Source organism: Sorex araneus, chromosome X (genome assembly GCF_027595985.1).
Source record: "Sorex araneus isolate mSorAra2 chromosome X, mSorAra2.pri, whole genome shotgun sequence".
Lineage (NCBI taxonomy): Eukaryota > Metazoa > Chordata > Mammalia > Eulipotyphla > Soricidae > Sorex > Sorex araneus.
In genome coordinates, this window is record NC_073313.1 from 83446721 (window position 1) to 83590899 (window position 144179).

Consider the following 144179-nt stretch of genomic DNA (forward strand, 5'->3'; position numbering starts at 1 on the left):
ATAGAGGCAGCAATAACCAGTTCCCTTGTATTTCTAATCATTGGCACACCTTACTTAGTTTTGACAATTCAGGAGAGTTCTGTCATCTTTCCCTTAGAATCCGAGTTGTGCTTTCTCCTAGTTGGCTTTGTGGAAAGCCTAATCCTGCCTCTTGTTCTTTGACTTGAGTTCAAGTAAACTCTTTTACAAGTGTTTAAATTATTCTTAAGGTATAGAAGGATCTTAACAGTTTGTATTCTTTAGCAAGCAGCTAGCCCGGAGTTAATGTGATAGTTTAGTATTGTCCATCCGTATGGTCATGTATTTGACCTGAGCAGCCTATCTAGCACTCACTTCCTGGACAACACCATGATCCTATATAACCAAAACGGCAATGGCTAGCAGAGCAGCATCAGCCCTGATTGGCATGTGCCCATATTATGTGACATAGCATTTTGGATCTCGTTCCTGGTACATAGCCATTTGTGAGATCTACCTCCTGCCCCACGGAAGCTTTTGTAACCTTCACAGTTCTGTTTTCATGAGCTCTTTCTCCCTGGTGAGTAGCATTCTGAAAGAGTTGGGTTCTATGAAGAGATAGAATACTATGCTTAGGAGATAGTACAATGGGTAAACTATTTGCCTTGCGTTCAGCTGACTGAGACTCTAACCTGAGCAATGGGGGGCCCAAAAACAAACAAAAGAGGATGCTACTACCAGACCTCAGCATGTAAAAGACATTTTGGGGATCCAGGACTACAGCTTATTGTGCTGTATGGGGTTGTTACAGTAGAACAGGGTCCCTGGCCCCAGGGTTTTGTTTCTAGAAATTTTACATTTATACCTTTATTCTCTAACAGCATGAAGTGTTAATAAGACCTTGATGAGACTTGTGGTATCTGCAAAAGACTAGTAATATTGACAGAATTGTATTTGTCATAGAAATTGAGGTATCGGTCAAATTCTCTGTGGAACTGAGCCAACATTCTAAAGAGGTAGCTGCTTTCAATGAAAGCATTGCAAAGCATATAGAATTGGTGGAGAGAAAAATATTATAGATCTTACTACTCTTCTGTTCACTTTTTTTGGTGAAATAAGGAGAAATACATCTTACTAGTAAAGGTTTGGAGAGGCTGTTGGAGAAGGGACTAAACTGAACTAGTTCACCATTGAGATTTTCTAAGCATACATTTTAATTATCTTATACTCGTGGCATTTGTTTCTACAGGAAAATTGTCACCAAATATTTCTGCATTATTTCGAAGAAGACTTTTAGAATTTAAAAGAATAAAGATGCACAATACTAAAATGCCTTTGTTGGGGCGTGGTCTTCTTGGAAGTGTTTGGCGTGGCTGCTGTGAACACTCAGTGCCAGGCATCCATGACTCACATTAAGTTGTGAAGGTCCAGCGCTTGGGCCTGGCCCAGGGTGCTGGAAGACACGCGGGCCACAGCTGGCAGTACTTCGTGCAGGGCCTTGTGATACTAGAGCTCGAATTTAGGGTCTTGTGCATACAACTCACGCAGTTCCACCTCTTTTAGCTATCTCCCTGACTTCTATAAGTTGAGGTTCACATGAGTGGGAAGTTTGCTCAAGCAATAACGTTTGTATTTGCTTGTTATGGGAATATATTCCAAAGTCATGTTCGAAATGGAAAAAATAGTGTATAAACAAAAACTGTATTGATGATAAAGTGCATTTGTTTTGTTGTGGCTTATATTTATCTTTTTTTTATTTTCACATAAATATTTGCCACACCTTGTAATCCGCACTTGCTTTCTTTAAATCTACATATATATATGTATATATACACACACATATATTTTAATTTGCCAGTTAATTTGGACTAGAGTGATAGCACAGCAGGTAGGCCAACCCGGGTTCGATTCCCAGCATCCCATATGGTCCCCTGAGCACTGCCAGGAGCAATTCCTGAGTGCAGAGCCAGGAGTAACCCCTGTGCATCACTGTGTGTGACCCAAAAAGAAAAAAAAATAAAAAAGACCATTCCTTTCTCTTTCTTGAGAAAGCAGGACACTTCCATAAAATCATAGAGGGAAATATATATATATATGTATGTATTTATAAATATATATATGCCTCTCCGAGAGCCCAGCAAGCTACTGAGTGTATCCTGCCCGCAAGAAAGAGCCTTGGAAGCTACCTGTAGCGTATTTGATATGCCAAAAACAGTAACAAGTCTCACAATGGATACGTTACTGATGCCTGCTCGAGCAAATCAATGAACAACGGAATGACAGTGACAGTAACAGTGGCCTGTTTCTTCTTTTTTTTTGTTTCCGGTCCACACCCAGCGTGTTTAGGATGAGTCCTGGCAGAGTTGCGTTGATAATATGGAATGAAAGGGATTGAAACCATGTCAGCCAAATGCAAGGCAATGGCCCTACCTCCTGTACTATCTCTCTGGCCCCAAGATACCTGTTTCTTCTTAAAGTATGATTACAGATTTAACCATATGCAGGAGAGCCACTGTGTTTGCAGTTGTTGGTTGTCATTAGATGGTACATTGTAAATTCTATGTGGGCTTCCCCTGTGTGGATAATAGTGAGACTGGAGTTGTAGTATACACAAAGACTAGGTTTCTTTCTGTAATAACATTTTCAAATTAAATTGGTCAATACAAAGATTTTATTAGTTACCAAAGCATAGACATGAAGGCCCAAATTTTAATTACATTAAGATAAATAAAAGTACATAATTATAAATAAATTTCTTCCACCAACTTTATTCAAAACTTTGTTTCTTTGACATTTCTTTTAAGAAGAAAGTTGCTCTTCCTTTTTATGCTAAATAATTTATGGTGAGGTTTTGTTGTTATTTTGTGCCACACCCAGAGGTGCTCAAGGCACGATGGGATCATCCTGGAGAGACTCAGGGGACCATATAGGATTGAAACTGGGTCTGCCACGTGCAAAGCAAGCACCCTACCCGCTATATCTCCAGCCCCAGTGCTTTGTGTTTTAAGAAACTCTGGGGCATATTCCTATACAAAGTTTCATGTAGACTTTCTTTTTTTTTCTTTTTGGGTCACTCCTAGCGATGCACAGATGTTACTCCTGGCTCTGCACTTAGGAATCATCCCTGGCGGTGCTCAGGGGACCATATGGGATGCTGGGAATTGAGCCTGGTCGGCCGTACGCAAGGCAAACGTCCTACCCTCTGTGCTATTGCTCCAGCCCCTTCATGTAGACTTCCTGCTTAATCTTTCTGTTCTGCTGTTCATATTAATTCTTCTGCTGCTGGTTGTAATTACCATAAATAGTCTGATTTCTTGAGGTTTCTGGTGAAATAACATTGATTCCTTAGAAGTATTTACAACTTCTGAATACATAGAAACAACTTCTATGTATTCAGTACAGTGTTGAAACTTTATTTTGACCAGTACATAGAGGATTGTACCCCATTCCCCACAACACACCCACAGCCATACCACACACACAGCTCACACACTTGTGTGTAGACCACTCCCCTCTGAGTGTACTGCTTTATCACAAGTATATATGGAAATGATATATACCTTACTTTCTGGATTCTGAAAAATCTTGAACTGGTCTCTTTTCCCATCAGCTATTTCTGAGTCTTAGTTCTGGTCTGCTTGAATTCATGACTGAACCAACAAGATGTCAATGAAAAGCAACTATTAGAGCATTATGAAAATGTGTAGAGTGGTTCTTTTTTTTTCTTTGTTCTATTTCCTGGACTTGCTGATATCATAGAGTAGTTTGTATTTGGGATACATTGAAAATGTAAAACATTCATATTCACATTAGAGGAAAACAAGGAACCCTATTGTGGTTATTTCGTCTAGTCTCATTAGTTATTGTGATTTATTGGAAATATGTCATTGTAAAAGAGAATGTTCCCGAAGGGTACAGCGTATCATTTTATAGATATGGTAGTCGGAGTTTATAAAGCAAATGAGATGCAGAACTTAATTATAATTATATGTTATCTAATAATTTGAGGGTGAGAAATTACCTTCCTAAAGAAATTATAAAGCTTCTTGGTGGAAGATGATTTATCCGCATTAATTTTGTTTTTGTTTTGTTTCGGGGACACACCCAGAAGTGCTTAGTGCTTGTTTCTGACTCTGTGCTTGGGGATCACTCCTGGTGGTGCTCAGGAGACCATGTAGTGCCAGGAACTGAGCTCCTTCTTGCTTGTAAGCTGCTTGCTAGGCAAGTGCCCTATCCATTGTTCTATCTCTCCAGCCCTTGTCTGCAATTTGTGTCAGCCAAAGATCAAATGAAGTACAGTTCCAGAGCACACAAGTTACGATCAGAGCGGTAGTACAGTGGATAGGGTGTTTGCCTTGCATGTGGGTGACCGAGTTCGATCCTGACACCACATATGGTCCTCCAACCACTGCCAGGAGAGCTCCCTGAGCACAAATCTGGGAGTAAGCCCTGAGACAGCTATGTGGGGCCCCAAAACAAAAAGCACGTAAGTTAGCAACATGCTTCCACTCATACTGTAGTATTAACTTAACCACTCCTGACAGTTTGACATTGCATAGTGACTTATTATTTCTAACCAAACGTCACATGCAACATGGGAAAAACTCAATAAAAAGGGAAATACACCACTCAGTGAAGCAATTACACCAGTATTTTGATCAAGATCAAGCTGTAGGACAGCTCTTCATTCTGTTGAACTAACATTTGCCTCTTCTGTTGCAATTGAAAACTAGTTTTCACTTATGAATCCTTCTGGAGAGACAGAATAATCTACTTCTTTCACTTTTCCTGTTCATTGCTAGAAGGTTTCTTGGTTTTGTCTGTTTATTTGGGGGCCTCACCCACTGATGCTCAGGGCTTGCACCTGGGTCTGCATTCAGGAATTACTCTTGGTGGTGCTCGGGGGACCATATAGGATGCTGGGGGTTGAACCCAGGTAAACTGCATTCAAGGCAAGCGCCATACCTCATATATTTCTCCAGTGCCTTCACTATTAGAATTCTTAATACTGCATATCAGGAACTAAATGCCCTTGGAATAAATGACAGAAAGATAGCAAGAGTATTTTAATTTTATCATTGTATTGTCCATATTGGACAAGGTGGGTTAAAGTGATTTTTTTCCCAGAAGCATTTATTTGGAGCATTATTATTTTATAAGCTATTTGTTTTAAACACTATTCTAAATAATTTACGAACACTGTGTTTTTCAATATATAAAACTGATACCACTTTATGAATGATGAAACACCACTTGAGTATCCTGTTCAAATTCATTCAACTAGTAGGTAAGAGGTCGACTCATAAACTGTAGTGCTTCAAAATCCTCATCTCTCTCTTTTATTAAATTTTGGTTGGGGTACCTTTGTTCACAGTACTGCCAATGATAATTTTGTTTATACATCTTTCCAACACCAAATCCACCACCAGAATGCCTGCTTCACTCCACCAAGGTCCCAACGACATATCCTATCAACAACCCCCACCCCCAGGCAAACTCAGTTCTGTATGCCAATCTAAGTTTTTTTTGCCTTTGGCCATTTGCTGTTGTAGGTTTTGTTGGGGGGGCCACAACCGGTGGTGCTCTTTAAATTTCAAGATAAAGAAGTAAAACGGTGGGCCCGAACAGGCTGGACATGCAGGACTCCACGTTGGGTATTTGAGAACTGCCTCCCCCGAACCGGACGACGGGTGGCAGATGGGCAGCAGAGGGGCTGAGAAGCAGGAACCGGCCTGGACTGGTCGGCAGTCGGTTTATTTTTCTCCCCCGCCTCCCAGCATGGGCCAGAACTCTCCCTTTAGGGCGCAGTCGTGGTCGTCATTTTGGCCGTTGTCCTGGTCAGATTTCTATCTTCCTAGTCTACTTGCAGAACTCAAAGTCCTCTGCTTCCAGTCATCGTTGTCATCTGGTTCTGCTTCTAGTCCCAAAGTCTCCAACGTCTCAGTTCCTCGTCTTAAATGTCTCGTCGTCGACCTTGTCATCCTCAACATCTAGTCCTCAGCACCTAGACTTGATCTCTTCGCAGAGTCCAGTCCTGGAATCTTGATCCAGAGTAGTTTTGTTTTCCTTCCCCAACGTCTACTCTCATTCTTCTGTCCTGTTCTGTGTGTCTAGTCTCATTCTTCTGTTCTGTCCTGTCCTGTCCTGACCTGTCCTGGTCTGTCCTGTCCTGTCCTGTTCTCAACATCTTCAACAAATATCCCTCCCAGAGTCTAGTCTACCTCCTCCAAGTCTCTGCCATCCCACAAGCCTTCTGCCAGCCTGGTTCTTTTTCTTACCCCTCATAGCACAGTCGTATAGGAATTATGTGGGGTGGGGTTACAAAGGTGGGGTTGAACATTGTCATACCAACAAAGATAGGTAAAGGCCACTCTTTCAGGGGATTAACTCAAGGACAAAATATCATATAAGTAAATTATTCCATATTGCTAGGAGATCTGCCAAAGAGCAGGATTCCATCCAGGGTGTATTGCTTTCTCCTTTCCTCAGCTAGTAATCCATTTAAACATTATAGTAAATTTATTCTTACAATATTTCTAGCAATGTCTTTTTTTTGCTTTTTGGGTCACACCTGGTGATGCACAGGGATTATTCCTGGCTCTGCACTCAGGAATTACTCCTGGCAGTGCCCAGGGGACCATATGGGATGCTGGGAATTGAACCCAGGTCAGCCGCATGCAAGGCAAATGCCCTACCTGCTGTGCTATCACTCCAGCCCCGCAATGTTATTTTTTTAATGAGCATAGTAAGAGATATATTAAGCTTAAAGTTTGGCTCTTCCTGGAAACAGCTCACTATATATTCCAGACCACAGTCCTCAGGCCAGGTTAATCTTTCCTAACCCCAGCAGGATCCTTCTTCAGTTACCTCTTTTTGGGTCATGACAGAGTGTGTCCATGACCATGCTCATAACTTATAGTTAAGTATTATGGTGCTTGGCCTGGCCCATTTCGATGTCAGGGTAGCTGACAGCTTGCCCTGGGTCCATCAGTCCCTCATTGGGACCCTGCTCTTGGCGTGCTAGGAACTAAGGGCAACTGAGGCTTAAGTCAAGTAAATGTGGATGCCTAGGATTAAATATTATTTTGGAGTCAATTACCTCCCCTGTTACATAGCATAGCATCAACTGTCTTCCTTTGTCTATAAAAAAGGAAAGAAATAATAGATAAACCATATAAATGATACAAAGGAAAGATAAAAGCAGTTTAGGATTATTGGTGCCTGATTGAATTGGGTGTGCGTCAGTTGCACTGTTGTGGGTATTGCTCAACAAACCTTAAGCTCCTTGTAGGAACAGCAAGGACAGCCCTGTGTTATCTTATAGTGCTCAGGGCTTATTCTTGGTTCTGAACTCGGGGATTACTCCTGGTGGGCTCAGGGGACCAGACTGCATGCCAGGGATTGAACTCTGGTAGATTGCATCAAGACAAACACCCTACCCACTGTACTATTGTTTCGGCTCCACCTTGGGTCATTTATTATTCCCTATGTTTCATTATATCCCACATATAAGAGATCTTTCTATATCTGTCCCTCTCCTTCTGATTGATTTCACTCAGCATGGTACATTCTAGTTCTATTCACATAGTCACAAACTGCATGATTTCATCTTTTCTTACAACTGAGTAGTATTGCAATCATTTATTCTTAAGTGCTTTGGTTGCTACTAGGTCCTGGTTAGTGTGGATAGTGCTGCAATGAATGTAGGAACACAAATGTTTTCTCAAAATAACATTTTGGGATACTTGGGATAGATGACAAGAGGTAGAATTGCTGAGGGGTATGAAAGTTCCACACTTAGTTTCGGGAGGTGTTCATATTTTCCAAAGAGCTTGAACAAGTGCACAATTCCACAAACAATGAATGAGGGATCCTTTTCCCTCCACATCCATGGCTAGCGTTGGTTGTTTCTGCTCTTTGTCAAGTTTGCCATTTGCACTGGTGGGAAGTAATATCTTGTTTTGACTTGCATTTCCCTGGTGACAAGTGGAGCACATTTTTCATATCCTTACTGGTCATCTTTATGTCTTTAAGGAATTGGCTCTTTATCCCTTCTCCCCATTAATTTTTTTCTGTTGCTAAGTTTTACAAATGCTTTATAAATGTTTTATATTAACCCTTTGTCAGATCAGTGGTGAGCAATTATTTCCTCCTGGTGTCTTCATTCTGGTCGTACCTTCTTTAGAAGAGCAGAGCTTCTTAACTTTCTATTTCCCACATTTGATTTGTTTTGCTTCTGTTTGCCTGGCAAATGGTATTGAATCACTAAAGATGCCTCTTGATTTATGTCATAAAGGTTTCTACCTATGTTTTCTTCAACACACTATATGAATTCAGGACTGGTATTGAGGACTTTAACCCATATTAATTGACTGTTGTGTAAGTTGTGAAATAGGGGGTCTGAGTTAATTTTTTTTCCCATGTGGCTGACCAGTGCTTTCAGCAGCATTTGTTGAAGAGGGTTTTCTTGACTCACTTCATACTGCTAGCTCCTTTGTCAAAGATTAGTCTCAGAATATTGCATTAGTCTGAGTCTGTCTGTATTCCGGTATCACACTGTATTCATTACTGTAGTTTTATAGTGTAATTTTAAGTTGGGGAAAGAAAAGCTTTTCATTATTTTCCCACAGGATTGTTTTGGGTATTTGGGAATGTTTGTTGCTACATATATATTCCAACAGTATTTGATTCACATCTAAAAGAAGTCAGGGATATTTTTATTTGGACTGCATTGATTCTGTGTATTGCTTTGAGAAGGATGGTCATTTTGACAATATTAATCCTGTCGATCTATAAACAAGGGATGTGCTTGCATTTATTTGTGTCTTCTATTTCTTTTAGCAGTGACTTTCCTTTAAGTATTTGACCTCTTTACTAAGCTGATTCCTAGATAAGTCGATTTCTGGGGCCATAATAGTCAATGCAATTAAAACATTTTTTCTTTCTATTCTACTTCATTCTTTGCATACCGAAATGCCATGAATTTCTCTATGTTGAAATCCTTTCTAAATTTTGTTTGGGGGCCACATCTAGCAGTACTTTGGGCTTACTCTTGGCTGTGTGCACAAAGGCCACTCCTGGTTGGACTTGGGGGACACTATGTGGTGCCAGGAATTGAACCATGATCAGCTGCATGCAAGGCAAGCTCCCTACCCACTGTGCTATCACCCCGTCCCTAAAAATATTAATTTTAATAACTGTGCTGTGGCAATATAACTTCTATGGGATTAACCCCCCAAAGGGAACATTGGGTTGTCCCCCTGTCCTAATAGGTACCAGTTGTTTAACATTTCTAATTTTTCATAAAACTTTGTTATTTTCAACTTATTTTTAAAGCATTCTGGAAAAAGTATTGACTAACAATATGGAGAGGTGTTGCTTTCATTCTTTCCTGTTTGTTTTTGCAGACATAAAGCATTCAAACTTTATTTTGAATATATAAGACATTTCAGTGTTCAATTAATTGATGTTGCTAATATCTGGGTAGGTTTTACTCTAGTCTCTAAGGGTACTGTTACATCAGCTCTAGTTTCTGCCCCTTGAGATACTCTTTACATTTTCTAGATCCTTTGCACTCTCCCGCACTCAGTTTATTTAAATGTTCATTTTGGCTAAGGTGAAGATTATAACATCAAACAAATACTGTAATTTTATCACTTACATTGTAAAATTTTCTTTAGATTCCTAACAACTGACCTACCGTTGCATTTTGTTTAATACCAATTCAGTACCACCAGCTTGAGTTTTTGAGTGTTTACTTTGCATCAGTGATTTTAACCTGTCCTATGACTTTATCATGCTAAGAAACTGTTATGCCAAGTTTAATATCTAGACCAAGTTCAGACCTAGTTGTTTGTCGTTCTAAGTATTTTCTTTGGGACTGTAAAGATAGTACAGAGGTTAAGGCCTTGCATGCAGCTGATTTAGGTTCCATCCCTGCCACAACGTATGGTCCCCTAAGCATTACCAGGAATCATCCCTGAGTGATAGCACAGCGGGTAGGGCATTTGCCTTGCATGCAACCGACCTGGGTGCGATTCCTCCATCCATCTTGGAGAGCCCGGCAAGCTACCGAGAGTATCCCGCCCACACAGCAGAGCCTGGCAAGCTACGCGTGGCGTATTCAATATGCCAAAAACAGTAATAACAAGTCTCACAATGGAGACGTTACTGGTCCCCAGCTCGAGCAATTGATGAACAACGGGACACCAGTGCTACAGTGCATCCCGGAACTCAGAGACAGGAGTTGCCCCTGAGCATGGCCAGGTGTTACCCCCAAACCAAAATAAAAGAAATTACTTAAAAGTAAAATAAATAAATAAATATCATTCAATACATTTCATAAACTAGCACTTCTTTACTTTTGTGGTTTTAGTTTTCTCATTATAAACTGAAAACTAATGAACTTTGAGCATCACACTCCAGGTTAGTTTCTACCCTGAAGTGCTTCACAGAGATAACTGTAATGTAATGGAATCATATTAGAAAGCTGTAGTTGAACATTACACTGAGAATCTGGTGATGGCTTCTCTTGCTGGAATTGAGAATTGCAATCTGGAAGAGTAAATGGTATTTCTTTCTTTTCAGGGAGGTACTGTAGCATTGTCGCACTGACATCGAATTATTCATCGACTTACTTGAGCGGGCACCAGTAACGTCTCCATTGTGAGACTTGTTACTGTTTTTGGCATATCGAATATGCCACAGGTAGCTTGCCAGGCTCTGCCGTGCGGGCGGGATACTCTCAGTAGCTTGCCGGGCTCTCCGAGAGGGATGGAGGAATTGAACCTGGGTCAGCCGCGTGCAAGGCAAATGCCCTAACCGCTGTGCTATTCCTCCAGTACTTCAGGGAGACACAATTCCTAATTATATATGGCATTAAAAATTATACATATTCAAAACAACTTCATGTAGTGCTTTTCTTTTCTGTTAAGAGGTTTATTAAACATGGCACTCGATTATATTTTGCTAGACAGTTAACATCCATGAGAACAGGAACTATGGCTTGTATATTGTATTTATTTAGAGAATGATGGAAGAAATCAGGTTTTGTAAATAAGTTACACACAGCTGACAATTTGAGTATTTTATTCAATGACTACCCACTATTAGAATACATCTACCTTTATTATTTATATAATTTTAGATTAAATTGGTATTCATTGGGAACATACTTGGGCTGTGGGAGGTGATAGTAAATGTCACTACACTCCTAGCAATGTTTCGTTCAAATTCAGTGTTGCTTTCACTGTAACACTGTATCACTGTCATCCCATTGCTCATCGATTTTGCTCTAGTGGGCACCAGTAATGTCTCCATTGTGGGACTTGTTACTGTTTTTGGCATGCGAGTATGCCATGGGGAGCTTGCCAGGGTCTCTGAAAGGGATGGATGAATCGAACTCGGGTCGACCTTGTGCAAGGCAAACGCTTACCCGTTGTGCTATCGCTCCAGCCCCAGTGTTGCCTTAAATGCAATTATTCTGTGTAGGGCATTTTTAATAGAATGGTAGAGATAGAAGACTTACTGTAGTCTATGCAGGTGTATTTGTGAGTGAGAAAGAGGTAACAGGTGGGAAAATAATCCAGCAATGATGAATCAGGAATCAAAAATGTCAAGGGAATGTCTCGTGGAAGTACAGAATTACGGTTCAATATATCATGGAAAGATGCCTAAGAAGTATGAACAAGGAATACATGAATTCTCTTATGATATTATGGCTGTACTTATTCATCATTAACCTTGTGAGCCTAATAGATAACATATAGATCCCTAAAACCATGTTATCTATCCACTAATCTTTTAGAAATTTATTTAATATTTTGAAAATAATGCACACACATGAGAATCTATGACTAAATTGTATTTGTATCTTCAATATCCAGCGGTGTGGCCCCCAAGTTAGTTCTCTATAAATATTTTTTCAGGGGCCAGGGATGTCTCAAGTGGCAAAAACACATGGTTTGCATGGAAAAAGGACTGAGTTCAGTCCTGGCACTGAGTGCCCTGCCCTTTTCTGCACTGCAATCTGGCACTGAGTACCACTTAAAGTGACCACTATTTATTTTTTTAAATAGTTTTAAAAAATAAAGTTAATGGTGGGATTGAAAAGAAGGAGCCTTTGGGACTTTGGTGGAGGGAATTGAACATTCTGGCAGTGGGTATGGTGTTGGAATGACATGTGTATAAAATGTTCATTAATGTTATAATTGTAGTATCTCTAGATACTTTAATTATAAAAAGAGAAATTACATATTACTATCAATTCACACTATGCAATTGGATATAGGCCACCAAATAAAGTTTAGACTCATGTATTTGCTTGAAGATAATCTTTCAGGACTACTTTGTTATTGTAATTGTCAAAATCCTTAACCTTTTTTGAATTTCCTTTGTCTTTTGGCAAACCTCATAATCCAACTTGTGTTTTATCAGTGTCTACTAATATGAATATCATGTTGCTATTTGAGACCTGAATTTTTTTAGTATTAAAAAATTAGGGACTACAATTTAGTTGTACATGTCATTGGTATTACCATTCATATTCAGACCATGAGAATGTAAATTCAGTTTTATGTCAGTGTGAATTGAAAATATTTCTGTAATGCTAGAAGCTGGAGTAGTAGCACAGCGGGTAGGGCGTTTGCCTTGCACACGGCCGATCCAGGTTCAATTTCCAGCATCCCATATGGTCCCCTGAGCACCGCCAGGAGTGATTCCTGAGTGCATGAGCCAGGAGTAACCCCTGTGCAATGCCAGGTGTAACCTAAAAACAAAAAAGAACATATTTCTGTAATGCTGAGGACCCTTGTAATCTCTTGTGGGATTATACAATTGTTTGAAATAGAATCAAGTCATTTTGGTCCTCTGCAGTGATGAATTTAATCAATCATTAAATTAATTCAATAATTACCCAAATGTAATCATTTGGGTAGCAACCAAAATAGCGAATCATTAGTCTAGGATAAAGATAATATAATGCTAATCTTTACTTTATCATGCCTATAAGGTGAACACGCATGGTATATAATTGATAGATGTAACTTGATAATAATAGTATAGCATTTGATAAACAATGAGCATTTCATTCATCTCAGCATAAATGTAGTAATTTTTTTGAGTACTTAAGGCATTCCCACTCCCCATCTTCCTTTTTTTGCCTAACCATCTAAGTTGAGTTTATCTTTGAATGAGTCTTAACCATAGGTATCTTTAAGTTTCTCTATATCTTGGTGTTTACCTTTGTGTACATATATCCTTGCTGCTTTGACTTAAGTCTTATTTTCTTTAAGTCTTGTTTTCAGTTTCTTGCTTTACTGTCACGATCTTAATCAAATCTTGCCCTGACATTCTCACATGGAGAAAATCATTGTTTGTTTTGCCTTCTCTTATTTGCGTACAACAGACTTTAATATTATAAGCTAACAAGTTAGCAGTAGAGGGAGGAATTTTTAAATTAACAGCTACCTTCACAGTTCTTACGTAATTTTAAAATATTGGTTCAAAGTTTTTATTTTGATGACTTTTTTGGTAGAGAAATTTTATTATTGAGGGGAGGGGTTTACTATGCCCAAGGGCTTTTATGCTTCCCTTGCCAGCTGGATACCAGATTTCTGGACCACATGTTCTTTTGAGTGGGTGATTTAAAACCCAGCATGTCAAGCATTCTCTAACTTATTTGCCAGACTTGCATGAGAAGATATATTAAAAAAATTATAAGCAATACACGATCCTCTGGCTTCCATCGACAGGCTGTAATGAGCTATCATACTGTAATTACTGAAAGATGGAAAGAAAATTGAGAAACTGAAGATTTTTTAAAATTTTATTGAATCACTGTGAGATAGTTACAAGCTTTCATGTTTGGGTTACAATCACACAATGATCAAACACCCATCCCTCCACCAGTGCACATTCCCCACCACCAATATCCTTGGTAAACCCCCCCCCCCGCTTTCCCACCCTCCCCCTGCCTCCATGGCAGACAATATTCCCCATACTCTCTTCTTTTGGGCATTATGACTTGCAACAAAGACACTGAGAGGTCATCATGTTTGATCCATTATCTACTTTTGGCATGCATCTCCCATCCCAACTGGTTCCTCCAGCCATCATTTTCTTAGTGATCCCTTCTCTATTCCATCTGCCTTCTCCCAACCGCTCATGAAGCAGGCTTCCAGCTATATGGCAATCATCCTGGCCCTTGTATCTATTGTCCTTGGGTGTCAGCCTTCTGTGATGTTATTTTATACTCCACAAATGAGTGCAGTCCTATGTCCCTCTCTTTCTGACTCATTACACTTAGCATGATGCTCTCCATGTCTATCCGTTTATAAGCAAATTTCATGACTTCATCTCTCCTAATAGATGCATAGTATTCCATTATGTAAATGTACCAAAGTTTCTTTAATCAGTCATCTATTCTAGGGCACTTGGGTTGTTTCCAGCTTTTGGCTATTGTGAACAGTGCTGCAATGAACATATAGGTACAGATGTCATTTCTACTGTGCTTTTTTGCATCCTCGATATATATTCCCAGAAGTGGTATTGCGGGGTCATAATGAAGCTCAATTTTTAGTTTTTGAAGGACTGTCCATATTGTTTTCCAGAAAGGCTGGACCAGTCGGCATTCCCACCAACAGTGAAAAAAGTCCCTTTTAGAAGAAGAATTATTTTATTAGTACCTATGACTCTATTATTGTGACATCTGAGAAATTTAAATATTGAAAAACTCAAAGCCATTATTTGGTGACAAGCCTTACAATTGAGATTTGTGGCAGATTTTGTTTTCAACTTAAATGTTAACATTGCTTATTAATATTATCTACTTATAGATATTAGAATGCCTTGAGATAATGAAGATAAAAACATCTAACATAGTAGCTTCCGCAGAGTAAGAGTTCTATAACTGTTAATTATTATTAATATTCGGGAATACACATTGTTTGATGACCGAGATAATAGCTTTAAAATATATCATAAAATGTGCCCAGCAAAGACACTTATACTCCTCTTGGGTTTTCAGTGGTATTTTTAGGAACTCTAAACTTATTTTTGGTAAAATTTTATTTAGTGAAATTCCAGCCACTAGCTCCTTCATAACATATTTCATTGAATTTTAATTGTTTATTATATTTTTCGGACTGGAGCAATAGCACAGCGGGTAAGGCCTTTGCCTTGCACGCGGCCGACCTGGGTACGATTCCTCCATCCGTCTCGGAGAGCCCAGTAAGCTTAAGCTACTGAGAGTATCCCACCACTAAGGCAGAGCCTGGCAAGCTACCCGTAGTGTATTCGATATGCCAAAAATAATAACAAGTCTCACAGTGGACACGTTACTGGTGCCCACTGGAGCAAATCTATGAACAATGGGGACAGCATTGCTACAGTGAAATTCCAAGTATTCCAATGGTTAAAATTGATTCAGGGAATATTTGATGAATATTTTATATGTGTGTACTCAGAGCACAGCAAGAAAAATGTGCTATCACAGGTAAAAACAGGAAAACAGAAGCTCAAACTAAACATTCACTTAACAGGATAAATATGCCAGATCATTTAAGCTCTGAGAAGTATCAGACTGCCTAGTTTATAAGTAGGTAAGCTGTTTCTAACTCTAAAAGTGTTTCAAAAATGAAAATGATCTTACAAGATAAGGCAGGGTGGAAGAGGAGATTTCTGGACAAACCTACAGTACAGGAGATTTCTGGACAAACCTACAGTACAGGAGATTTCTGGACAAACCTGCAGTAGAGGATATTTCTGGACAAACCTACAGTAGAAAGGTAGCTGAATACACAAAACCATGTATTCAAGGGAGGGAGTGATCTGTGAAACGGAAGGAGAGTGTCAAGGCAGTTGTGGTGAAATTAATGGAGGACACAAACCCACAAGAGTTCATAAATCCTCATGATCTCTGAGATAATGTGCCATCCTTAGAGATTTAAACCTACAGAGTACTCTGCTGGTTTTCAGCACTTTGAAATGCCTCCATGTAAGGAATTAAGTTCTAACCAAAAAGTTCTTTGTCCGTGAAAGAAACTAAATGAATCATGACACTTGGGATAAACTTCTGGTAGTCTGCCTGTTTACCCATTTCTGACTACAGATTGTTAAGATCTGATAAAATCAAATCTTTAGCTTTATGTGCACTAACATTTAAGGCCTCTTAATCCTGGCGCTGAACCTTCCTGGATTTCTTCAGGGGTGAAGTCATCAATAGGTTACTTTGTTTCTTACTGGCTCTCATAACTCTATTGTGAGCTCACTTAGAGTTATTTGATGTATTTTCATATTTGATGAGAACTCGATTTTCTTTACCTTCCCTATTCAACTATGGACTTAAATTGTACATTATATAGAAATCGGCACGTAATAATTTCTTCGTTTACTGAGGTGAAGCTGAGTTAAAATGAATGTACTTCACAGAGTTGTTCTTCTTAAGGTATATTTCATTTTAGGCTTAAAATGTTGCTTTTCATTCTCATAGCATAATTTAGCCTATCTTTTTTCCAGCTCCCTTCTACTTGGGGTTTTTGTAAGTTTTCTTTTGAGACTCGTTGAGATTGACTGCGAGAGGAAAGAGAACTGTTCCAGGAGGATGACATTATAATGACTCTATTACAGTTGTATACTTTTCTTTCATGTTGGCAAGAGTATCGACTACTTGTTCAAAATTCAATTGAGTTTTTTAAAAAAACTAGTCTCTTTTACATTCTCTCTAAATTTTCTATAAATACCCACAATATCCAAGCCAGGGTAAATCATCCTGAGATTAAAACTGACTTCTTAAATATGTTTAAGAAACGATACTCTTAGGTTAATGCTCCCAACTCTTCATTCTTAACTCAAAAGCAGCCACTTTTCATAATAATTCTAAGCAGTTGGTTCATAAATAGGGATATAATCACAAAAATGATTGTGGAAATAATTCCACTAGCAAAATTAACTTCAGGTACTACGGGTAGCACTTGTCCGGAAAACTCACTTTCCCAGGAAATTCTCTTTAAGTATAACAGAGGTTTTGACATTGATGAATTAAGCTATTCGGTAGTAGTAATCAGGGTACATTTGGATCTCCAACACTGGTTTCGGTTTCAAAGCTTCCCCACCACCTGCCAGCCACTACCCTTCCCTCATTTGATACGTGTTCTTAATAATTACTGGGAGACTTTTTACTGAGATTTGGATTCCAAATGTACTGGTTATATTATCACTGTAGCACTGCCCTCCCGTTATTCATCAATTTGCTTGAGAAGGCACCAGTAACGTCTCCATTGTGAGACTTATTGTTACTGTTTTTGGCATATCGAATATGCCACATGTAGCTTGCTAGGCTCTATTGTGTGGGTGGTATACTCTCGGTAGGTTGCCAGGATCTCCGAGAGGGGCAGAGGAATAGAACCCGGGTTGGCCGGGTGCAAGGCAAACGCCCTGGCTATAGTACCAGGGGTGAATTCAGGGATACCCTGGGATGCCTATTAGATACAATGATGAATACATTTCCGACGTTGAAACACTTAGATGCTGCCTTAGTTTACCTCTGTGGTAATGTTACCTTTATGTGAACCACAAGTTTGACTACAGTTACTTAGGCTTTTACTTTTAAGTGTTTAAACAGTTTTTAGCAAAATATTTTCAATGAATATATTGGCCCCCTAAATCCAATAGACTTCAGTATGCATTTTGAGAGGGGCATTAACACTTTCAGACTACTGAGGTACTGGTTAAAGTTCTGCAGCAGGAATTGATAGGATTTCATTGCAGCAAAAACATTTTTCTTTAATTTAAATCCTGTGAAAATTCATATGTCCAAAGGGAGGGTGGTATACCCAAGTTATATTTAAAAACTCATTACTCAGCAATAACAGTAAACACTATTTAAAAGGGAAGATAACCTAAACAGATACTTTTCCAAAGAAGACATGGACCGGAACAATAGTATGCCAGTAGGTCACTTGCCTTGCATGTGGGTTTGATCTTCAAGCACTGCCAGGAATTAACTCGGAGCTCAGAGCCAGGAATAAGCCCTAAGCATAGCTGGGTGTGGCCCCAAACCCCAAACGAACAGAGAAAGCAGATAGATGAGGAACAGACACATTTGGGAGAAAAAGGGCACAATATCACTTACCAGGAAAACATGCAAATCAAAACCAATGAAATAGAAATTAATATCCATAAGAATGGACTATATAAAAAGTCAGAAACAACAGGTGTTAGAATGCTGACCAAAAAGGAAGCCCAGTATGTTTTTAGTGGGAATGTAAATTGCCAAAAACTAAATTTAAAAAGAGAAAAATGTGAAAATGAAAATTTCATATAATCCAGTAGTGCCACTCCCAAGGCTTTCATTTGAAGGATATAAAAATATTGATTCAGGGGCCAGGGAGATAGTACAGCAGGTAGGTCACTCCCATTGCACACAGCTGACCTGGGTTCGATACTTGGCATTGCATATGGTTCCCTAGCCCCCTCCAGGAGTGAACTCTCTAAGTACAGAGCCAGGATCAAACCCTGAGCACTGCCAGGTATGACCACCAAACAAAATTATATACACCCAAACACACACATATATATTCAGAATAATATATGCTATATGCTCCCATATGTTCATAGCAGCATATTAATAATAGCCAAAACATGCAATCAACCTAAATACCCATTGATGGATGATGGAATAAAGAATATATGTTATAGATCCTCTGTGGAATACTACTATGCTATCAAAAAGGATAAGGCCTTGAGGCCAGAAAGATAGAACAGCAGGTAGGGCGCTTGCCTTACATGAGGCCAACCTGGGTTAGATCCCTGGCATCCCATATATGGTCCCCTGAGCGCCACCAGGATTAATTCCTGAATGCAGATCTGGGACAAAACCCTGAGAGTTTTGGTGAACACTGCCACCAAAAAAAGGATAAGGTCTTTCTTAACAATATTAATGGAATTTGGGGCTAGAGTGATAGCACAGTGAGTAGGGCGTTTGCCTTGCACGCGGCCGACCTGGGTTCAAATCCCAGCATCCCATATGGTCCCCTGAGCACCGCCAGGAGTAATTCCTGAGTAACCAGGAGTAACCCCTGTGCATCACCGGGTGTGACCCAAAAAGCAAAAAAAAAACCCCACAATATTAATGGAATTTGAGCAAAATGAAATAAATTAGAAAAAAATTACTGGATGGTTTCATTCATATGGATGATATAAAAACCCCGAAGTAAACAAACTGCCAACCATTTAAAAAATAACTATTAGACTTAGTGAAAACCATAATTTTGATAGAACAAAAGAATGGGAAAGGATTTTCTTTTTGTTGTGGGATAGAATAAAGGAATGGGGAAAGGTCTTCGTTTTGGTGTGGGATGGTGTGGGAATAAGGTGGTGGGTAGACTGTACCATACATATACAGAGATGTGAGCGTGTACTCCCAGAATTTGATAGTATTATGAATTAATGATGAATTAATAAACTTATATTAAACATACTTTAGTGGAGTAAGGAAGTGAATATAATATTATGAAAAGAAAAACTAATTTTACTGGCATGAACTTACTAACAAAATATAACTGAAAAAAATCTTGACATTTCAAATGCATTTCAAAGGAATTTTCATTTTATAAATTAAGATTGAAAAAAGATCTGAGTCATTTCAGAAGGAAGCAGTAATAATGCCTGACATCATTTCTAAGTGGATAAATTAACAGAATGGGGAGCTGCCTTTTAAATTGCTTTTTTGTCCACTTTTTCTGCTGGCCTGACTTGAATCACTGCCATTGCCTGTCCTTGCCTCACAGAAAGATCTGAAGAGGAACATTCTGATCCTCGTCTATTTGCCCTGCGTCTTTTATTCTTGCAGAGTCTGTTGGAGGCAGAAACATGGGTTTGAATGCTGCTGTGGGATCCTTAAAGGAAACTATTTTCCATGAGTAGATCAATGTTAACAGATTGCATTAAGCTCACTACAATTCTCTGCTTAAAATCTTTGAGAGAGATTCACATGTCCATAACAAACCCACATAATTTAAGGTCTCTTAGAACTGCCCACATTCTATTTGTCTTCTCTAGGATGGACATCATTCTTTAAGACCCACCTCCACTTTAATTTGAAAACTCTCTTTAACTAGTCCAGGCCGGGATAACACTCTTTTCTCAGAACTTCCATTTCCTTTTTGGTTCGTATTATGAAATTTTTCTCTTAATTGACAACAGTGCTATTATTTATAGTATGTTCTTGCTTCACCAAGTCAGTAGAGGTTTATTGAGCACAAAAGCAGTTTTTGAAAGTGATTCTGATTTACTAAGACTATGATACAAGTCTCTGTATACAGCTAGTGAACAAGGAATGCTTATTTACTGATCTTTTAAAATCAGTGTATCACAGTATCACTGTCATCCCGTTGCTCATCGATTTTCTCTGCGGGCACCAGTAACGTCTCCATTCTGAGAGTTGTTGTTACTGTTTTTGGCATATCAGATATGCCATGGGTAGCTTGCCAGGCTCTGCTGTGCGGACGAGAAACTCTCGGTAGCTTGCCGGGCTCTCCGAGAAGGGCAGAGGAATCAAACCTGGGTTGGCTGTGTGCAAAGTGAACGCCCTACCCGCTCCGCTATCGCTCCAATATTTTAAATTTCAGGATGCTTAAATTTTCTTAAACTTTAGTATGCCAATAAACGTTTGTTAAGTAGATTGTTTTTATTATCCCTATCCCATCCCCATCCATGGCCAACCAGTTGAATATATGATTTTCTGCAAATGGATTTTGTCTTTGAGTCCTCAGCTTCTAGATTAGTGCCTAGGTCATATTCAATACTCTATAAAAATTTTTACATGAATATTCAGCAAAATCATTCAGCAGTTATTGAACACAATTAGACTTGTACTCATTTTGTATTTAATGTATCCCACATGCTTGACCATTATAGGATTGGAATTGCTAAATAAGCTGTTTCTGCTGTATAGAGTTTTAAATTCAGTTTTATAAGAATAAATATCTTTTAGTGGTACCAAGATATTTGCCCCATGCATATAAGCAACAAATTAAATATACTTATAAGCAAAAAAATAAATTTATAAGCAATAAATAAAATAAACAGTGTTAATTAATAGAAACTGTTTAGAATCTTGTGTATAAATAATTATATATTAAATTGAATAATTGAAAATGTTATACATGACACAAGGACAGTTATGGATAGTTGTGGGCTATTTGGTGGTGATGCGGTACAGTAACTACATCAGCACCATACACTTTTAACTTGTTTAATCATGTTAACTAAGCTATAATTAAAACACATTTTTGGTTTAGGGGCCACACCTAACAGTACTCAGAGGGCTAACTCTTAGCTCTTCATTCAGGAAACACTCCTAGTAGTGCTCAGGGGACCATATGGGGTGCTGGGGATCAAATCTGGGTCAGCTGTGTGCAAGACAAGTGCCTTACCCTATATAGTATCTCTCCAGTCCTTAAAAAGTTTTTTAAAAATATGATTTACTGTATGATCTGAAGTTATATTAAATATTATTACAACAGTGCTTTAAAATATGAATTTATTTTTGGGTAAAATAAAATATTTTTTTATTAGCAATTTCTCATCAGGTATCATAGTCACTTAAAAAAGGGACAATCTAGGGACTCCGTCCACCCTTGGAGAAGCACGTGTCCTCCCTTGAGCATCTCTGTCTCTCTCTCTCTCCCACTTTTCCTCCTCTCCACAACTTCAGAAACCTCCAAATAAAATCTGTTCTACTTTCAAAAAAAGGGGACAGTCTGTAGGAGGATGAACTCCTTTGGAAAATAAAACCAGTCAGTTGTTTTGCTAAAGTTATGTTTGAAGGAGACACTATGATACCTGATTTTTTTTTAATTAACAATTTTATTGTGGTTTAAGTAACATGTTTACATTAATGTTAGCCTTAGAGTTTTGATGTAAAAAGTTACTGCACCTCCATTCACAAAAATGTCCAAGACTCTCCATAGCTGGCTATTTAATTGTTTTGGCACCACACCCAGCTGTGCTCAAGGCTTACTCCTGGCTCTGTATTCAGGGATCATTCCTGGTGAGCTTAGGGGACTATACTGGGTGCCAGAGATTAAACCCCGGTCAGGCACTTCTCCACTCTCTGGTCCCACGTATGACTTTTTGAAAAAATAGTTTTTATTTTATTGGTATTTGGGTAGTATTTTTTGTCTTTTGATATTTATGTGTATTATCTATGGTTGGTCTTTTAATTGCTTTATAAAATGGAGCAATTTACCTGCCTTTTGAAAGAGATATATTTGATTTATTATCCAGGGAGTATTCAAGGATGGGGAGGCGGATGCAATGACGCTTTAAAACAAAACCGATGAAAAAGCTCTGCACATAAGCAATGTATTTTTACATTTTACATTTTACATTTTACAACTCTTTCTTGGAGAGTGAAGTTTGTTTTCCAGAAGATGCTTAAGAAATCATGGTTTCCATCTGCAGTACTGCACGATTCTCATGTGCTTTAGTCAACACCTATTGGTGGGCCACTAACCCAGGCGCGCTAGGGAAATAGAACTTGAAGCGAATTTGAAAACTTGAAAGCTTTTAAAACCTTGTCAGCTTGCCAATTCAAGCAGCATGCGGCAGGTGTGTCATACATTTGTGGAGCCAAGATAAATGGCCGCAAGAAATTCCGAGGTAATACAGATGTAAGGGAAGCTTAAAATGCAAAGAAAGAAAACAGTGTTTTCATTGTTTACTCAGGAGGTTGATAAATGCATTTAAAGAAATGACTCTTCAGATACTGCCTTAGGTGCCAAACAGTATCTTTCTGATCTTCTGAACCAAGCACTGGCAATGTTTCTACACTGTGTGCTGGCTTGTGCAGGGAAGGCAAATAAGCCGACAAGAAAAGTGGGGCAAAAGTAGTTGCTGCCAGTGGCTCGCAAGAGAAGAAGGTACCATTTCCATAGATAAATAGGAATTATTTCTTCTATTTCACTGCAAAGAGAGCTTTCAGGAGAAAGGTATGAACCACTTAAAAAGGATCCCTTTGGGGCCAGAGAGGCAGTATAGAGTGTAAAGCATTTGCCTTGCATACGGCCTACTCGGGGTTCTGTCCCTGGCATCCCATATAGTCCCTTGATCACCGCCAGGAGGGATTTCTGAGTTCAGAGCCAGTAATAATATCCCTTGAGCATCACCGGATGTGGCCTCCCAAACCCAAAATAAACAAAGAAGGATGCATTTAATCTAGTATATATGTAATTTTAATGTAAACGATTTCATTTTTCTATATGTTTTGTCTTTTGTGGGGTAGTGTTGGGGCCACACCTGGGGGCACTCAGGGCTTTCTTCTGTCTCTGTGCTTCAGAATCACTACTGAGTTGCTCAGTACGGTTCTGGGAATCGAACAACGTATTAAATGTATCGACAGTTCTTATATATCATCGACTAATAGTCAAAACGAGTGGTGGAAAGATCGGGCAGAGGTTGTAGCACTTGCCTGCCTGTGGCTATCCCTGACTAGGTTTCTGGTACTGCATACGGTGCCCTGAGCACCGCTGGGTGTGGCCCTCAAACAAAACCAGTGTAAATAAAAGTCAAGACTGACTTTATTTTCCAGACAGTGTACTTAAGGAATGTTTCTTCACATGGTTTAAAGTGAAACATCCTTTGCCCTCACTCCCCACTCAGTTTCATCACACCAGTTGTTGGGCAAAAGCATTCCAAAGATTAACCTGCAATCCAAAAATATTACCATAAATGATTTGTGAAGTCTATATTCATACTCTGCAAGCCAAGATAAGATCTTGTTGCCATTATGTGAGCAGGAATAGACCATTCTTTTTCGGAAACAGAACGCTCTGCATGTCAAGAGTCTCAGGTCTTAACATTCCAGTTGGAAAATAATCACCTTTACAGGTCCACTAAATTTGAAACTGACAAATTCCCAAAGCTCCGCCAGCCTAGAAGACTGACAAAACCTTCCTTGTGGTCATTATACCACATAAAGGTTAATTTAAGATACTTAAACTAACTTTTGCTGACTGGCTTCCCCTGTTTTTAGTTTTGACATTTTAAATTTGAGATCCTGGTGAAAAGCATGATCTGAAGCCTCAAGGAATTTACAGTCTAATAAGCAGGGTTTGCACTGAGGAAGAATGTGACCCCTATAGGAGTATTATGACAGGATAAGAGAATGGGTTCTGTTCTATCTGGACTTGAATCGGGGCTGAATCACTTTACTAGCTACACGAGCCTGTGCAAATTATACTACTTAACTTTTCCATGCTTCCCCCATCTATAAGAGGGAATAGTAGTATCCTCCGCAAGAAGAATAGCCAAAGCAGTGAGACTTGTAATTTAGAGGTATTCTTTTTGGAAACTCATTCTCATGCGGTACCATGTGAGTTGTGTTTTAGTGTTTATAGATCATAGTATACCGCGGGTGGCAAGTTAGAGGCCTGCACTGAGATCAGCGTATCTGCTCTCTACTCTCATTGCTTTATAACTCTTCTGAGAATTTCTTGCCACTGTGCCTTTTAGGTGCTCATTCAACAGAAGGGATCGTACAAGTGTTCAGCATCTAGAACAGTACCCAGCATAAAGTGCATACTTGGTAAATATTCAGTACCGCTCAAGAATATTATGGAAATGGTGAGGCAACAGTCTTGAATGTAATTTTGAGAAGGACTCCTAAGTTTCCTACAAAATTGACTGGCTTTCCTTATTTAAGATTCTCAAGAGAGACAAATTTAAAAAAATGAGATTTGGGGTCAGGGGATCTTGTCTTATATTATGGTTCTTCCACTTTGAAACTTCAAATAAGTGGGATTAGAGAGGTAAAATAGGGGGTAAGGTGCTTGCCTGTTATGAGTCAGAATTGGGTTTGAATGATAGCGCAGCAGGTGGGGTGTTTGCCTTGCACGCAGTTGACCCGGGTTCGATTCCTCTGTCCCTCTTGGAGAGCTCGGTAAGCTTCCGAGAGTATCACGCCCGCACAGCAGAGCCTGGCAAGCTACCCGTGGCGTATTCGATATGCCAAAAATAGTAACAACCAAGTCTCATGATGGAGACGTTACTGGTGCCCGCTCGAGCAAAATCAATGAACAACAGGACGACAGTGCTACAGAGCTACTACCTCATAGGGTCCCCTGAGCCCCACCAGGAGTGATCCTGGAGCGGAGAGCCAAGAGTAACTTCTCAGCACTTCAGGTTGTGAACACAAAGCAAACACAAACATCAGATAAGCAATTTAATTTCTATGAGCCTTATTTCATTGATATTTGGGGAGTATTCCCCATGCTTTCGAGAATTTTTAGAGCTCCAATGATCAATGAAATAAATGCACGTGAAAACCAAAATAGAGTTCAGAGTCCAAATGTACTAGGAGGAAGTAATAACTTTTAGGGCAGGGGAGGTATACACACCCAAACCTGATTTGATCCCTGGCACTACATGGTGTTCCCTATAGTCCCTGGTGCACTGCCAAGTATAATCCTGACAGCCCACAAGCACCGTCTTCCTGGCCCTGATGGTTGCCACAGTACATGGCCTGAGCAGCATCGCATCCTCTGATCCACTCCCTGATTGGCTGAATATCATCAGGAGTGGCCTCTGGGCACTCGGGAAGCCCTTCCAGAGTAGAAATAGTAGCGTGCATGTCCCATTTTAGAGGATTACAAACCATAAAGAGCACAACTGTATTCCCTAATCCACATCTAAGGTAGAGACTATAAGGCTGTACTGTTTCCCCTAACAAAATTGAGCTTAAAATGATAGGGGTGGGCTGGAGAGAAACAAAGGGCTGATTCACATACTTTGCATTCCAGATACTTGGGTTCAACCGGGGGTACCACATGTCCCCCAAGCTCCACCAAAAGTGACTGCTGAGCCCAGAGGCAGTAGCCCCTAAGAGCCATCAGGTGTGGCAAAGCTAAAGGTGGAGTTGCTGAAGGGGGCGTTGCTGGAAGAGGGGTGGAGCTGAATGCAGGGGCGGGGCGGGAGGAGGGGCAGAGCTGGTTGGGGGGCCCGGTTAGCAGAGGGGCCTTAGGTGCTGTCTCAGACAATGCTAGCGGAGTTGTGGAGAAGTGGTCGGGCAAAGGGGACAGTTTGGCGGGAGCATATGTGAGGTTTAAAGTACATGAAGGAACCCCCTCAAGTTGCAGCATGGGATGAGAGCTGAGATGGAGAACTCTCCATCTTTGTGTCAGCTCTCCTTTGAAGATGTATTTAGCTGATCGGAGCCAGCCTCCACAACAGTTCCAATCTAATGATTTGTTGGCTAGAACTGTTTTGAGGAATTGGCCAGAATCCCATCAGAGGTTACAGGCCAATTTTAAAACGGAAGAAGATTTCTTTTCCCTTCTTGATTTTACATAAACGGTTCTGGCCAGACTCCAATTCCTGTTTGTGCTTTTCATTTGTAAAGTTCAAAACTCAAATTTATTATTTACTACTTGTTTCTGTGCTGGATGAAGCTCTGCAGAAAATTTTCTAGTCCCTCGCCATTTATATTATGAAAAAACATGCATATGAGACTTACTTGGATATGTAATATATATAGTAACCCAGTATATATCCCTTTTTAGTTAATTTCTCATTCTAATTTGTTCTGGCAGCCTATGCGGATTAGTTGTAGAATGCAATTTTAACATACCTTTATAAACCACCCAAAATGGCAGAATGTGCTCTCTGAGGGTACTTTCCATAAAACATTAAAATCACTCATGGTTAGTGTAGTAATGAATAGTACGGCACAGAATGTATGAAAAATGAATTTTCTTTTGAAAGTTACTAGTGTTACTACTTAAGAAGTTTTTTTTGAGTCATTATGTAGATTACTAGGGATCCTTTTCTTTTTTTAAAATTTTTTATTAGTGAATCTCCGTGAGGTACAGTTATAAACTTATGGACTTTCATGTTTGCATTTCAGTCATACAGTGATTGTTTACATCCCTCCACCACTGCCCATTCTCCTCCACCAATGTTTCCAGTATCCCTCTCACCAACTCCATCCCAACCCCCACCACCCCGCCCTGCCTCTGCAGCAGGGCATTCCCTTTTGTTCTCGCTCCTTTGGGGTATTGTAGTTTGTAATAGAGGTATTGAGTGGCCAGCATGTTCGGTCTATAGTCTACTTTCGACACGCATCTTTTAACCTGAGTGGTTAACTTCCTAACATCCTCTACTAGGTGTTCCCTTCTCTATCTCAGCTGCCTTTTCCCCCAGCATGTGAAGCCAGTTTCCAAGCTGTGGGGCAGACTTCCTGGTTATTATCTCTATTACTCTTGGGTGTTAGTCTCCCATTCTGTTACTTTATATTCCACAGATGAGTTTGATCTTTCTATGTCTGTGTCTCTCTTTCTGACTCATTTCACTCAACATGATACTTTCCATGTTGATCCACTTATATGCAAATTTCATGACTTCATCTTTTTTAACAGCTGTATAGTATTCCATTGTATATATGTATCAAAGTTTCTTTAATCAGACATCTGTTTTTGGGTACTCTGTTTTTTTTTTCCAGATTTTGGCTATTGTAAACAGTGCTGCAGTGAACATGCTTATGCAGGTGTCATTTCTACTATACCTTTTTGCCTCTCTGGGATATATTCCCAGGAGTGGTAATGCTGGGTCAAATGGGAGCTCAATTTCTAATTTTTTGAGAATCGTCCATATTATTTTCCAAAAGGGCTGAACCAGTAGCCATTCCCACCAGCTGAAGGACAATCCCTTTCTCCCCACATCCACACCAAAACTGGTTGCTTTTGTTCTTTTGGATGTGGGCCAGTATCTGTGGTGTGAGATGATATCTCATTGTTGTTTTGATCTGCATCTCCCAAATGATTAGTAATGTAGAGCATTTTCTCATGTGCCTTTAAGAAATTTTTGTGTCTAACGAGGACCTAGGAGAAACGTTGGGTTAACCAAACTCATTAATGTTCAGGCCTTTTGAGGAGGGTTACATATCTGTAGATTTAAAAATTGCAACAACTTTATTGACAAAAATGAATGTACTGTTCAATTCACCCATTGTAGTATATACTTAGTGAGTGGGTTTCAATATATTTTTAAGGACTGTGTAACTATCATCACTGTCTAATTCCAGAATATATTTCTCATTCCCCCAAAGGAAATTTATGCCTATGAAATATTCCACTTTCTCCTCTGCCCAGGCCTTAGATATCATGAATTTGCTTTCTAACTCTATTAATTAGTCTTTTCTGGGAACCTGACATTAATAGAACCAGCCAGTGGGTGGACTTTTGTGATTGGCTTCTTCCACTTAGCATGTTATTTATGCTCGAGTTTACATAAGTGCAGTATGTGTTAGGATTTCATACGTCTTAGTTGTGGAATACATTCTACTTTATGATACATTTTATCCATCTTTTGATGAACACTTGGGTCCATTCATCCGCTCAAGGAACCTTGGTTGTTTCTGTCCCTTGGGTATCATGAATAGTGCTGCTATGGACTTGGATATGCAAGTATCCCTTCGAGACCCTGCTTTCAGTTCTCTGGGGTTGAAGGCTAGGCTTGGTTGTTCTAGGTAAAGTTATTAATAACATTATAAGGCACTGTCAAACTGACAGCTACAGCACCATTTCATATTCCCATCAAAATTTCTGATGGTGCCAATGTCTCCAGTTTATTTTTTATATTATTATAACCATCCAAATGGGTGTGGAATGGTATTGCATTGTAATTTTTTATTTGCACTTTATTATCATCTTATTTTAAAAAATAAGTCTATGTATACATCATCATCATCATCATCCCATTGATCACTGAATTTCTTGAGCAGTCTCAGTAATGTCTCCATTTGTCCTAGCCCTGAGATTTTAGAAGCCTCTCTTTACTCGTCCTTCCCAATGATGCCGCATTGGAGGCTCTTTTAGGGTCAGAGGAATGAGACCCAGCGTTGTTACTGGTTTTGGCATACGAATACACCATGGGGAGTTTGTGAGGCTCTCCCATGTGGACAGGAAACTCTCGGTAGCTTGCCAGGTTCTCCCAGAGGAAGAAGTAGGCTATAAGATGTTGCTTCCGGGAGCTTGGTTTTAAGTCTCTGGATGTTGGCCTTTGGTGTGATTACATGGCGCCAGGGGCAGCCCATGGGTATAACCGCCTAGCTGCCGGAAAGTGGGAAATCTTGGCAGAAGAGGCCCAGTCCCAATCCGAGCAGGCTTGGAGGTCTCAGCCCCGGGTCCCACACACCTGGGTTCCTCTGCCTGTACCTCCATGCATGAGAAATTTCCCTGACAAATTTAGGTATGTAGAATAGGATTCCATATGGAGCATATTGCAGAAGTACCCCCAAAACAGTAAGAGGAGTCATAGGTCATAGAATATCTGCATGAAAAGTCTGTGGTTTGCTACTTCGGCCTTTAGGAATTCTTACTCAGCATTCTTTTTTTTTGGGGGGGTCACACCCGGCGATGCACAGGGGTTACTCCTGGCTCTGCACTCAGGAATTACTCCTGGCGGTGCTCAGGGGACCATATGGGATGCTGGGGATCGAACCCGGGTCGGCCGTGTGCAAGGCAAACGTCCTACCCTCTGTGCTATCTCTCCAGCCCATTACTCAGCATTCTTAACTGCCTATTTGCTTTCCCATATTGGCGACTAGAGAATCCACTGTTATTGAGGATGAACAGATACTGTAATGTTGTGGCAGGAAGAGAAGTGACAGCATACATGACAATTAATAATCAGCAACTGAAGGAAGAAAATTTCCAGGATATTGCTGATCTCAAGTTTAACCAGTGGCCAAATTCTATATGCCTTTTAAAGTAAAGAATACAAAGATACACGTAATACATTTTTAAACGATTTTTAGGAAGAATAACTCAAAGGAAGCATGCTTTTTTCTTAAATGGGTGAGCTTACATGACTTTTCTAGTACTTTAATTTCCCACTAGTATCTAAAAAATTAGGTGACATTGAATTTCCTCTAGGATGTGCAATGAACAAACAAATTTCAGATTCTGTCGCTTTTTAAAGATCCGGTTATAGAAAGTAAATGAAATGTTTTCAAGAACTTCAATTCTGCTGTTTTGGGGGATGAAACTAACAATTGGTTGGTATCTGAAATCTCTTACTTTTTCTTTAGAAAACTGCCCTTTTTTTCTATATGTGTTCAGGGCAAAATTTCAGTAAATTTACTTTTCATCTATCTTCTCAGCTGAGTTGTTAGAAATTGTAGCTGGTTGACACTCATTTTAACTGCACACCTTAAAGCTGCACTATATTTAATGTACAAATGAACTGCCTGTTCTGTCTCACTTATTTGCTATATTTGTTGTAACTTCCTGAGTTGTTTCAATATTCCTTCATAGAAACTGATAGCAGAACTTACAAAGAACTAAATTCAGCCTCTTTTCAAATTATTTCTTTCCCTATTTAAAGCACATTTTTACATTTCCATCCTCTGTCCGAGTTCATTTGTAGTGACTACACATTTTGATGCGACCACTATTTTATGTGATCATCAACAATTACATTTCAGATGCACACACAGAATTGTCTCAGTGTAACTTAAATTTTCTTAGTGATTCTTGGTTTTTAGACGTGGGGAGCAGTATTCAAGCCTTAAGTCAGATTATAGCGAAACCAGTTTTATAAAGCATGTTGGTATAGCCTCTTAATAACTGAAGACACATGGGTGTATCATTCCCTGAATAAGGAGCCCTCTTTGGCAGGTCTTGAATTCATGCCCCCAAATGCTTCAACATGAAACAATCTCATATCTATCTATCTATCTATCTATCTATCTATCTATCTATCTATCTATCTATCTATCTATCTATCTATCTATCTATCTATCTACCTATCTATCTATCTATCTATCTATCTATCTATCTATCTATCTATCTATCTATCTATCTATCTATCTATCTATCTAATCTATCTGTCTTTCTATCTATCTACCTACCTATCTATCTATCTATCTATCTATCTATCTATCTATCTATCTATCTATCTATCTATCTATCTATCTATCTATCTATCTATCTAATCTATCTGTCTTTCTGTCTGTCTGTCTGTCTATCTATCTATCTATCTATCTATCTATCTATCTATCTATCTAATCTATCTGTCTTTCTGTCTGTCTATCTATCTATCTATCTATCTATCTATCTATCTATCTATCTATCTATCTATCTATCTATCTATCTATCTATCTATCTATCTATTCTATCGTTTCTGGATCACCCCTGGTGGACTTCTGGGCTTACACCTGACTCTTACTCAGGGATCACTTGGTGGAGCTCCGGGGTCCATACGAGGTGCTGGGACTAGAACCTGGATCAGGTGTGTGCAAGGCAAGCTCCTTACCCTCTGTATTCTTCTTCAGTCTTGAAACAACTTTACAAAGTGGGTTGCAATCTAATCTTATATTGTAACAGTAAATATTTTATTGGGGGGGGGTGGAGGGTGTCTCCTAAGCACTGCTTAGGTGCTCTGACTGGTCGTCCTGGGTCAGCTGGACATGTAGTGTTTGGGGGACTTCCAGGGTTTTCTATTCATCAGTGCTCAGATGACCATGTGGTGTCAGGTGTCAGGGTTTAAATAGAGATGGTTGCGTGCAAGGCAAGCACCTTACCCCACCCCCCTTGCACTCTTTCTTGCCACATAATAGTAAATCAGATTTGCTCTTTTTTTCCCACTCTGCACACAGTTCACTATTCGAAAAACCCCTTTAAAATATGTTCAATGACTGACTTTACTCTGTTGCATTGTCTGTATCTAGATGCTTCCAGTTTTAAATAGGATAGGGTTATTTCTTTTTATAGCTCGTGTTTAAAACGGAAGCATTATATACTATTAGCTAATTTCATTTTATGTTTTTTTCTTGCAGGTTTCTGAAAGTGCCTTTTCTGAAAACTCTGCTGCTTGGATTCCACTCTAGAGCTGTCTCTCTATAAACCCCTCTCCCTACCACCCCTCACTCCCTCCTTCACGACCTCCCCTCCACCCCGCCAAATCTGGTGTGCTTGTAGTTTGCTCTCAGCAACTTACCCATTCTTTTTTTCTTTGATTCTCAGTTTTCAAAGTCATTTTCCCTCCTCCTGATTTTGTAGTGCAAACAAAAAAATTTTTTTTAAAAAATTATAGCATCCATCCCAATTTTAACCTTTAAAGGTAAGAAATTGGGAGAAGAACTTTTCTTCTCTTGAACTGAGACCATTCCACAAATTGACGGGCAGCCAGCAGCATATGCTTTTTGCAGAAATAATTGAAAACATCAACTGGAGAGCACAGAATCCTTTTGAAAGTCTGCCAATTATTTGAAGTAATTTCAGCAGAGGAACAAAATAAAACACTCAATATCTTAACCTTTACAGTTGCCTTCTTAGGAGTTGGTCTCTAATTTGATTTTTAGTCATTCTGATACAGTTTTTATTTTATGATTGGTTTTTTGTTTGACTAGACGGAATTTGACTTTAATGAAAACCTAAGTGCTAACAAAGAATCATTTCACCAAGGCAACCTATTATCTCTTCACATTTAGCTTGAATTCATTTTTAATCTTTTAACAACAACAGTAATATTGTCCTAAAGAGGGTGCACTTGATTTTCATTTTGTATTCAATATGACGTCTGTCAATGTTTCCCTGGTTCGTGATACCAAGTGGCTGACGTTAGAAGTCTGTAGAGAATATCAGAGAGGAACTTGCTCTCGGGCTGATGCAGACTGCAAGTTTGCCCATCCACCAGGAGATTGCCATGTGGAAAATGGTCGTGTGGTGGCTTGTTTTGATTCTTTGAAGGTGAGTCTCATCTAAATGCCTTGAATATTTAAGTTGGTGACTTCAATTTTTTTTTTAAAAACCTGTGTTCTGAAATTAGTCCTGTTAATACATAGCAGAAAAGTGTTGAGTGTTGTTTCTTCCTTTTGATTTTGATTGCTCAAAATTTGGGTTTTCAGTTCTCCAAAACTACAGGATGTAGATTTTAATTTATAGAAGGAGACCTCCTTGAAGATCAAGATAGGTAGACCCTAGGAAATCATTTTGAGGAGTTTTATTTCACTGGAGGAAGAGGTTGCAACTTTTCTGTGCTTTACTTCTTTGTATATGATTTAGTGATTAGAATCATTTACTACCTAGGGAAATGCTTTACTGGATTAGAGTTTATTTGTATGTTATTGAAATGTAGTTAGTAAGGACAAGTTGATTTTCAGGAGATAAATAAGGTCAGGCTGAGGAGAAAATCTCATTGTCCTGGAGGAAAATTATGGCAGTTTGAAGTTTCTTAAGGATTATTTTGAACCTTTAATTTAAACACAGAGCTACAAAACTAAGCATACTTTATTTTCTATTTGAACAACTGAACAATTTCAGAATTTTGAATGCATTTTATAAGAAAAGTCCTATTATGAATATTATCAAACCCCAATATTATATGCTACAGTAAACACAAAATATGGGCCACATGAAATGCATGCAGAATAGAACATATATATGATTGTGGAACAAGACAATGCACTTATTTTCATATCTTTTCCATGAAAATTGCACTTAAATAAGGATAAATATGTACAAATTGAAGCATAATAATAAAAGTGGTAATAGGCTTTTGGTTTATTTAGCAAGTTACTATCATGAACTAGAGATTTTTAAAATATGTCAAAGAGAATTTAGCTTAATAAGAACATCTTCAATTTCTAGACATTGTTTTATCTTCATCAGCACATGTTTTACTGACATTTTCATTTATGGCTGCCTTAGTCAATAGATACAAATTCTTTGGTGTGGTTATTTCATTTTGTTAATTGAGATACCACAATTTACAGTAGTATAAATATTTGTTTTGAATGTACAATCATTTCATAAGGAAACACTGTCATGTAATTTGATATTTAAGCAGCAACTCTACTTCTGTTGTAGTTAAAAGTTTTTGCTACAGACCACTCCAGTTCAAGAAAGAAAACTTGTTAACATAAAGATAGAGGTAATTTTGACCACTGAAAATTTCTGAGTTGCCCTTCTGAAGAGCAAATGCTGGCACGAAAGGGCCAATTCTGTTTTCTTCACATTACTTAATTCAGTTTAATCTTCAGTGATTTTTTGTGTATTATTTAAATCTGCTCGTGGCCATTGCAGTGCCCTGAAACAGTAAAGAGCTGTGGGGAAGGTGAAGAGAAGGGTATCTTTCATCCAGTTCATATAGATGCCTTTCATCCAGAGCGCTACATACTTTACATATGTTTTTTTAGAAGATCTGGAGTCTAGACTCTGGCTCACTGCTCTAGCTCCTCGTGGCTATTTAATCTGATAGAACATTTCTAACAGATAGGTAATTCCTCTCTACCTAATTTCCACAATTAGTGTGGAGATTTTAGTGCAAAAGCATAAATAGAAATCCATGTACTGTAATAAAAGCACACACCACACAGAATTTATTTAATGTTAGAATGCAGGGTGACTTCAATAAATGTCAACATTCAAAACAATAAAGAAATAAAACGGAGAAAAAAAGTGAAGTTAAAAGATTTTCCTATAAATGTTTCTTTTAGGAGAGCCAGAAAGTAGTTCTATTGTATTGGGGAATATTAATTAAAACTACACACTCATGCTTTACATGGGGATGCCTATACTTAGTCACCATGAATGTGATAATCGTTGTTGAAGCTAAGTGTTACCAATTTTATGGCTTGTCTTTGATATAGAATACCTTACAAGCTTTGTGAATTCTATCTTTACATGCATCTAGTAGAAAAGGTGTGATCTTCTTAATCATTGATGTATTTCAGCTATCATTTGTCATTTAAAAGCAAAAGAGTGTCATAAAGGAAACGTTTTGAGGAAAAATAACATGGAAGGTGATTAATAAATGCAGGCTGCACTACTACTTTAAAGCTTGTACAATGTTTAATGCAGAGACTACATAGATAATGGCTAATGAGGCACTCAATTATTTAAATACACTGACTACTCATTGCTTCCAATGTTTTAAATATAATTTTTGCATTATGTTAAGATCTTGATGACCAGTCGCACAAGATAAAGGTAATTTACATAATTCTTGCATTCTCAAATTTCAATGAAATTTAATATTTTAAATATATAAAGCATTTCAAATAATTCATCATATGGACACGAATTAATTATTTGAAGTGCTTCCTCTGCATCACCGTCTCCACAAAAAGCTTTGTAGTTCTCTCCTTTGATATACTTTTCTTACTTAGGCTGTACATGAAAGTTGTACTAAGTTGTCAGGTAATTTACCTCTGTGTGTTGTGCTACTATCATATCTATAATATAACAGATAAGTTACTAAAATAGTTATTGCTGCAGTTGTTACTCCCAGTGATTTGGTATAATTGAAACACCCTTGAAATGCGTCTGTGTCCTGTTTTCTCTCCCATGAGTGGTTAAATAAATGAAGCAATAATTTGATGTTTGGGACTGCTGTTTTGGTTTTTGTGTCTTTTGTTTTCATAAAGCTTCTATTTGCAGTGGGTACTTTACCAGATGATGTCTTTTGCTATCATAATAGGTATAATAGATACACTGTCTTATATTCTTTTTAAATGAGGGGATGTTATGAAAATAAGGAGGGCAAGTGTGATAACTAATTGTGCTGAAGTGCTGTACCCATCACTCCATGAATTCTGAGTGTTCAGTGAGGAAGGTCACAGGATCTTCAGATTGACATGTAGATAGTATAGACCATAGATCATTTCCAACTATAGAAAAGAATCTCGAATCATGTGATTCTACAAAGAATCATTTGCAGCTCTTTTGTGACTTCATTGCCTTGTTTCCTTAGCACAATTTAGCAGTTTATTTCAGTATATCTTGCCCAAGTATTAGTTATTTACCATTGATCTAGTTTGGAATTTGTAGTCAGTGTCTTTTAGATTTAATAAATAACTGCTAAAATGCCAATATAGAATCTGTGTGATTATATCTGTAGCCAAGGTTATATTATCTATATTTGAAGCACTGTGCCAGTCACCTGTTATCCAGGATAGAGATAAATGCTGCCATTATTTCATTATGAAAAATCAACACCCATCACATATGCTCACTCCACTGTTCACTTTGGGCAGCTCTGTTACAAAAATTTCCTGACAAAGGCCTTAGGAGCAGGTACAGTTAGGGGAAAATTATTACTCGTTCACATAATGTTTCTGAAAAATGGACATTGGTGAAGAACACTAATAAAATAGTTTCTGTTCTCCCAATATTACATATGATCACAAGTATAGTGATATTTTGACAAGTGAGCCATATTATGTAGGCATATGGATATGAATATATAGTCATTGATCATTGTCCTGAGTCACAAGTCGATTCTGTGGTGGTATTACTAATTATGGCAGTTCTCACTAGTTAAAAATTTGATTAGTTTTGACTGAATATTTACCTCATCCTATTTGCTAAGGGAAAACTTACCAGGAACAGCGCGCTCCTAGCAACATAATCCCAAAGGTCATTGGTTTATGCAAGATTTAGAGCCATTTATGAGCTTGATCAGAGAGGTTTGCCTATGCTATAAAGAGACATAAGCAGCACCTGTCACAGTGAGAAAGGAAGCAAAGAACATTTTACTTAAGGGATATTTTGTTGCTGTAATACTTACCTTTAAAATTGTCAGTATAAGTCAGTGCTGTTTTGAACATTCCAACCTCCCCCTTTTGAAAGGTGTTAAATTATAATTTACATCTCCCCAACAAATGCATATTGATTGCTTAGCCTCATAAGTAAGCCTTTTAGGCTTAGATAAAAATTGAAAAATAGTTATTTGATACCATCTTCATCCTACTTCCTGTAGTGTCAACTACTTCCTGTAGTGTCAACAACTTAACATGCCATCATACAACTGTTATCAAAATAAGATTAATTAAATTAATTAGCTAAATTAATTAATTCAGTATAATACCCTTAGCTAAGATGGAGCCGTTATTTGAATTTTACCACATTTCTCCCTAATTTTCCTGCCCTATTTGAGGATCCAATCTTGGTTCTCGCGTGGCATTTACTTGAAAACTTCCGTAATTTCTTCCAACCTCCAACAATCTTTTCATTATCTTTCTTGATATGGACATTCTGGTTGACTGTTGAGCAGTTATTTTGTAGGATGCCCTTCAGTTTGCATAAGAACCGCCAGTAGGAGGTGGATATCCAACAAAGTATACATAAAGTGGGTGCATCTTATAGCTCATTATGTTAACTGGCGTCCCTTGAATAGATTGATGATTTTTCCCCTTTGTGGAAGTTGATACATAATTCTTGACTTACTCATCATTTTCTAGAACATGCTATTGATTTTTAGAGACGTTCCAATATATATGCTATCAAATAGGAATAAGTGTTCATCTTAGAAGTTTGGTAATGCACTTCTATAATGATGGGCTCATCAAGAAGTGATGGGAAGAGAGGGGAAAACGGACTAGAGAATGGCAGGGGAGGTAGCACCATCAGAACATTATAGAGACAGAGCAGTGAAGAATGGGAAGCCACATAGTTCTTGTGATGGGTGTGTCTTTCTCCTTGCCTCCTGTGTAGTGGGCCCTGTGCAGGCAGCAGTGCCCTGACCACCTGTAATTTAGCTTATTTAGCTTCCTATGTCAGGAAATGGATTTTCTGCCTTTGTTTCCTGATAAGTAATATTCCCTCTGATTGTAAGCTTTTGCATCTCAATGAATGGAATGGAAAATTCCAAAGAAAAACTAAAAATTATAAACAAAAATAAAAATAACATGTAATAAAATGTAAATAAAATATAATAAAATGTCATTACTACTCGGAAACCAAGGCTAAACCTTTACCTCATCTCCTGCCATTCACAAATGTCACTTCCTCTCCTCACTTGCTCATCCTTGAGAGTTAATTTATATTTCTTCTCATGTCACTTATCAACTTCATGTTCTTCCCAAATTATTAAAAAAGTCAAGATACTTTGAGTTCATTCATATAAATATTTTCATATATACACACCCCACTTACTGTGACTACCTTTCAACATAAAATAAAGCATAGCCTTTCGAGAAAAACAATAGAAACAAAGACAAAAAACCTAAACATAGAATTTTATTTCCTAGTGAAACTCTTCATTTACACCTTTCAAAATTTCTGTTTGTTTTGGGGGCACAGCCAACAGTGTTCAGGGCTTACTTCTGGCTCTGCACTTAGGATCACTCCTGGCAGGGCTGGGGGATTTTAGGGGCTGCTAGCGATTGAACCCATGTTGGCCATGTTCAAGGCAATCACCCTTCCCACTGGGCTCTCAAAATTTCTTTTAATCCCAGCTGTTTGTTTTGAAAAAAGTTTTCATTTGTTCCATGCAATTTCAGATGTTTTTCTTCTTTGTAAAAGAACAGTTTTAGAAACGTTTTATTTTAAGATATACTATCTTTCAAACAATATGCAGATATCAGTTTATTTGAGCAATTCAGTAATTATATATATAAAAAAAATCCTTGCCTTCTATTCACTGCTTCCTGTATTCCATAAACTTTGGAAAAGCCACTATGGTCCTTAAAACAAACTTGGTTAAGCTTTAGCATTGAATGAGCCAGCTTTAATTAACTGTGTGCCTTGGCTAAGTAAGTACCTAGGCTCCATGACACAAAGATACTTCGTGTGGATAGAAGGCCCCTACTAACACCTTCCTCTGGAGTCACTGCCATACAAATGAGAGCACATGGAACAGAGCCTGGCACATCATTAGCACTCAAGATATATGTTTCCAGCAAGTAAATTCTGAATGCCCTGAAAAAATGAAATGAAGCTGTGACAGCACTAGAATAAAATTCAATTGAACATTCTGATAATTCTGGGTTGGGGAAGGCTATATTGACCATGCCATCAGAAGCAGAAGACATAGAAATGATTAATACAGTTGAATGTATTAAAACAATTACTTCCAAATGTCAGGGAAACAAGTTAAAAGACAAATAGTGATCTGGGGGAGAAATAGTGACATATATGACAGATGAAAGACTGTTATTTTAACAAAGTACACTAAGTTAAAGTGTAAAAAAAATAAAAACATTCAAAGATATTTTCTTATAAAAATAGGCAAAGGACATAAACAGAGCAAGATAGTCTGATGTGCTCAGTCTACCCAAGAGGATGTTTTGATGACCCTATGATTAACTGCTCTAATGGAGGATATATTTCAGCTGTTCCCATCAAAATAAGCTCTTCCTACCCTGTCTCTCCTTAAAGTCCATTTCAGAGGGCTTATATTTCCTACTTCAGTTCTTTGTTGCTTATGTTTTCTTTCATTAGTGTTAGTTTTTTTTTTCAACGTGCTACTTCTAATTAAAAAGGAAAGCCTTTTAGATCAGATTAGCCTGTGAGATAAAAACCAAAATTGCCCTCAGAAGACATTTTATTTTATTTTGGGAGGTTTAGGGCCATGACTTAAGGTACTCAGGGCTTACTCCTGGCACTGTGCTCAGGTTCACCCCTGGTGGGCTTGAAGATCATATAGAGTGCCTGAGATCTAACTTGGGATGGCTATGTGGAAGGCAAGCACCCTACCTGCCGTATTATCATTCTGGCCACCATAAGGAACATTTTATAACTTTCTAAATTTTTTATTGAGAGTCTGTGGTTTACAGTACTATTTACAATGGTTCCTTATGCACATAAGTCTAACACCACATCCATCACCAGTGTAGACACCTTCCTCTCCCAAGGACCCCAACACCCCTCCATCTCACCCACCCAACTCATAGTGTGGATCAGTTCTCCCATTACGTTGTTTTGATATAATATTGGCATTATGCGCCTTGCACGCAGCTGACCCGGGTTCGATTCCTCCGCCCTTCTCAGAGAGCCCGGGAAGCTACTGAGAGTATCTAGCCCGCACAGCAGAACGTGGCAAGCTACCCGTGGTGTATTCCATATGCGAAAAACAACAAGTCTCACAACAGAGATGTTACTGGTGCCTGCTCGAGCAAATCTATGAGCAACGGGATGACAGTGACAGATAAAAATCCTAAGAGAGAAGTTAAGAATTTTGTTGATAGAGAGATAATCTGGGGTTAAAACAAGGGCTGGAGTGATAGCATAGTGGGTGGGGCGTTTGCCTTGCACACGGTCGACCCGGGTTCAAATCCCAGCATCCCATATGGTCCCCTGAGCACCGCCAGGAGTAATTCCTGAGTGCAGATCCAGGAGTAACCCCTGTGCATCGCCAGGTGTGACCCAAAAACCAAAAAAAAAATTGCCTTGTATGTGATCAACAGTGGTCAAGAGTGGCCCCAAGCACTTTCAGGTGTGGCCTCCCCACCAAAAAAAAGAGAGAATTGTCTTCCAAATACCTTTCTTCTCCCCCTCCACTGAATATCAGTCAATATTAATAGACACATAATAGGTGGATGGATGGTTGGTGTGGTTCATTTTTTTGGTTAGTGTTAAGGTTGACTTGGAATAGTGAGTAATTTCATGAACACAACTTCATGCCTTTTCAAACATAAGTCATCACACCATTCCCCACCACAGGATTACCAATATCCTCCCACCACAGTCCTGTGGGCCCTTCATTTTCCTGACTCATTTCATTTATTTCATTCACTGATAGGTATGTAATAAGCACTCATTGTATGCCAGGTGTAGTTCAAGATACAGGTATCTAAAATTGAAGTTGAAATAATCTCTGCCTTTATGAGCAGTTTGGGCAAAGGAGAAGTAGGCAGAATGGAAGCAAATATTTAGATTAATGACATATTACCAAGTAAAAAGAAAATGAAGCAGGGAAAAGCATTAGAGAATGGAGAGAACGGCCAGGTATTCTGTATTAGATTCTAGGAGGGCCTCTGTAGTGAGGGGATAATTGAGGAAAGGCATGAAGGTGGTGAGGGAGTAAGATGTGAGAATTTCTGAGACTATTTTAGATAAAGGAAATAGTAGCAGCAAAGGTCGTAAAGCAGGAATGGGTCTGGTGTGTTTAAAAAACATCAGGGTTGCAACCAGGAGGACTGGAACATTCCATACATTATTCTATTCATAGTTTTTGGTGATGTTTTTTTACCTTAGTGCTTTAGTGCTTTGCTTTTTATTAAAAGGTTGTTTTCTTTTACATTTTTAGGTTTTATTTTTGAATGGCTAATATATTTAAATTAAGATGTTTTTTAAAATTTGCCACCAATTTCTGAATAAATACCATGATGTAATAGAAAAAAATTGTTCTCACATACACATAAATTACAAAAGTAGCTTATGCAATACATATATTCTCACATTAAGATATATGTATTTCTTTTGCTTATAAGTGGATAAACATGAAGAGTATCATGCTAAATGAAATGAGTCAGAAAGAGAGGGACAGGTGTAGAGGGACTGCACTCATTTGTGGAATGTAGGGTAGCATCACATCACATGAGGCTGACACCCAAGGACAGTAGATACAAGGGCCAGGATGATTGCCCCATAGCTGGAAGAATGCTTCATGGATGAAGGGGAAAAGGCAGATGGAATAGAGAAGGGATCACTAAGAAAATGATGGCTGGAGGAACCAGTTGGGATGGGAGATGCATGCCAAAAGTAGATAATGGACCAAACATGATGACCTTTCAGTGTCTGTGTTGCAAGCCATAATGCCCAAAAGTAGAGAGAGAGTATGGGGAATATTGTCTGCCTTAGAGGCAGGGGGAGGGTGGGAAAGGCAAGCATACCCAGGATATTGGTGGTGGGGAATGTGCACTGGTGGAGGGATGGGTGTTTGTTCATTGTGAGATTGTAACCCAAACATTAAAGCTTGTAACTATCTCACGGTGATTCAGTAAAATTTTAAAAATTTCAAAAAAATAACAAGGGAAAAAAAGATATATGTAATTCAGATATAAAAATTAATTTCAGGGGGCTGGAGTGATAGCACAGCAGGTAGGGCACTTGCCTTGCACGCGGTCGACCCGGGTTCGAATCCCAGCATCTCATATGGTCCCCTGAGCACCGCCAGGGTGATTCCTGAGTGCATGAGCCAGAAATGACCCCTGTGCATTGCCGGGTGTGACGCAAAAAGAAAAAAAATAAATTTCAGATAAAAAAGGAAAGAATTGCTAGTATCTGCTACAATATGGAAGAACATGCTAAGTGGAACAGAACTAACTCTGAAAGATTTTATTTTGTATGAGATACTCAGAGTTCACAGATTAAAGAATAGAATGTGTTAGTGGATACTGGGGCATTGGGGAAGAGGAGAGGAGAGGAGGGGTGTACTGCACTGTGACTCATCATGGGGACAGGGCTTCATTTTGTTGTGATAAAAAATATTCTGGAAATAGTGGTGATGATTGAAGTTTTATGTATATACTAAAAACCACCGATGTGTACAGTTTAAAAGGTAGATTTTATCATATATGAACAATATCCCAGTAAAACGATAAATATCACATACAGTGAAGTTTCCCTTTCATCTCTTTTTGCCAGGCAACCCCCCAAACAATATATTTTGTCTTCTGTGTTCTGTAGATCACCTTGCGTATAAAGCAAGTATGTACATTCCACTCTCCTCTTTTATTTTTATTTATTTTATTTTTTATTAGTTTATTTTTAATTAGAGAGTCATCGTGAGGGTACAGTTACAGATCCATACATCTTTGTGCTCATGTTTCCCCCATACAAAGTTCGATAACCCATCCCTTCACCAGTGCCCATTCTCCACCACCAGTAAACCCAACATCCCTCCTGCCCTCCCCAGTCCCGACTCCCCCCACCCCACCCTGCCACTATGGCAGGGTATTCCCTTTTGTTCTCTCTCTCTGATTAGGTGTTGTGGTTTGCAATAAAGGTGTTGTCCACTCTCCTCTTTTAAACACAAATACTCGCATACTCTTCTTGCCTTTTGTTAAGATAAAATACTGTCTAGGGAAAGGTATGCTAGACTGATGTTAAGAAGAAACCTGAGGTACTGTGTTTTCATTCAAGACAAACCCTGCACACAAGTACTTAGCTCTAGTTAACAAATCTATTAAATATAAACATAAGTACTTTATTTGGGTGTTAAGGTTTAAAAATAATGTGAATAGAAAACAGAAACCTCCAATTTTCTCACCATCAAAGTTAAAAATAGAAAGGGGAAGGCAGCAATTATGACTTGTGATATGGATTAGAGACTAAGTATAAACTTGTCTTTATTTTAATATATATTCAGATAAGTACAGAAATACATACAGGTTGCCCATATGTGTTAAATTATCCATATCTTTGTATCCTAAATGTGTCATTGGAGTCCTAGAGATAATGACTATCCAATGGTAATAAGCACATTTGGCACCCATATCTTGGTTTATAATACCACTCTCCAGTATAAAGAACAAAGTTCTCTTGGTATGATAGCTGATGCTGAACTAAGGGAGGCAAAAATACAAGATGATCCTGTAATATCTTGTGGTGTCAGAAAGTAAGGAAATACTTATAAAAGACAGGGGCCAGGCTGAAGAACCTCCAATGGTGGATATGTTATGGTAAAGAAAGGAAACGGAAAAAAAAACTGCTTCAATCTGTAGTGGAGGAACTATTACCAATTGAAAACTGAAGAACCAGGACAAATCAATGGGATGTGGGATTCTGAATTGGATCCTGGAACAGAGAAAGGGCATTTTTTGGGAAGATATGTGGAACCGGCTCGAAATGGCTCAAATAATTTTAGTCACTGCCACTGCCCTAGAGTCAATCTTATCAAAAAACTAGTGACTTTGATAAGTGTACGAAATATGGAATGTAAGTTGTTACAGGAATCCGAATAAAGGATATGTGGGGAGGACATTTCTACTCCTTGTAATTTTTCTGTAAATCTAAAGTTATTTCAAAATCAAATATTTTGGAAAATTAGTTGTTCAGTCTTAAATATGTACTTCCTGTCTTATACAGTGGGGTATTGTTTCTGTTCATTTTTTTCTTTTTGAAAAAAATTTGGGGAAATGGTAATGAGAAAATGCTAAAATTCAGGCAATGGCTGATAATTGTGAGGGACCACAACTAGCTGTATGAATTTCATAATAAAATAAGTTAAGATAGCACTCATCTCCATGTTTCATGAGTTTCACAAGTATAGCTAATCAAGAATTTGGGCTGTAAAAGGAAGGCTATTTAGTTTCATTTGTTGACATTTTCAGATGGCAAAATAGAGATCTAGCAAGGAAGAATCCACTTACTCAAGGTCACATAAGCAGTCATCTAAAGTAATTCAGGATTCTGCTGTTTTTCCAATAATAGCTTTTTCCCTATGGAGTAAAAGAAATGGTGAAAATACCAATTAAGTTTTTGTTTTCTCAAACCAAAAGCATGATCATGACCAGATATTATATTTGGTGCACTGTATTTGTGGTTCTATTTGACTTTTTATACTTCAAAAAGGAAAGAACCTAACTTTCCTAGTCCCTCAGTTTTAGCTTCACGATACTGCATTTCGATTAAGACTTTAAACTTTATATTTGGTTCTTTGCAATCAACCAGTGTATTAAGTTTTGGAAAAGGTAGGGTGTTTAGAATTTAAAAAAAGTTATCGAACTTAATGCTACTAAGATCTGTTTAATCACTGAGAATCAGGGTGCTATGATGTTTCCACTCTTGTTCCCCCTTTTCCCTAAACTCTGAATTGATAATCTAGCTAGCCAGAATTGGGGGGTTATAACTGATAGTGGATCCTGTGCATTTTAATTTATGAAATTTTTGTGGTCTGACTCTTTTATATAGTCATTAGTACAGTATGTTGGCCAGTTAGGGAGGTACTTGTCACAGATCAGCTGAAAATATTGCAGTAGCAGTTCATTCAGTCTCATTCTGGGTCAAATCGTGTCTTGTAAAACAACTTGGAATTTAACCCAACTCATTAAAAATGTTTTATGGGAGCATAACTCAAGATCATTTCTCTCTCCCCCTTGCTGTTAAGGTGGCAACTGGCCATCTGGTGAGAATTGTAACAAGGCCATGGATGTATTCCCTAACCACAGTTTGATTTACCATTAAGATTGACCCTATGCTGTAAGAACCCATTTTAATGTGAAAGCTCTGAAATTCTGAAATTTGAGAATTGCCTTCTGTCTACCAAGTCTATAAAAGAAAGCCTTATACGTTAGACAACTATCTGTCTGATTCTACTTGATCATTAATTAGCTCTCTTTAATGTAACATAGCTGTATAAAATAATTGAGGATGCTATCTTTTTCTCTAGCTCAAGTTTTTTTGTGAACTGTGAATGCAAGGTATTTCTCTGCACTTGGAAATAGCAATTAGTCTTTCTAGGAACATGACTTTAATTAATCAGATATCATTTACTGAGGACGTTTTTTTTTTCCCTTACAGACTAGCTTTCTCTTCAGACTGTCCCTGTTTTTCTCTCTCAGTTAACTGCTTGATTGTTGACCTATGAGGTTATATATTCCAGAGGAATCTTAGCTATTTGTTACTTCCTCATTATCTCTAAATAATCTTTTCATTTTCTCCTGTATTTCCTCCACTGTGTAATCAATCATTGTTTCGTAAATTTATGGGTTTTTTTTTAGTTCCTTCTGTCTCATATACTTGCAATCCTGCTTGAGTTTTCAATGTTTTGATTTCCATGCTTTCAATTTTCACTACAAGGTCCAGTTTTACTGCTAGATATAATTAGAGGTTTAGCTCATGCTTTTCCTGCCTTTCTTTAGATTGTTTTCTTAAAAGTCAGTAAATGATTGCATTTGTTCTTCAGCCTTTTATTTTATAAACTCCACTATTTGCATATAGTTCTGTTGCTTCTGGAGTTAAATTATTTTTCAGTGTCTTCTTATGAGGAATTTGTATATATTGCTTAGTGTCATGTCTAAACATGTCTATCTGCTATTTAATGAAGCAGATATGACTGAAAAATCCATATGTTTTACCAGTGTAACTTGGTCAAAGGTATATCCATGTATGCTTTCTATTTATTTCTGATAGAAATCGGCATTTCCCTATTATTGAAATGAAGAATTTTGTTCATCTACTTTAATTTGGTTTTAAAAAGTGTTTTGTTCTTATCCAGGTTTTTGTAGGTATAAAGTGGACAATGAAGGACTTTTTATACTCTGGAGAATTCCGTGTTCTCCCTTGAACTCATAATCCTCTTTTTTTGTCCTCTCATGCTTCTCTAAGTAAATTTATCTCGGTAAAATTGTTTTCTTTCACTAAAACAAAAAAAAGGAAAGTGAACAAGAAAGGCATTTCCACATTGAATTCAATTTTTAAAATGTGGTCTACAGTAATATAACTCTGTTAACTACGACAAACTCCTGAAGTCATGTTATATCGTATCTGGATAGGATAGAATTTGCTAGACAAGATGATTTGCTAGATACTTATATCATAGTAAAGTTCTTTGGCATCAGAAAGGCAGAAGTTTTTTCTCTGTGACTTTAAATTCTCATCTTTTATGCATCTATATATGTATTAGGTAGCATTACCACATATCAATCATCTACTCAGTTCCTAGACTTCCTGGAGACTTAATTTAATTTTATTTTTTATGAGTGTCCATAATGGTAGAATTTTATTTTTTTTCAAGAAAGTTTACTGAGTCACCATGATTCACAACAAAGTTGTTCATAATAGGGTGGTTTTCAGGCATGTAACATTCTAAAATCAATCCCACCACCAAACATTCAATATTTAAGGGGACATTGTTGCTCAAAAATCTCTTTACATACTATTTGTGTAACACAGTTAACTATGCTGTAACCATTAGAGAATGTTTATTTTTCTTCAAGAAATTGGTGTTCTTCTTTTAAACCTCCAACAAATGCCTTTTTCTGACATTTTTCTGTCACCAATTATGTATATGCTTATCACATAAAAACGTAGAATCTAGATTTTTTCCTGCTAATTTTCGCTTTTCTGATTAGCCAGGAAAGCTTTCTATACAGAAGCAAATTCATTCTTCACTACCAATTAATGGGAAAGCTGAATAACTTGTCAGTTTCTATTCTGATACTATCCCACTGAAGGTAGGCTTTGCTTTTCCAACAGCTTTATTTCACCATAATTGACATACAACATGGTACAAGATTAAAGTGAACAGCATGATTATTTTCTTTATGTACATATTAGGCAATGATTACCACCAAAGGATAGTTAACACCTCTATCACTTAATATAATTATTCTTTTTTTTTTTTTTGGCTTTTTGGGTCACACCTGGCGATGCACAGGGGTTACTCCTGGCTCTGCACTCAGGAATTACCCCTGGCTGTGCTCAGGGGACCATATGGGATGCTGGGATTCGAACCTGGGTCGGCCGCGTGCAAGGCAAACGCCCTACCCGCTGTGCTATCTCTCCAGCCCCTATAATTATTCTTTTGAATAATCAGATCATTTAACACCAAGTCTGTTAGCAACTATTAAATCTATAACACTGTGTTCACTGTAGTACCATATTGTTAGAGCCTCAGGTCTTTCCTATCTTGTAATTGGGAGTTTGGAACTTTGGACTAACATCTTCACATTTCCTTCATTCCCAAGTTTCTCATCATTTACATATTTACTGTATTTTTCTATGAGTTTAACATTTTTCCTATTTAATGTATAAGGAGACTTTATAGTATTTGTATCTGAGTTATTTCACTCAGCATAAGCTCTCGAGTTCCTTCCATATTGTTGCAAGTGATAGGAGATCCTTCTTTCTCATGGCTTAATTATATTCCATTGTGTCTATTTTAGAGTATTGTCTTAGTTTGGAAAACAAAAGTCTTAAAAGCACTCCTGACTGATGTTCCTTTGGAGGGTGAACTGCAGATGAAACTAGAAATATTTTAAAGGAAACAAGGTATCAGCAAATGTCATAAGCATAGAAAACACTGCCTTGTAATAACAGCACTAATAAGGGCTCCTTGTGTGGCCTTGAACAAGTCCCAGGAATCCTACTTCTGTTTCTCTTCAGACAAGAGCAGGCAGCAACACTCAATTTGTGGGATTAATGGTTGTGGTTTACTACAAGAATTTTATAAATGTCGAGGGTCATTTAATGCTGTGAGTCCTGTTAAATCCATTAAGCGTTCTATATAAATGCAGCTCCCCAAAGAAATGATTCACTCAACAAACATTTATTGAAACCTATTATTTGTTAGGCACAGTGCTCAGTACTGTGCAGAATACAAAGTTAGAGAAGATCTGATTCCTTCCTGACCCCATGGCATAAAGCTGCTTGTACTGTGTGCTATAAGCCAGGTACAAACCAGTGGCAAATAGAGAGTTTAAGTGGCTAGGTAAGACTAGGATTAAATGGAACTGAAGTGGTCAGAGATGCAGTCCTGGGAGAGGCATTTGAAATATTCTTCGAAAGGGAGGCGGAGGAAATAACCTGAGCAGAGACAGCGGGAAAACTATTATGTGTGTTTAGGAAGTAGGGCTGTTAAGTCACCTTGCCTTAGCACAAAGGAAAGTATACTTGCAGAGGAGTAGTCTTCAAAGTCTGCATGGTATTTGAATTTCCTTGTTTCTCTGAAGAATCTGACATTGTTTAAGTAGAGAAATGACATCATCAGCCTACACAGGATGAATTGGTATAGCAAAAGATACTGGTAAGAAAGTTGACTTCCTAGAAAGTAGCTGAAGAGACAGTACAGGGGATTTTAAAAAAAGGTGGGGATTAAATATTCATGTATGGATGGTGAAATGATAATTATTTCAATTCAGTGGTGGTATTGGGGAGGGAAATGCAGTGATGGAGTTAAGATGCTGTTAGGAAATTGATATTCTACTTTACTGCCAGTGTCTTCACCTTCATAGCACATTTCATTGAATTTTAATTATCTGTTATCTTTTTTGGACTGGAGCCGTAGCGCAGCGGGTAGGGCGTTTGCCTTGCACGTGGTTGACCCAGGTTCGATTCCTCCGTTCCTCTCGGAGAGCCCGGCAAGCTACCTTGAGTATCCCATCCTCACGGCAGAGCCTGGCAAGCTACCTGTGGCATATTAGGTATGCCATAAACAGTAACAAGAAGTCTCACAATGTAGACGTTACTGGTGTCTGCTCAAGCAAATCGATGAACAATGGGACGGCAGTGCTATAATGCTATTATCTTTTTGGTTTTGGGGGCCATACCTGGTTGTGCTCAGGGCTTACTCTTGTCTATATGCTCATGGATTACTCTTGGCAGGACTCAGGGACCAGACGGTGTGCCTGGACCAAACTGGGTTGATTACGAGCAACACAAGTGCCCTACCAGTGGTACTATTACGTTGGCCCCAATTTTATTGAACTTTATAGCAACCTTTTATTTTGTTTTGTTTTCTACTATATGCTATCTTTTTGGACATTATTGTGTGTCAATACATTTCCAAGCACAGGGGCTTGGAAAGCATCTTTTGAATGAAAATGAGTTTTTTAAATCACTTTGAGTTAGAACAGAACTAGACTCCCTTCTGTAGTGACCTGTCATTGCTTATCCTTCCTCTACACCTCCGTTTTTTATTTTACTTAAAAGTGAGTCAAAATTGTACGCACACCTATGGACTGATTTTCCTCATTTGACCACAGTTTAACATGGAATTAAGGGCCCTTTGCTTGCTGAATTTTGCAGTTAATTCCCTACCTTAGCATTTCAGAAATGTTTATTAAGAAAATGCTATTTCATGTCCTTCAAATGTTGCTAATTGAGTGATTTTACTTTATATATGGATTTTAGTAAGTTTTCTGAGTGATCACAGTTAAATTTTCCTTTAAAATGATTAATGCAATCGTCTAGCAACATGCAAGCATTAGTGTTTTCTTTGAATATTTGAAATGGAATGTTACAGCAGATGGCTAGCTTGAAAATCAAGGTTTTCTTAATAGTATGATTAGTACTAATAAGATAAATTAGAGTGAAATGAGTCAAATACAAGGTCATAATCTGCAGGACGGAGTTTTATATTATAGAGAACTGTCTATTCCAATAAAATATATTTAAGTTTATATAATAATGCCCTTGATGCACTGTAATATTTTAAAGTCCAACGAGTTTGAGCATAGAGAGGAAAAACAATTTCTCCTAGAGAGCCCATGCGTTGTCATTTTCAAACATATTCAACTAGAGCCCTGAATGATTAAAACTTAATTTGAGGAATAAAATATATGCTTTTAAGAGATAAAATAAAATAACAAGGAAGTCATTTCTAGATAGAAATTTTAGAAAGGGTTTTCTGATTTTATGAGCTCCATCTTTGAGTTTGTGCACTTAGCTCAGTCTTTCATATCTTCTCCATCTTCATCTGTATTTCTACATAGTGATTGCTGTTTCTCAGAACAGACTAGGCAGGCCTCGGGCACAATCCACAGTAATCAAGATAGGATTCATGTTTGGACAACTGACTCTACTTTCAAAACCAGGAAAGTGCCTCGAATATTTTAGAAAAATGTTTCAACAGAGAAATATACTTGAAATGGTTTTGAATAGTTAGCAGCATTCCTCTGTCATTAATGCTTCGGAGTAGTATCTATCTTTGTGACTGTCCTCTCCAAGTAAGCAGTTGATTTTGCTTAAACAAAACCCAGAGTATTCTTTTACTTTTCCCAATTCTGGAGGCCTCACTTTTGGTAGCTCATAACATTTATCCCATGTTTGAAATATTTGTTACAAGCCATATTTAATCATACCTCACTTGGCATTTCCCCCAAATTTCTGCTTCTTCTACTAGAGAAATATGTGATAGAGAAAAAAAAAGACATCACTTTGAGTCAGAGATTGTAAAGAAAGAAAATTGGAGACTCGTACTGAGACATACTTTCACACTGAAATGCTTCAGTTCCAATATTATATTTAAAACAAAACAATGAAAGTGTAGTGAATAAAACAGCATGGTAATGGAAGGTGGGCGGTATCATTAGACGACCCAAGGAAAAGAATTGTGACAATTTTTATCACAGATTCCCATTATAAACTCTCTGCTTTCCTTGAAGCAAAAATAGAGAACTGTGTTTAAATAGTCTGTGTGGAGGTTCAGAAGAGTTTCCTTCATGGGGCTGGAGTGATAGCACAGCGGGTAGGGCGCTTGCCTTGCACGCGGCCGACCCGGGTTCGATTCCCAGCATCCCATATGGTCCCCTGAGTACCGCCAGGGGTAATTCCTGAGTGCAGAGCCAGGAGTGACCCCTGTGCATCGCCGGGTGTGACCCCCCCCCCCAAAAAAAAAGCAAAAAAAAAAGAAGAGTTTCCTTCTTCCCATTAAACCTGCTGATGTGTTCCTAGCTGTCTTTATGTCTATACCCCATTCTTAATTGATAGACTTGCTGCCATTGTCCCACCTTTCTCAGTAATGCTCTTCAACTTAGCAGCTGGATTGGTGGTACGGTAGGTAAAGTGCTTGCTTGCATGTAGTTGACCTGGGTTCGATCCCTCTCATCTCATGTGATCCCCTGAGCACAGAGCCAGGATTATGCCCTGAGCACTGCTGGGTGTGACCCCCAAACAAACAAAATTCTATTGCAACAAAGCTTCTGTTTAAAAAAATAATCATCGTATTGGAAATGTATCTTTCGTTTTTTTAAGGGGCAAAACAATTTGGGCCACACCATGCAGTGCTCAGAGGCTAATCCTGACTTTACTCAGGAGTGACTTGTGGTGATGCTTGGGGAAAAATATGCATATGTAGTGCATATGCATATGAATCTAACTGGAGTAGTAAGGGAGACATCAAGACAAATGGCTAATTTTATTTTGGAATTCTTCTTTATAGTTTATTAAATTGAGTATTTTGATTTAGACATGTTAATGTATTGCAGACATTCCAGTATTGCCAACTGGGGACCCAGATTAAAACAGGCTTCCAGTGATACCCAGAAGTAATCTTAAACAATGCTGAGGCTGATCTTAATGCAGAAAGGAAAGAGTAGAACATTCTTAGAACTTCATAGGCATTCCATTTATTTTCTTCACAATGAAAAGGAGAAAGTGGTATATGAGATAGTTGTTCTGTTTCCTTACTGTTTCACTTTAGGGCATAGCTCATGAATTTTGTATTTAATGCTTGCTTTGTGAATTGGGAATCCATCAATACTTTAATTTTTGATTATCCAGCTGAAATGCTATGGTCAGCATTGGACTGCTTGCTCCTTTTGATCTGAAAAGTGTTTTCCCTGCTTTTAGCTTTTTTTTCCATATTGGGGGAATAAAATGAAGTAGTGCTTCTAAATGAACATAGTTTCTCCAGTGAGTAAAGATACTAATTTATTACAGAGCAAAGGAAAGTTTGCTATATAATCTCTAAAGGGGTAGATTGGAGTACATGTACTCTAGAAAAACACTTGGGGTTTTGTAGTACAAATGTGAGCATGATGCAATGCAGAGTCTTTATATACTTTATCATTTTTACTACTCCTTTGCAAACACAATGAATTGTTTCCTAGGAGCAGTAGAATTTTGAGAAGCTCCCTCCTTTCTCTCGTATAACTTGGAGTGTCTTTCTTTTATGACTGCTAATGTAATTACTGAGGTCACAGATATGGAATTAAAGCCTCCAAATCTCTTCATTATGCCCTTTTGAAAACTGAATTAACAGTCGTGTAAGAAAATGTTTAGTAAATAGCAAAATCCATGGCTGGACAGAACAACTGTTAGGATAGGACAATTATTTCCATAGAGCAGAAGTTCTCAAAGAGTGTGGTCAGCAAACTAGCACAGACAGTTTGTTCTGGGAACTTGTTAGAAATGTAAATTCTAAGTTTTCTTTCCAGACTTCCTGGATCAGAAATTTGGGGAGTGGGTGTGTGTTTGTGTGTTTTGAGAATTCTGAAACTGGGTCACGTCATTCTGACTTCATGGTCTCCAGGACGCTTATTGATCCTGGTGGACACTGAAAGTTTGAAAACTTTTAGAGAAAATCCACCACAGTCCTGGAGACCATGAAGTTAGTATGATGTGTCTCAGTTCTGGAATTCTCAAAACATTATTTCTCTACTTGTTTTTAAATAACTTAGTTCTTGAGTCATTATTTCCGTTCGGATCTGTTAGGATGACACAGACCTTCCTTCATTCTGGAATACGTATATGTCTTTGGGAAATTTAGCGTATGTGTCACCCAAGGGAGATCTGCAATGCTTATGAGCTAACCTAAGGCTCTGAGATCAGTGCATGACTCTCAGGAACATTTCAATTCTGTTGAACACGACAGCTCTTTATCTAAACACAGAGTTTCAGATTTTGTGGTGCATATAGAAACTTCTCATGGACACTTCACATGGTACAAATAGCTTGATGAGAATAGCACCAGTGTCTAAATGTTGGAAACTTTAAAAAAACAAGTAATTTCATTTTCTGTAATAACCCTTAGAAAAGATCAGTCAATGTTTAATACTCCAAATCCATAAAATAAGTGTTGTAAGCTATTGAGATGAAAAATAACAAATCTAAAAAATTAATTCAAACATTTATAAGTATGTCTGAGATTCACTTTTATTACAGTAATTTATATAAATGGTAGTCAAAGTTCTCTTTGCTGTAGTTAAGTACTTACTAGCAATTTAAGCACCTTAAGTATCTGTCCTATGGTCTATTTTATTGTTTGATCCTTACCAGGAATAAATGACTTGCCTGACTTTCTTAGCTTTTGAATACACATTCTAAACAAGTTATAACAGCATGTTAAAATTAAAAAGTGTGAGGCCCCATGCCTTTTTAATATAACAGAAATTATTCTGAATGTTTCATTTCTGGGGATTCTGAAATGAACTTTCACTAGATGTTAAAGAAGCTTGTGATGGTTAAAAAAACAAAAACAGCAAAAAATCCCCTCTTGATTAGATAAGCTGGTCTCTGGAGTAGGATCTGGCTTATTGCCAGTTGATAAGGGTGCAATAATTCTTTTCTCATTTATTTTCAAGGATAAGATGAAAGCTCGTATCTGGTTCCTTATTCTGCCTTTTTGCCTCTCCAATCACTGAACTGTGGGAGAGCAACAATTTAACTGATACCCAGGTCTATGAAAAGAACTCTCTTTGGTTTCTTAACATTGTTTATAAATTTCACCCAAAGGCACTGGATAACTTCTTTGTTGCTCACATAAACAAGAATTACTCCTAGGGGCTGGCGAAATAATTCAGTGGACTAAGAAATAGCACATGTATTGCATGCAGGACTGGTATTGAGAACTGTCAGATGTGGCCCCAAAATTAAAAAAGGAAAAAGTTACTTCTGACGTTAGACACTACCTTTGGTGGAGACAGAAATGGATCAGACAGAGTATAGGATCTGTCATATTTTTATACTGAATGAACAGTAACAATTTTAGTTTATTGTAAAGAATAAAGAAAAATAAATATAAAGTAGGAAAAAAGAACATATTTTTCTTTTTTAAACAATTTTTATTGATTGCACTTTGAAACATATTGAATTTCTTCTTTTCCCCTCTATTCTTTCATAAATCCTATGAGGTCCATGTGGGCAGAAAGTATTCCTAGAAAAACTGGCTAACGGAATTTGAAAATAATGTAGCTCTGAACTAAAGATAATTAGAATCTAGAGCACTTAAATCCCAGTATAGCAATCTTTCTTCTAGAATACTAATATTGACCAGGCAGTGTAACACTGTTGCACTGTCATCCCGTGGTTCATCAATTTGTTTGAGCAGGCACCAGTAACGTCTCCATCGTGAGACATGTAGTTACTGTTTTGGGCGTATCAAATATGCCACGTGTAGTTTGTCAGGCTCTGCCATGCTGGCAGGATACTCTGGGTAGCTTGCCGGGCTCTCGAGAGGGACGGAGGAATCGAGCCTGGGTTGGCCACGTGCAAGGCAAACACCCTACCGGCTGCGCTCTCACTCCAGTCCAACATTTATATTAAAATTTAAATATATTCCTGCTTTGGTTAGGACCAAATGCATTAGAAATCAAAGTATGGAGTGCCTATAACCACATGTCAATCCTTTTTAATATTGAAATTGTTTATCATTCTTCTTATTTTCCTTATCATACTGTCTTTAAAAGTATAAGTACTTTCGGGTACTGCATATTGAACTAGTCGCATTTTCCAAGATCCACATTCTTTTTTTTTAAATTTTTTAAAACTATTTATTAAATCACCATGTGGAAAGTTACAAAGTTCTCAGGTTTATGTCTCAGTTATACAATATTCAAACACCCATCCCTTCACCAGTGCCCATAGTCCACCACCAAAAACCCCAGTATACCCCCCGCCCCCACCCCATACCTCCTACTGTATAACTAATGGATTTCACTTCATTTGCTCTTTACCTTGATTACATTCCATATTTCAACACAAAACTCACTATAGTTGTTGGAGTTTCCACCCAAGAGAGACAGACCTACTACCAAGGAAGCATTTGATAATTAGTTTTCCATTGCTGGGAATGGAGAGATATGGAGCCCCACTGCTACAAATACATAACTATTCTTCTTCTTTTTTTTTCCTTTTTCCTTTTCCCCTTTTTTTTTCACCCTCATCCCCCATCCCGCGCCTCATAGTATGGTGTAAGCCACGCCGCAATGGCCGGCGTGGGGCTTTTGCTTAGTTCACAGTCCAGAGAGGTGGCTGCTACATTAATAACCTTCAAAATTTCAACAAAAACTTACTGTTATTATTTGGAGTTTGCCACCCCAAGTCAGACCTGTTCAAAAGGAACCATTTCACATAGCTGACAATTATAGATGTTAAGTCACGCATTCTTTACCCTCCTCAACATGTATCTGTAAGCACTTTGTCTTTGAATAGCTATTGGAAATTCTAAATGACAAATACATCGAATAAAATTGACAGGTTGGTATTATTGATGGATGTGTTTCGTTGATAAAACCACATATCGATTTGCATTGTCTTCAGTGTTGTTTAAATAATGTTTACTTGGGGTCAGGGAGATAGCTGAAAGGGGTGGAGTGCATGCCTTGCATGCTCCAGGCCATGAGTAGTTTCATCCCGGGCACCACATCCCCTCCTCACCACCACCCACAGTACCCCTCCGCCCCCCATCCCCCGGCACCACTAGGAAGGTCCCTATAAAAAAAGAGGAAATGTGGGCCTAGGAGATAGTACAGAGGGAAGGAGCTTTCCTTGCACGCAGCCCACCCTGATTCAAACTCTGGCCCCATATGTGGTCCCCTGAGCTCTTCCAGGAGTGATCCCTGAATTTAGAACCAGATGTAAGCACTGAGAGCAGTTTTGTGTGGCTCAAGAACCACAGCAACAAAAAATGAATTCTTTACTTGACCAAAAGCAAATAAGTAAATACACAAATAAGGGGTATTCTTGATAACTGTTCAGTATCAGTATTGCAAAGCACAATGACCAAAAGGTGGGGGGAAAAGAGAGAGAGAGAGAGAGAGAGAGAGAGAGAGAGAGAGAGAGAGAGAGAGAGAAGAAAAGCCCCTGCCATAGAGGCAGGCTCGGGGGTTTCGGGGGTAGTGGGTGATGGGAGGGAACCTGGGGACACTGGTGCTGGGAAATGTACACTGGTGGAGGGATGGGTGTTGGAACACTGTATGACTAAATCCTAATCATGAACAGTTTTGTAAGGGTCTGTCTCACAGTGATTCAATTAAAAAATAATTTTTCAAGCAAATAAGTGTATAGAAAAGAAGATGAACAAACAGCGATTATTTATAGGCTACTGCTAAAGCACTTAAAAAGTCAAACCTTGGTTCCTGGGTCCACAAATCATCACTCTGCTTTGTACCATTCCAAAGTATATCTGTTCTTGGGTCATTTAAATCAAATCTCCATTCAAAGGGAGCTTTTGCTGGAACCGTCTTTTGTAAGGTAGCGTATGCACTGTATGTCAGTCGTCATTTCCCGGTGCTTTTAGTGGAATGAAATGCTTCAGAGCACCCTGTGCTACTTTGTGATAAGGCTGATCTTTTGCCATTGTTTGAAGATTTTCTATTTGGTGATAGTGTATACCTACAGCACTCAAACAGTTCTGGCCAGAGTAAAACCTGCTTCGAACTCGTGTGCATCTATTTTATATTTAAAAGGCTCTTTGGCTTTTTTAAATAATAGTCACAAAACGCACACAACAAACAATGCCTTAACTGGGGCCCACTTCCATCCATTCTATGTCTCTGGGGTTTTGCTGCACTTAATTACTTTTGTCAGCCCATTGTCAGTTTTGCAGAATCTCTTGTAGCCCAACTCCTTATACTAGGGCATTGCTTCTTCCAAGCACAGTCAGAATTCTATTGAACAAACATTAATTGAAAACCTGTGCAAAGGGAGGACATGTGTGCACTAATTGTTCTGCTTCAGGAAGGATAAAAGTTTTCACAGTGAATTAAAAGTACTTTGAACCGTGCCCTGCACATGGTAAGTACACAATAAGTTAGCTGTGATTATTCAGGTGGATGTTATGTGAGAAGAAAAGGACATAGAGTTACATCTTCTTTGCTAGGTGAGACTGTGCTGCTCATGCTCTCTACCACTCAGCCCAAATCCCAGTTTCTTAGATTTGTATTGTCATCCTGTGTGTTTTCACACCTCCCTATGCCTCAGCTCAGTAGTAAAACACTGACCCCTTCGGGATTGTGTGAAGATTAAGTGAGATAATGCATAAAATAACTTTGAAAAATGTACAGCACAACAAAATGAGATGTTCTTTTTTAAATTTTTTTTTTAAATTTTATTGAATCACCATGAGATAGTTACAAGCTTTTATGTTTGGGTTACAATCTCACAATGATCTAGCACCCATCCCTCGACCAGTGCACAATCCCCACCACCAATATCCCGGGTATACCCCCCCTTTCCCACCCTCCCCATGCCTCTATTGCAGACAATATTCTCCATACTCACTCTCTACTTTTGGGCATTATGGCTTGCAACACAGACACTGAGAGGTCATCATGTTTGATCCAATATCTACTTTTGGCATGCATCTCCCATCCCAAATGGTTCCTCCAGCCATCATTTTCTTAGTGATCCCTTCTCTCTTCCATCTGCCTTCTCCCCTCCGCTCATGAAGCAGTCTTCTAGCTATAGGGCAATCCCCCTGCCCTTTGTATCTACTGTCTTTGGGTGTCAGCCTCATGTGATGTTAAAATGAGATGTTCTTATTCAGGCAGACATGTTGTAAAAAAACGAAAGGCAGACCACGGTGTCCCTCCAGTTGGAGGGATTTATCCCTCCAATCAGTTTTGTCAGTATGACTACTTTTTCAAGAGATTAATGGAAAATATAATGTTACAGGGACCTCAACCTGTTCTCTAAGTGAATGTCAACAGTTGTCACATGCCAAGGAATAGGAGCTAAAGCTGTGTGTGTCATAAATGGTCATAATTAATTTATATCTAGAGGGTAATATGTTTGACCCTTTAGACTAGAGTTGAGTTTTTAAAGTCATTGTTAGGGTCTGGAGCAATAGCACAGCAGGTAGGGTGTTTGCCTTGTACGCGGCCAACCCGGGTTCGATTCCCAGCATCTCATACTCCTTGAGTACCTCCAGGAGTAATTCCTGAGTGCAGAGCCAGTAGTAACCTCTGTGCAATGCCGGGTGTGACCCAAAAAGCAAAAAAAAAAGTCAATGTTAAACATAACTCAAAATAAAACTAATTAAAAACTGCACTTTAGTAGAAAAATAAGTAAAAAAGATGCTTTTTTTTTTGCTTTTTGGGTCACACCCAGCGATGCACAGGGGTTACTCCTGGTTCCACACTCAGTAATTACTCCTGGCGGTGCTCAGGGGACCGTATGGGATGCTGGGATTCGAACCCGGGTCGGCCGCGTGCAAGGCAAATGCCCTACCCGCTGTGCTATCGCTCCAGCCCCAAGATGCTTTCCTTTTTTAAAAATTTTATTGAATCACAGTGAGACAGTTACAAGCTTTCATATTTGGGTTACAATCACACAATGATCAAACACCCATCCCTCCACCAGTGCACATTCCTCACCACCAGTATCCCCGGTATACCCCCCATTCCCCACCCTCCCCCTGCTTCCATGGCAAAAAATATTCCTCATACTCTCTCTCTACTTTTGGGCATCCTGGCTCGCAACACAGACACTGAGAGGCCATCATGTATAGTCCATTATCTACTTTCGGCACACATCTCCCATCCAGACTCATTCCTCCAGCCATCATTTCCTTAGTGATCCCTTCTCTATTCCATCTGCCTTCTCCCCTCTGCTCACGAAGCAGGCTTCCAGCTATGGGGCAGTCCTCCTGGCCCTTGTATCTACTGTCTTTGGGTGTCAGCCTCTGGTGATGTTATTCTATACTCCAAAAATGAGTGCAGTCCTTCTATGTCTGTCCCTCTCTGATTCATTTCACTTAGCATGATACTCTCCATGTCTATCCATTTATAAAAAGATGCTTTCCTTTACTTGAAAAAAGCTCCTTTGACTCAGTGATATTGCACTCTAATTTATTTCACTTTTGCCACTTTTACAAATAGTTTTCTGCAGTCGAATTTGATTTATCTAATATTAAAAACACAAAAACTGAACTCACTGAATTTTTCAGAAGGACATTTTCTGAAGTTATCTATTATAGTCTCATTTTCAGTGAAGGCACAATGGAGCTAGAGATGTGTTTATAGCTAGCTCTTCCTGCTTTGCTTTTACAAAAAAGATTACCTTACAACTTATTTTCACAAGCCGAAAGAATCAAAGAGGATTTCTATTTGTAATACAAAAGTTGAAAACCAACGTTGGGTTTGCAGTAGCTGTTCTAGAAGCAACCTGAGCAATGCAAGGCCATGCTGAGCAACTTCCCCAAGAATCAATCACACACTTATTATAATGCTCCTTTTATCCCAGGTTACGGTGATTTTTGTTTCAGTATATCGGTAGGGAGGATGTGCCAACCTCGGGGGCTACTCCCAGCTCTGTGTGGGGGGACCATATCTGCATATCTGAATCTGGCAGGAATTGAGCCATGCAAGGTATCTGCCTTGACCTCTGTACTATCTCTCCTGTCATTGTTTCTATTTATTACTTAATATGATTTAGTAGGTTGTTTGGGGAGTCTAGGAGTGCTTGAAAATGTTTCCATGTAAGTTAATGGTTATTTATTGCTTCTTTGTTTTACAGCACTTCAGACTGGGTCAGATAGTGGGAGAAATTGGCATCTTAGTTTTCCCTCCCGAAACTCATATTTTACTAATTAAAAGGCACCAATTCAACTATCAATCACCATAACACTAATGACTACAGAAAATTTTCACGCTTCATATAAGTAGCATGTTGTCATTAAAGAATACGGCATCTGTACAAGTTTACTACTTTCCCATTAACTCTTATCAGCTGCTTAAACTCACTTAGGGAGCATAATTCATGGATTTTAAAAATTAATGTAACAAAATTCATTTTACTTCGTTTTTCTTTATTTTTGTCTGTTTTTATGTTGGAGTTAGGAATCCAAATATGAGGTCATATTTCAGTTTGCTTTAAGGATAAGAGACATTTATGTATCCTATTGATTTATTTTAAAACACAAAATCTCTGTTTATCATTTTATCTTCTTTAAACTAACCTCACTTCTAGTTATATTGTTTGTGGACAACCTTAGTTTAGTTTATTAAATGCCAGGGACAATTTCATCATCACCAAACATTTAAAAATTTATTTATTTTGTTTGTTTACATGGGGGAGGGCACACTTGGTAATGCTCAGGGCTTACTTCTTGCTCTGCACTCAGCAATTAATCCTGGTAGTGCTCGGGGGACCGTATGGGATACTGAGGATTGATTACACATGGGCCACATGCAAGGCAAGCACCGTACCTACTGTTCTATCACTCCAGCCCCCTCATCATCAAATATAAATTGCTCACAGAATGTTAATGGAACAGAGATCCCATATATGCTGTTAGGTTCATGATAGGATTGTTTGAAAACATGTAGTTTGACAAAGGACTAGTGGTGAATTCATTAGCTTTGTGCTCACATCTTTGGAACATGTCTTAGATAAATTCAATATGTTTATCCAACAATTCAGACCAGTCATAATAAATTATTATATTTAAAAGAAAAATAATTTGGGTCAAAAACTCAATTTTCACGTCTGTAGGACAAAAATGAAAATGAATTGAACTAATTTTCAGATGCTTTTTTTCCAAATAGCCACTTAGCCTTACAAAGCCACTTTATTTAAAATATGTGAGAAATTTGGAATTTGAAATTTTCTTTGGAGATCTCTTCTTCCAAATGCTTAAGTTTTCAAATGGTAACTAACCTTGTTACTGTTTTAACAAATTAGTACAAAAGCTTCTGTAAAGTTTGATGAATATAAATGTTCACTGTCACTGTCATCCCATTGCTCATCGATTTATTCGAGCGGGCACCAGTACTGTCTCCATCGTGAGACTTCTTGTTACTGTTTTTGGCATATCGAATATGCCATGGGTAGCTTGCCAGGCTCTGCCGTGCGGGTGAGATACTCTCGGTAGCTTGCCAGGTTCTCCGAGATGGGCGGAGGAAGAATATAAATGTTACTATTACAAAATGTAGACTTAGTTCACTTTTCAAAACCATTTTCCATGAATCAAGAAAGTCTCTATTGGGGTCTTAGTGATAAAATAGTGGGTTGGGTGCTTGCCTTGCACACAGCTCACCCCAATTCTATCCTTGGCATCCTATATGGTCCCCAAGCCCCACCGGTTGAGATCTCTCAGTTCAGAGCCAGAAGTAAGTTCTAAGCACCTCTGGATGTGACCCATAAACCGAACCAAACTAAGCTATATAGATTTTATTGAATGAAACTTACTTAAAAAATGTTAGGTGGGAATGTTTGTCCAAGAGAGCAAGATGTATGTTCAAGGGAGAACCCAGACAAAGAGAAAGCCCAGTTCTCAAAATCTTTTAATGGCAATCCATGTGAAAAAAATAAAACTTCCTGCTTGAACTTGCTCATTTGGTTTTTGAATTACTTTTGTAATTGAGCAGTATTGTGAAGTAATAATAATTTAGAGTGTATCGTTTTGTTCTCAATGGGATCTGAAACATGACTTTGTACTTGAAAATTCAGCAAGAGTCATGGTTTGGAGTGATAGTACAGCAGGTAGGGCACTTGCATTGCATGCATCCAACCCACGTTCAGTCTCCAACACCACATAGGGAATCCTGAGCACAGAGCCCGGAGTAAACACTGAGTACCAGTGATGGTGGCCCAAGTGCAAAAAAAGGTGGGGAGGGAATTCACCTGTCATTTCGATGTTCCTTAAAATATCTCTATCTGTAAGAATCATGTCTAGCTAAAGAGGGACTGGTTTTTATCTTGGTGCCTCTAGTTTCAAAATGTAAATGAACCTCTGTCCTTTATATCATCTCTGGGTGGAGGGAGATATAACTGGCCATAGAGGCACGTATTTATTGTATTTTTATTGTATTCTTTACAACGAACCCTGCTAGATATATCATTTAAATCTGCGCCTTTCTCATCTTTTATTATTGTAAACTATTTCTCTCAATCTTTTTTTTTACTTAGAGACAAGAAATTTAATTTTGCCAAGTGAAAACCGTATGGTTTACACTTAGTGCTGAATTAAGAATTGGGGGAGTTTTCAAATACCTTATGTATAATTTCCCAAGTTTTTGTGTAGCTAAAACTCACTTCAGATCCTTCTGTCGTGGAAAACCCAAGGCAATTGGCATGGTTTCAAGGGACAAAACTCACAGTGGTAGAGTCAGGGCAGTTAAAGAAGGGTTGAAATTACTATTTCACAAGTTGCCCGGTCAAAGCTTTTAAACAAAGGAGAAACCTACAGACGCCCATTTTTGGAGGGGTTTGGAGGAGTGGTTTTGAGCTAACACCTGGTGGTGCTCAGGATTACTCCTGGCCTGGAGCTTAGGGAACTCTAGGGGTACTAGGGATTGAACTAGGGTCAGCCACACACAAGGCAAGTGTCTTACTCTTGTGCTCCCTTTCCAGCTCTATGGCAGTCATGTTTCCAGATAAGGTTTACAGTTTTAGTAAGGCATGTTAGGAAAATTGTGGGATCTTTCTTTGTAACAATCATGGGGGGAAAAGCATCTCCATCTTGTTAGGTTTGTAGTGATCAAGTATTGGAAAAAGTCATTTCAACAGAAGATCCAAGTTCGTTGAACTTCTAGAACTTGAATCATATGTGTGTATGTGTGTATATATGTATATATGCACACACACATATATATGTATATATAATGTAGGAGAGAAATATTTGAAAGGAAACTAATTACCTCTGAAATGCCATAGGGGTTGAATTAGATTAGTATTTTTCAAAAGGATGTTTTAATGAGATGTGTTAAAAGGTGTTTTAGTGGGAGTAGACGGCATGATTTCTGTGATTTAGCAATGTTGGGAATTGCCACATTAACAGAAGTCAGAATGTTTCCTTACCTAGGACATAGGGGAGAATTTTTCTCAAGCTGTCATGCATTGTGACTCTCCAAGAGAGGACATTGTGCAAACACTTCACCAGGAAGCTGGATCGTGACTCCTGAGAACAGTGGTCTGCACTGCGCGCACTGGCAAATACTAACCTAAATAATCTCTAAGTGCCTTTCCACCTTTACTCGTGCCTGTTGCTCTGACATGTTGCCGGTAAACATATCCATTGCTTCAGTATAGGACAATTTTGATCATTCTAGCCTCAATTCTGAATCGGGTCATTCAAAGGAGGAAGTCTGAATTCTGAATTAATTAAAATTAATTCAGACCGTTCCTAGTAACAGACTCCCAGATGTTTACAACAGTCACCTCGACGATATACACATTCTGTAAGTGCTATTACTGATTACCATTTATCCTGGATATATAATTTTGTTCATCTGAATTAACTGTGCCTCTTTATATGAGTAACCAAAGGTGGGCTGGAGAGAAAAAGGCGATTCACACTACTTGGAGCATGTTTTCAATTTATAGCTGTATAGATTTTATATGTGAGTATAGAGACATAATGCTGCAGCGGTAATTTTCCTGAATTTTAAAAGATAGCACTTGCCTGAATTTGAGATGTTTTCTTCAGGCAGGACTGAAGAAAAAAAAAGTTAACCACCCTCCTCTCTACTAGCCTCCCCCACGCAGATCAAAACCTTACAGACCCAAAAGCCTCATCCTCATGTAATAATTCCTGTTAGGAAACGTATATATATTTAGAGTCAATAGTTAAGTGGTTTGGATCTCTCACCGTGCCCCTCTCCGTCCTAACCTAACGGAGGAGCTCCGGCAAGCATTAAAGTCATGTGATTGTATTGTTGCACCACTTGTGGGTGGGAAAGTGCAGTGAGTGGCTGGCAGCGTAGTGATCTGTGTGAAGCTTTTGGTGGGAGGAGCCAAGAGATAGAAAAATGCTTCCTCAAACAGTCAACTTTCATAAATCCCTTGCAGCTGGTCAGGTAAGCTGGGGCTGAGAGTGCTGTCTGCTTTGCTTGACGGTCTTCTGGAGCAGGGGAAGATTTCCATGCAGGGGACTGTTTAAAACCTGAAGGTGAACAATTTCAAATGGGGTTTTGAGATTGTGACTTTAGCTCAGTTTTCCCTTGGGTGGGATAGAAGGATGGGAAAAGGGTTGCCAGAGAAAAATGTTGTATGAGGCATAATTACACTCAAAATGTACTCCTTCTTTATCTGAAATTCAAATTTGACCACGAGTCCTCTATTTTCGATTGGTAAATCTGGCAACCCTAGATACAGGATTCTGGGCAGAAATCCTACTTGGGAAGAAAAGGCAAAAGTAGATGGTGATGTCTTTGTCTTGGTTCTAAGTCACTGTGGTGGATGACTCGATGTGGTGTCAGGAAAAGAAAGGTGAGGGAACTCCTGCTTTTTTTTAGCATGAAATTTTATGGTCCAAGGGCTAAATACTCTTTCATGTTGTTTCTTTAACCAAGTCTCTGAAATAAGTAGCTTTTGAAAGAGTGATGGCTATATGATTTTATCTCTGGTTAATTTCTTGGAGCTTGGAGTAAGAAATGGAGTAAACACTGTTAGTTTTTATGTTTGTTTTACATTATATTTTTATGACATTTGATGCTGGCAGCCATCAATAACTTTATAGACTGCTTCCCTGAATACTTTGCCTCAGAAACACTTGCTGATTTTTGATCACTTGGGATCACTGTGCTTCAGTTGTCTTTGGGTTTTAATTTGATTGTCAGTTGTTTTGTAAACAGAGGTGAGACATTCTTAAGTAGCTTATTATAGAGAAATAATAAGAGATGCACAAGTTGATATATTTTAAAAAAACAGTTGAATTTGTATCTGATTAGATTGGGGGCCTAGAAGGGGGTGGATGGGGCAGATTTGGGGTTTGGGGGAGATTTGGTTTCACTGGGCTTGCTTTCTGTTTGAACACTAACTATGATTTTAGTGTTTGTGCTTCAAAAATGCCAGAGACAATATCCGCTTCTACTTAACTTAAAAAAATGTTTAATATGAAGCTTGCTTAATGTAGTTTTTGTTAAAGTCTATCGGGGACATTTTTCAAAATCAAGAAGTGTAATAGAGATCCAGGAGCAGGTCCCACAATGATTGTTCTAAAGGTTTGTATTCCACCTTTGTCTAAGTAGCTTCAGGGGATTTGAATTGCAACTTGTTCAGGAAAATTCTAGTAGGGGTGGAGCACTTAGAGAAATCAGTTGCTTCTAAGCTGACCCTGTAAATGCGTGTGAAGGCTCAGGGGCTGATTAGCTATGAATCTGTGGCAGGTTCCTTTTTCCAGCTCTGTTGGTCCTAAATCTTGGGAGGTGTTTTGTGACCTCAAACCTCTGCAATTAGAACAGAACTTGTTTCTGTGTTCTTACTGGAGTCCTCACACATCAGTTCAGTTACACCGAATTACTGAATTTTTCGGCTATGCTAATGACACCCACCCCTAGCTTTATATTCCTAGCAAAACAAGAAAAAGTATAAATTAGCTATTTTTAAAAATACTTAAGTCAAATAATTGTTCATTTGCAATATCCAGCCAGGAACAGTCTCTGTTATGTGTGGCCATTGTTCTCTTTGGAGGGAAAAAAGAAAGAATTTAGGAAAGGAAATAGCAAGAAAAGCAACAATGCTTCCAAGGCAGATTTAGTGTTAAGCCCTATAAAATTAGTCTCACAAAGTTGATTCACTCATTCAGCCAAGTTTTATGGAGTGGCTATTATTTACCAGCCGCAGAAACATCCCCAGTGATTCTAAGATGGGGAAGATAGAGGCCTGACTTTAGATAAGCTCAAAGTCTAATAAGAAGAGAGGCATGTAAACAATTTATCCATGTGCACAGTGATAAGTACTCAGATAAAACTGAGTACAAGGTACAGTTAGAGGCACCAAAGAGGGAGACATAAACGGGGGTGTGGGTAGGGGGTGGGGAGAGAGGTTCTTGGAAATCTGTACAGGAGTCCTTTGAACTGAAAATCCATATTGGCTAGTGGAGTCTGGAAAAGTTGGCTTTTGGCTTTCCTAAGCTATTTGTGAATTGGGACAAAACACTTCACTTCCTTCCTCTTCCTTTTCTCACAAAATGTTCCTTAGCCACTGCTTTACCTTCACTTGGCTGATACTTCGAGATACAAGTTGAGATATAAGGCACCTTTATGGACTATTTACAGAAGTGTGATTGTTGAGATGCCCCCCCCACACACACTTTGTGGGGAGGTTATATTTGGCAACATTCTTAAGGCACATAAGCAATAAAATTCTTCTGCTCTTCTCCTACCTTCCTCCTTCTTTGAACTTAAATGTTTCCTTTGCACCCAACTGACTTGGTCTGCATATGTGTATATGGGGTATCAAAAAAGCAGAATTCAACAGGGTAAGGAAGGGGGGACGCAATGCTGACTGACTGCCGTTGATATACTGCTTGTCTGCTTCTCTCTCCGGGGTCTGTGTACAGCTGCATGCATTTTGTCTTCCCTGTGTTCAGGAAAGGTTTATGAAAGACATTTCTATTAAAATAATTTCTTGCCTGCACCCTAAATTTAAATGAAAAGTTCTATTTAAGATTAGAAGGCTGCTATTAGTGCATATCTATTAATGTTCATAGATGGGTACACTCAGTGGAAGAGAACATGATGCTGATTATATCCATTTTTATAAAGACGGGCGTCTAAGAGGAAAAAGTGGGGGATTGCCATTAGTCTCCTGATTGCTGCCTAATAGTTTATATTGATGCTGCTTCACTTAGAGCTCTTCAGAGTAGTTCCAATCTTCACTAGGTCCTTGGCAGTTGTAGGAACCAGACAACCCAGTATGAGTGATTCATATTTCAGAACACACAGCGACTTCCTCCGCGAAGCCGCTGTCTATGCGCGTAAGTATGCTTCTGTGAGTTTGCGTTATCCATAGAATTTTTCACTTAACACGCAGTTATTAAAATGTGATAAGATACTGTTGTTCATAGATCAAATCATATGCCCAGGGCTTTATTTAACATTTAACTTTTAACTCTTGATTGTCTAGCAGAGCAGTGAGAAGTGTTTGGAAATGTAATCCAGTTATCATTGTAATTGAGAGAAATTCTTTTTCATAATTCCAAGTGTATTTGAGAATCAAGTCATTCTGAAAACAGTTATTTCTCTTAAGATACTGTGACTGACAAAGAGTGATTTTCAGCTTCATAGGGGCCTTTTCTTATTATGATTGATGATAGAGCTTTCTCTTATGAACATGAAGTACATTTGCAGGTTTTTCTACCACCAAGTGCACAGAAGTCTTGGATCTGACAGTCTTGCTCTCATAACTCACAAGACTTAGGTGGGATTTGAATTTCTACAATGTTACTTTTCTCTCTCTCAGTCAAAAGGCTTTGTACTCGTTTGTGAAAAGCCTTGAAGGTAAGGAAAAGGAAATAGATTGAATTCTGAAGGTTTTGTAAATGCTCTGCAACTTTTTTTTATTTGTCATCAACTATTTGATGCAGATGTAGTTTAGAAATGTCTTTGGCCGTTTTCAAACCCTGCTGCTCGTTGGGTGCATTTTCAAAGAGAGTAAATAGGGAAGGGGTTTTGGAAGATTCTTAGGTGTAGTAGCACTTATTTCAGCAGAGAATCACTTTCCTGTTGTGTCACTTTGCTGTTTTCTTAACTCAGTACCATAGTGAAAGAGCAGATGAGAATGATTTGTTTTTAAGGCAATGGAAAGGAATAGCTTTGAGAAAAGCATAAATTGAGTTTGCACTCTATTCTTTTCAGTGTTTCTTTAATTGTGTGTGTGCATATGTAGGAGACAGAAGGAGTGGGGAGAGAGAGAAGGAGGGAGAAAGAGAGAGAGACTTGTCTTGACTAGTCTTAGCGGTTTTTTAAAGGCTATAACCTGCTCTGCGAGTGGATGGTGACTGTCATGGGAATACGGTGTAGAATTGTTATGACATGGTCTTTGCTCTGAGCACATGATAGCTCTGTACCAGTGGGTCTAGAAGGAGGACTTGGGACACTATTAGTGTGGCTTGGGAAACACGAAGGATCGTTTTTCTCATACCAAGATAGTTTCTGGGCTGTTCGAGACCCATTATAATAGGGTATCATTCAGAGGGCTTAGCTGGCTTAACGAGAAAGAATTTACTCTGAAGCCATCGGTTTTCCAAAGGATCAAACAATAGATGATTACATATTGTGCGGGGGCAATCCGTCCCCTGCTTCCACTCCGTCCCATCCACATATATGTCACTAAAGCCTTAGTCCTCTCCAAGGACTACAAACAGATGTTAGCAAATGTAAAGCAACAAAGTTTGTATATGCCCTCTCCAATTATTTTGGCCAGTAATTGAGTTTGGCTTCTTGAAGAACGAATGCGCTATGCAGAAGGGACTTATTATCACGACGTATTGTACGTGTAAATAAATCCTGATTTCCAAAGTAATTTTGAAAGAAAGATGAGGTGCACGGTTGGTTTTCTTTTTGAAACATTGTATTCGACAGTTAATAATGATACTAACTTATTTGGTCTTATCTTTGTTTAGATAGAAAAATGCACGTTTAAAAAAAATGTCTCTTAGAAGCTTTTTTTTAACATAGCAGCAGTTTCTAGTATAATAATATTGCTATACCTTTGCATTGTTACAGAATTAAAACATAGATCCTGTCATTCAAAATACTTTATAAATCAAGTAAAACCTCATAACTAAGAGGAACATGCTTTTTATGTTGTTTTTGGTTTGGAGGCCACACACCACGGTACTCAGGGCATTCCTGACTCTGCACTCGGGGAACACTTCTGCAGGGCTCGGGGAAGCATATACGGTGCCACGGATCAAACATGGGCTAGCCGTGTGCAAGACAAATGCCCTAACCACTGTATGTTTTTTAAAAGCTCATGCTGCCTTGTATTCCATGCTTTAGCTTTATAGCCTAACTTGATGTAATATTTCAAGTTTAATTCTTTGCTTTTTCTAGTTGCATTAGGTTTTTGCTTTAGAAAACTGTCATTAGTTTCCCAAGGAAAAAAGCTTAAGAAAAGCATATCTAAAGGACAGGGATGTAAAATTAAAAAGACAGGTAGCAATTCTTTATCTGTGATTGGCAGAAAATATGCCAACCATACCAAATTCAATGGCTTCTTTTCACCTTTCTAGTTGCTGTCAACTTAAATGATAAACCTCTAAATAATAGCAAACAATAGAAGTCCTAATATTACTCAAAATCTTAATTTTGCTTTCAAAAACATATGTTGTTTGAAATTAGGAATAATGTGAAAGTTGATTCAATTACATGCTTAGATTGGATGAGGGTTACAAATTGTGTTCTATGTAAATGCCTATGACTCTGCTGTTTTTCTGGAAAAGTTATCGAGGTTACTCTCCAATCCTGCTCTGCAGGCACCTATTTGCCCCAACCCCTGCTGCTATGCAACTGCCCCCCAAATATGGGGACTAATGCTATACTGTCCTGAGGGTGAGTAAGACGAGGAAAAGTAGTCTAAGGAGAAAGGTTAGGATTAAGTTGTTTTGACCCGGTTAGAGTGCAGGATTTCCAAATACTGCTTCAGTTGAAGATGGTTGTTGATAAAAAGAACTAAAATTCAGAGGAGAGGTCAGAGGTAGCAATAAGAGCTTTAAGATCTGAGCAACTGCAGCGCTAGATAAAACTTTGCAAGAACTTCATTTTGCCAGGAAAAAAGGAAACTTGACAGGATTTAGAATGGAATCTTTTATGTTAGTTAGACTAAGGAGGGGGAAGAGAAACCCCTCATGTACAAAAGCATACTTAACAATGGGCACTACTGAGTGTCACTGTTTTGAGCCAGATAACACAGCTGCGTGCGACTCTAGGATCAAAAAATCCTGTGATGATCTGGAGCAGGTTGTATTAGGTGTAAAAGGAAACTTAGAGTTCTCATAGGCATTGAAATTATACAAATATTCTTAGACTAATTTTAGGAATTCAGAGGGACTTGGGTTAACAGCATTCTCAATTGTTATTATGTTACATTCTTCCTTTTCCGGAATGATTAGATGAATATAAATATAAATAGTACCTTGAAGCAGGTACTATTTGATTTTGCAAATCATTTTATTTGATTGCATATGCATTGTTCAATGGGAGAAACAAACAAACAAACGACGGACTCCAACAGAAAACAGTTGCTGCTCCTTGAATTTATCACACTGAGTTTTGGGTCACACTCAGCTTCTTGATGGTGAGATAAAGTAAGAGCTACTTCATCCTGTTGATACAATATTTAGAAAAGCAGTTGAAATGCATCTGGTTTTGCATAATCTGTAGCTGTGCATAGTTTTGAACAACATACCTTGATACTCAGGGACGTTACAGGAATGTTTTACCAACAAGCTAAGTAAAAATGGAGAAGTGATTGCGATTTAGGAATCACTAATAAAGAAAATTCATAGCTGGTGTTGAAATGAAAACACTTGATGAACCAACTCAAGTCTCCTGGGAATTTGAGTAGCTTAGCAGTTTGCACTCTTGGGTTAACAATAACAACAACAAAAAAGAGAAGACTTTTTTTTTTCTCCACGCCCTTTCTCCATATGCTGCTGCAACTGTGGGAAAAAGAATCGCTTGCGGTCATGCTTGTCTTAAGGGGATTATAGCGTATCTAGTAATCCAAATGAGAATACTCATTAGCAGGTTTTTAGTGTACATGAATTAAAGAAACACCACCACAACAGGTCACATTTGACAGCGTGATAAATTCTTATTCAGTGACATCTTTTTGCTGCCACGTAATCCCACAGTCAGCAACTGTATCAGCATTTAAGCGACTGTAAAGGCATGTTTGGTTCCACAAGACGTATCTTGTCTGCATGTACTTAAACTATCAATAAAACATTAAAATAGCCGAGATGCCAAAATTACTTTGGTCTGTTATTCAAGGGTTTTTTGGAAATTGCCTCTGGAAGCTAAGGAACACATAGCTGCCAGGTATGAAGATTTATTCTTAAACTAAAACGATGTCAGATGACTTAGGATGTCTCTCATAATTTATTCTAGAAAAAGAAGTCTAGAAGCAAAATTGTCCAGAATAATGAAATCTAAAACCTACAATATATTTATACATAATACTTTCCAAAGTATTTTATGTAAATTCTATGTAATTATGTAATCCCTCAGTTTTCTTCCTTTCCATCAAATACAAGTCCTGAGTCTTACTTAACATGCTCAGATTTACATCTCATCCTGAGAAATTTTTATCGAAATATGCAATTTCATAATACCATAAATTCTTAATATTTGTTTTAAAAATTATATAGTACATGTCGAATAGAACATAACAAAGATGTCTTAAGGAAAAGTGAGTTCTGGAGTCAAATCCACTGAATTTTCATTTGGTTTTGTTACCTTATAGCTCCATGGAGCTTCTCTAAGTCTGTTTCCTCATTTAGAAGATGATTCTAAGGAATATTAATCTCCAACAGTCGGTAGGGATACCTGATAAATTAACTCATTAAATTAACTTCTAGTTACATCCTTGGCATACTCAGAGAGTTTGATAGAAATCCTTGATTTTCATAGCCATACCAGATTTTTGGAAACTTGAGCAAACCTTTTTGTCTAATTCTTCCTTTTAGGGTCGGTGTACTAGAGAGAACTGCAAGTACCTCCACCCTCCTCCACATTTAAAAACTCAGCTGGAAATTAATGGACGCAACAATCTGATTCAACAAAAGACTGCCGCAGCCATGTTCACCCAGCAGATGCAGCTTCTGCTCCAGAATGCTCAGATGTCATCATTTGTAAGTCCCAGCTGTGTCCTTCAAAAATTGCATGTCTTTCAAAAGATATGATAGGATAATCTACACTGGAATAACCTTGCAGGATTTTCAGGAAATGAGTTACAGAAGAATTTAGGATGCAAGCTAATATGCTAATTGATATCACAAAGCTGTTCGGCAAGTGAGGGCATGTTGGGTTTAAAACCTGGGTTTGCATTTAAGCATGAACTCAGTTAAGCAAAGATGTTAAGGAAAGAACTTTAAGCACAGATCCACTTAACACAAGGAAGAGGTTTCATTACCACTACATGTAAACCTTTGAATTCTCAGATATTAATTTAAACCATTTATTTTTGTTCTTTGATGGTAGTTTTGCTGGAATTTTTTTCCTGTTTTTTCCTTTTAGGACCACACCCAGAAGTGCTCAAGGGCTAGTCCTGGATTTTTGCTCAGGGATCACTTCTGGGCAGTGTTCAGGGGTCCCTCTGTGGTGCCAGGGATTGAAATGGGTTTAGTTGTCTGCAATGGAAACAGAGACTTACCCCCTGTACCATCTCTCTGGCCTCTTCTCTGTTATTTTTAAATCGTCTTATTATTTTGAAACAATTTTTGGTAAAAATAAAGCTTATAAAAGTTTTATAGATAGTTCCTGTGTTATCCTACATTTCCATCATTGTTAACATCCTCTTAATCTCATGGTAAATTTTGAAAATTATTCGAACATTACGATTAAATAACTTAGTGGTTTCATTCCAGCTATCATTCTTCATTAGTATACTCTTTAGGTCCAGTGTTCAGTCCAGAATTGTAGGGTGCAGTTATTTAACCCTGTTTCCTCTTTCTTCTCTGGTCTATGCCCATTTCCCAGTCTTTCCTATTTCCCTTGACAATGATAGTCTTGAGGAATACTCACCAGGTGTTGAAAATGCTCTGTTAACTTTGTTACCCATTTTCATCAATGTGTAATAAACACAGAAAATTGACGTTAGTGACTCAAGTATTAAGATAATATGAAAACATGATAGTATGTCAGTTTGCTCCCAGCAAAATCTTTTTCATTATAATGTCGTTTTTAGTTTTTTTCTTTTTGATACAGCAAAACATATATGAAGTCACTGAAGTTTTGTGTCATAATATTTTTGTTCCAGAATGTCTAGACCAATTTAAGCGAAAAAAATCAGACTATATGTCCCATATTATTAATTAAAATATTTGTCTTGGCACTCTATGATGATTATGTTGGTAGAACAGTTCCAAGAAATGGCACCTTCAGAGCTACTGTTTTACCTTCAGGTGTAATTTACATGGTTGAATTCTTCAAGTTCTTTTCTTTGCTTCATTTTTACATACTAAAATTCCTTCATACTTCTACAGGGGTAAGGATGAGAAAGTCTCTCAGATATTGAGGATTAATATTAAAAGAGCAACAGAAAAAAATGTGCTTGGTGAGTTCAGAAAATGTGACTAGAAGATGAGGAAAAAGCAAGGGAGCTTTTTACACACTGTTGTACTCAATCTTTTCATGGAATATCCCAGTTTCAGAGGGGGCAAGGAATAGGATAAGTTTTAATCACACACCTTAGCCAAGCATTTCCTACAGAGGTAGAGCATGTATATTTTTATCTATCAAGGTATAGCATCAGGGCACCAATCAAATAACCTGTTTCAGGGAATCAGAGAGCAAAGTCTGGGGTAATGTACGGATAAAGAGCTATCATTCATCTTCTATTCAGTCTCTAATAGAGTCTCTCCATTCCCAATACCAACCCCCAGAATGTATCCTGATATTACCACAGAAATAATATGATCATGAAGACTCACACTGATGAAAACAGGAAGTGACTTTTAGAGGTTCATTGAGTTTTCTGATCTCTCTTGCTTTCCAACTGAATTCTCTGTGCTTCTCTAGAATTGAATATGTTTCCCTTTTTTTCTGCCAATGACAGTAATTTGAGTTTTTAAACTGGATAATATGATGTGATTCACAGGAGTAAAATTTATTTTCTAGCATATTACAAGATATAAGACTTAGAGGACCCCAGGGATCAATTGGAAATTGCTTTCCTACCTTGTAGATTATTTAACAATAGCTGTTTTGATGGGATAAATTGATAAAAGATTGATCTCTGCAGTTATTATGAGCATAAAACCAATTCTGAAATGGTTTATAGGATCCTCTTTTGTGGTCTAGGAAGCTACTTTGTAAGTATGTTGAAATTGAGCATGTATAAACAATTTTAAATTTTACCATTCTGATTAAGAAGAAATGTTCTTTTGATTCCTGATGTTATAACAGAAGTAACATTATTTTATTTCATTTCTCTGGTAACTACTCTCAGGAACAACTTTCTACCCCTTTAGCACCTCCAGCCCTCATCTTCATAATCTGTAGTTCTTACCTCTAAAATACTCAAGTATTTGTTTAAATTTCTAATCCTGTCATTTATATAGTTGCATATTAATACCCATTTGATATTACTGGCTTGAACTTCAGTCTTTGCATAGAGCATATTGGGGTCTGTTTCTAGGATACCAGAAGAGCACATCTGCTTTTGGAAAATTGAACATAGTTTGCTTATTATAAGCCCCCATAAAAAGGGAACGCTAGCCTAATGGCATGATAGCTGGAAAGATTCTGTTCATTGTGATTGAACAATGAATAAAAAAAAACTGTACCTAGTCAATTTGGATGGAATGCTTGGTGTAGCAGGCAGATATGTTCACTGTATTTAATAGGTTTCAATTAACATTTGCTAGCATAAAATTCCATCTCTGAAAGCTTTTGTTAGCTTTATTGAGGAAGTTTAGCAAATGAGACTAAGGGTGTGACTCCTTAGTCAATGCAGTTTAAGAGCGATAGTTTATGATGTTTACAGAAAAAAGAAATTCATGAGCTACAGAACTCCCCTTGACATAATCAGGAGACAAAGCATGTGTACTGTTGAAAAATTTTAGGAAGCAGTCACATTGGATTTATTCTTATAATGCAATGTTTTACAATTTCAATTTTAATAGCTAGAAATTTTCATTATGGGGAGGAAGGATTCTCACTGCTGGGTGTATTATTTTTGTGCAAAGTGAGTATATTATTTTGACATTTTTCACAATTTAGAATTATTCCTATCTGGTAAATAGTATTAGTTTCTCTCTTTCAATATGGTGGTTCTTTACATATATGTGAAGTTGACCTAGTTAAATGTGTTTGTCTGATGATTTACTTATGGGTTGATTTACTTACTTATGGGTTGATTTGTCTGATGATTTACTTACAAAATGTTATTGGCTTATCACATCTGGATTAGCCGTTGAAATGTACCATATCCTTTGGTCTATTATATGTTTTCATAGTTTTCATTCATCTGGCCAAATTGTGGTGTTGTAAACCATAAATATTACACATAAGGATTCTACTACAGGCTTTTCCTTTATCTCTGTTAGAATCATCTGATTGTAGATCATTCTCAGCTTTTTACATCATCTTTATTATTCTTTTTACCTAATGCATTTATATAAACTAACGTATGTATTTCCCTGGCACTAATGTAATAAAAAATAAGGTGACATAACACTTGAGATCCAAAAGGGGATATTCTAGTAGATAGGATAAAAGGAGATATTCTAATTAATAAATTGTATTTTTTTGAATATCATTGTTTTTAGATTCCGAGGTTTTAACATATTATTTTTTTAATTAAGTATGACTATAAGGTATTGTATAGCTCTGTAAGACTTATCCGCTACTACAATTTAGAATGAATATACATAAAATTGCAGAATATTTATTTACTTCTTCACTGTCACTGTCACTGTTATCCCTTTGCTCATCAATTTGCTCAAGTGGGCACCAGTAACATCTCCATTGTGAGACATGTTAACTGTTTTTGGCATATTGAATATATGCCCTGGGTAGCTTGCCAGGCTCTGCTGTGCGGGCTTAATTTTGGAAAATCTTAAGTTAAAATATGTTGGCGATAAAGACAAAAGGAAGCCATCTTTCCTTTACCAAAAATTTTATGCATTTGGCATATTCACCCCAGAGCTATAGTTTTTCTAGTTCTCCTTAACTTTGAGTGAGGTATTTATGCTATCCCAAATTTTCATAGCTTTTATTTTTAAAAGATCCTGATAAAAGTGGGCAATACTGTCCATAGATTTAATGGAAACGGGAACTATGTCTGTATCATAGACTGCTAGTATCCTGGTCAGTATAGAAATGACAGAGTATTTTAATAAAGATACTGCAGTCAGTTTGGATTTTTCCTGGAATAATAAATGATGACATTTAGCTTTCTCATCTCAATGTGATGACATTTAATGTTTTGTAAAGTGACTTTTGCAAGGCGGTTCAAGTCAGTAGATGACAGGCATTATGTAATTGTAAGGTTAATATGCTCTTAATATAATTATGACTGTCATTATCACATAGAGTTCCACATTGACTGAGGTTAACCAAATCACTTCAGAGGAGTATGTGAAGAGTGAATGCCTGGCTTGCTATGAGCCCAAAATGTTATCTGGATTTTACTATATTTTCTAAAAAGTGAAATAAGATTTTATTATTTGATATAGCAACTGCAATCTAACATTGCTTATGTTTTCAACACATTGTTCCCAGAAGGATGTTGTGCCATGAGGTTCAAGGAGATTTGTGGCCCTCATTTACAGGAGGCCATGGGTCAAGATCTTGGGAGGAGCTGTACCAAAATGTGTCTAACATTGGTAACATTTGGCTGATAACATTTATGAAGAAATTTTTGTGTCCTTTGTTATTATGAAGTTCCCCCTTTCCATGCAACTTCAGGTCTTACAGGTTTTGTTCTTCATGGGACTAGTCAGTCTAAAGTAGTTTCTCAGTTACTTTCCAGAAGCTGTACACGGAAACAAAATTAAGTTATACCAGAAACAGTTTAGATGTTTTGCTCCAAATTTGTTACTATAAAATGTGAAATCTTCCTTCTTCAAAAGTCGAATGAAATGAAAATGAGACATTTGGAAGCCAGAGGACATTTGGGGAGTTATTTTACAGTGCCCAGCTTCCTTGAGAGTAATGCATTTTAACATTCTCGCTTTATCCTCTCATTAAATCCCATGGGATAAATTAAACATAATCTCCATTCAGCCCATTTTGTGTGCTTCTCCTCTGAGACTGGTTAGTTCAGTAGGTTAGACCTGCTGCTAATGAGACCATGTGGACCTGTTTACTTTTCTGTTCTTGGTCACAGTTTAAGTGACAGATACCTCAAAATCACTTGCTTTTGATGATGAATTGCAGGCCGGAAGTTTAGATGGCTCTATGAAATGTTTTTCCCTAATGGAGGTAAAACAAAGCAAACGACCACATAAATAAACAAGTCCAGTGGGTGACAATGAAAAAACACCCTCTTACTTAAATCAAGAGTTCAGTCATTTGTCAGCTAAGAGAACTGTAGGAGACCTAGTATAAAATCACCGTGGCTCCCCCATACCTGATATTAATCTCAAAGTGCCCCATCAAGCCATATTTCTTTTATTTTATACCTCCCCCACCTACATTTTGTTTTTTTTGGGGGGGACGCATCTATTGATGCTTAGGAATTACTCCTGGCTCTGTGCTCAGGATCACTCCTGGTAGTGCTCAGTAGACCGTATGTGGTGCTGGGTATCAAACCCTAGTCAGTCATGTGTGAGGCAAGTGCCTTACCAGCTGTGCTGTCTCAGTCTCCCTCACCCCTTTTTCATCTAGTTTTATTATCTCTTAAACCATTCTGTTAATACCAGCCATATTCACAATTCACGACTCCCTTAGAACCACACATTTTGGAATTAAAAGTAGTAATTTGGGCTGCAATATAGCTAAAGCATTCTGCTATAATTCTTACCGCTACCTTCTATGTTAATAGAAGTGATTAATCCACTGAAATTTAAACATTTTACCCACACACACGTATATATATATGAGGCTGAATAAATTCATCAGAGTTAAGACTGATGAATTTATTCAACCTCTGCCATGACATTTGAGTGTCTCTTTTGGACTGTGATTTTGTTTGTTTGTTTTTTGAGTTTTGGTCCACATGGCAGCACTTAAGGGTTACTCCTGGCTCCGCACTCAGGAATCACTTTTTTTCCTTTCTTTCTTTTTTTCTTTTTGGGTCACACCCGGCGATGCATAGGGGTTACTCCTGGTTCATGCATTCAGGAATTCCTCCTGTGGTGCTGGGGGACCATATGGGATGCTGGGAATAGAACCCGGGTCAGCCGTGTGCAAGACAAACACCCTACTCGCTGTACTATCGCTCTAGCCCCCTCAGGAATCACTCTTAATGGGCTTGGGGGACCTTATGGGACCATGCTGTGGTTCGGTTGTGTAGCAAGGCAAGTGCCCTTCGGCTCTACTATTGATCCACCCCCTGTACTGTTATTTTTTTTTTTTTTTTGCTTTTTGGGTCACGCCTGGTGATGCACAGGGGTTACTTCTGTCTTTGCACTCAGGAATTACTCCTGGCGGTGCTCAGGGGACCATATGGGATGCCGGGAATTGAACCCGGGTCGGCCATGTGCAAGGAAAATGCCCTACCCACTGTGCTATTGCTTCAGCCCCTCCCTCACTGCCTTCTCTTCACAGTGCTTTCTCTTATACCTATGTTTAGTATTGTCAGAAAAGCTGACTTAGGTGAAGGCAACTATTCACTCTTATCCCTTGATTAACTAATTTTTTTAGTTTTGCTTTTTGGGTCACACCTGGCGATGCACAGGGGTTATTCCTGGCTCTGCACTCAGGAATTACTCCTGGCGGTGTTCAGGGGACCATATGGAATAATGGGAACCGAACTCAGACCTGCCGCGTGCAAGGCAAATGCCCTAGCCAAGGTGCTATTGCTCCAGTCCCTTGATTAATTTTTTTGTGGGCCATTATTATTTATTCATTAACTAGTACAATTCATCCATAAACACCATTATTAGCTTGCATCTGATTGCAAAGTTGACTCTCAGTTACTGAGGACCAGTTAACTAGGTTATGTGAATCTCCTACAGTGTGCCTTTCGGGGTTTCTTGGCCGGGGTTGGGGGGTTGGGGGGTTGGGGGATGGTGCTTGGGGCCACAACTGGCATGCTCAGGGAACTAGTCCTGGCTCTGCTCAGTAGTGACCCCTGGTGGTACTTGGAGCACATATATGGAGCTGGAAATTAGAACCTGGGTCAGTACAAGCAAGGCTAGTGCTTTAACCCTGGTACCATCTCTTTGTCTCAACAGTCTTTTGGTCATTTCAGTTACTCACTGAATTTAGACTGCGGAGATGGACAGAAAAAACTTGTGAAGCCAAGTTTATTCAGTTGTTCTCCATATGAACAGTTAGTAAAGCCTAATGGAAACTAAAATGGTACATTTACAGTGTGCTTTGGACAAAAATATATATGCACGGTGATGGTGTACAGTTTAGTGCATCAAACTGATGCTGTAATATATAAATAGTAAATTAGTGATAAAATGTAGGTATTATTAATGTCAGTTATAGTTAAAAGTACTATTTTTCTGATATTAAAATCAAATCAACAAATTATCAAGTCAAAAAATATCAACAATCTTAGAAAATATTTTGTCTTCAACCTCTAGATAAGAACTAAAAGAAAATGTAGGCTTCAATTATTATGTTTATTTGAGGCTATAATTAGTATAAGTGATCTAAAATATTTTGCATTCTCCCAACAATACTTGTAGTTGACTAGATATTATTATTGCTATAACTAGATTTAGGAAGACATACTGGTTGATTTACCATGAGATATACTTTTAATTTTCTTTATACTAATTTTAGGAGTAACTTATTATAAATAATAAGTCTTTGTCAATATTTCTAAAATGTATGTATAACTCAGACTTTTATTGAGACAGTTTATAGTTGAATTGTATTATTTTTCAAAGTTGTTTTGGAATTCTTTTACCAATAGATTGTGTCTCCGAAAATCATACTCTTACAAAATTCTAATTACTTGTTCTTCATTTTTAGACACTTAATCATTATTCTAAAAACAGTTTAGGATCCTCAGTTTAGTAATTGTTGAAAATAACATATTAGTGAACGTATTCATGTTGGTTTCTAAAGTCAAACTTTTTCTACTTGTGACATCTTGCGACAATATTAGATTCAGATCAGTAGACTTTACATGTAATTGACACTTTACTACCGAAATTGGTGGAGTACTTTTTTTAAACCTATAAAATTTGGTTTTGTGACATTTTTGCAAGTGACTGAATGGTAATGTTTTAGACTTTGAAGGACAACAAGCACACTGTTGAGAACATAGGGGATTGACTGAAGAAGTAGTACAAGGGGTTAGGTGCTTAGGTGCACATGGTTGACCCCAGTTTGATCCTTGTCACTGCACATAGTCTCCAAGCACAGAGCTGAAAGTAAACCCTAAGCACCTCTGGGTATGCACCATATCCCCTTACTCCACCCACATACAAAGAGAATATAAGGCAGGTAATTTTATAGCACAAGAGAAAACAGATATCCAAAACTGCTTGAAATACAACTCTACTGGTAAGTAGAGCAGAATTTGTTTATGGACACTAGTATGTGGATTTCATACATTTCTCATATGTTATGAAATAGTTTTCATATTTTCACTTTACCCTCACCATTTGAAATATGTAAAAAACATTCTTCACATTCTGATCCTACAAAAACAGGGGTGGGGGTCAGATTTTAGCTCCAAGATTTTAGCTCAAAAAAAAAAACGTTGGCCAAATTTTAGTTCTGATTCTTACTAGAGAATACAGGTTCTGAAATGGCAAGTAGTTCAGTTCATGACCGTACACCGGGATGAGTTTCTGAGATCACTCGCTGTATTTTTGTGCCTACAGGAGTTTTTCCACGGAAAGTGTCTATAGCATTCATCTGATTCTCAGTGACATCAGGATTAAAAAGATGAGGCATTTTATTCATTTTAGGGAGGTATTTTCCTAAAGTCCTTGATAATTTCTAGGTATTCTGTAAGTTACTGGGAACTCATGAGAATTTTTGCTCTAGTTGCTAATTACTGTTATATACTGACACTGAGGGTAAAGAAGTTGAGGTGATCCTTTATTTGTAAAATCAGTTATCTCTATCATTTTGGGTTTTTTTTTGGGGGGGGTGGTTTTCACGCCCAGCAGTTCTCAGGGTTTAATCCTAGCTCTATGCTCAGGGATCTCTCTTGGCGGGCCTGGTGAATCAAATGTATGCAATACTAGGAATTCAATATAAATTGGATCTGCAGGGCAAGCACACTACCTGTGGTACAAATCATTCCATTCAAGTTGTCTCTTTTTAAATAGATTTTTAATATTTGGAGAAAGAATAGTTCTAGAAATAAAAGCTTCTCCATGTTTTCAAGTATTTTCAGCATTGCAGAGGGAGTTATTAAGAATGAATAGCTGAAACATAGTTAAGTGTCACTGTCACTGTATCACTGTCATCCCATTGTTCGTTGATTTACTCGAGCAGGCACCAGTAACATCTCTATTACACTCAGCCCTGAGGTTTTAGCAGCCTCTCCTTACTCATCTTTCCCAATGACTGGAGGCTGTTTTAGGATCAGGGGAATGAGACCTATTGTTACTGTTTTTGGCATTTCGAATATGCCATGGGTAGCTTGCAAAGCTCTGCCATGCAGGCGGGATACTCTTAGTAGTTTGCCGGGTTCTCCGAGAGGTATGTATATATATTTTACTGTATTTGGGATATGAGTACACCATGGGGAGCTTGCAAGGCTCTCCCATGCGGGCAATAGACTATTAGATTTGTCAGGTTCTCCAAGAGGGAGAACAAGGCTATTAGATGTCACGTGGCCGCTTTGAGCTTGGTCTTAACAGCCTCTGGATGTTGGCCATTGGTGGCCGTTTCACGGAACTGGGGGCAGTTTGTGGGTATGGCTGCCAAGCTACTGAAAAATGAGGGGTCTGGGTGGAGAAGGCCCAGTCCCAATCCGAGCAGGCTTGGAGATCTCAGCCCTGGGTCCCACACACCTGGGTTCCTTTGCTGGTCTCTTCATGCGTAAGGCTCATTCAAACATCTGGAGAGTGACCTTGAGCATGGCTGTGGGTTCTGGAGGTCTTCAACTGTCAAGGCTCTGCTTGGGGCAGGGAGGGAAAGGCAATCCATCCCCTCTGAGGGGCCCCAGTGAAGACAGCCAGGCACGGGGGGGCGGGGGCGGGCAAGAGACTGTGTTGCTCTCTTCTGGGAGCTTGGTCTTATAGCCTCTGGATGTTGTGTCATTCCCGGCAATAAAGAGAAATCAGGTTCAATCTGTGAAAATATGTTTCTTTTTAAATAAAGATTATCTTTGGGCCAAAGCAACAGTAAAACAGGTATAGTGTTTGCCTTACACGTGGCCAGCCTGGGTTCAATCCCCAGCACCACACCCAGAGCCCAGTCAGGAGTGATTTCTGACCAGAGAGCCAGTAGTAAGCCTTGTGGCCTAAAAACAAACAAAAATAATAATATAGATTGCCTCACAGATCAGTTCATATCATGGGCTCCAGTATAGGTAGAGGGAGGATTAAAATTGTTTACTAAAACTGAACATGGGTTCTTGTGTGCTACTTGACTTAACAGGTGACTGTTAGTGAAAGTTAAACCTTGAGTTTTCAAATTTCATGGAACAGAGCAGTTGCCCTGGGGCTGAGGTGGTGAGAAAAAAAGAAGTGTCCATTTGAAAAAAGGAACTGAAAAAAAATCTACAAATCTTATCTCCACTTGTATGTTCATTGCTGCACTGTTTACAGTAGCCAAAATCTGGAAAAAACCCAAGTGCCCAAGAACAGATGACTGGTTAAAGAAACTTTGGTTCATCTACACAAGGGAATACTATGCAGGTGTTAGAAAAGATGAAGTCATGAAATTTGCATATAAGTGTATCAGCATGGAAAGTATCATGTTAAGTGAAATGAGTCAGAATGAAAGGAACAAACATAGAAAGATTGCACTCATCTGTGGAATATAAAGTAACAGAATAGGAGACTAACATCCAAGAATAGTAGAAATAAGGACCGGGAGGTTTGCCCCATGACTTGGAAGCCAGCCTCACATGCTGGGGGCAAAGACAGCTCAGAAAAAGAAGGGAACACCAAGTAAAGGTGTTTGGAGAACCCGCTCGAGTTGGGAAATGTGTGCAAATGTAAACTATAGGTGGAACACAATGGCCACTCATTGCCTCTATTGCAAACCACAACACCCAAAAGGAGAGAGAGAACAAAAGGGAATGCCCTGCCACAGAGGTGGGGTGGGGAAGATTGGAGGTGGGTGGGTGGGAAGGATACTGGGATCATTGTTGGTGGAGAATGAGCACTGGTGGAGGGGTGAGTACTCGATCATTGTATGACTCAAACGCCAACACGAAAGTTTGTAAGTCTGTAACTCTACCTCACGGTGATTCACTATTAAAAATAAATAAACAAACAAATAAATAAATAAACAAACAATCTTCAAGTTAATATGGCTTAGGCTTTCTTAAGCCTTCTTGTGTCAAAAAGGAAGACTCTGCTTACTTCTAACCCTCTTTCCCCCCCCTCTTTTGAACACAACAGACTACTTTTCCAGTGGCTCCATCACTTGCAGTGAATCCTGCCGTGGCTTTCGGTACTTATGTGCCTCATCCTGGGATGGGCCTGGTTCCTGCTGAACTCCTACCGAATACACCTGTTCTGTTCCCTGGCAATGCGCCTATCCCTGTGGCAGGAGCAGCTGGCATAAAACCAATGCGTTCGGACAAACTGGAGGTAGTTATGTAGAAATGTAGAAATGTTTAGTAAATTTACTTTAAGAAATTGAGCAAAATGACTTAAGGCTTTAGTGATAAAATTATGGAAATAAGTGCAAGGTAGATATTAATTTCATGTGCAAAAAGATCATTAATAAATGCTACATGTGCGAGGACTTGATAAATAAAAGAATATTTGCATTTGAAACTCAAACCCAGAGCAGCCTCCTCAGAGCCATATACTGTCCTAGCTTTTTTAGCTTAAGGATTATATAACCTTGAGAAAATGTTAATGATGTTGCTACAGCAGTGATAACCTGCCATGAGGTGCATTGTTTCTGTTGTAGAGAAAGTTGAAGAAACTCTTGGCACTCTCAGATACTGACTATGCAGCTCCTTTGCTGAAACACAGGCAATTGTGAGAGCACTCCTTTTATCCACGCTCCAGCTTTGCAGACTGGGGTTACTCTGTTAATGAATCTATGCTTGCTCAAATAATCACACTGAAAAAACGGAGATGAATTATTTCCTAAGACTAGAGAATGTAAATGAATCACATGATGCTGTAACCTTTCTTCAATTTTAAGATGTGCTTCATAATAATATCTCTTGGTGCCTAAGAAAAGAAACATCTAAAAGAAATTTCAGCAATTTTTTTTATTTACGGAAGCTCTCTAGACTTCCCTTAAGTGCCGCTCTTTATAAATGGAAATAAACAAATAGAACATTTCTTATAAAATCAGGTTCTATTGGCAGCTCCTTAAATGTGTAGTAATATACTGTAATGTAATTATGAAACTCAGTTATGGTCCATCAACTGGCTGTGGATGGCTACATTGCTATGTGATAATGACTCATCTTGGACCATCATAAAATAAACGATTCTTACAAACTTAATTAATTATGCTTTAGGTTGTGTATTAAGTTGGAAGATTCAAAACTGCTTTACAATGATACTTCTAAGGACTTTTACTTCAATATAAAGTAAGTTTACTTTAGGAAAGTGAGTAAAATGAACAGACTTTCGTTTGGAGGGAATGGAATTTTATTTTTCTAGGAATATAAACATAGTCTCTGTTTACATTTCAGTTCACCCAAGTTTACATTATCGTCAGTCAGCTTTTCAGATTTTTCCCAAATCAATGGCAAAATAACGGGTCTATGTGCTTCTACATTCACTGCAAAATTAATCAAGGATGATCACTTTCCAATCATCATTGCGGTGCTTTTCATTTCTTCCTGTAAGGTTTGCCGAGAATTTCAGCGTGGAAATTGTACCCGTGGTGAGAACGATTGCCGCTATGCTCACCCCAGAGATGCGTCCATGATTGATATAAACGATAATACTGTGACAATCTGCATGGATTACATCAAAGGCCGATGCTCCCGGGAGAAATGCAAGTACTTTCATCCTCCTGCTCATCTGCAAGCCAAACTCAAGGCAGCCCATCATCAGATGAACCACGCTGCTGCTGGAATGGTAAGAGCAGACGGGGATTTGCAGACCTTCTGTTTGGGATCACATGATTAGCATGTTCTTCAATTTGTCTGATATCCTATACCCATAACCTTAAATGTTCCTAAGTGAACCTTCCTATGTACGTTCAAGATTAAAATCCAGAGAAGAGAAGCTCTTTATGAAAAATCCAGAGAATAGGGAAACTATTTATTTTACTTCATTCACTGCTATTTTCAAAGAGATTTATTTTAAAAGATCTATTGATGACTTTAATCAACTGTGCTTGTCTTCTTTTAGAGAAAGTATTTTATAATTGAAGCAGCAAGGTACTTCTGAGTGGCTTTTATAGCCTAACTCACCTTAATATCCTAAAAAAGGCAAAAAGTTGCCTCTCTGCTCTTTGAGACAACAACTTTATGAACATTTTACTAATGAGCTCCTATTCACAACAGAAAATTTGGAAGATAGAACATCAAATTGCCTCTAATTTCTGAAACTGTAAGTCTCTCACAGTCTCTCTCTCTCTTTCTCTTTCTTTCTCACTCTGACTCTCCTTGTCTCTTTCCCCTGGTGGAGTGGTTTCAAGAACAAATGCAGTAACAGTAGCCAGCAGAGGTGGGAATGGGGTCAAGGTGAGGGTATTTTCTTTTTTTTCTTTTTATTGCTTTTTTGGGTCACACCCAGTGATGCTCAGGGGTTACTCCTGGCTGTGAACTCAGGAATTACTCCTGGCGGCGCCTGGGGGACCATATGGGTTGCCAGGGATTGAACTCAGTTGGCCATGTGCAAGACAAACGCCCTACCCGCTGTGCTATCGCTCTGGCCCTAGGATGAGGGTGTTTTCTATGTGATTGTGAGAAGAGGCTGTCGAGTTGACCTTGCAAGTCAAACTTGGGGAAAAGTCAGTTCATCTTGAAATCAAACCGTGGGAGACATAAAAATAATCTCTGTAGAACCACAGTGTATCACTGTATCACTGTCATCCCGTTGCTCATCGATTTGCTCGATCGGGCACCAATAACATCTCCATTGTGAGACTTGTTGTTACTGTTTTTGGCATATTGAATTCACCATGGGTAGTTTGCCAGGCTCTGCCATGCGGGCGAGGTACTCTCAGTACCTTGCTGGGCTCTCTGAGAGGGACGGAGGAATCAAACCCAGGTCGGCCGCATGCAAGGCAAACACCCTACCCACTGTGCTACTGCTAATAGGTGGAAAACCAGGAATTTTGGCTTCTTGATTTTGTCCTGAATGTCAGTTATTTTTTGCAATCTGCTTGCTGATTCTTTTTTCTTTGGTGCCGCTCCTTTTGTAATAGAGTTATAAAACCCCCAATAAGGAACAAAGCCCCAAGAAAACCTCATAATGGGGGCGGGGTGGGGGGAAGTCACCTAGATGACTAAAGCCCATGAGATCTCTCCCTGTTTCTTGCTAGAGACATATTTATGTCTCTGCTCATCAAGATTTTCTTCATTTGTTAGTTGAAATGGGCCTCTCTGCCCCTGTAACAATTATTTTATTTTAAAAAGTAAGAAATCCCTATTCCATATGAATATAGTCTTCACGGGTTTTTTTTGAGACAAATTATTTCACATTGTCCCAAGTTTTACTCACAGATGAAAGGACCCAGTACCAGTTTTATCCTGCTTTTTCAAGATTCTTTTTTTCTCAGAACAAAAGCCATTATTTGATAAAATACTTGAGCCCTAGGCTAGAGAGATAGCACAGTGGGTAGGGCACAGCCATCTCCAGCACCTTTATGGTCCCCTGAGCACTGCCAGGAGTGATCCCTGAGTGCAGATCCAAAAGTAAGCCCTGAGAACATTAGGTGTGATGCCCTGCAACCCCCCCAAAAAAAACAAACAAAAAAGGTTTAGCACCAAATTAAAAAAATATAATAAATCCAAACTGATTTTCTCCTTCACTTATGTAGCATACTCTTTTAACATATATTCTAAAAGACGTCATCAAATTTTTTTGTCTCAGATATTTTGAATGAGGGAATTTTAGATTATAAAAAATAAGAATGTTCACAATAGCCAAAATCTGGAAACAACCCGAGTGCCCTAAAACAGATGACTGGTTAAAGAAACTTTGATATATCTACACAATGGAATACTACGCAGCTTTTACAGTGGAATACTATGTAGTTGTTAGGAGAGATGTAGTCATGAAATTTGCTTATAAATGGATAAACATGGAGAGTATCATGCTAATTGAAATGAGTCAGAAAGAGAGGGACAGACATAGAAGGACTGCACACATTTGTGGAGTATAAAATAACATCACATGAGGCTGACGCCCAAGGACAGTAGATACAAGGGCCAGGGGGATTGACCCATAGCTGGAAGACTGCTTCATGGATGAAGGGGAAAAGGCAGATGGAATAGAGAAGGGATCACTAAGAAAATGATAGCTAGAGGAACCAGTTGGGATGGGAGATGCATGCCGAAAGTAGATAATGGACCAAACATGATGACCTCTCAGTGTCTGTGTTGCAAGCCATAATGCCCAAAAGTAGACAGAGTATGGGGAATATTTTCTGCCAAGGAGGGAGGTGGAGGGTGAGAAAGGGGGGTTATACCGGGGATACTGGTGGTGGGGAATGTGCCCTGGTGGAGAGATAGGTGTTTGATCACTGTGAGATTGTAACCCAAACATGAAAGCTTGTAACTATCTCACATTGATTCAATAAAATAAAAAATTAAAAAAATCAGAATCTTCAAAGCAGAATGTAAGTCTCCAGTTTTGGGAATTTCTCTTTTGGTGTGTGGTGGAGAGTTCAGAAACATCGTGAACCATTATAAAGGAGAGGAATACAACTGGCTCCTACAATAAAGGTTCCTTGGGCCAGAGCTGTAGTAAAACAGATTGGGCACTTCCATGGCACGTGACCGAGCCCAGGCTCGATCCTCTGCACATATGTTCCTTTGAGCATTGCCAGGAGTAATCACTGAGCAGAGACCCAGTAGTAAGCCCCGAGCACCACCAGATGTAACCCTCAAAGCCAAAAATAATAAAGGTTCACATATTCTGTGATTCTGTGATTTACAAGGAATGGCTTGCTTGTGTCTTTATGGACCTCTTCCATATGCAGGCATGGGACTTACATATGTATGTTCCCATTTCTGATCTGTTGGGTGTGTTTGGTAAAATGCTTTTTGTTCAGTCATCTCCATATTTTCACATCCATAATTAAGCAATATGTGTAATAGGCCTTCACACTTGTGAATGTTGGTGTCAAATTTCTAAGTAGCCAATCAAAGCAGACTCTTAGTGGGAAGGTCAAATTGATGCATAGTAATTTGCTTGAGGTAAGATTAAACAACTAGGACTTTGTGAAGAAGTTTAAGGAATTTTAAAACAAAAATTTGAAGGATTCAGTTGAAATGCTTTGTTAAGGAGAAGTTTACCCTATTTTTGGCCATGTGGAAGTGGCTCAACTTGATTTTGTTGAAGGCTTATATGTGTTTAATCAAAGTCTTTGAAGAGTTGGTAGTTGGTTACCCAAAGAAAACAGTGAATGATACTTTAGGCCTTCATTAGCTATAGGAATAAGGTCAGGGCATACCCCTTTTTGGGCTTGGAAGGCTAGTCACTCAGCACAAGTGTTCCTGTCTCCTTAAGAACTTAGAGCATGCCTAATTGTTATTGCTGGGGCATGTTATACAGTAGTGTACAGTTTGCTGAAGGAAGAAAGCACTGTAGCACTGTCATCCCTTTCCTCATCAGTTTGCTCGAGCGGGCACCAATAACGTCTCCATGGTGAGACTTACTGTTACTGTTTTTGGCATATCGAATATGCCATGGGTAGCTTGCCAGGCTCTGCCATGTGGGCGGGATATTCTCAGTAGCTTGCCGGGCTCTCTAAGAGGGATGGAGGAATCGAACCCGGGTCGGACACGTGCAAGGCAAACACCCTATCTGCTGTGCTATCACTTCAGCCCACAATCTATAAGTCAAACTAAAAAATTTTATGTTATTTTCACTTACGTACAATATAGAGAAATTTGACTGAAATGTAAAGTAATGTCAATGAATCTGATCCCTGGGCAAGTTTGAGTATTATAAGCACAGCTAAATTTTGAAGGTATTATACTCCTGAAGGGAATATTTTAAAATGCTGATTCCTTTTTTAATTAAACCATAGACAGACTTAATGCAAGGGGTACGTGCTGAAATGCACCTTAAGCCTCTTTAAGAATTGCATACATTTTGCTATCTATGGTAAGTATGAAGTGTGGAGACAAATAATTCATTTGTACTTTATTTAGTCTAGTTGGGAAACAAAGACTATTTGAACATATGAAGTTCTTCATATGAAGTTCTTTATATGAATTGTATTATGTTTTATGGAACTACTGGATGTTTTATCACCAACATATTGTTGATATCCTCAGTCCATATCAGAATTTTAACTGGCAGAAATTTCTCTTCTGCTGTATCTATTGCTTCGACGAGTATTATTTTAATAGTTGAATAGATTAGTGTTTCTAAAATGTCAATTTTACAAAATTGTTTGCTGTAAATATTTTCTGTCAACGGTCTTCTCAAGTCATGAGGGATCATTTTTATTTACCTAAATGATTGCCCTTGAAATGTCCACCATCCCTTGTATGTTAATTTTCCGTTTGAGACTAAAAATTGCTTCATCGGTGCAGTTGGTTGCCTGACTTGTTGAATGTCTTGGATAATGGTCACCTTTGCCAAAGTTCCCAGGCTATGCCTCATCTAACTGGTACTTGTTTGTCTTGAATACAGTTTCTCACTTTCTCTGCTACTATTTAGTAATCCGTCCTCTCATAGGCCCTACCACCTGGTGCCATTCAGCTGATACCAAAGAGATCAACACTTGACAAGGCCAATGGTGCCACTCCAGTCTTTAATTCCAGTGTTTTCCACTGCCAACAGGCTATGACCAACCTGCAGCTCCCGCCGCCACCGCCACCACCGGCATTTATCCCTGCAGGTAAGAACTAGGCTTGGAAAATTGTGAGTTTAATGATTTTGTGAATATATACAGTGCCCACTGACTTCCAGAGAGCTTTCACGTAAGGAATGCCCATGGGAACTTTGATTAGCAGGAAGGCAATTAGGAATGCCTAATCTGCTAACATTTAGAGCAAACTGGGTTTCTTTTGTGAAAATTTTTACTTTTTCATTGTCTTATTACTAATTTACAATATTATGGCATATCAAGGGTTTAGCTTCAAACCTCTCTATGTAAATGGTCACCACAACCACCACCAAAGTTCAAGTGACATCTTTGAACAAGTAATACCCCCCCCTTACTCATCCACATGCCTTCACCTTTCATCTGGCAGTCAACATAGTACTTTTTTTTCCTTTTGAATTTTTTATTACAGTTTAGGTAAGATGATTAAAGTAGTGTCAGTTTATGGCATCGATGCATAATGTTACTGCCCCCCACCAACTCTAAAGGACCCAAGACCCTCTACCACTGTCCCTATGTCACCTCTGATTTGACCTTTATTTCCCCTACCCCCTCCCCCCCACACACACTGCTTGCTGATTGGCTTTGTACTCAAAGACCAGGTGTACGTCCTTTTTCATTATTGTCTGTTCTTACTTAGCCAAGGGCTGGAGCGATAGCACAGCGGGTAGGGTGTTTGCTTTGCATGCAGCCGACCAGGGTTCGGTTCCTCCGCCCCTCTCAGAGAGCCAGGCTAGCTGCTGAGAGTACCTCGCCTGCACGGCAGAGCCTGGCAAGCTACCCGTGGTGAATTCGATATGCCAAAAACAGTAACAAGAAGTCTCACAATGGATACATTACTGGTGCCCGCTCGAGCAAATCAATGAGCAACGGGATGACAGTGATACAGTGATACAGTGATACTGAGCCAAGGGGTTCATTTTACTGTTGTTGTCAGTTATTTTAGTAATGCATATTCCACATGAGCTAAACCATCTGGTCACTGTCTTTCACTTCCTTACATAATCACCTCAAAGCCCAACCATTCTGTCCCAATGGGCAGTTTCCTCTTTTTTTTTTTTTGGTTTGTTTTGTTTTGGCTCCTCACCCAGCTGTGCTCAGGCCTTACTCCTGATTCTGCACTTGGGAATCACTCTTGGTCAGTTTAGGGGGCCATATGTGGTGCCAGGAATCGAACCTGGGTCAGCCACGTACAAGGCAAGTGTCGTACCCTCTGTACTATTACTCCAGCTCCAGTTTTCTCTTTTTTAATGATAGAGTATTATTCCATTGAGTGTATATATGTGTTTGTGTGTGCATGTGCATGCACATATATTCTGGTCATTCAGATTGGCTGCATGTTCTGGTGATTGTGGATCATGTTGCTATGAACTAGGGGGACATACATCCCTTTGAATTACTATTTTTTCATGTATTTTGAATAAATGACTAGGAATGGTATCACTAGATCATATAAGTTTCCATGTTTAATTTTCATGGAACAAACTGGTTTTCTGTGATTTCTGAAAAGTAGTGGTTTTAAATCAAAGTAGGAGAAGTGGTCAACATTTCTCTTTTTAGCATTTTCTAATTTTTGCTTCGTGTGATCACATCATTTGATTCAATCTCAAACTAATTCCTTGACTCTTAGGTATCACTTTTCACATTGAATTCCCCTCTAAAACCACCTCTCCCAGCTTCAGCATTGCAAAAATATGCATTTGCTATTCCAAGGGTAATGATAATAAAATTGACCTTAAATTTATGTTACACTGCAGTATGGTAGATATAAAGCAAATAGTTTTATCCTCTAAACTCATAGAATACTTAATAGCAAAAATAGGAATTACATTATATTTCCCTAATCCTTTTATATTATGTTGACTTCTGCATTTAACTATATTTACTAACATAACAGTTTTTCACTAAATTGTATAGAAAATTTAAGTCAAAATTTTATTGAAACACATGTTATATATGAGAATTAATAATTTTTTCTCATGGTTTATTACTTTGAGAATCAGTGTATAGCCTCTTAGGAGTTAAACAAATATCCTAACTACTGGGAGTACAGTAGATTTTTTTTTGCAAATAATAAATTCTCTAGCGTGGAAAATATTATTTGATGAAAATAACACATGCTTTAAAAATTAATTTATAAACTTTTATTAATGTTATAAATTAAACACATAGTATTGCACACCTACAATTGAAAAGAACCTTGATGGTTAATTGATAACTCATAAAATAATTATATGATTACTTTTGAAAAGTCATTAAAAACAGAATTTTTTGTGCAACCAACACAAATAATTCTTCAGTATATCAATTACAATGCCCAATTTTCCTAAAAATTTCAGACATTTTTGTTTAATTTGGCCCATTTAAAGTCTACATTTATAAGCAAAAATGTTAGAAATATTCTTTTCCCAGTTAGTTTATTATGAGCCTTTTATGTTGAGAGCCCCCGTCACAATGAAAATCTTATTTGTCATATGTTCATAGTCAAGTTCTTGGGTATAAAATAATGGGAACAATAGTACTAATATTTATATTAATAATCTAAAGAGAACTTTGGTACCAGAATTCAGATCCTTCTGTATAAATTAAAATTCTTCATGACAGAATTTCCTTAGGATGCATTTCTCCAAAATAAATATATAATGGAAGTGAGGTGGCTCCTTTAAAAACCTTTGGACCAGGAAGTACAGGAAGAAAGATACTTCCTTGTTCAATCCCCATTACCACGTAAGGTCCCCCGAGCCTCACTGAAAGGGTTCCCTGAGCAAAGAGCCAGGAGTAAGCCCTGAGAACAATTGGGTATGGCCCCCTCAAACCAATTTTTCTTTTATACCTAAGAATCTTAGAATTAATTTGATATCTTGAGTTTCTGACCTGAAAACTAAACTGCAGTTATAAACATTGGGGTTGCCTGGGTTTGCATGTGCTGATTAATTGATATTACAATGAATATCTTTATAGTGAAAAATGATTTCTGTCAATAACTCTTTAATAATGAAATCTCTTTTTTCTTTACGTTTTTGCTTTGCTGCATGGTGTACAGGGCCAATACTGTGCATGGCACCCACAACAAGTGTTGGTAGGTTTTGAACAAAAATTCTCAATTTATTTTAGTTTTTTAAAAAACGTGCTTTTCTATTGTTTTCTGTTGATAAATGACTGAATGCTGTGGTTGCATCTTTTCTGAGAAATCAGTGTTGGGTATTGTGCCTTAGAGGAATCACAGTAGTCATCCTCTCAAATCCTACGATTTGCCACCACGGCCACATCCTGAGGCTGTCATTTCTCTATTTTACCCTCAAAACTGTTGCTGAAGTATTTGAAACATTTCCTTACCTAGCCAGAATGAACAGTGTGGTTTTTCGCTTTAGATCTTTCACTGAGAAATCATAGACAGTTTCAAGTGTTTAATTTGTAAAGTATAAAAGGTACCTTACTCCAACCCCTCAAAATGTTATCTGTAACATCTAAGATAATTTTGAGAAAGGAGGAGTTAAACAAAGCTACAACGTTCTGTTGTGTCATCATGGAAACCGAGGAGTTCAGGATAACTCGATGTCTGCAGCTGAACCAGGCCCAGCAGAAACATTTTAGAATGACTCTTTGGCAGCATTTGGATTTTCAGTAAATGCTCTAGTGTGGAAAATATTATTTAGTGAAAGTAACATATGCTCTAAAAATTAATTTATAAAAGTTTATTAATGTAATTAACTAAACACATAGTATTGGACACCATTTACACACAAATCCTTTAGCCACCAATACAATGTGGTAATCATTGTGAAGCTATTTTATGTATCACTAATACTGAGAAAGACACTAGAAATTGGCATGTTTCCCCTTTAAGAGCATTTCGGGAGCTTCAGAGAGTAGGACCTAGAACAGATGAGGAGAAATGGTTTCTGCACTCCCTCTCATCTCGGATCCCGCCAATTCCTTTCCTCCTTGAGACTTTGCACCGGTTTGACCTTTACACACCTTGGTCAACCAGAGTAGGTACAGAATGCCCCCAAATGACTAATAGGTTTATTTGGGTAAAACAAAAGGTAAAAATGATAAGCACTTAGCATCAGCACTTAATCCACATCATCACAGGATGTGACCCTGGTGATGGGATAAAGGCCGCTGTTACTGAGGGATTCGCTGTCTCTGTAGGAATGAAAGTGTTTCCCTTGACACTGACAGGGGCATTGCAAGCATATGATTAGAAGAACAGACACCTTCAAGTTTGTGAAGTGCGTCTCTGTCTTTAGCTTTTAAGTTGTGCTCCTTGTGCCCTCATTTAAGGGCTCTGCATAGACTCATTTAAGGGCTCTGCATAGACTTGCAAACTGCGCGTTTCAGTGGTGCTGCTTTCTAGACAATTGCTGGGCTCTCAGAGGGATAAAAAGTGGTTTTAGAATTTGCATGCAATACAGTAAGAGATGTTATGGGTATATCTCTAGAATAAGCACAAAAGACTACAGAGTTCCTCTTCATCACCATGAAGGGTCCATTAGTGGCTTCTTTGACGTTGCGACTTGTTTCCTCCTCCCTGGCCTTCACCTTCTTCGTGGGCTTTCAGAAAAATTTGAATTCAGCCAGTGTAAACATAAATTATTGTATGCATGCTTGTCATCAGGCATTGCCATTCACACTTTTAATTCTTTGCTTTGCTTTCCAAAATGAATCAGAAAGGAGAAAGGGATTCAAAAAGCGATCACAATGAGAGAGAAACTAGAAAAAGGCAAAGAAGCGCTTGCTGAAAGATGCTGCAGCTGCTCACATTGTGGCTGTAATAATTGCTATGAAGACAAGACTTACTATGCAGTACCCCATGTATGTGTTTGTTAAATAGCCAAAATTTCCAAGAGCCTGCATTCATAGTCCAGTGTGTTCTTAATATCTGCACCCCTATCAGATACCAATTCAGCTCCTTTTTTTTGCACACAAATCAGGTAAGTGTATATATTACTGTCCCTTTCCACCTGAAAATCAAGTAACAGCACTCATTTCTGTTAGTTAACCCAAACACCAGTTCACATTTCCCTAAGCCCATATCAAATAAGCAGCTGAGTAACTTCTCTGCTAGATAAGCTCATCATATCGATGCATGAGGTTTTATGTGCACATGTTGTTATTTCTTCTGAAAACTGAAGCTTTTGTATCAACTACAGTGTGATTGTGTGGGGGGAAAAAGACAACTAAATTTTGAAAGAGATTCTGTTTTCTTTAATGGTAACTATAATTGGCTTTCCCCTTTTCTCTTTTTAAATTTTACCTCCTTCCATGCTGTGTTGCTTTGCACTGACTGTGATTGCATGTTGCACCCTGGTGTATTCATCATGATGATGTCATATGGCTTATTGCTGTGATACCTACCACGCTCCATTCCGTCCGTCGTTTATATTATGATCACATAAATGCTCCATCCTCCTATGTGTTGCTTCTGTGGTTTCCTACTGAAAGTGCCCATGATGCACGGTGCTACACCTTCCACTGTGTCTGCAGCAACATCTGCCACCAGCGTTCCCTTCGCTGCAACAACTCCAAGCAATCAGGTTTGGCAATTTATTTCACCTGTTAGATAACTAAAGCATGTTGGTAAGACACAGTAGATGCTTTCGGATTGATGAGAAACATTGATCTGTTTCTTTTGGTATGCTGTGTATACAGTTGATATTACCTTGCCAATCCTCAAATGCATATACCAAACTTTTCTTTTAAAGTTTCTTCACTAGAGGGTAATCTTGTGTTATCTTACTGTTGTTTTTGGATGTTGTGTTTTTATCTCCCACTTAGTATAATGATCATTTTTACCTTTAGACCCACCGGAAAGAAAGCAAAATAACACATTTCTTTCCAAGGCACAGATAACCCTATCATTACCCAGTGATTAAGTCAGAAATTTCATGCTGACATTACATGTGCTTGAATTATTTTTATTTTCATTCGTATTAGTTATTTATAGGCAAATTATAAATTTACAAGATGAATTGTAAATTTTTGATAGATCTTGAAATCGTAAGGAGAGAATTTAATAATTGTGCAATATCATGGCTGGCTTGCCTTAAGGAGATAGCAGTAGTAACCATGTTTAAATATGGCAAGTTCCACTGCTATTTCAGTTTGCGACTATGATAACCATTAAACTTATTAGGGAAACAAAACACACTCTAATCTGTGCTTTACAAAATTAGCTATTAGGGGATATGGTTAATAGGTTTAAATTTTTCTTGAAAAATGATAATTATTACTGTGCCCAAACAGTGAACAAATCAAATGCAATTATCTAGAAACTATTTTAATCTAAAATCTTTTTTCACTACTATAGATACCCCAATTATCAATAGATGAACTGAATAGCAGCATGTTTGTTTCACAGATGTAGAAGTTACCAATAGAACAGTAAGTTTCTTTAAGTATTAATATAAATATGATCTCCAGGCTATATCCTTTTTCTAAACAATTGCTTTTGCTTAAGGTGTGAAAAATATTTCATTAGTAGATATTTCTTATAACTTAGGGCATGTTCAAGTATTAGAAGTTTTCCCAACTGAAATATGGAAATCAAATACTTTTTGTGGAAATTCCAGTTTTGTATATGGGAGTTACAGCAGACAGTGTTTTTCCGAAGAGTTTATACATTCTGTGTCTGCCTGATATTAAAGTGGCACAGATCTCTGTTGAATTTTAATTCTTTTAATGTTTTGTTTTGCTTGAGTTTCATTAAAGTAAGATAAGACATTTTTGGTCACAATTTTCTTGAGATGATTTTCTTAAAGACAAAATTAATATGCTTCCCCCTCTAGCATCATAGAAAATACTGCTTTTGTACAGTCTGCCATTTTGTTGCTTTCTATGTAAGTTCATCAGAATTGCTTTAATGCTTTAGAGTTTTCATTAATCATTTTCATTCAAATCATAGTTTTTAAATATAATTTTTGGTTTTGGATTTCTGTATTGCTCTTGATCCTCATTGCCTGCTCCAGAGACTGTAACTGCATACACTTAATTAGAATTACTCATTTGGAACATAACACTTCAAGGGCTGGGGATTTGGGGCCACATTTGGTGGTGCTCATGGATTACTCCTGGTTCTCTGCTCAGAGATCACTTCTGGTAGTGCTCTGGAAACCATCAGTGATACTAGGAATCAGACTCGGGTTGGCTGTGTGCAAGACAAACATTTATTTTTATCCGCCATATGGATAAAATGTCTGGGCTGGAGCGATAGCACAATGGTAGGGTGTTTACCTTTGATTCAGTCGACCCGGGTTCGATTCCTCCACCCCTCTTGGAGAGCTCAGCAAGCTACTGCGAGTATCACGCTCGCACGGCAGAGCCTGGCAAGCTACCCGTGGCATATTCGATATGCCAAAACCAGTAACAATAAGTCTCACAATGAGAGATGTTACTGGTGCCCGCTCAAGCAAATCGATGAGCAACGGGATGACAGTGACAGTGACTCTCTGTCTGGCCCCACATGCCACCTTTGAAGTTACTAAAGACTTCTAGGTGTCTCAGTTAGCTACAAGGACTTATTATTAAACAACTACACCAATTCTGGTTGCATACATTGCTCATGGAAAATTTGAAATCACCACACTGGAATGTTTTCCTTTGGCCAAGGAGGAGACAATTTCATTTCCAATACTCTGTGCTATTATTTTTCTCCCACTGAAGCCCAACCAGGCCCAGAAAAATGAACTATTCTAGGAAAAGTATATATATATGTATATATATATATATTTGATTAAACTTTAAACATAAACAGGTCTCTTCAACTATAAGGAATGTTTTTTAAAAGACAACATTTTAAAACATGAAATTCAATAGGCAATCCATGGATTAACTAATAGTTATTACTGTTGCTAATAGCTGTTACTATATGTTACTATAATAGTTTTCATGAGTATCATTTGGGATAGTGGCAACTTGGGAGGTAGCACTGAAAATCAGAGATTTTTTTTGTAAACAAGTCCTGCTTCTTAGGAGTTGTTTCACATCAGAGTGAACAAAAATTGCCAAATATAAATAGCTTTCTCATGGAACATGTTTAGGAATAAAGTCCCAAACAGAATTTTGTAAATATTATACACTTAGATTTCACATTTAGTTTATTCCTGATATATATAGTGTTGAAAGAAGTAGATGAATAGATGAGTGTTTTGTCAAAAAGTTTTTGAATTGTGTAGATAATGCCTTAAATCACTGAGTGCATCTCTGTTAACTTAGAGATGTTATCCACATTAGCACTCAATTGATTTTCATGGTTTATGACTCTTTGTCATTTCCAAAGACCCCTTATTCTTACAGGCAGAATATGAAAATCAGAATGGGGAATATCTTGGCATAGTTCACACATAGAACTGGAACCAGACCCGCATATCCTGACTCTTATTTCAATAACCTCTACTATTTTTTAACTCTTTTTTTTTACATTTCAGCTCAAATTCTGACCAGTACACCTGTGGCAAATCGGAATCGCTCTGCGAGAAACTTGGTTCGGCCTCTCCGCGTATTTTCTCGTATGTCTGCTTCTGGCAACACCATTAGTGCAGTGCACACCATATATTAAATAAAACAAGCATACAAGCTAAGAAATTCAAACAAAAAATAAAGCAGAATTGTCATAAATTCTTATTTGAAATGATTAGGTAGATTGTGACCATAAAATTTTGTGATTTGTTGATATTTTTTGTTGTGATTTTTCAGTAACCCTTATCTTAAGTGAATAACAGTTTAATATTTGTTTACATATATCCTTAGTGGATAAGTAGTCATCTGTTTTCAAAGTATTAACTTGTTGTTTTGTTTACATGGTAGTCTATTGGGTTGATTTAGAATGTAACAAATACATCCAGTACCCATTCCTCATTATTGTATTGTGGTATATGTATTAGGGTTTAACATACTATAGTAGTTTGTTGTATATTTGTGGTGTTTGATTTCAGCTAAAATGTTATTAACAGAAAAGATAAGTACATGTGCTTAGAAAATGGCAGGTTAATGTTTATGTACTCTCTCTAGAATAATTCTGTAGGAGAAAACATTTAAAAGGCCTCACTTTTGCGTGGGCACAAAACCTGTTCTTAAAGCGTATAATTTTTGTCTGCAGATAAGATCCTGCATAATTACATCACACTACTAGATTTCTGTGTGAGTGAAACAATTACTTACAAAAAACAGGAAACTTCTTTAAATAGCAGTCCATATTTTCACTCCTCTTAAGTCGTTTGAAAAACAAGAATTTGCCTTTAAATGAATATATCTGTATTTATACTAAACTATGTAAAGTGCTCATTACAGTTTGTGTGAGTTCATAGCTCCCAAATCCTGTATCCTGGGTTGAATATCTAAAACTAAGGCATTTGTCATCTTCATCTGAGAATTAGTACTTGGACATTTAAAGGCATGCTAATTACAGCTTATAAATTAAACCAGGAGATGAGGACATGGAGATTGCTTTTGCCTGTTGGAGAAAAGTGTACAAACCATTGCTATTGTACCTTTTACACAAATGCCATTTTCTAAAGGTAAATGGCTCCTACTCTAGACTACTTTTTGAATAATAAGTAAGACGCAATCTTGCAAAAACCAATGAAGGTAAAAGAGAAAAAAAAGAGAATTGGTCCCAAGTTCAGTCTTTTCTCCTCAAATGGAAAATCCCTCCCTCCCTTCCTTACTTCTTTTTCTTCCTTTCTCTCTTTCTCCCTTCCTTCCTCCTTCCTTCCTTCCTTCCTTCCTCCCTCCCTCCCTCCCTCCCTCCCTCCCTCCCTCCCTCCCTCTCTCTCTCTCTCTCTCTCTTTCTTTCTTTCTTTCTTTCTTTCTTTCTTTCTTTCTTTCTTTCTTTCTTTCTTTCTTTCTTTCTTTCTTTCTTTCTTTCTCTGACTACAGTTTTGGAGAAATAGCAAGCATGGAAGGCATGAGGAGAGATTTAAAATTATTTTTTGATTTATTTGAAGGTTTTGGGAGGGATATCTTCATCTGTGTTTAACTTAAGTTCAACTGACTTTCCAATTTTGCTCAACACTTCAGGGAAGGAGCTAGAGCACTGGCGATATGTCAGTTGTTGCCCTTCACAACCTTCATTAACAGCCTCTCACGCCACTAAGCACGTCTATTTTTTGTGTTTGGTTGGATTTAATATGTGTTTAAAAGCATAACAGAAATGTTTTAACATCCCTTGGAGAACACAGAGTGGCTGTACTACACAAAACTAGATAATTCACATTTCTATTCCTTATTAAATAATTTTATAAATAAGTAGGACAAGAAGTAGTTCCTGTGGTATCTAGTGTACCATCTCTGTTCCGTTATTATGGTTATAGTACATACACGGTGGTGAAACCACGTGACAATGTGCATCATTGTAGATAGACTGTTTCCTATGAGATATATGCTCTCTTTCACTTTTAGAGAGGATAAAATTCAGCAAATTTCTTGCGTCAAAATTCTATTTCAAAGTGATGTATTTGTTGTGATTATTAAAGGGGCGCTCTCCCTCATGAAAATGAAAAGCAAAGAGAAAATCTAATTCAAGATATCGTCAGATAGTAATGTGTGAATCACAGAGAAATGATGTTGACTAAACCATTTCCCTGTTGATAAAGCAGAGGTCCCTACCCGCCCAAGCTGGGGCGCCTGGAACTTGCCTAACTAAAGCCGTTTATGTACTTGGTGAAAGTCAGACCCAGAAACAGCTACTACTCAGTTGTTCCAGTGTTACACCTGCTTCAAAATATTTAAGACTATATTCTTTCAAAGAGATTCCTTTTGGCTCAGAATACAGAATAGCAAAATTAACTCTTTGGTAATTGATATCCGGTTGAGGTTATTCATCAATCTAAATCCTGATCATCAGGAATAATACATGGGCATCCTGTGGAGCCATTATCATCAGTGAACAGTGTTTCCTGGAACTAGAACACAAAAGGGGGACTGATTTTCACCTGTTGATTCCCTTAGCCATTTGTTTCCTCAGATCGTAACGTGGTTAAGGAATAAAGTACAGAGTGAAATCTATGTGTGAAACTGAGCTTTTCATGACCTGTGACAGTGCCCTGCAGAAGGGCAGATTTGATCACATAACTCCTGAAAGCATACTCCTGAGTTCACTTAGAAGTATTCGTTAAAGGAGAGAGAGATTTTCAGATCTAAACAAACATGGCATGTTTGAAGGTCTACATTTTGGTACAACATACTGTCTCCTTAAACTTTCAAAACTTAGGATAATGAAGATGTGCATAGAAAGTAAACTCAGTACAGCCATTTTGATGTTGATTTAGGCACTGGGAGACATTTGTGAATAATGTTCAGGGTAGTTGTATTCTTGGTGCCACGAATTTTGATATTGTTTGCATTTTGGAAGTTGTTTTGTAAATAAACTTTAAGAAGACTGGAAAACTAAAGTTTTGATTAGATACAAACAAAATTTTACATGCATGCAATTTTAAGAGAGTACTCTTTAGATGTGCAATGATTTGATTATCTTTATCTGAGAAAAGAAAATAAGAATTTTACTACAAATTTCCAGGTAAAAAGACAAGTCACAGAACTAATCAGTGACTCTAAATAGTGATTTACTAGATGAAATGTATATATAAAAATTATAACCACTTGCAATTCTTAGCATAATCTTTGCATTTTACAGTGGCCTCTTCTTATTTATCCACAATTGGTACTGTTGCCCAGTTCTCTCATTTTGCAAAATGAAGCAAAAATACTGATACTTAGATTAAATAGGTCACATATAGAGAAGAAAATACTCTAAAAAAGTTACCTTTTAAAGTTTTATTGGTTTCAGTTTTTGTTAAAAAGCTATCTGTGACCACAATTTGAATGCAATCTAAAGGGGATTAATATTAAATTAAAATTAAATGGATTCATAAACTTCTATTTTAATATAGTATTTGCTTTCACAATTGGAGCATGAGTCCACACAGTCATCTGTTGCATTTCATTTAACTGTCTGTAGATGTTTAACTTGTAGTTCATTGTAATACAGAAGACCATCTTTTCTCTACTCCATCAATTTTCTTCTACTATTCAGTATACTAAAAGCACTTTTGATCTTGCCATTAAGTGTTGTCCTAATCCACTAGGCAACCTTAACTTAACCAGCTCTTCAATTTGGGAAAAATAATTACCTGCTACCTATCATCAGTAGGAAGTGCCTGAAATTAATCTTAGAATTTGGATCTGTGTTTTTTATGATACAACCAGTAAACATAATGATGTCTGATGAAAGGAACAACATTGACATTACATTTTATTAAACACTTTGAAAGGGAAGTTTATGTGCTATTTGGAATGCGATTCCTTCCCCTGTCTCCTAGTTTGAACATTGTAAATGAATGTGCTCTTAATTAAAAGGCAACCACAAAATTTCCCACTGTTTTTGAGTCCATAGGATAAGTTTTGGTATACCAGAAACTGGAATTCCTTCCTTCCTTCCTTCCTTCCTTCCTTCCTTCCTTCCTTCCTTCCTTCCTTCCTTCCTTCCTTCCTTCCTTCCTTCCTTCCTTCCTTCCTTCCTTCCTTCCTTCCTTTGCATTTGCTACAAATAGAAATAAGAGAACAAAATTGAGAGAAATAAAATTTCCCAGTTTTGCTCAACAGATTTAAGAAGATAGTGGCCTAATTTTACCAGTGCCTATGAAAGGCAACAGTTCTACAATATGTAATAGCATTTAACAACTTTCTTGTACATTTAGTTGCTAGTCCAGTCAAACAAATCAAATTGCAAATATGAGTTGTGAGCACCAACTCACTAATTGGTGCCTTATTTTTTTATTTTTAAAGTTTTATTATATTTTTCATCTTTTAGTAAGTAGTGAATTTAATTTTGAAGGAGAGTTAGAGAATGTTTTAAGATTTTACTTTATGTACTCAACCCACTTAGATAGGTTCTAAACTAACACTGAAGCATAACAAGATTTATAGTCCATAACTATTCTTTACAGTTAGCAGTTTAAGAACAAACTTAATTTTATATACAAATAATAATCTTTAATTATATATAGTTGTTGCATTAGCAACAGAACAACATGGCTACCTTGAGACACTTTTGTATGTGTGAAAATTTACATATAAACTAAGCATGGTTTTTGACAGTACAATCAATGTAGAAAGACTAGCTCAAAACTCACTCAGCAGATAGGCTTGATTTTTCTTACAATCCCAAACTCCTGTGTGTGAGTTGAATTTTTGTCCCCTGTGACTTTTTAAGCAAGAAGTTTACAACACATGAATTCTAGAGTTAGGCCTTTTCTTATCTTATGAAATTTTCTGTGTGGATAAGGTTATTCCACAGTATATTTGAGACTTTAAAATGCAACCATCTCATTTATACTCCCATTTCCTGACACACCCACCACTGCCACCACAATGTTTTCAAGTGCAGGTGTTACTCCAAAATTCTTTTCTCTGGAATTACATGCACAAATATTTCCAAATGAATATTGAAGAATGGAAAGATCTCATTTTAAACATTTTTTCAAAACCATGCATAAGATACTGTGGAATGACCCCTTAACAGTGTTTAAGAGACATATGCTGCAGCTGACTTGAGTCTCAGTTAGGGTGCGAACGTGTGAGACACCTTTTTTGCACTTATGTACATAGTCCATGGTGATAGCAGTCCTTGGAGCTTTTTGTAGTGTAATAAGTCTGTGATAGTAGTGGTAATGTTAGTAAGAGTTATTTCTAAGGCTTTGAGAAGGAGGGAGTTTTTGCTATGACCTAAGCATGTTTTTACTTTGCTGTGTGGAGCTTCTCTAGTTTATTGGAGCTTACCAAAAGAAAAGACTTGGTACTAGGTAACTGGCCAATTTTACTTAACCATACTGATCAAGAATGAAAATACTTCACCTTCTATCAAGAACACTAGCAAAGATTGCTTCTATCCTCACTCTTCACATACACAAACACACATGCACACACTAGCCAGACAGATTTCTGGCTGAGGTTTTCTTTATTCCACAAGACACAAAAGGCAATATTTGCATTATGACCAAATTAGCTGTCATCTTTCTCCCCAAGTTATCTATCAATTGACAGAGATCAGTTATGTCAATAGGTACTTAAGAGAAACCCAATTGTTTGTGTTCACCATCTTTACCCCTTTGAAATCAAGAATCAAAAAACAAATCAGCCACCTTTTAAAAGATTTATTTTACCCGTTCAATTTGACCAATGCAAGTCATTTGATTCTCTTTCCCAGAGGAAAAAAAATGCTCCTAACCCAACCTTACAAAACGTATTTATTTACTTTCTGCCTATTAAGCAAAAGCTGTTTGCTGACTTGCCTTACCACAGAGTCAGTGCTTCATTATGCCACTTCAGCCTCCCACAGTTAACTCAATAAATGAGGACCAGTCCATATCATGCATATATGAAGACTGGAAAAAGAATGTTTTGGTCAGGCCGTTCTTATATCATCTCTGCCAATTTCATCTCCATGTCACCTACAGATCACCATTTAACTTTTTATTGTCTCAGGCAGTGAGACCTTGGAAAAGTTTAAGGTTTAAGAATAGATAACAAAATATAATGAAAGTTTATGACGTCTTGGGATGTCCACCCTTTCCCTGGAGACGGAGTCCATCTTAAGACTGGAAGAGTTGGTTTTTGTTGGCTATCCATTTTGATAATGGTCATGTACTGAGACAGGAAAATAGACCAAAGCCAGAAAGCAATTCAAGCCTTACAGTTGTCCAGTAACTCAGGGCCTGTTGGTTCCAAATTTCATTTTGTTTCACCTTCAACCCATATTCACTTAGGGTCAACCATACAACTAACAACCTGAACAGCATTTCATTCATTCCCTCTGTACTTAGATACTCCAACTTCAGCCTTACTACAAATGTATTTTTCCAACTTAACCTATGCTTTTGTGTTGGCGTTTTTTGCAAATATGTAAGCCAGAATCTATTTTCATAAGGTCAGTAGAACTAGAGTAGGAATTTAAATCAGGAAGATTCATCTCTAAAATAAAAAGAATGAACCTAGAAGCATCACAGAAGATATCCGATTCACCAACAGCCACTGGGTATCTTGTGCATACTAACAGCCACTGGGTCACACTCTCTGGAGTATAAACACAGTGGCTGTGTTCAAAGAAGTAAAATTAGAGATGATGTACAGCAGAATGTCAATGACTAGGGCCCCCAAAGGACCTCTGTTATTAAGCCCAGGAAAAGATTTTAGTTGAACTAATTCATAGTTTCCAGCTTTGCCCTTTGGAAGAGAATCACCCACTAATACTCCAAAGTTAAGTTTATTCCAGAGAAACTATTTCTTTAAATAGAATCCATCCTCAACAGAATATGGTAAAAGAAAAATGTATTTCATATTATAGGAAATAACAGCTATTCAGGAATATTTTCAAAGCATCTCAGCAGTCATCTTCTGTATCTTTAAACTTTCATTAAAAAATAATTCTGTAACAAGACCTGAAAGTAACCCTCCTCTAAGCAGAGATGTCTTCTCTCAAAACTATAACCTAAAGATTCTCTTTCATAGAGCTGCATGGTTCCAAAGCTTTATGTCTATATTCAGATGCTATCTGTTGATGGTAGAAACGTTTTGTTGCTGTGTCTTTTGTTGCTAGCAGTTGAGAGAATTATATGACCATCATATTATTATATTCTGTGGATACCTTTTCCAAAATAAATTTCATTTCATCATATGTTATTTCTTTAGTTTTTAGAAGATGAACCATTTATAATTATGTTCTTAAATTACAAAAACTGAAATTAAGATTTGAAAACGTCATTTTGCTTTGTGTACTTTTCTTAAGTATACATTCTCATAATGACAGCTCAGTATAAAGTAGCAAAAAGAAAGATGGATGTTTGGTGTTAAATGCCCATTTAAAAATAGCTACAGATGAGAAAAGTATTGGCTTTGTGCAGCAATTAAGGATTTGATACATGGTTTATAAGTTCATATCATGGTATTTTGCCTCTAAAATGCTCATTCTCTCAACTGTCAGTAAAGCAAATATCTTACTTAATTTCTTTTCCTTTTTCCCCCATTACAGTGTCATAGTGCTTGTTTATGTTTAGAAGTGTGTGTTTTGTAACTCATTTCAGCATACTATATCTGTTTCTATTTTGTCTGAAAAAACTGTGTTAATTCCTCAGTTATATATATTTTATGAATCCATATTACACATTAAGATTTCAATTCAGATCTACTCATGTCCTAGTTTATCAATTCTAATATTTAGAAATGCTAACATAAATTTAAATTTATGATTTGATTCACTACTACAACTCATATCAAGAATACATGTATTTCCAAACATACCTTCAGTATTTTAAAATTATATGCATAATACATCCGCTGTGTTAGATGTATTGTTTCTATAATCTTGAAGTTACTTGTGTGAGATATGTATACACTTGTTTAAAATAACTTGTACTTTAGTTAAAGGAGACTAAAAATTTTGAGAACCTACTTACTGGTTTCTAATTTTCTTCAGAAATTCTGAAGCACCTTCTGAGACACCTTATCAGAAGTTTGTGTTTTCCAGCTCTTCATTTCGATCTTTACTGTAGCATGCAACGCCAATGTGGTCTATTTTATTCTTTTCAAGATAGGCCTCAGTGGTTTCATAAGATGCAAGAATTTTTCTATTAAAATGTTTCTCTCACTTGAAATTAGTGTTCTCCAACAAGTGGCATGGTAAAGAAAGGGAAATTGTTTTTGTTCTTGAAGAGAAAAAAATATTGCTGATAATACTTTATTCTGTGGGATTTCTAAATACTTGTAAAAAGCATTGGGAGCTTCTCTCCATTGGTCATCCGTGAGTAGTCAGGCTGCCAGGAAACTGAAGTGAAGTGTATTTGGATGAGAGGCCATGACAAAGTATTATTCATGTGTCTACTAAGATGAACGGGGTAACGGGAATGGGTCTTGGTAGCAGCTGAATCATAGGAGCTCTGGGTCCTTCGCCCCATGTGTGCTCTTCTTTCCTATTTCTAAGTGTGGATCCCATTTTGGCATATTTGATCACTTGACTTTCAGTTCTCTGATGTATTATACATGTTTCTGTGAGTTTGTGATATTTCCAGCCCCCAAACCAGTTCAGTATATAGAAATGTATAAGAGATCTCTGACCTCTTCAGAATTCAATTTCTCTTTGAAGCTGCTGAATGAGAGGTATGAATTCAGTCAGGCGTTCCCCACCATCTTCAAAGTGAAGTGTCTGTTGGCTGGAAGCAAGTTAACCAAGGGACAAAACGAGATCTGAACCAAGTTTATCTTGGCATGTTTCAACCCCTTTGTCCAGCATCCTTTAAGCCTCTCCTTTTCTTTACCCCTCATAGAGGTCTCTGGCCATTTCGATGCCCCCATACTAGCATTTTATCTGACCTGCTGTCTCTGGGCTGTGTGGGTTTTTCTCTCTCCCAACTTTTTGTTGGGTATCTCAGACTATGAGGAGTAGCTCTCAGCTGGGATTTAAGAGATAAACCTGCTATGGTGTTAAAGACTGGTAGCGTTAATTAATGTGTTGCCTCTCCTGAGAGTATAGGTATTTTTAAAGGCATGGGTTTTTCATCATGGAGTAGCCACAGGCCTATGTGAGGGAGATATGTTTTATTGAAACAAACATCTAGGTACTGAATCACAACATTTAGGCAGCAGTCGATTTTCTGTGGATGAGTAATATAGTCGTTCACCTCTTCATGAAAAGAAAGGAAGACACTTGGAATTTTTTAATTGTTAGAAAAATGCTGATATAATAATCAGACTAGGGCTGGAGAGTTAGTACAGGGGTTAAGAATTTGCCTTACAAGCTGCCTACCCTGGTTCCATCTCCAGCACCATATGGAGTTTCCTGAACCAGGAGTGATCTCTGAGCACTGAGATATGAGTAAGGTCTTGAGCACTGCCAGGTGTGCCCCTTCTGAAAAATACTGAATAGAGAGTGAATATACCAGTGTTCAACAATCAAGAACTCACTTATGTTCACCACCCACAATAGTAGGAAGTATGTCTCAGTGATAGGCTTGGCACTCTGATTCTTGACTTGATTCTTCCTTATGCTACATAAATTCACATTGAACTGAACTCTTTCCAGATTTTGCTCACTGTCTGGACTAATATTTCACCCTTGGGCAGGGGAATGGTGACAGTTTGGGAAGTAAAGGTCAAGGGCTCTGATAATTGAAAGTACAGCCACTGACATCAGGGTGAGATTTGTGAGGGGAATAGGAAGTCTAATTACTGCCTTTGCAGATGGTGAAAACAAATGCAGAACATTCCAAAGTTGACACAGAAACCAGTATAAGAATGAAATTACAATCAGTATAGCCCAATATTTTAATATTATCCGTGAACTCAGTACAGTGCAGAGGCAGACAGGTCACCTGGGGTAAAGCAAAAGAGAGGCAAGAAAAACCATAGGTTTTTCCAGTGGAAGGCTATGTGTCTTCAAATAAATGAATTAGTAAATGATGCATTGCATGCATGTGAAAATATGAACATGAGGTTGATGAAAGATCATGGAGTAATGGTGGATGCATTAGTAATAATGCAGTAGTAATTGCATTTGTCTAACCAGACACCTTTTCACTAAGAACTGGACTTGAGAATACAGAAGGGATCTGAGAAGCTTCTGCTATCAGCATGTTCCTTAGAAATCGTGACTACAGAAGATTGGTCAACCAATTGGTCTGCACATCGAGGACCAGTGCAAGTCTCAAGATGAGGGTGGAGAAGGAAAGGGTCAAGATTGAGACTTTGCCTTTGAGATTCATGATCTGAAGAACTGGACTTCTGGTTGTTGGGGAAATGGTAGTTACAGAGAGAGACAGCTGTGTTGATTATATATCTTTATATTGTAAGTGAATATTGATGTGCCTTTGTTTACTAATAAATGTGTGGATAGTTAGTTCAGTGTGTCTTGTTTCTCTCAATTTCTACTTAGACTACCAAATTAGAAATACACATACATGTTTTTTTATTACCGGAAACATCTGAACCCATGTGAATCCAGGCAGTCATCACAACTTGAGACTTTAATTAGGGGATGCCAATAAATGAGATTTTGGTCATAACAAATGCACCTACATTTCCCTGTTGGTGCACAAGTTCACACAATATCAAATGATTTTCATTAGCTGACTGTCATCTAATAGAGACCGCTACAATAAGAATTCCTGTCTCCTGATAGAAACTATCGGAGATAGTGTAGATCCTGAAGATGCTTGAGGTCCTGAGAGTTAGTGTGATCAAGTGTGGACCCCTACAAGCACACAAACCATTCAGGAAAAATGGCCAGTGATGAACATGTACTGGAACCCACTATAGTTCACATCTATACATACTGGGAAAATTATTCAATGGTAAAAATTAAAGTATGTGGATCTTCATTCTTAGGTAGAAAGACTTAGAAAAACGTCAATCCAAAAGTATCATATTGCAAACCATGATGCCCCAAATAGAGAGTAAGGAGGAAGGTTCCTGCCATGGAGGCGGAGGGTAAAATGGGGTGGGGGTGGTGAGAGGGATATTGGGGACATTGATGATGGAAAATGCACACTGGTGGGGGGATGGGTGTTCAATCATAGTATGACTGAAACTCAATCATGAAAGCTTTGTAACTGTATCTCACGATTTAATTTTTAAAAAATTTAAAAGTCTGAAAAAGGGGGCCAGAGTGATAGTATTTGGGACCAGAGTGATAGTACAGTGAGGAGGGCGCTTGTCTTGTACACGGCCATCGAGGTTCCATCCCCAGCACCCCATATGGTCCCCAAAGTCTGCCAACGCCCTATGTCGTCCCTCAATCACTTAAGTGCAAGGCCAGGAGTAAGCTCTGATTACCACCAGGTGTGGTACATAACAAGAAAAAAAATATAGTGCTAAAGTTGAGAGATCCAGATTTATTTATAAGTCTAACGTGCCTAAATTAAAATTTTTAATAAAGCCTCACCATACCAAAACAAAGGAAAAGTTTAGTCTCAGAACAACTGTTGAGTAATACTAGACAAGAAAACCCTGGATTATTTCAATTATTGTGTCCATATTCAGTGTTATATCTCTTAGCCCAAATCCACCCTCCTCATAACTGCAGGAGTCATTTTCCTATGGTCATAGGTGGATTATTTCACTTCCCTGACAAAAATCTATAGCTTTCAATGTCTATAGAGTAAAGCCTGCACACTAATAGGACACTGGTGCTCAACATTACCCTTACCTTTGTCTACCTCCTGCTTTCTTAACCTAGATATAGCAGACAAACCAAAACACTATTGGAGAAATATGAAAAAAGCGATCACCTTCCAAACACAACAATTCTCTACCCAAACATGGTGAGAAAAAAAAAACACTTATTTGTAGGGTAAGCATTAAATCAGAATGTGATTAGCATCACTTAGAGAATTCACAGACAGAAGGGATTCTCTCCCACCCTCCTCTATATGCTTTCAAGATAATAACTTGCTCACCAAAGAACTTGATAGACTTTTCATATGTATATAATTTTCAATAATTAGGTATTTACTTGATCACTTGTATTTACTTGATTGGTCTGGAAATGGTTTTGGAAATTGAACTAAGATGCCAAGTTGGGTCTTAGCCTTTTACAGTAACTAGGAGACAGGACACTGTCTCCCTTGAGGTTAGCATATCGAAGAGATCACTATCTGCTCCTTTGGGAAATATCCGGAGCTGTGAGAAGAGTGAGGCTCATTTGCAACTATATAAATATATATATATGAGAGGAAATTAATTGAAAATCTGGCGTGCAATAAATAGGTATAGTTGACCTTGTTATCATTTATTATGCCTTAACAACTGCTGTACAGTAAATGGACAAAAGTACTTTTTTTCTGAGAAATCAACTAAGAAACTGGGGCATGTTGCACAAAAGAAAAACCTTACATGTAAAAAGGAGTTATGTCATGAATAGGGAAAGTTTACACATTTCAATTTCACGACAACCTGGGCTCTCCTCCTCCTCTTCCTCCTCCTCCTCCTCTTCCTCCTTCCTATTTCTATCTCTCTTCCTTCTCTTTTCCTCTCCTTCACCCCTCCTTTCCACATCACCACACTTCTTTATCCCCTCTCCCTTCTCATCTCCTGTTCCCTCTTCCTCCTCCCTGTTTCCTCTATCCTTTTCCATCTCTCCCTATTCTCTTCACTCCACACCCACCCCAATGGAAGTCTGATCCTAAGAGGCTACACCAGCACCCAATGCACCAGGAATATTTGTAAATCATAGATTTGTAAATTAAAGATATATCTACTCCAGATATGGGATGTTACAAAAAAACTTGAATTTCTGGCAAGTTACCAAACAGTTCTAATAATCTGGCTCACAACCTGAGAATGACTGATTGATTTGACCTTCGAACATGGTTTCTCCAAAACAACTGATTCACTCATTGGGCCCTGATGCCTAATTCTTACGAGAGAGAATCTGATCAGCCAAGTCAGTTGTTTATCCTGTTAGTGTAAGTTGTAGTCAAGAAGTTAGAGTTACATAGCACATATGAAAGCTAACTCTTTAAGGCTGTGGAAATTTTTCTATGGTGGATCTTTTATCAGTGCTATACCATCTTTTAAAGCTTTAAGATTTCCAGACTGAATTAGCTTCTTGGTTTAAGCAATTCAATTATCCATAACCAATAGAGCCTATAAAAACTTAATGACTATCTGTTCTGTGTTTCTAGCCAGTCACCTCAAAATACTGTAAGCTTTATATCCAGCCCTATATTCATAACCCTTCTGTTCTGATGTGTCCTTTCTCAACCCAGTTTTCCAAGCAAGAAACCTGGGGATTATCTTTGATTTCTCTGACACATGATATATTTCATTTTAGTTGTAATATATCCACTTAGTTGTTATCAATCCACTTAGTTACTTCCTTTATTTTGCGCTTTACCTGATTAGCTTAACTTGACACACTCCCTCTGAGTTCGCTTTTCCTCCAGTCTGTTCTTCACACACTTGTCTAAAACAGCTTCCAAATCTTAACTCTTGGGACAACTGCGTTGAGCCTCGGGCAGATGAAATCTGGATCTGTCATTTCTAGCAACATGTAGCGACACGTGTACATGCCTGTGAATGCCATGCAAAGAATGATCACACTGTGCACACTAGGATTCGATTTTTAGAAGATTGGGACACTCAAATATAAAATACAAGTTTAACTATACAACTCCTGTTCCAAACCTTTCAATGACTCCTGTAACTTTCAGGGTAAGCCTTGAACACACCTTTTGATAGCCTACAACACCTGGCATTGTTCTGTCTCTCTGTCTGCCTCTCAATCTACTTCTCTTGCCACCACCTGCCTTTGACTTGCTACTTTAATAACAGGTAGATGCTTGTAAATGGTTCCCAGCACACACCTTGCTGTTTCATGCCTGAAATCTATTGTTCAAGGTTGACTTTATTTAGAACTAAAATGTCTATTCTCACACCTTGGGCCTGGCTAGCCTACTTTGAGACTCAGGAAGTAGCATTTCACTCCCCAAGAAAATTTCCATGTTGACATCTTACATTCTTTTTCCCCCACAAAATAGAACAAGATTTTAATCATTTGAAGTAGCATACAAGTTTTATTGTAAAATGTAAATGTACAAATTTATTCAAACTATAGTGAATGAACAATGTAATAGATATTAGTTTGGATATAGGTATACCTATATAGGAATTGCTTTGCATCAAATGTGGCCACACAGTCCAGGGAATGGTTCACTGGTGGGTGAGGCTTGGCCCGAGCATGTGGAGAGTGGCCGTGAGCGTGAGCATGGCAGCAAAAATCTGGAGATTTTTGGCTGACGATGCTGGGTCCCCTGGAGCAAAGAGGAGTCTCACCCATCCCCTCTGGGGCGTCCTGAGTAAAACTGCCTGGCACAGAGATGCAGATCAAAACAACCATGAGATACCACCTCACACCACAGAGACTAGCACACATCCAAAACAACAAACGCAACCACTGCTGGAGAGGATGTGGGGGAAAAGGGACCCTTCTACACTGCTGGTGGGAATGCCGACTGGTTCAGCCCTTTTGGAAAACAATATGGACGCTTCTCAAGAAATTAGAAGTTGAGCTCCCATTTGACCCAGCAATACCACTCCTGGGAATATATCCCAGAGAAGCAAAAAGTATAGTAGAAATGATATCTGCACTTATATGTTCATCACAGCACTGTTTACAATAGCCAGAATCTGGAAAAAACCCGAGTGCCCTAGAACAGATGACTGGTTGAAGAAACTTTGGTACATCTATACAATGGAATACTATGCAGCTGTTAGGAAAAATGAGGTCATGAATTTTGCATATAAGTGAATCAGCATGGAAAGTATCATGCTAAGTGAAATGAGTCAGAGAGAGACAGACATAGAAAGATTGCACTCATCTGTGGAATATAGAATAACAGAGTAGGAGACTAACACCAAAGAATGGTAGAAATAAGTACCAGGAGGTTGGCTCAATGGCTTGGAGGCTGGCCTCACATTCTGGGGAGAGAGCAACTCAGAGAAGGGATCACCAAGTAAAATGTGGTCGGAGGCCATGCGGGGGAAGGGTGATGCGTGCTGAATGTAGACTAGAGATTGAACACAATGGCCACTCAACACCTTTATTGCAAACCACAACACCTAATTAGAGAGAGAGAGAACAAAAGGGAATACCCTGCCACAGTGGCAGGGTGGGGTGGGGTGAGATGGGACTGGGGAGGTGGGAGGGATGCTGGGTTTACTGGTGGTGGAGAATGGGCTCTGGTAAAGGGATGGGTTCTCGAACTTTGTATGAGGGAAACATGAGCACAAAAATGTATAAATCTGTAACTGTACCCTCACGGTGATTCACTAATTAAAAATAAATAAATTTAAAAAAACTGCCTGGCACAGGATCCCACAACATGGTTATGGTGAGCGTCATGTTTTGCTCCCTTCTGTGTGAGAAGGACATGCAAACTGGATGGTGGCCAATGACTGGATTATCTGGCGCCAGCCAGGGATAGCATCTGGGCGTGACTGCTGAGTCGCAGGGGATGGAATGGGAGCTGGGGATACAAGCAGAGGATCTCTATTCCCAGTCCAGTTGAACCCAGAATTCTCAGTCACAAAGTCCCGCATACCTGGGTTTTCTGGGGGTTCACTTGTGGGTGAGTCTTGGTCCAGGTGTATGTAGAGTGGCTGTGAGCATGGCAGTGGTTGAATTCTGGAGGTTTTCAGCTGCTAGGCTGGGACTCTTGGGGCGGGAAGGGTCTCACCCACCACCCCTCTGGGCGCCCAAAGTGAGACAGCCTGGCACGGGATCCGGCAGCATGGTTATGGTGAGAGTCATGTTATGCTCCCTTCAGGTGATCTATGAACCTTTATACATTGTTAGTAGGTATGTAAAATGATGTGTCCATTGTGGAAAAAAAAATGTTTGACAGTTTTATAAAAACTTAAACAGAAATAACATAGAAATTAGCCATTTCACACCTGGATATCTATATATCTATGATATCTATAGATATATATCCAGAAGATTTGAAAATGAACTTGAACATTTGAGGATTTGAAAATGAACCCACATTCATGGCAGTATTATTCACAATACTCGAAAGGTGGAAATAATCCAAGCGTCCATTAAAAATGGTTGAATAGGGCCTGGAGAGATAGTACAGAAATAAAGGTACTTGTCTTGTATGTGGCTGACCCTGGTTCAATGACTGCTACTACGTATGATATTGTGAGTTCCATTTAGGAGTGATCCTTGAACACAGGCCAAGAGTAACCCTTGAGCACGGCCAGATATGGCATAAAAACAAACAAAAGGAGGACAAATATCAGTTCAAATAGTTGAATGATCTGTAAATTGTTTGATTTAGAGCATAGCTGTATGCAATGAGATTGGGAATCTGCTCCTCTTCATTTTTCAGTTCTACTTTCCTCTGTGATACTAATGGAATATACACACTTGCATCCAACTGCATAATCTATCAGTTAAGAGTGCAGTGTTTTCAAGAACTCTATCATAGTTCCAAGGGCACACCCCCAGCCTTGTTTGGGCACATTATTATGCCAGTTTAGATCATATGTTCATCTAACGCTCAAGGATAGAATATTCAGATTAAACAGTAAACATTTTGCACCTTCTTTTTTGAATCAAACATCTCTGATGAAACCTTGGGGGTGAAAAAGACAGAGAGAGGATGGAGGGATTGAGGAAGGGAGAAAGAGAGGAAGAGAAAGAGAGAACATGCAAGCTGAGAGCATGCAAACTAATTCCTAAAATAAACCCAAAGTGTTGTTCACATAAAAATTATTTATTTATATTTATCATTATATTGCTAGAAAAAAAATGAGCTTTATATGTCACCCAATTTACCAAAGGTCTTCAATTAATATTTTGTTATACCAAACATAACTTAAATGATACTTCTGTCCTCTAGATTTCTAGAAATATATATGATTTTGAAATAGAAAATCAAAATTTGCATATGCCAAGTGCACCCAAAGTCTCATAAGCCTGAAATCTATTTTTTTCAAATAAATCAAGACTTGTACTTTATTTTTTTAAAAATTGGGAGGGTTCGGTCACATCCCCGAATACTCAGGGTTTACTCCTGGATAGGAGCTCATGGATCACTTTCGGAAAACTGGATGCATTGTGTAGAAACCTGGGGACCGATACCAGGTCAGCCATGTGCAGAGGAAACACCTTATCCACTGTACTATCTCTCTGATCTCCTATTTTAAATTTTAAAAATTCATTTATTCTTGTTTCGGGCCACCCCCAGCCATAACAGGTGCTACTTGGGTTCAATGAACTGTAGGCCATCCCTGATGGTGATGGGCATTCCATAGAGTATCACTTGTATCACTTGTCATCCTGTTGATCTTCGATTTGCTCGAGTGGACGCCAGTAACATCTCCATTTGTCCCTGTCATGTGCGAGTATAGCCCAATGATATCTGCTTGCTCCAGGAATAGGAAGAGCCTCAAGTTGTTCATTCAGGGGTTTGACAAAGAAATCGGAACATCTCATTGGTGGGGAGTCACGTGGTCTTTTGACACCCCCATGGAATCCAGTCGGTAACAGCTCTAGTCCAGCCGTCGTCTCTGAATCCGGCCCATCTGATTTTCGATGCCTTGCAAATGAGACAGTGTCCCTGATTCTTGATCGTCGATGGAGGTCGGAACTCTGGATTCCTTCTCTCACTTGAGTGAAACATGATGCTCCTAGCATGGCTCTTTTCTTTCTTTCTTTTTTTATTTTTTAAATATTTTTATTAAGTCACCATGTGGGAAGTTACAAAGTTTTCAGGTTTAAGTCTCAGTTATACAACGCTCGAACACCCATCCCTTCACCAGTGCACATATTCCACCACCAAGAATCACAGTATAGCTCCACCCCGCCCCCCCACACCCCTAGCCCCCCACACCCCTAGTCCCCCCTGCCTGTGTAACTGATAAATTTCACTTTACTTTCACTTTACTTTGATTACATTCAATATTTCAACAAAACTCACTATTATTGTTTGGAGTTTCTCCCCCCTAAAGTCAGACCTGCTGAAAAGGAAGCATTTGATAATTTGTTTTCCATTGCTGAGAATGAAGAGATATGAGGTCGAGTGACCGCACTAGCAGCCTCACGGCTTTGGGTTTCGGTATTTTAGCATTTTAGGAACTAAGTCCAGAGAAATATCTGCCAGAAATTGCATAACTGCAAACTTGTACTTCTAAGTTATATTATATTCTACATATGAGTGCAATCTTTCTATGTCTGTTTCTTTCTTTCTGACTCATTTCACTCAACATGATACTTTCCATGTTGATCCATTTATAAAGAGTGCAGTTTTTTTTTTTTGCTTTTTGGGTCACACCCGGCAATGCACAGGGGTTACTCCTGGCTCTGCACTCAGGAATTACCCTTGGCGGCGCTCAGGGGACCATACAGGATGCTGGGAATCGAACCCGGGTCGGCCACGTGCAAGGCAAACACCCTACCCGCTCTGCTATAGCTCCAGCCCCTAGAATGGCTCTTTTCGATTCCTCTTTGGGATAGCCAAATAGCCTTCTCTTCCTTTTTGGTAGGGTCCAGGTCTCTGAGGCTTATGTTAGTGCAGGAAGAAGGGTGGCGTCAAAAAGATGTGCCTGGAGCTGGAGGTTCTTCGTCCTCTTAACCACTTCTTCAACGCTCTTGAAGGCGGTCCACGCTGCTCTCTTCCTCCTGTGCAGTTCTGGCACCAAGTCGTTGCTCATGTTGAGTTCTCGACCAGATACATATAGCTGCTGCATTCAGAGATGTTCATTCCATTGAGAGCAAGTGGAACATTAGGGAATAGTTTGTTTTCCATAAACATTGTTTTGTTGAGATTCAGCTACAGTCCGACCTTTCCACACTCTTGGTCTAAGTTGGTCAGCATTTGTGCCTCTTGGCTAATGTTTGGTGTTTTGAGAACGACGTCATCAGCAAAGTGGAGGTGATGTAGTTGCCATCTATCTTCACTCCCATTCCTTCCCATTCCAGTTGTCGCATGACATTCTCGAGGGTGGCACTGAAGAGTGTCGGTGAAATGGTATCACCCTGCCGAACCCCTCTCTTTACGTCAATGATCACTTCCTTGTAGAATGGTGAGATCCAGGTGGTGAATCCATAATACAGCTCGAGGAGGATCTTGGTGTACTGAGTTTGAACGCCCTGTTTGGCTAGGGCTTTGATGACCGCTTCAGTCTCAACAGAATTGAAGGCCTTCTTTAAATCGATGAAGGTTAGACAGAGCGGCATCTTGAACTCTTGCAAAACTTCAATGAGTTTGGTCACTATGTGGATTTGGTCGATCGTGCTGAATCCTTTTTGGAACCCGGCTTGCTCACATGATTGTCCTTAGAGTATGAGCGATCAAATCAACAACCCACAGCTCTCACATACAAAGTATGCACTTTAGACATTTGAGCTGGCTTTTTGATACCTTTTTCAGTGATTCAATCATTTTGAGCATGCCCTAATGTAGCTAGCTCTTCATGATCTCATATATACAAATAAATTACGCATTTGGGCTCATTTCAAATGCCCTATGTCCAATCTTTATTCCAGTACCAGAGCTGGAATAAAGTATGAACTTTCTTCTAGATCTCTGTCCCATCATCCCTAAGGGCTGGCTGCCATTCTTATGGCTAAAGATAGCTGATAGAACTCCAGTTATCATATCTACACTCCAGGTAGTAGGTTGGAGAAAGTTGTAGAAGGACTGGCCTCCTCTTGACTAAGGAGACCTTGGAAGGCCCACTAAACAGTATTTTTATGTCATATTGACCAGAAATGAAGGACAGAGCCATGCATAATGATGAGATGCTGAAACATAATTTTTTGAACACCACATGACAGAATAGCCAGATTAAAACAGAAATTTATTAGTTAAGAAGAAAATAGATTCTGAGGAGAGCAACTAGAATTCTACATTCTATAAGTGATTTGACTTTAATTCTGTTTCATGTGGTGGTAGTCAAAGGAAGAAACATCCATCAACTTTTGTCTTTGAAACTTTCCACCAGCCTCAGTATTTCTGTTTTTAGAAATAGACCATCCATAGAACTATACTCGGCCTCTCTAGTCTCGCCATTAAGACCTTTTATCATGGTTTTGGCATTAAGGTCATCAAAAAGGTACCATAGCGTGGAGAGGTACGATAAATCCTCCTTTTAAAGATGAATCTTGGAAGACAGTGATAGAGGGTCATGGACACTTTGAAGGTGGTGCTGTGAGAAACTTTGGACATCAATATTAAATACTTAAATACTGTTGCAACCATTTACCTAAACTATAAAGAATTCTAAAGATGCACCTGAGATATTGGTCTCCATTTAAAAAGTGTGGTTTTCACAACACCCAAAAGGAGAGAGAGAACCAAAGTGAATGCTCTGCCACAGAGGCAGGGTGGGGTGGAGGGATGGGGTTGGGGTGGTGGGAAGGAAACTGGGATCATTGGTGGTGGAGCATGTGCACTGGTGGAGGGATCAGCACTCAATCATTGTATGACTGAAACGGAAACACGAAAGTTTGTAAGTATGCAACTACCTCATGGTGATTCACTATTAAAAATAATAATAATAATAAATAAAAATAAGAAAAAAATTTAAAGTGTGGTTGATTATTGGCTAGAGATGGGAAGGGGCACACCCTTCCTAGCTTTAACACTCAGGGGCTATTTCTGGTTCTGTGCTCAGGAGTGACACCTGGTGGTACTCAGGAAAACCATATGCAGTGCTGGAATCTAAAGGTACCACGACACGCAAAGCAAAAGCTTAATCTCTTATGCTGTCACTACTTGGCCCTTCTTCTGATAGGAGTAGGTGCTAGGAGTATACCTCAGTGATCTGGATGTTCTAAACCCCTATTCTAATATTTTTTACTTTTACTCTTTTTTGGCTGGAGCGATAGCACAGCGGTAGGGCATTTGCCTTGCATGTGGCCGACCCAGGTTTGATTCCTCCGCCCCTCTCAGAAAGCCCACCAAGCTACCGAGAGATTCTCGCCCGCACGGCAGAACTTGGCAAGCTACCCGTGGCGTATCCAATATGCCAAAAACAGTAACAACAAGTCTCAAGATGAAGACGTTACTGGTGCCCGCTCGAGCAACGGGATGACAGTGACAGTGACAATATCTCTTCTTATAAAATTGTACCCTTTTTATCTAATTTGCTTTCTTCTCATGTCCCTAGTCTTAAAGTGGCCCAGACTAATGAGATATTATGCATTATACAAGAATTTCTGATGGACCCTACTTGAGAACTGCTTAGACCACCAATTTCTAGACTTGTTAATTCTTAGCAACTTTTAAGCTTTAGAAGGGGGAAAAGGCTGTGCGATGGGTCCATGCAAAGGACTCTAGTGTTTGGTGGCTGAAAGCCACCTCCCCAGGCCGAATGTTGGTCCAGGGACTAGGGGAACGGAGAAACAGTAACCGGGTCCCAGGCTGGTTGGTAGTTGGTTTCTTTTTCTCTCCTCCCCGGTGTAGTCCAGCCTCTCACTTTCGGTGCAGTCGTAGTCATCATTTTGCTCGTAGTTCCAGTCATCAGAGTTCCATCATTCTAATCACCTCATAGTTCTCAAAGTCCTCTTCTTCCAGTCATCGTCGTCATCTGGTTCTCCCTCTAGTCCCAAAGTCTCCAAAGTCTCAGTTCTCCTCCTCATCTTCAACATCTCATCATCGTCAACTTTCTGGTCCCCAATGTCTAGTTTTCAGCATCTAATTTTCAGCATCTAGTCTTCAGCGTCTAGTCCCCAACATCTTCAACATCTCCTTTTCAGCATCTCCTTTCCAGTGTCTAGTCTCCACTTACCCCTTACAGAAAAGTTATGGAAATCATGAAGGGTAGGGATACAAAGTTGGGGTTGAACATTATCATAACAACAAAGAGAGGTAAAGGCCACTCCTTCAGGAGATTAACTCAAGGACAAGATCTCATCTGGGGATTCAGCACTCCAGATTACTAGGAGATCCGCTCAAGAGCGGGATTCCATCTTGGGTTTATTGCTTTCTCCTTTCCTCAGCTAATAATCCATTTAAACAGTCATAGTAAATTTACTTCTTATAATAGTTCTAGCAATGTCATTTTGTATAAACACAGTAAGAGATATATTAAGCTTAAAGCTTTGCTCTTCTTGGCAACAACTCTCTATGTATTCCAGATCACAGTCCTCAGGCCAGGTTAGTCTTTCTTAATCCGAGAAGGGTCCTTATTAAGTTACTTCTTTTTGGATCATGACAGAGTTTGTCCATAACTGTGCTTTTAACTTACAGTTAAGTATTATGGTGCCTGGTGTGGCTGATTTCAATGCCAGGGTAGCTCACAGCTTGCCCTGGGTCCATCCAGTTCCTTGTTGGGACCCTGTTTTTGGAGCACTATGAACTAAGGGCAGCTGAGGCTTAAGTCAAGTAAATATGGATGCCCAGGAGTAAATATTATTTTGTAGTTAATTAACTCCCACTTACTCAGCATGGCATCAACTCTCTTCCTATATCTATACAAAAAGGACATTTTAATTAAAACATACATATGACATAAAGGAAAGAGAAAAGCAATATACAATTATTAGTGCCTGATGGAATTGGGTGTGCCTCAGTTGCACTGTTGTGAGAGTGGCTCAATAAATCTTAAGCTCCCTGTGGGAGGAACAAGGACAATCCAATTTTATCCAACAGCCACTAAATTTGAAAGCTTTCATTTGGAGCTACAGAAGTCATTGGGTTTTTTCAATCCTGTAAAACTCCAAAATATTGATGGTCATTTTAGACTACTATCAATAGGCAGAAAGCACATCTATATCTTTATCTATGTATCTTATATCTACTTGCAATTATGGTTTAGCTAACTTTTCTTTTGTAGAACAGGAAATAAGCAACACATGCCAACTTTCTGATTCCCACCCCCCTATAGTTTCTCCCAAAACTCCAGCTATTTCTCTTTGGAAATATGCACCATTCTTCAAGGTTCAGAAAAACTTTGCTTCTCTGAGCTTTTTAGCGGTCTCCAAAGCACTTGGGTTTATATGTCCTCAATTTAATAAAAAACATCAGAAATCACCAAAATCCCCAAGTTCCATATGCAAAATTTTCAGAAAGGGTATCTTATTGTTTTAATTTGATCAGTCAGCTAATCCAATCGAATCTAATAATAATCGAAATTATATACTACAAATTTTATAGACAAGAACCCTCTCTGTAGCTTTGGAGTGCAATCCCAAAGCAGAGTTACAGGACTGGAAGGCAAGTGCAGCATGTAAGTTGCTTGCCCTTGATGCAGCAGACCTGGGCTTGATACCCAGCACTACAATGCATTAAAATTATGCGATACTGGAATTAAAATAAATTCTCAAACCAATTAAGAGCCCAGAGATAAGCCTTCAGGTTTACGGACATTTAATCTATGATAAAGAAGTTGGGTATATGAATTGCAGCAAGGAAATTTTCCTCACCACATTGTGTTGAAAAACTGCATAGCCAAATGCAAAAAAAGCATACACAAAAGGTAATTCAACATGAATTAAAAATTTTGAGATTACACTAGAATCCATGAAACACATGAGGAAAATGTAGGCGGAACACTCTAGAGCATGAATTGCTGAGGTGTCTTCAGTGATTTGATTCCATTGGCAAAGGTAACACTCACTGTCACTGTCATCCCGTTGCTCATCAATTTTTTTCGAGCGGGCACCAGTAACGTCTCTCATTGAGAGACTTATTGTTACTGTTTTTGGCATATCCAATATGCACGGGTAGCTTGCCAGGCCCTGCCGTTCGGGCTCCATACTCTCTGTAGCTTGCCGGGCTCTCTGAGAAGGGCGGAGGAATCGAACACAGGTCGGCTGCGTGAAAGGCGAACGCCCAACCGCTATGCTATTGCTCCAGCCCAAAGGTAACTCTAAATAAATAAATAAATAAATAAATAAACAAACAAATAAATAAATAAATGGGATTGTAGCAAATTAAAATGGATTGCCATAACAAAATGAACGGCTAAAATAAAAATAATGGGAGAAATACCTGCACATTACAGGGCTAATATCCGAAATATATAAAGCACTAAAAATTTCAGCAATAAAATTCTAATAGCCCCATCAGAGTGTGCGAAGAGAAGTTAGCAGACACTTCCAAAATTTGGAAATACAGATGACCATAGGCACATGAAAACGTGTTCATCACCACTTATCAGGGAAATGCAAATGAAACTTAGATATCCTCTCACATCAGTGAAAATGGCATATATCAGAAAGACTGGAAACAAACGGGGGGGATGTTATCAAAAGGGAACCCTCAATCACTGTTGGTGTACTATTATCTTGTTCAGCCTCTATGGAAAACAACATCTAGATTTCTTAATAAAATAAGAAGAGAATTCCCATATGATACAGTGGTTCCACTTCTTGCATCTATCTCCAAAGCAGAAAAACAGTAATTTGAAAAAATATATGCACACCCATGTTCTTTGCAGCACAATGTACAAGCTGTGGAAAAAATCCAAGTGTCCAGCAACAGATAAAAGCATAAGGGAGTTCAGAGTCTATATACACAATGTGGAATACTATGCAGTTGTTTAAATGGATAAAATCATTCGGTTTGCTGAAACTGGATGGAATTTAACAACATCATGCTAAGTGAAATAAGCGAGAGGTAGAAAGAAAAATAATGAATGGTCTCACTCATATGTGCTATAAAGAGATTCAAAGCAAAGGAATAAGCACAATCAAATGACGAAAAACACTTGGTTCTGGATTACAGAACTAAGAATAACAAAAAAATGGGTGTGTGAGGCAGAAGAATGATGGGGTGGGCTGTAATTATGGAACTAAGCAATCTAGTTAAAACAGAGATCAACAAATGGGACTACACTAAACTAAAAAGCTTCTGCACCTCAAAAGATACAGTGACCAGAATACAAAGACTATCTACAGAATGGGAAAGGATATTTACACAATACCCATCAGATAAGGGGTTGATATCAATGGTATATAAAGCACTGGTTGAACTCTACAAGAAGAAAACATCCAACCCCATCAAAAAATGGGGCGAAGAAATGAACAGAAACTTTCCCAAGGAAGAAATACGAATGGCCAAAAGGGACATGAAAAAGTGCTCTACATCACTAATCATCAGAGAGATGCAGATCAAAACAACCATGAGATACCACCTCACACCACAGAGGCTAGCACACATCCAAAAGTACAAAAGCAACCGCTGTTGGAGAGGATGTGGGGAGAAAGGGACCCTTATACACTGCTGGTGGGAATGTCGGCTAGTTCAGCCCTTTTGGAAAACAATATGGATGATTCTCAAAAAACTAGAGGTTGAGCTCCCATTTGACCCAGCAATACCACTGCTGGCAATATATCCCAGAAAATCTAAAAAGTATAGTCGAAATGACATCTGCACTTATATGTTCATCACAGCACTGTTTACAATAGCCAGAATCTGGAAAAAACCTGAGTGCCCTAGAACAGATGACTGGTTGAAGAAACTCTGGTACATCTATACAATGGAATACTATGCAGCTGTTAGAAAGAATGAGGTCATGACGTTTGCATATAAGTGGATCAGCATGGAAAGTATTATGCTAAGTGAAATGAGTCAGAAAGAGAGAGACAGACATAGAAAGATTGCACTCATCTGTGGAATATAGAATAATAGACTATAAGACTAACACCCAAGAATAGTAGAAATAAGTACCAGGAGGTTGTCACCATGGCTTGGAGGCTGGTCTCTCATTCTGGGCAACTCAGAGAAGGGAACACCAAGTAAAATGTGGTTGGAGGTCATGTGGGGGAAAGATGATGCGGGCCGAATATAGACTAGAGACTGAACACAATGGCCACTCAACACCTTTATTTCAAACCACAACACCTAATCAGAGAGAGAGAACAAAAGGGAATACCCTGCCATAGTGGCAGTGTGGGGTCGGGGGAAACGGGACTGGGGAGGGGGGGAGGGATGTTGGGCTTACTGGTGGTGGAGAATGGGCACTGGTGAAGGGATGGGTTATCAAACTTTGTAAGGGAGAAACATGAGCACAAAAATGTATAAATCTGTAACTGTACCCTCACGTTGACTCACTAATTAAAAATAAACTATTAATTAAAAAAAAGGAATGGTGGTGGAGTGTCTTGGACACTTTTGTGGTGGTATAAGCTAACTGTATACATCAAAACCAAAAAGATTAACACTATTTTAAATATGTGACTCTAGACTATAATCTGTCACTGTCACTGTCATCCTGTTACTCATCGATTTGCTCGAGCGGGCACCAGTAATGTCTCCATTGTAAGACTTGTTGTTACTGGTTTTGGCATATTGAATACTCCACAGGTAGCTTGCCAAGCTCTCAGAGAGGGGCAAAAGAATCGAACCTGGGTGTCGGCTGCGAGCAAGGCAAACGCTCTACCTGCTGTGCTATTGTTCCAACCCATCTTGAAGTATATGCCAATTTTTTGATTGAGCACATTACAGTGAAAAATTATATAATTAATTTTATTATGGTAATAGAGACTGAACCCAAGGCAAGCACTCTACCACTGATCCATAGGCCCAGTCCCGAGAAACACAAATTTTAAAACAAGGAGCTTAGTAACAGAGTAATCAGTTGAATTTTCCTGTTTCTTCCTTAATTTGCTATTTAAATACAGATATTCAAACCAGAAAAAAATGCTGTTTACACCAAGCCCTTATGTAATACCTTTAACAGGCATTGAACTTATTTAATGATGCACCTTTGTTATACATTTCCCCAGCACTGACTGCATATAGCCAGTCTCCTAAGCAAGCCAGGCGTAATCCGTGAGCACTGCTAGGTGTGACCCAAAACCCAAACTGAACACAAACAAAAGTATGTTACTTGTATATGTACTATATTATATACATTTCATCCACCAATTTTGTATGAATATAATGTGTTGAAATGTATAATAAGGATTATAAATAAAAGATTATAAATTATAAAGATTATAAATAAAGATTATAATCATTAAAATTTTTAAATAACTCTGATATGAGATAAATGCTATGAGAAAGATAAAGATTTTATATCTTAATAGTAAAAAGGAAAAAAAATTTCTTAGTGAAGAAGCTTCCAGGAATGAACCGTTGCCTAGACCTTTCAGGATTTGTTTTATTGAATTCATATGACTACTTCTTACCAAACATCCCAAAATAATCGTGCATGGGATAAGATTAAGCTTTTCCAGTATAATCAGGTTTCAACATCTATTTTAATCTTAAAAACTAAAAAAAAACCCAATATATTTTATATAGTGATATAGACTTAAGGATTCTATAGAAAACGTGTTAGGGTGATGCTAGAAAATAAGTTGCAGATGAAAAACAATAGCCCCCTCTAGTAATCATATGAGTTCTTCAGGTCACCAGCTTCAAATTAGCCAATCTTGATTATTGACATTACCAGTAACCCTCTGTGGAATCATCTACCCATTATCTTTATGCAGAAAGATGAGTCTCAGACCAGTCCCATAGCAATGGCAAGCTAAGAAACACATGTCTTCTGAAACTCATTTCTTGACCATTGTGATTAATTTTCCTTTTCCTATGAATATATTTCTACTGGAGTAGTGCAACTATCATCATGCTAACCAGGATTATAGCTACCCTCTTACTAATGGTCAGTCCACAAGTCATAGTTTGTTGCTATATTTCAACCACTAACTTGAAGGAATTTCAAAAGCTATCCTTCTTACAGTAAATAATATATACTGATATTCTATTTCTCATAGATTAGTAGTAATTATTAGAAAAATATATTATTTTTTACTATTCCTTCGTCTATGGAAGAAACTTCATCAAATTAGCTTACAGCATATATTAAAAGATAGTCATTTTTCTTTTTTTTTCTTTTTGGGTCACACCCGGCGTTGCACAGGGGTTACTCCTGGCTCATGCACTCAGGAATTACTCCTGGTGGTGCTCAGGGGACCGTATGGGATGCTGGGAATCAAACCTGGGTCGGCCGCATGCAAGGCAAATGCCCTACCCGCTGTGCTATTGCTCCAGCCCCAAAAGATAGTCATTTTTCAATGTTATTTTTTCCATCAATGATCATGGAATATTTTTCCATTTCCTTTTGGGATTTTTTTCTGTGTCTCTTAAGAGTAACAGAGTTTTTCATGTATAAGTCCTTTGATGAGCAAGGACAATCTTTCCATGTGCCTGATCTCAGAGGGAGATCTTTCATTTTTTTCTTATCAATGTTGATTATGAATGTTAACTTTGACTTTGCTGTAGATGACTGTCACTACATTAAAGAACACTTCTTCTATTCGCATTTTTTGGGAGTGTTCATCATGAATCTTGTGAAATACTTTCTCTACATCTATGGAGATGATCATATGGTATTTGGCCCTTATATTAATGTGGTGTATCATACTAAATTTTGTGTATGTTGAAGTATCCTTGCAGCCCTGGACTAATGTAGTATATCCTACTAATTTAGGACTGGAGCGATAACACAGGGGGTAGGGCGTTTGTCTTGCATGCGGCTGACCCGGGTTCGATTCCTCTGTCACTGTTGGAGAGACTGGCAAACTACTGAGAGTATCCCACCCTCACAGCAGAGCTTGGCAAGCTACCCGTGGCATATTTGATATGCCAAAAACAGTAACAACAAGTTTCACAACGGAGACGTTACTGGTGCCCGCTTGAGCAAATCAATGAACAACGGGATGACAGTGTTACTACTCTAAAGATACCTGTGGATTAGCTACATAAGTATCTCAGCCTTGATCTCAATGTACTATTAACTGAAACAAAGTCTCACCTGTCTAAAGCTAGGGAGCCAAGGTGGGGGGAGCGAAATAGTGTTTAATGAATGGCCAGCTTAACCCCTCGTTTGGAATTGTGGTGGCTAGCATGCAACCTGGACATTCCTTGTGACTAACCCTGATGGATAGAGGTCAAGGCGACCAATCCGATTGGCTATATTGTGGTAAAGTCACATTTCTAGTGCTTTATCTGACTGCTTTTGGTTTTTTATTAATGTTGAACTCAAAAGTAATTTTAACTAGGATTATTGTTTCTTCATTTCTAAATGAGTTTGAGAAGTAAAGGTTCTTTTTGAAGGTGTAGTAGAATTCCCTAAAGAACCCAACTGGAACCTCCCTAATGAACCTATCTGATGTTGGGCCTTTATCTGGGGTGAGATTATCCATTACTGTTTTGATTTCAGTACTAGTACTTAGTCTATTCATCAGCTTTCTATTTCCTTCTAGGTCTTAGGAATTGCATAATTTTAAAAATTTATCCATTTCTTAAAAGGTCTCCAAGTTAGTGCTATAAATTTCCACACAGTAATATTTTAAATCTTTTGTATTTATATGGTAACTTATTCCTTGTGTTTCTTATCTGTTTCATTAGAAATGTTTTTGTTTTTGTTTTGGGAATCTAGCCAAGGGTTTGTCAATCCTGTTTATTCTTTCGACAAGTTGTTTCATTTATCTTTAGTGCTGTTTTCTTAAGTTATACATTATTTCCACTATTTCTCCTTTCTACTTTGCTTTTCAATTATTGTCCCAGTTTTAGTTTCTTGAGATGGGAAAATATTTGAGCATATTCTTATTTTCTAATGTAAATATGTATTGCTATGAGCTTCTTCCCTTAGTGCTGTTTTTTTATGTGTCTCACTGTGTCTCCATTCGTGTCCATTTTCAGAAGGCTTTTGATTTTTTTTGTGTTGTCTTTGTTTTTGGGTCACACCCGGCGATACAGGGGTTACTCCTAGCTCACGCACTCAGGAATTACTCCTGGCGGGGCTCAGGGGACCATATGGGATGCTGGGAATCGAACCTGGGTCGGCCGCGTGCAAGGCAAACGCCCTACCCGCTGTGCTATTGCTCCAGCCCCAGGCTTTTGATTTTTTAAAAGTTAAAAAATTATTTTTTAAAGATATTATTATTGAATCATTGTAAGATAGACCTTTACAAAGCTGTTCATGATTGGGTTTCAGTCATACAGTGTTCCACCACTCATCCCTCCAACCAGTGTACGTTTCCCTGTACCAGTGTCCTCAGTTTCCCTCCCATCAACTGCCCCCACCCCCAGCCTGTCTTTATCTATGGAAGACACTTTTCTTTTTTCTCTTTCTATTTCTCTCTATTTCTCTCTCTTTGATTTCCTCTTTAACCCCAAAATTGCTCCATATTATGCTGTATCATCTGAAATGTTTGAGGCTTTACCAGGTATTGTTTTAGGTTTAATTTCTACCTTCAAAACATTGTGATCTAAAATGAAGCAGTATTCTTTCTTTTTTGACTTTTTTTGGTGGGGAGTCAAACCTGGCAATGCTCAGGAATTATTCCTGGTGGTACTCTAGGGACCATATGGAATGCCAAGAATTGAACCTGGGTCGACTGGGTGCAGGGCAAATGCCCTACTCACTGTACTATCTCTCCGGGCTGAAACAATATTATTTCCATTTTCACAACTTTATGCACAGTCCTTTTATGTCATAGCACATCGTGTCACTTGGAAAATGTTCATCTTCTGTGGGAGGAGATATATATGAAACACAACTCACAACTCTTTCAACTCCTCATATAAGGGTCTTACTTTCTTATTGATTTTCTGTCTGATCGATCTCTCCAGTGATGAGTGTGGGGTGTTGAAGTCTCTTATTGTTGTGTTGATTTCAGTGCCTTTACTCAAAGTTGCTATAGGAATATTGCTGCTCCTACATTTGGTATATAATGTTGATAAGAGTTAAGCACCCTTGTAGCTGAGAGGTACAAGCGTACAATGTTGCGATTCCTGGCAGACATTTCTCTGGACTTAGTTACTAAAATACTAAAATACAGAAATCCAAAACTATGCTGCTGCTACTGCGGCCTCCTGACCTCATATCTCTTCATTCTCAGCAATGGAAAACAAATTACCAAATGCTTTCTTTTCAGCAGATCGACTTTAGGGGGGAGAAACTCCAAATCAATAATAGTGAATTTTTTTGTTTAAATATTGAATATAATCAAAGTAAAGTGAAAGTAAAGTGAAATTTACCAGTTACACATGCGGGGTGGGGGGCTGGGGAGGTGGGGGGAAGGGGGGAGGTATATCGTGATTCTTGGTGGTGGAATATGTGCACTGGTGAAGGGATGGGTGTTTGAGCATTGTATAACTGAGACTTTAACCTGAAAGCTTTGTAACTTTCCACATGGTGAATTAATAAAAGAATTAAAAAAAAGAGTTAAGCACCCTTGGTGCTTTCGTAAATAGATAATGTCTCTTAGAACCTTTTTTAGTTTGAACCTTTTATGTCTGATACAAGTACAAACATCTCTCCTCTTTTTTAGATCATCATTCACATGCCTAAGTGTTTTCCAGCCTTATACATTGAGCCTGTGTTCATCAGGAAAGTTAAAATGGGTCTCTCATATGCAGAAGGCGGTTGAGTTTTGTTTCCTGATCCATCTACCTACTCTGTGTCTTCTGATTGGGGAGTTCAACCCACTGATATTTAGCAATACTGTTGACATAAAGGAGTTTGTTGACATTTTTCTCTGAGGATTTTAGATTTTTATTTACACCTGTGTTATTTGCTTTCCCTATTTTCTCCATTTACATTCTGATATTCTCCATTTATACTTTGCTATTGGCCTTTTGTGTAGTGATAAGCTTCCATTTGTCTCATTAATTTCTTCTGAGCACTTTTACCTTGAGGTAATCATTAGTTTACATCTGGAGTTTTACGTTTATTTTTCCATTTTAAATTCAAAATAAGTAAGCCTGGAGTTTTTTTCTGGGGATACACCATAATTAATCTTCTTCTTCTCCTTAAATTATGTATCTTATGTGTTTTCCTGCTTCCAAGTGGGGTTTCCTTGCCTTTTTGTAAACAACCATTTGATATTCCTTGCAGAAACTTCTGGAACTTTGTAATATGCCTGTCAAATTGACAGGTTGGGATGGAGTGAGGGATGGGATGTGAAGGGAATCTAGGAACACTGGTGGAAGGAAGTTGAAACTGGTGGAGGAATTGGTGTTGAATTATTGTATGCCTAAAACTCAGCTTTCAGTAACTTTGTAAATCATGGCTCTTTAATTAAAAAAATGATAAAAAAGTGTTCAAATTATTTTATCCAAGTAAAGAAACTATTTAATCAAAACCTCTGGTTCTTTTTTGTTTAGAGTTTTAGAACCTTCTGAAATTCTAATTAAGTTTCCTTAGAAAAAGTCAATGCAGAGGGAACATTTTGCTTATAATATCTTGGTGATAAAGACCTTTAAGATTCATTAATGTTCTCTGCTTAAAATTCAACTCTGGACAATATTAAAAATTCAAGTATAAGAAAGGAAAACATTGAGGAAATATATCTTCCTTAGGTACCTTGCACTTTAAATTCTTTTATAAAAAATATTCCTTGCAGAGCTGGTTTAGAGGCAGACTGAAGATTGTGGTCACATTTGGCCAACAAAAGCTGTTCAGTGAGCTGATCTTTGTAGCTAGGTGTGTGTGTGAGTTTAGGGATCACTCCTGGGCTTGGGGGACCATGTGGGATGTTTGGTATTGAACCCAGGTTATCTGTGTTCAAGGCACATGTCCTACCCACTGTACTGTCTTCTCTGGTCCAGTCAGTGCTACGTTTGAATAGTTCTGCTGGGCTGCCTGGTGTACTATATTTCTAACAGTGAGAAGTAACTTCTTTCCAGTTTAGAAGGGCCTGGACTATGGAAACCAGGGAATTTGGGTTTGTGCATGCCCCAGGACAACTGTAAGCCATATTTATTCAACCTTTGGGGCAAGGTTGCAGATCACAAAATGTCGCACAGTGCCTGGGCACTCAATTGTTTGGGTTACAATTAGGGAGTCTATATCACCAGAGCCTGGCAGTTCTCCATTTGCCATGTGTTCATGAAGGTCTTTTGATATAGATAGCCTGAGTGATGACATGGACTGAAGAAGCTGAAGCTGAAGCTTCCATCATCGCACTTGTCCAAATAGAGTGGACTGTCTGCGCAGTTAGCAAGGGTGTCTATCTTAACTTTTGGAACCATGGCCTTCTTTCTAACAGAAAACAGTTAGGAAGGACCTGCAGGAGCTGGGCCTATTGGTTTGGTTAAGCAACTGTTCATTAGCCTCAATCTTGCTCTTATACTGACTTGGGATGATATCAGGGCTCACCTCAGGATTGATGGCCTCCAGTCAGAAAAACAGCATCAGTAGAGATGATGTCAGGCAGTGTCTCTGACCCCAGCGTCCATTCTCCTTTATTTGCATCCATTCACCAGTAGAGGTGAAAGCAGAACTGGAGGGGCTGGAGAGCTAGTAAAGTTGGTAGAGCACTTGCCTTGCATGAGGCTGACCTGGTTAGATCCCCAGCACCGCATGTGGTTCCTGGAGCCCTACTAAGACTGATCCCTGAGTCCAGAGCCAGGAGTAAGCTAGGAACACTGTCAGGTGTGACAGTCCCTCCAAAAATTACCAGGATTTGTAACTTTGAAGCTTGGATGCTCAGAATAATGTAATCCTGTATTCAAGTACATTATATGCTTGCAACTGAAATCTGTTCTTGGGCTGTCAGGGTATTTGGAGCTCACCCACTCCATCTCATATCTGATACTGCTGCTCCTGCTTGTAAATCCACAGAGGAATGTCATTGGAATTCAGGCAGGACTTTGTATTTCACAGCGTTTTCAGTGTAGATATTTGCCTTAATGACAGAAGAGTGCTTAATGAATTTCCTGTTTCCAACCATATTGGCCCTCCCTCTCTTGTGAATAGCAGATAATACTTTTAAGTAAGATGGTCTAAAAAGGTAACAGTTGTACAAAGTCTTGAAGGCGTTTATGGAGATACCCAGGCAGATATCCAGGGAAGCATATTGTAGAGAGAAGGAAGAATCAAAGTAAGGTCTTAGAGTGAGAGAACGTACTAAGCCGGAGGCACAGCAAGGGCTCAGTATTACTGGAAGAAAGTGAGTGTGATAAATGAAATACTAAAAGATGAGGTCAAATGATGCACTATAATTTTTTCTGGTGACTGAATAGTTTTCCAAGAATTGTTTATTGAAGAAACCTTTCTCTCTCCTTTATATGGATTTGGTTCCTTGGTCATAGATTAGAAGCACATATACTTGTGGGTTTACTTCCGAGCTTTGCATTCTATTCTGTTGGTCTTTATTCCTATTTTCATTCAATATCATACTGTTTTAATTAATATTGTTTAGCAATTTCATTTGAAATAAGGTGTGATGCTTCTATTTTACTTATTTTGGTTGTCTTTTGTGGCTCCATGTAAATTTTAGAACGTTCTGCTATATTTATTTGAAAATGGCATTGTTATTTTAATATGGATGGCATTTTATCTATATATTGGTAAAGGTAAGCTAGTAACATAACTTCACTTTAATTTATTTTATTTTAGACACAGTGATTTATAATATTGTTGATAATAGGGTCTCATGCATACAATGTTCATACACCAGACACTTCAAACTTCCCCACCAGGCATGCTAAGCTCAGTTATTTTAATATTTATTCTTCAAAATAGTGAACACAGGTTATCTTTACATTTCTTTGTGCCTTTATTTTATTAATGAACAGCCATATTGTGTAGCAAGTTGAAAGACATTGTGAAAGCATCAGCTTTTTACATTGTAGTTTGCATTGCTCTTATATTTTTAGCATTTTAAGTGAATAATACATTTTAATATTTATTGCATACACAAAATTATTAAATTAAGCATTACCAAGTAACCACCATTCAGGTGAAAAGGAGAACTTTGCCAGAACCCTAGAGGCCATTCTCCTTTCTAGTCTTAAAAAAATTGTTTTTGGCTACATCTAGCAGTGCTCAGGCTTATTCCTGGCTCTGTGCTCAGTTATCAGTCCTGGTGGACTCGGGGGCCCATGTGGGGTATTGAACCAGCAGGTTTGTGTGGCAACTGTGAAACAACGAGAATATCTCTAATTTTTAAGCCATCATATTTTCTAGTACACACCTGTGTGATACTGTCTAAGCAAGTAGTCACATTTTCCCCTGCTTAAGTAAAAGCCACAACACCTTAACATAGCTGCTTTTCTAAGGTTGACTACTGATTTACTACCTTAGAAGGCTTCTACCAGGAAGTAGCTCCAGATCCTTACTGGTACCAATTCTTTCCAAGGCTTGGCAAAATCAGATTCATTTTCCTCCTACTTGAAATCTAAATACTTCTGTCCTATGTATTGAATGTAATTCTGACAATGTGATCAAAATTTCAGGCAAACAGAAGTTAGGAAGATAGACTTTGCTCTTTATAACAGGAATCACTCTCTCCCCAGAAAACAAAGCACAGAAGATTTGGGTTTCTATTTGAAGTACAAGAAAAAAGAAATAGATGGAGAATAGATAATTCAGCAAGTTATTTTGTATCACCTAAGTCTATCATAAAATCTTACTAAGAACTTGGTTGGTTCGTTTTGAGTGTTTGCATTTATGTGCCAACCATTGTACTGAGAGCTTGACATGTACTAAATTATATCAGTTTCACAATTTCATCTGGTAGATACTGTTTTTTTCTTTTTGGGTCACACCCAGCGATGCACAGGGGTTACTCCTGTCGCTTTGCACTCAGGAATTACTCCTGGTGGTGCTCAGGGATGCTGAGAATCGAACCCAGGTCGGCCGCGTGCAAGGCAAATGCCCTACCTGCTGTACTATAGCTCCAGCTCCAGATACTGTTTTTTTATTCCTGTTTTCCAGTTAATGAAACCTAGACACAGTTGATGTCACTGAGCTAAACTATTGCTGGTACTAAATGGTAGAGCTTTGTAGCAAACATATGCGCTGACACCAGAGATTCTGTATCCAATTATGTTCTCCTGCTATTCAATGGAACTCATCATTTTATCTTATCTTTTAATTTGGGGGTCACAGCCTATGGTGCTCAGGTGTTACTCTTGGTGTGGTGCTTGGGGGTTGCTTCTGGTGGTCAACATCATATAGGAGTAAACATTCAGAACTTAGATATTCTTCTTTCTTTTCTACATCTTATACATCTATAGGATATCTGAGATTTGAGTTTTTCAGTAAGTCACAACAGGACAGTTAACTTCGTGGAAATTCTATTGTTGTTAGTCTTAGTACCACCACACTTTAATACGGAAGACCTTTTATTATAAAGATCATATTTCAGGTCAAACAGTCTTAAGTCATAATTTACTTTGATGAAATGCAGATCTCTGGCAGTGTTAGGCAATTGACTGATTTCTTTCGGCAGAAACAGTGGAAGTAGAGGTCACTAATATTATAAAATTTTATAACCCAGGGACATGCTGAGCAATGAAGACTTAAAATTTGAAGATGGAGCTTACAAAGTGGTTTGTCCCTGTTTTCTACATTAAGCAGTTTCAGTAAGCGATAAGCCAAAATCAAGGACAAACTTATCCAAGATAAGCACACGATCTAAAACATTGTTTCTCAACCTTTTTCCAACCATGGCCCCTTTCTGACCTTGTTTTCTTCCCTTGGACTCCTGTTTCTAGAGGTTGATAGCCTTCCTAGCCTCATCCTATTGATCCAGTTTCATGTGACATCACCTGTGGTCCCCTTGGAATGTTCTGAGGACCCACAGAGGGCCATGTCCTTCAGATGAGAAACACTGACCTAAAATATTGGTGTTTACTATCAAATCAAGGCCACAGAATTTGAACCTTCTCTTTATCTAATAGTATTTTTGTAATAGTATTTATACATTTCCCAGTCTTTCCCATTGTTTTTATTAGATAACATTTGTTTACCTCAGTGTAAATGTTTACATATTTTAGGACTATGATGCTACCATACCATCACTTGTATCACTTGTCATCCCATTGATCTTCAATTTGCTCGAGCGGATGCCAGTAATGTCTCAATTCGTCCCTGTCATGTGCAGGAACAGGAAGAGCCTCAAACCGTTCATTCAGGGTTTTGAGGAAGAAGTCTGACCATCTTGTTGGTGGGTGGCCATGTGGTCTTTTCACGTCCCGTGGAATCCAGTTGGTAACAGCTTTAGTCCAGTGGTCATCTCTGAATCGCATTACATTTCCAGCCCATCTGATTTTTGATGCCTTGGCAAACGAGACAGCGTCCCTGATTCCGACGGGGGTCGGAACTCCGGATTTCTTCTCTCACTTGAGTTAAATGTGATACTCCAAGCATAGCTCACCATACCATACACACCACCAAAGCCCTAGCTCCCTCCACCACAGTCCATTGGATTTTTTAGGCCTATTGGTATGCACTCCTTACACCTACAATTAACCACAATCTTTTTGTCAGAGTCTTAGGGTTTGTTTACACTGGACATTGTCTATTTTCTTGCTTGCTTGCTTTATATACCATTAAAGATGGATGTCATTTGGTATTGTCTTTCTCCTTCTAACTTAATTTCCTTATCATGTTCTAGTTCCAGCCATGTTGTATAAAAGGAAAGATTCCATATTTTCCTTTAGTTAAGTTGTATGCATTGTGTATGGTCTGCCTCAAAATTTTAGACACTCATCTGTCATGGGATATTTTATTTGTTTCTAGATCTTGACATGGTGAACATTGGTGTACATTTATATATTTTTGTGTTCCTTGGATATATACCTAGGAGTAGAATCGATGGATTCCATGGTAATTCTATTTCTATTTTTTTCAGAAATCTACAGATTGTTTTCAATAGTTTCTGAACCTATATTTCCACCAAATGTAAATAAGCATTACTTTTTCTCCACAACCCTGCCAACACTGATTGTTTTGGGCCATTTTGATATTCATTCTTACTGGTTTGATGTGATAATTCATTTGAATTTCACAGATAATGAGTGGGAAGGAGCATTTTTATGTGCCTGTTCCCCATAGCTATGTATTTGAGGCACCAATCTCATTAAAATTTTTTAAAATTTTATTAAATAACCATTAGTGGTCGGGTATTAGACTATAATGTTCTAGCACCAATCCCAACACCAGTGTCAACTTCCCTTCAAAAACGTTCCCAAGTTCCTCACAGGCTGCAAGCTTGACAGGAACTTTTAAAAATTTGGTTGTTTTAGTTTGGATCTCATGTTTTCAGTGTTGTTTGACATTTTTGTTATTGAGCTTTTTGATATTGTTATTGCTCTATTTTGGATATTGGCCTTATGTCAGGTGTATGGTATGCAAATATTTGTTCCCATTAAGTAGCATGACTTTTCTCCCATAAAGGCCAACACCAGAATTGCTCCAGGGGGCTGGGAAGACTAAGGGTTTGGTGCTATACCTGTGGTAAGATACTTGGGTTCAGCAGTGATCAAGGGGCACAGAGGATTGCTTTTAGTTATACTTTTGGAGCTATGATATTCTGGGGAACTCAGGGCTTTGCACACGTTATGCCTGTTTTCTACCACTTGTCTTCAGTACTAATGGATTTCTTACACAGTGCAGAAGCTTTTCAGTTTGATGTAATCCCATTGGTTGATTTTTGTTTCTGATTTCCTTGCCAAGGAAGTTGACTCACTGAAAACATGACTGAAGTTAATATCAAGAAGTGTTTTACCAATGTCTTCAACTTTTTAAGATAGATTTGAGGTTTATTTTTCTTTTTGGGTGACACCCAGCGATGCACAGGGGTTACTCCTGGCTCATGCACTCAGGAATTTCTCCTGGCGGTGCTCGGGGGACCATATGAGATGCTGGGAATCAAACCTGGGTCGACCACGTGCAAGGCAAATGCCCTACCCGTTGTGCTATTGCTCCAGCCCCAAGATAGATTTGAGTTTAATATCCAAATATTTCATCCAGTTAAGGTAACTTTTGTTCATCATGTGAGAATTTTTAATTCGATTGCATGTTGCATGTGGCTATCTGGTTTTCCCAACACCATTTGTGAGGGGCATCATTTCTCTATCTTATGCCTTGTCATAAATTATCCATTTATAGGAGGAAACATTTCCTGGATTTAAGTTCTATTCCATTGGTTTGAGTGTATGAGATTATTTTTTCTTGAATGCTTATGTTGCTCTTAACTTGCCTTTTAGTATTGATTTTGCTGCATTCCATGGTTCTGATAAGCTGTCTCCATTTATATTTGTCCCCAGGTATTTGGATCAACACTTATTTTGAAGCATCTTGTTTATATTCTACATGTTTGAAATTTTCCTGGTTTTCATTTTATAGTTAATTTCTAATTTTATAAGCTTGTCATTAAAATATTTGGCATGGTTTTTATCATCATGTTTATTGACAATGTTATTTTTGTTTTCGGGCTGTACCCAAAGGTGCATAGGTTTTACACTCGGGAATTATAACCAGTGGTGCTCAGAAAGACCTTATGGGATGCTGGTGATCGAAGCTGAGTTAGTCAAGTGCAAGGCAAGTTCCCTGCCCACTGTATACTCTTTTCAGTCTCAATTGACAATTGTTCTGTGTCCAGGCATATGGTTTATCCTTGATAATGATCTGTGTGCACTTTTAAAAAATGTAAATTCAGCTGCTTGGAGTGAAATAGTTTATAAACATCTATTGTTCCCATCTGGTCTAGTTCCTCGTTCAAGGCTATTTAAGGCTTTCTTATTTACTTTCTCTCTAGTTGATCTATGGATGATCATGGATGAGAGTGAGTAATAAAATCCTCTATTATATGGACTGGAGAAATACTACAGCAGGAACGGCGCTTGCCTTGCAAATGGCTAACCTGGGTTTGATCCCCAGGAAGGATCTCCTGGTCTTCACCAGCACTCAACCCTGAGCACAGCTGGGTGTGGTCTCCAAACAAAAAGCATTTAATTAAAATATAAAATCCTAGGGGCCAGAGTGACAGTGGGTAGGCATTTGCCTTGCATGACGCTGACCCAGGTTCAATCCCGGGTATCCCATATGGTCGTCTGAGCACTGCCAGGAGTAATTCCTGAGTACAAAGCTGGGGATAACCCCTGAGTATTGCCGGGTGTGGCCTCAAAACAATAATAGAAACAAAACACCACTGTTATTATTGCATTGCTACCAGTATGACACTTAGTTAAATTAATAATTACTTTATGCATTTTGATTCTCCATCATTTGGTATGCTATACTATAAGGGTAATATATTTTTATTTTATTCAGAACTGTATTCATTTTAATGTCTATCCCTTTTTTATCACCTGTTCTTATTTTTATTTTTTTGCTTTTTTTGGGTCACACCCAGCGATGCTCAGGGGTTACTCCTGGCACATGCACTCAGGAGTTAGTCCTGGCGGTGCTCAGGGGACCCTATGAGATGCTGGGAATCGAACCCGGGTCGGCCGCGTGCAAGGCAAACACCCTACCCACTGTGCTATCGCTCCAGCCCCTATCACCTGCTTTTAAAAAGCTAACTTTATCTATTCTGTTATAAATAAAGCTACAGTTGCATTTTTTAAGTTTTCATTTCCTTGTAGAATTATCTTCCAGTATTTTGCTTTGAGCTTGTATTTGTCTTTGGAGAAGGATGCATTTCTTTTAGACAACACAAGGTTGAATTTAAGGGCTGAAGCAATAGATTACAGGAGGAATTAAGATGTTTGCCTTGCACATGGCCAGTCCCAGTTCATTTCCTGGCATTGCAAATGGTCTGCTCTTAGTATAGTCAAGAGTAAACAAATTGAATTTTATTTCTTTACATATAAGCGGCCTCTCTATACTTTTTAACTAGTAAATTCAGATCATTAACATTTTTAGTCATTAATTTTTTTTTACATTTTAATTTCTAGTACATTAATTCACATTAAAATTTCCAGTAGCTTGGCAGCCACACCCACAAACTCTCCCTGGCGCCATGTAATCTCATCAACGGCCAAGATCCAGAGACTAGAAAACAGAGCTCCTGGAAGACAGTGATGCAGAATCTCACACAGCAGAACCTAGCAAGCTACTCATGGCATATTAGATATGCCAAAGACAGTAACAATAATGGGCCTCATTCCCCTGACCCTGAACGCGACAGGGACGAATGAGACATTACTGGCACCAGCTCGAGCAAATTGATGAGCAATGTGATGACAGTGATACAGTCATTAAAATATAAATATTTCTCACCACTTTATTATTTTTTTAGTTTGGCATTGTTCTTTAGCCTTTATTTTATTTTCATTTTATTTTTAACACTTTATTTGTAAAACCACAAACTCCTCCTTAGCACCCCAATTTCACTGTGTCTTCAATTCCATTTCTACTGGGGTATTAAAATTCTACCTGCTTCCTCACCTGCCCCCCCACCCAATCCCAAACTATAAATGTTATTTTTTAAAAGTTTTTTATTTAATATATGTGAGATAGACCTTACAAAGCTATTTATGATTAGGTTTCAGTCCTAAAATGATCCAACAATCATCCCTCCACCAGTTGTTCCTTTCCCTCCACCAATGTCCTTGGCTTCCCTTTCACCATCCCCCAACACCACCCAGGCACTTTTCTTCTTTGTATCTCTCCTTTTATGCATTATAGTTTACAACACAGGTACTAAGAGGTAATCATGTTTGTTCAGGGTGTTCAGTATTTATATCAGGAAGGTGAGGATGGAGTCGCTTTTTAACATGTGCAACTTTGGGGTGTCAACATGACTTCTGGTGCTCCAGGAATATAGGGAAATGGTGGGGAGATAGCCCATCCCAACTCTGAGAAAGCCTGGAGATTTCAGTCACAAAACCTCCACACCTGAATTTTCAACAGTTATCTCTGTGAGGTCTGTTCTGAGACACTGGAGTTTGGTCAGGAGAGTCTGGCCAGGGGCATGGCAGCGATTTTGGATTGTGTAAGCTAGTGGCTGCCAGGGGCTCTCCTTGGGCGGGTACCAGGCTGACCCGGTCCCCCTCTGAGTTACTCTGATCTATTCAGCCTTGTGCAGGGCCAAGATTAACTCTGGCTTTTGATCTCTTTCAAGATCTATTTATGAGCTGATATAGCTGAGCTGGAAGTGGTTGGTGGGCGTGGCTCCCACATACCCAATTTTTTGGCCATTTAATTTCTCAGGAAACTTGGTCCTGAGATGTTGGGTTCCAGCCAGAGGCACAGTGGCAATTTTGGGGTATCAGGAAGCCCGAGCACACCATCAGGCTGCTGATATATTAGCCCTGTGGGTGCAGGTTGATCTGATGGCGGCACTGCACCATCTTTCTTTTATTTTCTTGCAGTTTATCATTTTCCTTTTGTATAATGTTTGGATTATGTTTCCAATTCTTTGTGTTATTCTTCCTTATGGTTTGTTTAAACGATATCCTAAAGTGTTTATGTAAAGTTTCGTACTTGTTGTCTTTAGTGTATTGATCTTGAACTCACTGTGTTTGGACAAAAGTGGAGTTATTCCTGAGCTGCTGGGTTCTTGAGAATTGTGTGATTTTCATATAAAGCTTAGAAGTTAAAGTTTATTGTGCAGTTTAAGTAGATGAGTCCCAGGTCCTTTCCTGACGCTCAGGTCTCTAATTTTACCAGTATATCATGCCACTTGTCCATGCTATGATGTCCCGGTCCTATTCTTGTGCTATCTGCCCTCCCTTAGTGTACCATGGACTGCTTTTGTCCCTTTGCCATTTTTCGTCCTGTATATGCATTTCTGGTCTTACATCTAGAGCTGAAACCCTGGAACCTGTGTTCCCTTGCTGCTCTGTAATCTATCACTGGGCCTCTCTAGTGATATACCCCAGAGACTCCCTGTCCCATTGGATTTCCTTGGTCTCCTGCATGGTCATGTGCTGGTTGAGTAACAGTGTCTATTGTCTTGCAGTCCATCTGGGCTTAGGTGAGAGAACAAAGAGGGTATTGCCTAACTGATGGCTTTCCATTATTTCCTACTGTCTCCAATATCCAGCCATTTCATTACCCATTTTGAGTGGGTGAGATTTTTAAAACCACCAATTAAATTAACTTGTTTGCCTGGCACTCTTTTCTTATGCTTCCAATGTATTTTTGGTAGGAAATCATATTTTTGCTCTTTTTCCACCATGTTATGTGTTAATTATTATTATAATATTTCTAAGTAAGAGTTATTTTATTTTAAAAATCCATTTGACATTTCTTTTTTTAAATTTGTTTATTAGTGAGTCACAGTGAGGGTACAGTTACAGATTTATACATTTTCGTGCTCATGTTTCCCTCATACAAAGTTCGAGAACCCATCCCTTAACTAGTGCCCATTCTCCACCACCAATAAACCCAGCACCCATCCCAACCTCCCAATTCCATCTCCCCTCCCCCCCACTGTGGCAGGGTCTTCCCTTTTGTTCTCTCTCTCTAATTAGGTATTGTGATTTGCAATAAAGGTGTTGAGTGACCATTGTATTCAGTCTCTAGTCTACATTCAGCACCCTTCACCCTTCTTCCCCGTGGCCTCCAACCACATTTTACTTGGTGTTCCCTTCTCTATCTGAGCTGCCTTTTTCCCAGAATGTGAGGCCAGCTTCCAAGCCATGAAGTCAACCTCCTGGTACTTATTTCTACTATTCTTGGGTGTTAGTCTCCTACTCTGTTATTCTATATTCCACAGATGAGTGCAATCTTTCTATGTCTGTCTCTCTCTTTCTGACTCATTTCACTTAGCATGATACTTTCCATGCCGATCTACTTATATGCAAAGTTCATGACCTCATTTTTTTCTAATAGCTGCATAGTATTCCATTGTATAGATGTACCAAAGTTTCTTCAACCAGTCATCTGTTCTAAGGCACTCGGGTTTTTTCCAGATTCTGGCTATTGTAAATAACGCTGCGATGAACATATGAGTGCAGATGTCATTTCGACTATACTTTTTTGCTTCTCTGGGATATAATCCCAGCAGTGGTATTGCTGGGTCAAATGGGAGCTCAATTTCTAATTTTTTGAGAATCGTCCATATTGTTTTCCAAAAAGGCTGAACCAGTCGGCATTCCCACCAGCAGTGTAGAAGAGTCCCTTTCTCCCCACATCCTCTCCAGCGGTGGTTGCTTTTGTTCTTTTGGATGTGTGCTAGTCTCTGTGGTGTGAGGTGGTATCTCATGGTTGTTTTGATCTGCATCTCCCTGATGATTAGTGATGTAGAGCACTTTTTCATGTGCCTTTTGGCCATTCGTATTTATTCCTTGGGAAAGTTTCTGTTCATTTCTTTGCCCCATTTTCTGATGGGGTTGGATGTTTTCTTCTTGTAGAGTTCAACCAGTGCTTTATATACCATTGATATCAACCCCTTATCCAATGGGTATTGTGTAAATATCCTTTCCCATTCTGTAGATAGTCTTTGTATTCTGGTCACTTTATCTTTTGCGGTGCAGAAGCTTTTCAGTTTAATGTAGTCCCATTTGTTGATCTCTGTTTCCACTTGGTTGGCCAGTTGCATGTAATCTTTGAAGATACCTTTATCTTCAATATCGTGGAGGGTTCCATTTGACATTTCTTGTAAGGCAAATTTGATGGTAGACAATTGTTTGATTTTGTTTACCTATAAAGCTCTTTATCCATCTTTCAGTTTTGAATAGTAATCTGGCAGGGTAAATTTTTCTTGATTGTCTTTTAGTACTTTAACATATCATTTCCTTCTTGCTTTCTGTTGAAAATTCACCAAATCACTTTATAGTTGTTCTCTTATATGCAATTCATTTTTTCTAGATGGCTATAATGCCCTGCTATATATTTATTTTTATCACTTTAATTGTAATATGCCTTGGGGTATATTTATTTGGGATTATTTTAGTTGGAAATGTTTTAGCCTTTAGCATTTTAATATTTCATTTTGTTCCCAAGTTAGAGAAGCTCTCAGCTATTGTTTCTTTAAAGTGGTATTCTTCCCTCCCCAGATTTATGATCCGCTAATTTATGACAAGGGGGCTAAATAGATAAAGTGGAACAAAGAAAATTTATTTTAAAATATTGTTTGGAAAACTGGATAGCCATATGCAAAAAAATGAAATTAGAATCATACCTCACACTCTTCACAAAAGTAAAACTCAAAGTGAACTAAAGATCTCAAGATTAGAACGGAATCCATAAAATACACCAAAGAAGACATTGGTAGAACTCTCTAGGAAATAGAATGCAGAGGAAATTTTTTCTCTTTTTTTTCCTTTTTATTGAATCACTGTGAGATAGTTACAAGCTTTCGTGTTTTGGTTACAATAACACAATGATCAAACACCCATCCCTCCACCAGTGCACATTCCCCACCACCAATATCCCTGGTATGTCCCCCCTTTCTGACCCTGCCCATGCCTCCATGGCAGACAATATTCCCCATACTCTCTCTCTCCGTTTGGGCATTATGTCTTGCAACACGACACTGATTGGTCATCATGTTTGGTCCATTAACTACTTTTGGCACATACCGCCCATCCTGACTAATTCCTCCAGCCATCATTTTCTTTCTCTATTCCATCTGCCTTCTCCCCTCTGCTCATGAAGCAGGCTTCCAGCTATGGGGCAATCCTCCTGGCCCTTGTATCTACTGTCCTTGGGTTTCAGCCTCATGTGATGTTATTCTATACTCCACAAATGAGAGAATGCAGAGGAAATTTCAATAAGATTACCACAGTGGCAAAGACAACAAAAACAAAAGTAAACAAATGGGATTACATCAAATTATAAAGTTTCTTCTCAGTGAAAGAAACTCAAGCCAGAATAAACAGATACCCAACTGAATTGGAGAAAATAATTGCACACAGTACTTCTAAAAATGGGTTACTATCTAAGATCTATAAACACTAAATTTACCAAAAGAAAAACAAACAACTATCCC

General features: G+C 38.4%; 1 protein-coding gene across 2 annotated transcripts; it reads left to right on the forward strand.

Annotated features, from left to right (window-relative positions):
* Nucleotides 1–31991: 31991 nt before the first annotated feature.
* MBNL3 (muscleblind like splicing regulator 3) lies at nt 31992–98605 on the forward strand. 2 transcript variants are annotated; one of them, XM_055121642.1, is made up of 9 exons: nt 31992–32705; nt 71764–71928; nt 83458–83649; nt 84877–85110; nt 90001–90058; nt 93087–93122; nt 95492–95583; nt 96357–96430; nt 98473–98605. In XM_055121642.1, exons 1-8 carry the CDS (start codon nt 32529–32531, stop codon nt 96411–96413), a joined length of 1011 nt encoding a protein of 336 aa, XP_054977617.1. In that variant the 5' UTR covers nt 31992–32528; the 3' UTR covers nt 96414–96430; nt 98473–98605. The 2 variants fall into 2 exon arrangements, with proteins under 2 accessions (XP_054977617.1, XP_054977616.1); XM_055121641.1 differs by lacking the exon at nt 96357–96430 and having other exon boundaries at nt 89896–90058; nt 98473–98587.
* The last annotated feature ends 45574 nt before the right edge of the window (nt 98606–144179 follow it).

What these genes read in the sequence shown, in the direction of transcription:
- MBNL3 (XM_055121641.1), top strand. Translation starts at nt 32,529, where the DNA reads ATGACGTCTGTCAATGTTTCCCTGGTTCGTGATACCAAGTGGCTGACG. An exon ending in TGCGTTCGGACAAACTGGAG is followed by an intron (nt 83,650 to 84,876) that starts GTAGTTATGTAG and finishes TCTTCCTGTAAG; the next exon opens with GTTTGCCGAGAATTTCAGCG. An exon ending in GGCACCCACAACAAGTGTTG is followed by an intron (nt 93,123 to 95,491) that starts GTAGGTTTTGAA and finishes TCCTACTGAAAG; the next exon opens with TGCCCATGATGCACGGTGCT.